The sequence below is a fragment of the Carcharodon carcharias genome, assembly GCF_017639515.1.
Source record: "Carcharodon carcharias isolate sCarCar2 chromosome 35 unlocalized genomic scaffold, sCarCar2.pri SUPER_35_unloc_1, whole genome shotgun sequence".
Lineage (NCBI taxonomy): Eukaryota > Metazoa > Chordata > Chondrichthyes > Lamniformes > Lamnidae > Carcharodon > Carcharodon carcharias.
In genome coordinates, this window is record NW_024470701.1 from 1144579 (window position 1) to 1288757 (window position 144179).

The following is a 144179-nucleotide window of genomic DNA, read 5'->3' on the forward strand; positions in this document are numbered from 1 at the left end:
TAGTTGATCTCTGACACAGCCCCAGTGTGGAATCTTACTCTAGTTGATCTCTGACACAGCCCCAGTGTGGTATCGATCTCTAGTTGATTTCTGAGAGCCCCAGTGTGAGTCCCTGTCTAGTTGTCTCTGACACCGCCCCAGTGTGGAATCGCTCTCTAGTTGATCTCAGACACAGCTCCATTGTGGAATATCTCTCTAGTAAATCTTTGACACAACCCATTGTGAGATCCCTCTCTAGTTGATCTCTGACACAGCCCCAGTTTGGAATCTCCCTCCATTTGATCTCTGATACCACCCCAGAGTGGAATCCCTCTCTAGTTGATATCTGACACAGCCCCAGTGAGGAATCTCTCTCCGTTTGATCTCTGACACACCCCAGTGTGAGATACCTCTCTAGTTGATCTCTGACACAGCCACAGTGTGGAATCTTTCTCTAGTTGATCTCTGACACAGCCCCAGTGTGGAATCACTCTCTCGTTGATTTCTGAGAGCCCCAGTGTGAGTCCCTGTCTAGATGATCTCTGACACACCCCCAGTGTGGAATCTCTCTCTGGTTGATCTCTGACAGCCCCAGTGTGAGATCTCGGTCTACTTGATCTCTGACAGCCCCTGTGTGGAATCTCTCCCTGGTTGATCGGACACAGCCCCCGTGTGGAATCTCTCACTAGTTGATCTGACACAGCCCCAGTTTAGAATCCCTCCCTAGTTGATATTTGACACAGCCCCAGTGGGGAATCTCTCTCTAGTTGATGTCTGACACAGCCCCAGTGTGGAATCTCTCTCCAGTTGATTTTTGACACAGTCTGAGTGTGGAATCTCTGTCTAGTTGATCTCTGACAAAGCCACAGTGTGGAATCTCTGTCTAGCTGATCTCTGATTCAGCCCCAGAGTGGAAACTCTCTCTAGTTGACCTCTGACACAGCCCCAGTTTGGAATCTCTCTCTAGTTGATCTCTGACATAGCCCCAGTGTGGAATGTCTCTCCACTTGATTTCTAACACAGCCCCAGTGTGGAATCACTCCCTAGGTGATCTGACACAGCCCCCGTGTGGAATCTCTCACTAGTTGATCTGACACAGCCCCGGTTTGGAATCCCTCCCTAGTTGATATTTGACACAGCCCCAGAGTGGAATCTCTCTCTCGTAGATCTCTGACACAGCCCCAGTGTGGAATCTCTCTCCTGTTGATCTCTGACACAGCCCCAGGTGGAATCTTTCTCTAGTTGATCTCTGACACAGCCCCAGTGTGGAATCGCTCTCTAGTTGATCTCTGTCACAGCCCCAGTGTTGAATCTCTCTCTTGTTGATCTCTGACACACCCCAGTGTGAGATCCCTTTCTAGTTGATCTCTGACACAGCCCCAGTGTGGAATATTTCTCCAGTTGATCTCTGACATAGCCCCAGTGTGGAATCGCTCTCTACTTGATTTCTGAGAGCCCCAGTGTGAGTCCCTGTCTAGTTGATCTCTGACACAGCCCCAGTGTGGAATATCTCTCTAGTTGCTCTCCGACACAACCCCATTGTGGAATCTCTCTCGTAAATCTCTGACACAGTCCCAGTGTGGAATCTCTCTCTAGTTGAACTCTGACACAGCCCCAGTGTGGAATCACTCCCTAGTTGAGCTGACAAAGCCCCCGTTTGGAATCTCTCTCTAGTTGATCTCTGACACAGCCCCAGTGTAAGTTTCCTGTCTAGTTGATCTCTGACAGCCCCAGTGTGGAATCTCTCCCTAGTTGATCCCTGACACAGTCCGAGTGTGGAATCTCTCTCTAGTTGATCTCTGACACAGCCCCAGTGTTGAATCTCTCTCTAGTTGATCTCTGACACAGCCCCAAAGTGAGATTCCTCTCTAGTTGATTTCTAACACAGCCCCAGTGTGGAATCTTTCACTAGTTGATCGCTGACACAGCCCCAGTGTTGAATCTCTCTCTCTAGTTGATCTCTGAAACAGCCTCAGTGTGAGATCCCTCTCTAGTTGATCACTGACACAGCCCCAGTGTGGAATCTTTCTCCAGTTGATCTCTGACACAGCCCCAGTGTGCAATCTCTCTCTAGTTGATTTCTGAGAGCCCCAGTGTGAGTCCCTGTCTAGTTGATCTCTGACACAGTCCCAGTTTGGAATCTCTCTCTAGTTGATCTCAGACACAGCCCCATTGTGGAATCTCTCTCTAGTAAATATCTCACACATTCCCAGTGTGGCATCTCGCTCTAGTTGATCTCTGACACAGCCCCAGTGTAGAATCACTCCCTAGTTAATCTGACACAGCCCCCGTGTGGAATCTCTCTCTAGTTGAACTGACACAGCCCCGGTTTGGAATCCCTCTCTAGTTGATATCTGACACAGCCCCAGTGTGGAATGTCTCTCTATTTGATCTCTGACACAGCCCCAGTGTGGAATCTCTCTCTAGTTGATCTCTGACACAGCCCCAGTGTGGAATCTTACTCTAGTTGATCTCTGACACAGCCCCAGTGTGGTATCGATCTCTAGTTGATTTCTGAGAGCCCCAGTGTGAGTCCCTGTCTAGTTGTCTCTGACACCGCCCCAGTGTGGAATCGCTCTCTAGTTGATCTCAGACACAGCTCCATTGTGGAATATCTCTCTAGTAAATCTTTGACACAACCCATTGTGAGATCCCTCTCTAGTTGATCTCTGACACAGCCCCAGTTTGGAATCTCCCTCCATTTGATCTCTGATACCACCCCAGAGTGGAATCCCTCTCTAGTTGATATCTGACACAGCCCCAGTGAGGAATCTCTCTCCGTTTGATCTCTGACACACCCCAGTGTGAGATACCTCTCTAGTTGATCTCTGACACAGCCACAGTGTGGAATCTTTCTCTAGTTGATCTCTGACACAGCCCCAGTGTGGAATCACTCTCTCGTTGATTTCTGAGAGCCCCAGTGTGAGTCCCTGTCTAGATGATCTCTGACACACCCCCAGTGTGGAATCTCTCTCTGGTTGATCTCTGACAGCCCCAGTGTGAGATCTCGGTCTACTTGATCTCTGACAGCCCCTGTGTGGAATCTCTCCCTGGTTGATCGGACACAGCCCCCGTGTGGAATCTCTCACTAGTTGATCTGACACAGCCCCAGTTTAGAATCCCTCCCTAGTTGATATTTGACACAGCCCCAGTGGGGAATCTCTCTCTAGTTGATGTCTGACACAGCCCCAGTGTGGAATCTCTCTCCAGTTGATTTTTGACACAGTCTGAGTGTGGAATCTCTGTCTAGTTGATCTCTGACAAAGCCACAGTGTGGAATCTCTGTCTAGCTGATCTCTGATTCAGCCCCAGAGTGGAAACTCTCTCTAGTTGACCTCTGACACAGCCCCAGTTTGGAATCTCTCTCTAGTTGATCTCTGACATAGCCCCAGTGTGGAATGTCTCTCCACTTGATTTCTAACACAGCCCCAGTGTGGAATCACTCCCTAGGTGATCTGACACAGCCCCCGTGTGGAATCTCTCACTAGTTGATCTGACACAGCCCCGGTTTGGAATCCCTCCCTAGTTGATATTTGACACAGCCCCAGAGTGGAATCTCTCTCTCGTAGATCTCTGACACAGCCCCAGTGTGGAATCTCTCTCCTGTTGATCTCTGACACAGCCCCAGGTGGAATCTTTCTCTAGTTGATCTCTGACACAGCCCCAGTGTGGAATCGCTCTCTAGTTGATCTCTGACATAGCCCCAGTGTGGAATGTCTCTCCACTTGATTTCTAACACAGCCCCAGTGTGGAATCACTCCCTAGTTGATCTGACACAGCCCCCGTGTGGAATCTCTCTCTAGTTGATCTGACACAGCCCCAGATGGGAATCCCTCTCTCCTTGATATTCAACACAGCCCCAGTGTGGAATCTCTCTCTAGTTGATCTCTAACACAGCCCCAGTGTGGAATCTCTATATAGTGGATCTCTGACACAGTCTGAGTGTGGAATCTCTCTCTAGTTGATCTATGACAAAGCCCCAGTCTGGAATCTCTCTCTTGTTGATCTCTGACACAGCCACAGTGTGGAATCTCTGTCTAGTTGATCCCTGACACAGCCCCAGAGTGGAAACTTTCTCTAGTTGACCTCAGACACAGCCCCAGTGTGGAATCTCTCTCTGTTGATCTCTGACATAGCTCCAGTGTGGAATCTCTCTCTAGTTGATCTCTGACACAGCCCCAGTTTGGAATCTATCTCTAATTGATCTCTGACAGCCCCAGTGTAAGATCCCTGCCTAGTTGATCTCTGACAGCCCCAGTGTGGAATCTCTCTCTAGTTGATCCCTGACACACTCCCAATGTGGAATCTCTCTCTTGTTGATCTCTGACAAAGCCCCAGTGTTGAATCTCTCTCTATTTGATCTCTGACACAGCCCCAGTGTGGAATCTCTCTCTAGTTGATGTCTGACACAGCCCCAGTGTGGAGACTCTCACTAGTTGATCTCTGACACAGTCTCAGTGTGGAATCTCTCACTAGTTTATATCTGACAAAGCCCCATTGTGGAATCTCTCTCTAGTTGATCTCTGACACAGCCACAGTGTGGAATCTCTGTCTAGTTGATCTCTGACACAGCCCCAGAGTGGAAACTCTCTCTAGTTGATCTCTGACAGCCCGAGTGTAAGATATCTGTCTAGTTGATCTCTGACAGCCCCAGTGTGGAATCTCTCTCTAGTTGATCCCTGACACACTCCAAGTGTGGAATCTCTCTCTTGTTGATCTCTGACACTGCCCCAGTGTTGAATCTCTCTCTAGTTGATCTCTAATGCAGCCCCAGAGTGAGACCCGTCTCTAGTTGATCTCTGACACAGCCCCAGTGTGGAATCATTCTCTAGTTCATCTCTGACACAGACCCAGTGTGGAATCGCTCTCTAGTTGATTTCTGACACAGCCCCAGTGTGGAATCGCTCTCTAGTTGATCTCTGACACAGCCCCAGTGCGGAATCTCTCTCTAGTTGATCCCTGACACACTCCCAGTGTGGAATCTCTCTCTTGTTGATCTCTGACACAGCCCCAGTGTTGAATCTCTCTCTAGTTTATCTCTGACGCAGCCCCAGTGTGAGACCAATCTCTAGTTGATCTCTGACACAGCCCCAGTGTGGAATCATTCTCTAGTTCATCTCTGACACAGACCCAGTGTGGAATCTCTCTCTAGTTGATTTCTGACACAGCCCCAGTGCAGGAATCTCTCTCTAGTTGAACTCTCACACAGCCCCAGTGTGGAATCTCTCTCTAGCTGATCTCTGACATAGCCCCAGTGTGGAATCTATCTCTAGTTGATCTCTGACAAAGCCCCAGTGTGGAATCTCTCTCTAGTTGATCTCTGACACAGCCCCAGTGTAAGATCCCTGTCTAGTTGATCTCTGACAGCCCCAGTGTGGAATCTCTCTCTAGTTGATCCCTGACACAGTCCCAGTGTGGAATATCTCTCTAGTTGATCTCTGTCACAGCCCCAGTGTTGAATCTCTCTCTAGTTGATCTCTGACACACCTCATTGTGAGATCCCTCTCTAGTTGATCTCTGACACAGCCCCAGTGTGGAATCTTACTCTAGTTGATCTCTGACACAGCCCCAGTGTGGAATCGCTCTCTAGTTGATTTCTGAGAGCCCCAGTGTGCGTCCCTGTCTAGTTGTCTCTGACACCGCCCCAGTGTGGAATCGCTCTCTAGTTGATCTCAGACACAGCCCCATTGTGGAATATCTCTCTAGTAAATCTTTGACACAACCCATTGTGAGATCCCTCTCTAGTTGATCTCTGACACAGCCCCAGTTTGGAATCTCCCTCCATTTGATCTCTGATACCACCCCAGAGTGGAATCCCTCTCTAGTTGATATCTGACACAGCCCCAGTGAGGAATCTCTCTCCGTTTGGTCTCTGACACGCCCCAGTGTGAGATACCTCTCTAGTTGATCTCTGACACAGCCACAGTGTGGAATCTTTCTCTAGTTGATCTCTGACAACCCCAGTGTGGAATCTCTCTCTAGTTGATCCCTGACACAACCCCAGTGCAGGAATCTCTCTCTAGTTGATTTCTGAGAGCCCCAGTGTGAGTCTCTGCCTAGTTGATCTCTGACAGCCCCAGTGTGGAATCTCTCTCTGGTTGATCGCTGACACACTCCCAGTGTGGAATCTCTCTCTTGTTGATCTCTGACAAAGCCCCAGTGTGGAATCTCTCTCTAGTTGATCTCTGACACAGCCCCAGTGTGAGATCCCTCTCTTGTTGATCTCTGACACAGTCTCAGTGTGGAATCTCTCTCTAGTTTATATCTGACAAAGCCCCATTGTGGAATCTCTCTCTAGTTAATCTCTGACACAGCCACAGTGTGGAATCTCTGTCTAGTTGATCTCTGACACAGCCCCAGAGTGGAAACTCTCTCTAGTTGATCTCTGACAGCCGCAGTGTAAGATATCTGTCTAGTTGATCTCTGACAGCCCCAGTGTGGAATCTCTCTCTAGTTGATCCCTGACACACTCCCAGTGTGGAATCTCTCTCTTGTTGATCTCTGACACAGCCCCAGTGTGGAATCTTTCTCTAGTTCATCTCTGACACAGACCCAGTGTGGAATCGCTCTCTAGTTGATTTCCGACACAGCCCCAGTGTGGAAACCCTCTCTAGTTGATCTCTGACACAGCCCCAGTGTGGAACCTCTCTCTAGTTGATCCCTGACACACTCACAGTGTGGAATCTCTCTCTTGTTGATCTCTGACACAGCCCCAGTGTTGAATCTCTCTCTAGTTGATCTCTGACGCAGCCCCCGTGTGAGACCAATCTCTAGTTGATCTCTGACACAGCCCCAATGTGGAATCTTTCTCTAGTTCATCTCTGACACAGACCCAGTGTGGAATCGCTCTCTAGTTGATTTCTGACACAGCCCCAGTGAGGAAACTCTCTCTAGTTGATGTCTGACACAGCCCCAGTGCAGGAATATCTCTCTAGTTGAACTCTCACACAGCCCCAGTGTGGAATCTCTCTCTAGCTGATCTCTGACATAGCCCCAGTGTGGAATCTATCTCTAGTTGATCTCTGACAAAGCCCCAGTGTGGAATCTCTGTCTAGTTGATCTCTGACACAGCCCCAGTGTAAGATCCCTGTCTAGTTGATCTCTGACAGCCCCAGTGTGGAATCTCTCTCTAGCTGATCCCTGACACAGTCCCAGTGTGGAATATCTCTCTAGTTGATCTCTGTCACAGCCCCAGTGTTGAATCTCTCTCTAGTTGATCTCTGACACACCCCATTGTGAGATCCCTCTCTAGTTGATCTCTGACACAGCCCCAGTGTGGTATCGATCTCTAGTTGATTTCTGAGAGCCCCAGTGTGAGTCCCTGTCTAGTTGTCTCTGACACCGCCCCAGTGTGGAATCGCTCTCTAGTTGATCTCAGACACAGCTCCATTGTGGAATATCTCTCTAGTAAATCTTTGACACAACCCATTGTGAGATCCCTCTCTAGTTGATCTCTGACACTGCCCCAGTTTGGAATCTCCCTCCATTTGATCTCTGATACCACCCCAGAGTGGAATCCCTCTCTAGTTGATATCTGACACAGCCCCAGTGAGGAATCTCTCTCCATTTGATCTCTGACATGCCCCAGTGTGAGATACCTCTCTAGTTGATCTCTGACACAGCCCCAGTGTGGAATCTTTCTCCAGTTGATCTCTGACACAGCCCCAGTGTGGAATCACTCTCTAGTTGATTTCTGAGAGCCCCAGTGTGAGTCCCTGTCTAGATGATCTCTGACACAGCCCCAGAGTGGAAACTCTCTCTAGTTGACCTCTGACACAGCCCCAGTGTGGAATCTCTCTCTGGTTGATCTCTGACAGCCCCAGTGTGAGATCTCGGTCTACTTGATCTCTGACAGCCCCTGTGTGGAATCTCTCCCTAGTTGATCTGACACAGCCCCCGTGTGGAATCTCTCACTAGTTGATCTGACACAGCTCCAGTTTAAAATCCCTCCCTAGTTGATACTTGACACAGCCCCAGTGTGGAATCTCTCTCTAGTTGATGTCTGACACAGCCCCAGTGTGGAATCTCTCTCCAGTTGATTTTTGACACAGTCTGAGTGTGGAATCTCTCTCTAGTTGATCTCTGACAAAGCCACAGTGTGGAATCTCTGTCCAGCTGATCTCTGATTCAGCCCCAGAGTGGAAACTCTCTCTAGTTGACCTCTGACACAGCCCCAGTTTGGAATCTCTCTCTAGTTGATCTCTGACATAGCCCCAGTGTGGAATGTCTCTCCACTTGATTTCTAACACAGCCCCAGTGTGGAAACACTCCCTAGGTGATCTGACACAGCCCCCGTGTGGAATCTCTCACTAGTTGATCTGACACAGCCCCGGTTTGGAATCCCTCCCTAGTTGATATTTGACACAGCCCCAGAGTGGAATCTCTCTCTCGTAGATCTCTGACACAGCCCCAGTGTGGAATCTCACTCTTGTTGATCTCTGACACAGCCCCAGGTGGAATCTTTCTCTAGTTGATCTCTGACACAGCCCCAGTGTGGAATCGCTCTCTAGTTGATCTCTGACATAGCCCCAGTGTGGAATGTCTCTCCACTTGATTTCTAACACAGCCCCAGTGTGGAATCACTCCCTAGTTGATCTGACACAGCCCCCGTGTGGAATCTCTCTCTAGTTGATCTCTAACACAGCTCCAGTGTGGAATCTCTATATAGTGGATCTCTGACACAGTCTGAGTGTGGAATCTCTCTCTAGTTGATCTCTGACACAGCCACAGTGTGGCATCTCTCTCTGTTGATCTCTGACATAGCTCCAGTGTGGAATTTCTCTCTAGTTGATCTCTGACACAGCCCCAGTTTGGAATCTATCTCTAATTGATCTCTGACAGCCCCAGTGTAAGATCCCTGCCTAGTTGATCTCTGACAGCCCCAGTGTGGAATCTCTCTCTAGTTGATCCCTGACACACTCCCAGTGTGGAATCTCTCTCTTGTTGATCTCTGACAAAGCCCCAGCGTTGAATCTCTCTCTAGTTGATCTCTGACACAGCCCCAGTGTGAGATCCCTCTCTAGTTGATCTCTGACACAGTCTCAGTGTGGAATCTCTCTCTAGTTTATATCTGACAAAGCCCCATTGTGGAATCTCTCTCTAGTTAATCTCTGACACAGCCACAGTGTGGAATCTCTGTCTAGTTGATCTCTGACACAGCCCCAGATTGGAAACTCTCTCTAGATGATCTCTGACAGCCGCAGTGTAAGATATCTGTCTAGTTGATCTCTGACAGCCCCAGTGTGGAATCTCTCTCTAGTTGATCCCTGACACACTCCCAGTGTGGAATCTCTCTCTTGTTGATCTCTGACACAGCCCCAGTGTGGAATCTTTCTCTAGTTCATCTCTGACACAGACCCAGTGTGGAATCGCTCTCTAGTTGATTTCCGACACAGCCCCAGTGTGGAAACCCTCTCTAGTTGATCTCTGACACAGCCCCAGTGTGGAATCTCTCTCTAGTTGATCCCTGACACACTCACAGTGTGGAATCTCTCTCTTGTTGATCTCTGACACAGCCCCAGTGTTGAATCTCTCTCTAGTTGATCTCTGACGCAGCCCCAGTGTGAGACCAATCTCTAGTTGATCTCTGACACAGCCCCAATGTGGAATCTTTCTCTAGTTCATCTCTGACACAGACCCAGTGTGGAATCGCTCTCTAGTTGATTTCTGACACAGCCCCAGTGTGGAAACTCTCTCTAGTTGATGTCTGACACAGCCCCAGTGCAGGAATATCTCTCTAGTTGAACTCTCACACAGCCCCAGTGTGGAATCTCTCTCTAGCTGATCTCTGACATAGCCCCAGTGTGGAATCTATCTCTAGTTGATCTCTGACAAAGCCCCAGTGTGGAATCTCTGTCTAGTTGATCTCTGACACAGCCCCAGTGTAAGATCCCTGTCTAGTTGATCTCTGACAGCCCCAGTGTGGAATCTCTCTCTAGCTGATCCCTGACACAGTCCCAGTGTGGAATATCTCTCTAGTTGATCTCTGTCACAGCCCCAGTGTTGAATCTCTCTCTAGTTGATCACTGACACACCCCATTGTGAGATCCCTCTCTAGTTGATCTCTGACACAGCCCCAGTGTGGTATCGATCTCTAGTTGATTTCTGAGAGCCCCAGTGTGAGTCCCTGTCTAGTTGTCTCTGACACCGCCCCAGTGTGGAATCGCTCTCTAGTTGATCTCAGACACAGCTCCATTGTGGAATATCTCTCTAGTAAATCTTTGACACAACCTATTGTGAGATCCCTCTCTAGTTGATCTCTGACACAGCCCCAGTTTGGAATCTCCCTCCATTTGATCTCTGATACCACCCCAGAGTGGAATCCCTCTCTAGTTGATATCTCACACAGCCCCAGTGAGGAATCTCTCTCCATTTGATCTCTGACACGCCCCAGTGTGAGATACCTCTCTAGTTGATCTCTGACACAGCCCCAGTGTGGAATCTTTCTCTAGTTGATCTCTGACACAGCCCCAGTGTGGAATCACTCTCTAGTTGATTTCTGAGAGCCCCAGTGTGAGTCCCTGTCTAGATGATCTCTGACACAGCCCCAGAGTGGAAACTCTCTCTAGTTGACCTCTGACACAGCCCCAGTGTGGAATCTCTCTCTGGTTGATCTCTGACAGCCCCAGTGTGAGATCTCAGTCTACTTGATCTCTGACAGCCCCTGTGTGGAATCTCTCCCTAGTTGATCTGACACAGCCCCCGTGTGGAATCTCTCACTAGTTGATCTGACACAGCTCCAGTTTAGAATCCCTCCCTAGTTGATACTTGACACAGCCCCAGTGTGGAATCTCTCTCTAGTTGATGTCTGACACAGCCCCAGTGTGGAATCTCTCTCCAGTTGATTTTTGACACAGTCTGAGTGTGGAATCTCTCTCTAGTTGATCTCTGACAAAGCCACAGTGTGGAATCTCTGTCTAGCTGATCTCTGATTCAGCCCCAGAGTGGAAACTCTCTCTAGTTGACCTCTGCCACAGCCCCAGTTTGGAATCTCTCTCTAGTTGATCTCTGACATAGCCCCAGTGTGGAATGTCTCTCCACGTGATTTCTAACACAGCCCCAGTGTGGAAACACTCCCTAGGTGATCTGACACAGCCCCCGTGTGGAATCTCTCACTAGTTGATCTGACACAGCCCCGGTTTGGAATCCCTCCCTAGTTGATATTTGACACAGCCCCAGAGTGGAATCTCTCTCTCGTAGATCTCTGACACAGCCCCAGTGTGGAATCTCTCTCTTGTTGATCTCTGACACAGCCCCAGGTGGAATCTTTCTCTAGTTGATCTCTGACACAGCCCCAGTGTGGAATCGCTCTCTAGTTGATCTCTGACATAGCCCCAGTGTGGAATGTCTCTCCACTTGATTTCTAACACAACCCCAGTGTGGAATCACTCCCTAGTTGATCTGACACAGCCCCCGTGTGGAAACTCTCTCTAGTTGATCTGACACAGCCCCAGATGGGAATCCCTCTCTCGTTGATATTCAACACAGCCCCAGTGTGGAATCTCTCTCTAGTTGATCTCTAACACAGCCCCAGTGTGGAATCTCTATATAGTGGACCTCTGACACAGTCTGAGTGTGGAATCTCTCTCTAGTTGACCTATGACAAAGCCCCAGTGTGGAATCTCTCTCTTGCTGATCTCTGACACAGCCACAGTGTGGAATCTCTGTCTAGATGATCCCTGACACAGCCCCAGAGTGGAAACTTTCTCTAGTTGACCTCTGACACAGCCCCAGTGTGGAATCTCTCTCTGTTGATCTCTGACATAGCTCCAGTGTGGAATCTCTCTCTAGTTGATCTCTGTCACAGCCCCAGTGTTGAATCTCTCTCTAGTTGATCTCTGACACACCCCATTGTGAGATCCCTCTCTAGTTGATCTCTGACACAGCCCCAGTGTGGTATCGATCTCTAGTTGATTTCTGAGAGCCCCAGTGTGAGTCCCTGTCTAGTTGTCTCTGACACCGCCCCAGTGTGGAATCGCTCTCTAGTTGATCTCAGACACAGCTCCATTGTGGAATATCTCTCTAGTAAATCTTTGACACAACCCATTGTGAGATCCCTCTCTAGTTGATCTCTGACACTGCCCCAGTTTGGAATCTCCCTCCATTTGATCTCTGATACCACCCCAGAGTGGAATCCCTCTCTAGTTGATATCTCACACAGCCCCAGTGAGGAATCTCTCTCCATTTGATCTCTGACACGCCCCAGTGTGAGATACCTCTCTAGTTGATCTCTGACACAGCCCCAGTGTGGAATCTTTCTCTAGTTGATCTCTGACACAGCCCCAGTGTGGAATCACTCTCTAGTTGATTTCTGAGAGCCCCAGTGTGAGTCCCTGTCTAGATGATCTCTGACACAGCCCCAGAGTGGAAACTCTCTCTAGTTGACCTCTGACACAGCCCCAGTGTGGAATCTCTCTCTGGTTGATCTCTGACAGCCCCAGTGTGAGATCTCGGTCTACTTGATCTCTGACAGCCCCTGTGTGGGATCTCTCCCTAGTTGATCTGACACAGCCCCAGTGTGGAATCTCTCACTAGTTGATCTGACACAGCTCCAGTTTAGAATCCCTCCCTAGTTGATATTTGACACAGCCCCAGTGTGGAATCTCTCTCTAGTTGATGTCTGACACAGCCCCAGTGTGGAATCTCTCTCCAGTTGATTTTTGACACAGTCTGAGTGTGGAATCTCTCTCTAGTTGATCTCTGAAAAAGCCACAGTGTGGAATCTCTGTCTAGCTGATCTCTGATTCAGCCCCAGAGTGGAAACTCTCTCTAGTTGACCTCTGACACAGCCCCAGTTTGGAATCTCTCTCTAGTTGATCTCTGACATAGCCCCAGTGTGGAATGTCTTTCCACTTGATTTCTAACACAGCCCCAGTGTGGAAACACTCCCTAGGTGATCTGACACAGCCCCCGTGTGGAATCTCTCACTAGTTGATCTGACACAGCCCCGGTTTGGAATCCCTCCCTAGTTGATATTTGACACAGCCCCAGAGTGGAATCTCTCTCTCGTAGATCTCTGACACAGCCCCAGTGTGGAATCTCTCTCTTGTTGATCTCTGACACAGCCCCAGGTGGAATCTTTCTCTAGTTGATCTCTGACACAGCCCCAGTGTGGAATCGCTCTCTAGTTGATCTCTGACATAGCCCCAGTGTGGAATCACTCCCTAGTTGATCTGACACAGCCCCCGTGTGGAATCTCTCTCTAGTTGATGTGACACAGCCCCAGATGGGAATCCCTCTCTCGTTGATATTCAACACAGCCCCAGTGTGGAATCTCTCTCTAGTTGATCTCTAACACAGCCCCAGTGTGGAATCTCTATATAGTGGATCTCTGACACAGTCTGAGTGTGGAATCTCTCTCTAGTTGACCTATGACAAAGCCCCAGTGTGGAATCTCTCTCTTGCTGATCTCTGACACAGCCACAGTGTGGAATCTCTGTCTAGTTGATCCCTGACACAGCCCCAGTGTGGAATCGCTCTCGAGAAGATTTCTGAGAGCCCCAGAGCGAGTCCCTGTCTAGTTGATCTCTGACACAGCCCCAGTGTGGAATCTCTCTCTAGTTGATCTCTGACAGCCCCAGTGCAGGAATCTCTCTCTAGTTGAACTCTGACACAGCCCCAGAGTGGAATCTCTCTCTAGTTGATCGCTGACATAGCCCCAGTGTGGAATCTATCTCTAGTTGAACTCTGACAAAGCCCCAGTGTGGAATCTCTCTCTAGTTGATCTCTGACACAGCCCCAGTGTGCAATGTCTCTCTAGTTGATCTCTGACACAGACCCAGTGTTGAATCTCTCTCTAGTTGATCTCTGACACAGCCCCAAAGTGAGATTCCTCTCTAGTTGATTTCTAACACAGCCCCAGTGTGGAATCTTTCACTAGTTGATCGCTGACACAGCCCCAGTGTTGAATCTCTGTCTCTAGTTGATCTCTGAAACAGCCTCAGTGTGAGATCCCTCTCTAGTTGATCACTGACACAGCCCCAGTGTGGAATCTTTCTCCAGTTGATCACTGACACAACCCCAGTGAGCAATCTCTCTCTAGTTGATTTCTGAGAGCCCCAGTGTGAGTCCCTGTCTAGTTGATCTCTGACACAGTCCCAGTTTGGAATCTCTCTCTAGTTGATCTCAGACACAGCCCCATTGTGGAATCTCTCTCTAGTAAATATCTCACACATTCCCAGTGTGTCATCTCGCTCTAGTTGATCTCTGACACAGCCCCAGTGTAGAATCACTCCCTAGTTAATCTGACACAGCCCCGTGTGGAATCTCTCTCTAGTTGATCTGACACAGCCCCGGTTTGGAATCCCTCTCTAGTTGATATCTGACACAACCCCAGTGTGGAATCTCTCTCTATTTGATCTCTGACACAGCCCCAGTGTGGAATCTCTCTCTAGTTCATGTCTGACACCGCCCCAGTGTGGAATCTCTCTCTAGTTGATCTCTGACACAGCCCCAGGGTGCAATCTCTCTCTAGTTGATCTCTGACACAGCCCCAGTGTGGAATCTCTATCCAGTGGATCTCTGACAAAGCCCCAGTGTGGATTCTCTCTCTAGTTGATCTCTGACACAGCCCCAGTGTGGAGTCTCTCTCTAGTTTATCTCTGACAAAGCCCCATTGTGGAATCTCTCTCTAGTTGATCTCTGACACAGCCACAGTGTGGAATCTCTGTCTAGTTGATCTCTGACACAGCCCCAGAGTGGAAACTCTCTATAGTTGATCTCTGACAGCCCCAGTGTAAGATCCCTGTCTAGTTGATCTCTGACACAGTCCCAGTGTGGAATCTCTCTCTTGTTGATCTCTGACACAGCCCCAGTGTAAGATCCCTGTCTAGTTGATCTCTGACAGCCCCAGTGTGGAATCTCTCTCTAGTTGATCCCTGACACAGTCCCAGTGTGGAATATCTCTCTAGTTGATCTCTGTCACAGCCCCAGTGTTGAATCTCTCTCTAGTTGATCTCTGACACAGCCCCAGTGCAGGAATCTCTCTCTAGTTGATTTCTGAGAGCCCCAGTGTGAGTCTCTGTCTAGTTGATCTCTGACACGGCCCCAGTTTGGAATCTCTCTCTGGTTGATCTCTGACAGCCCCAGTGTGAGATCTCGGTCTAGTTGATCTCTGACAGCCCCTGTGTGGAATCTCTCCCTAGTTGATCTGACACTGCCCCGATCTGGAATCCCTTTCTAGTTGATATCTGACACAGCCCCAGTGTGACATCCCTCTCTTGTTGATCTCTGACACAGCCCCAGTGTGGAATCTTTCTCTAGTTGATCTCTGACACAGCCCCAGTGCAGGAATCTCTCTCTAGTTGATTTCTGAGAGCCCCAGTGTGAGTCGCTGTCTAGTTGATCTCTGACACATTCCCAGTGTTGAATTTCTCTCTGGTTGATCTCTGACGGCCCCAGTATGAAATCCCTGTCTAGTTGATCTCTGACAGCCCCAGTCTGGAATCTCTCTCTAGTTGATCCCTCATACAGCCCCAGTGTTGAATCTCTCTCTCTAGATGATCTCTGACACAGCCCCAGTGTGAGATCCCTCACCCGTTGATCTCTGACACAGCCCCAGTGTGGAATCTTACTCTAGTTGATCTCTGACAAAGCCCCAGTGTGCAATCTCTCTCTAGTTGATTTCTGAGAGCCCCAGTGTGAGTCGCTGTCTAGTTGATCTCTGACACAGCCCCAGAGTGGAATCTTACTCTAGTTGATCTCTGACACAGCCCCATTGTGGAATCTCTCTCTAGTAAATCTCTGACACAGCCCCAGTGTGGAATCTCTCTCTAGTTGATCTCTGACACAGCCCCAGTGTGGAATCACTCCCTAGTTGATCTGACACAGCCCCCTTGTGGAATCGCTCTCTAGTTGCTCAGACACAGCCCCGGTTTGGAATCCTTCCCTAGTTGATATCTGCCACAGCCCCAGTGTGGAATCTCTCTCTAGTTGACTTCTGACACAGCCCCAGTGTGGAATCTCTTTCTAGTTGTTCCCTAACACAGCCCCAGTGTGGAATCTCCCTCCAGTTGATCTCTGACACAGCCCCGGTGTGGAATCTCTCTCTAGTTGATATCTGACACAGCCCCAGTGTGGAATCTCTCTCTAGTTGATCTCTGACACAGCCCCAGTGTGGAACCTCTCTCTAGTTGATGTCTGACGCAGCCCCAGTGTGGAATCTCTCTCTAGTTGATCTCTGACACAGCCCCAGTGTGGAATCACTCTCTAGTTGATTTCTGAGAGCCCCAGTGTGAGTCCCTGTCTAGATGATCTCTGACACAGCCCCAGAGTGGAAACTCTCTCTAGTTGACCTCTGACACAGCCCCAGTGTGGAATCTCTCTCTGGTTGATCTCTGACAGCCCCAGTGTGAGATCTCGGTCTACTTGATCTCTGACAGCCCCTGTGTGGAATCTCTCCCTAGTTGATCTGACACAGCCCCAGTGTGGAATCTCTCACTAGTTGATCTGACACAGCTCCAGTTTAGAATCCCTCCCTAGTTGATATTTGACACAGCCCCAGTGTGGAATCTCTCTCTAGTTGATGTCTGACACAGCCCCAGTGTGGAATCTCTCTCCAGTTGATTTTTGACACAGTCTGAGTTTGGAATCTCTCTCTAGTTGATCTCTGAAAAAGCCACAGTGTGGAATCTCTGTCTAGCTGATCTCTGATTCAGCCCCAGAGTGGAAACTCTCTCTAGTTGACCTCTGACACAGCCCCAGTTTGGAATCTCTCTCTAGTTGATCTCTGACATAGACCCAGTGTGGAATGTCTTTCCACTTGATTTCTAACACAGCCCCAGTGTGGAAACACTCCCTAGGTGATCTGACACAGCCCCCGTGTGGAATCTCTCACTAGTTGATCTGACACAGCCCCGGTTTGGAATCCCTCCCTAGTTGATATTTGACACAGCCCCAGAGTGGAATCTCTCTCTCGTAGATCTCTGACACAGCCCCAGTGTGGAATCTCTCTCTTGTTGATCTCTGACACAGCCCCATGTGGAATCTCTCTCTAGTTGATCTCTGACACAGCCCCAGTGTGGAATCGCTCTCTAGTTGATCTCTGACATAGCCCCAGTGTGGAATCACTCCCTAGTTGATCTGACACAGCCCCCGTGTGGAATCTCTCTCTAGTTGATGTGACACAGCCCCAGATGGGAATCCCTCTCTCGTTGATATTCAACACAGCCCCAGTGTGGAATCTCTCTCTAGTTGATCTCTAACACAGCCCCAGTGTGGAATCTCTATATAGTGGATCTCTGACACAGTCTGAGTGTGGAATCTCTCTCTAGTTGACCTATGACAAAGCCCCAGTGTGGAATCTCTCTCTTGCTGATCTCTGACACAGCCACAGTGTGGAATCTCTGTCTAGTTGATCCCTGACACAGCCCCAGTGTGGAATCGCTCTCGAGAAGATTTCTGAGAGCCCCAGAGCGAGTCCCTGTCTAGTTGATCTCTGACACAGCCCCAGTGTGGAATCTCTCTCTAGTTGATCTCTGACAGCCCCAGTGCAGGAATCTCTCTCTAGTTGAACTCTGACACAGCCCCAGAGTGGAATCTCTCTCTAGTTGATCGCTGACATAGCCCCAGTGTGGAATCTATCTCTAGTTGAACTCTGACAAAGCCCCAGTGTGGAATCTCTCTCTAGTTGATCTCTGACACAGCCCCAGTGTGCAATGTCTCTCTAGTTGATCTCTGACACAGACCCAGTGTTGAATCTCTCTCTAGTTGATCTCTGACACAGCCCCAAAGTGAGATTCCTCTCTAGTTGATTTCTAACACAGCCCCAGTGTGGAATCTTTCACTAGTTGATCGCTGACACAGCCCCAGTGTTGAATCTCTGTCTCTAGTTGATCTCTGAAACAGCCTCAGTGTGAGATCCCTCTCTAGTTGATCACTGACACAGCCCCAGTGTGGAATCTTTCTCCAGTTGATCACTGACACAGCCCCAGTGAGCAATCTCTCTCTAGTTGATTTCTGAGAGCCCCAGTGTGAGTCCCTGTCTAGTTGATCTCTGACACAGTCCCAGTTTGGAATCTCTCTCTAGTTGATCTCAGACACAGCCCCATTGTGGAATCTCTCTCTAGTAAATATCTCACACATTCCCAGTGTGTCATCTCGCTCTAGTTGATCTCTGACACAGCCCCAGTGTAGAATCACTCCCTAGTTAATCTGACACAGCCCCGTGTGGAATCTCTCTCTAGTTGATCTGACACAGCCCCGGTTTGGAATCCCTCTCTAGTTGATATCTGACACAACCCCAGTGTGGAATCTCTCTCTATTTGATCTCTGACACAGCCCCAGTGTGGAATCTCTCTCTAGTTCATGTCTGACACCGCCCCAGTGTGGAATCTCTCTCTAGTTGATCTCTGACACAGCCCCAGGGTGCAATCTCTCTCTAGTTGATCTCTGACACAGCCCCAGTGTGGAATCTCTATCCAGTGGATCTCTGACAAAGCCCCAGTGTGGATTCTCTCTCTAGTTGATCTCTGACACAGCCCCAGTGTGGAGTCTCTCTCTAGTTTATCTCTGACAAAGCCCCATTGTGGAATCTCTCTCTAGTTGATCTCTGACACAGCCACAGTGTGGAATCTCTGTCTAGTTGATCTCTGACACAGCCCCAGAGTGGAAACTCTCTATAGTTGATCTCTGACAGCCCCAGTGTAAGATCCCTGTCTAGTTGATCTCTGACACAGTCCCAGTGTGGAATCTCTCTCTTGTTGATCTCTGACACAGCCCCAGTGTAAGATCCCTGTCTAGTTGATCTCTGACAGCCCCAGTGTGGAATCTCTCTCTAGTTGATCCCTGACACAGTCCCAGTGTGGAATATCTCTCTAGTTGATCTCTGTCACAGCCCCAGTGTTGAATCTCTCTCTAGTTGATCTCTGACACAGCCCCAGTGCAGGAATCTCTCTCTAGTTGATTTCTGAGAGCCCCAGTGTGAGTCTCTGTCTAGTTGATCTCTGACACGGCCCCAGTTTGGAATCTCTCTCTGGTTGATCTCTGACAGCCCCAGTGTGAGATCTCGGTCTAGTTGATCTCTGACAGCCCCTGTGTGGAATCTCTCCCTAGTTGATCTGACACTGCCCCGATCTGGAATCCCTTTCTAGTTGATATCTGACACAGCCCCAGTGTGACATCCCTCTCTTGTTGATCTCTGACACAGCCCCAGTGTGGAATCTTTCTCTAGTTGATCTCTGACACAGCCCCAGTGCAGGAATCTCTCTCTAGTTGATTTCTGAGAGCCCCAGTGTGAGTCGCTGTCTAGTTGATCTCTGACACATTCCCAGTGTTGAATTTCTCTCTGGTTGATCTCTGACGGCCCCAGTATGAAATCCCTGTCTAGTTGATCTCTGACAGCCCCAGTCTGGAATCTCTCTCTAGTTGATCCCTCATACAGCCCCAGTGTTGAATCTCTCTCTCTAGATGATCTCTGACACAGCCCCAGTGTGAGATCCCTCACCCGTTGATCTCTGACACAGCCCCAGTGTGGAATCTTACTCTAGTTGATCTCTGACAAAGCCCCAGTGTGCAATCTCTCTCTAGTTGATTTCTGAGAGCCCCAGTGTGAGTCCCTGTCTAGTTGATCTCTGACACAGCCCCAGAGTGGAATCTTACTCTAGTTGATCTCTGACACAGCCCCATTGTGGAATCTCTCTCTAGTAAATCTCTGACACAGCCCCAGTGTGGAATCTCTCTCTAGTTGATCTCTGACACAGCCCCAGTGTGGAATCACTCCCTAGTTGATCTGACACAGCCCCCTTGTGGAATCGCTCTCTAGTTGCTCAGACACAGCCCCGGTTTGGAATCCTTCCCTAGTTGATATCTGCCACAGCCCCAGTGTGGAATCTCTCTCTAGTTGACTTCTGACACAGCCCCAGTGTGGAATCTCCCTCCAGTTGATCTCTGACACAGCCCCGGTGTGGAATCTCTCTCTAGTTGATATCTGACACAGCCCCAGTGTGGAATCTCTCTCTAGTTGATCTCTGACACAGCCCCAGTGTGGAACCTCTCTCTAGTTGATGTCTGACGCAGCCCCAGTGTGGAATCTCTCTCTAGTTGATCCCTGACACAGCCCCAGGGTGAGATCCCTCTCTCGTTGATCTCTGACACTGGCCCAGTGTGGAATCTCTCTCCAGTTTATCTCTGAGACGGCTTGACTGTTTAATCCCTATCTAGTTGATATCTGACACAGCCCCAGTATGAGATCCCTCTCTATTTGATCTCTAACACAGCCCCAGTGAGGAATCTCTCTCTAGTTGATCTCTGACACAGCTCCAGGGTTGAATCTCTCTCTAGTTGATCTCTGACACAGCCCCAGTGTGAGATCCCTCTCTAGCTGATCTCTGACCCAGCCCCAGTACGGAATCTCTCTCTAGTTGATCAATGACTCAGACCCAGTGTGAGATCCCTCTCTAGCTGATCTCTGACACAGCCCCAGTGTGGAATCTCTCTCTGGTTGATCAATGACACAGACCCAGTGTGCAATCTCTCCCTAGTTGATCTGACACTGCCCCAGTGTGGAATCTCTCTCTAGTTGATCTCTGACACAGCCACAGTGCGGAATCCCTCTCTAGTTGATCTCTGATACAGCCCCAGTGTGGAATCCCGCTCTTGTTGAACTCTGACACAGCCCCTGTGTGGTATCTCTCTCTAGTTGATCTCTGAAACAGCCCCAGTGTACAATCTCTCTCCAGTTGATCTCAGTCACAGCCGCAGTGTGGAATCTCTCTCTAGTTGATCTCTGACACAGCCCCAGTGTGGAATCCCCCTCTAGTTGATCTCTGACACAGCCTGTGTGGAGGCTCTGTCTAGTTGATGACTGACACAGCCCCAGTGTGGAATCTCTTTCTAGTTGATCCCTAACACAGCCCCAGTGTGGAACCTCTCTCCAGTTGATGTCTGACACAGCCCCAGTGTGGAATCTCTCTCTAGTTGATCCCTGACACAGCCCCAGGGTGAGATCCCTCTCTAGTTGATCTCTGACACTGTCCCAGTGTGGAATCTCTCTCCAGTTTATCTCTGACACGGCTTCACTGTTTAATCCCTATCTAGTTGATATCTGACACAGCCCCAGTATGAGATCCCTCTCTGTTTGATCTCTGACACAGCCCCATTGTGGAATCTCTCTCTAGTTGATCTCTGACACAGCCCCAGTGTTGAATCTCTCTCTAGTTGATCTCTGACACAGCCCCAGTGTGAGATCCCTCTCTAGCTGATCTCTGACACAGCCCCAGTGTGGAATCTCTCTCTGGTTGATCAATGACACAGACCTATTGTGGAATCTCTGTCTAGTTGATCTCTGACACAGCCCCAGTGTGGAATCTCTCTCTAGTTGATCAGTGACACAGACCTAGTGTGGAATCCCTCTCTAGTTGATCTCTGACACAGGCCCAGAGTGGAATCTCTCTCTAGTTGATCGCTGACATAGCCCCAGTGTGGAATCTATCTCTAGTTGATCTCTGACAAAGCCCCAGTGTGGAATCTCTCTCTAGTTGATCTCTGACACAGCCCCAGTGTGCAATGTCTCTCTAGTTGATCTCTAACACAGCCCCAGTGTGGAATCTCTATATAGTGCATCTCTGACACAGTCTGAGTGTGGAATCTCTCTCTAGTTGATCTATGACAAAGCCCCAGTGTGGAATCTCTCTCTTGTTGATTTCTGACACAGCCACAGTGTGGAATCTCTGTCTAGTTTATCCCTGACACAGCCCCAGAGTGGAAACTTTCTCTAGTTGACCTCTGACACAGCCCCAGTGTGGAATCTCTCTCTGTTGATCTCTGACATAGCTCCAGTGTGGAATCTCTCTCTAGTTGATCTCTGACACAGACCCAGTTTGGAATCTATCTCTAATTGATTTCTGACAGCCCCAGTGTAAGATCCGAGTCTAGTTGATCTCTGACAGCCCCAGTGTGGAATCGCTCTCTAGATGATCCCTGACACACTCCCAGTGTGGAATCTCTCTCTTGTTGATCTCTGACAAAGCCCCAGTGTTGAATCTCTCTCTAGTTGATCTCTGACTCAGCCCCAGTGTGAGATCCCTCTCTAGTTGATCTCTGACACAGCCCCAGTGTGGAATCTTTCTCCAGTTGATCTCTGACACAGCCCCAGTGTGGAATCGCTCTCTAGTTGATTTCTGAGAGCCCCAGTGCGAGTCCCTGTCTAGTTGATCTCTGACACAGCCCCAGTGTGGAATCTCTCTCTAGTTGATCTCTGACAGCCCCAGTGTGGAATATTTCTCTAGTTGATCTCTGACACAGACCCAGTGTGGAATCTCTCTCTAGTTGATCTCTGACAGCCCCAGTGTGGAATCTCTATCTAGTTGATCCCTGACACAGCCCCAGTGCAGGAATCTCTCTCTCTAGTTGAACTCTGACACAGCCCCAGAGTGGAATCTCTCTCTAGTTGATCGCTGATATAGCCCCAGTGTGGAATCTATCTCTAGTTGATCTCTGACAAAGCCCCAGTGTGGAATCTCTCTCTAGTTGATCTCTGACACAGCCCCAGTGTAAGATCCCTGTCTAGTTGATCCCTGACAGCCCCAGTGTGGAATCTCTCTCTAGTTGATCCCTGACACACTCCCAGTGTGGAATCTCTCTCTAGTTGATCTCTGTCACAGCCCCAGTGTTGAATCTCTCTCTTGTTGATCTCTGACACACCCCAGTGTGAGATCCCTTTCTAGTTGATCTCTGACACAGCCCCAGTGTGGAATATTTCTCCAGTTGATCTCTGACATAGCCCCAGTGTGGAATCGCTCTCTACTTGATTTCTGAGAGCCCCAGTGTGAGTCCCTTTCTAGTTGATCTCTGACACAGCCCCAGTGTGGAATCTCCCTCCAGTTGATCTCTGACACAGCCCCGGTGTGGAATCTCTCTCTAGTTGATATCTGACACAGCCCCAGTGTGGAATCTCTCTCTAGTTGATCTCTGACACAGCCCCAGTGTGGAACCTCTCTCTAGTTGATGTCTGACGCAGCCCCAGTGTGGAATCTCTCTCTAGTTGATCTCTGACACAGCCCCAGTGTGGAATCACTCTCTAGTTGATTTCTGAGATCCCCAGTGTGAGTCCCTGTCTAGATGATCTCTGACACAGCCCCAGAGTGGAAACTCTCTCTAGTTGACCTCTGACACAGCCCCAGTGTGGAATCTCTCTCTGGTTGATCTCTGACAGCCCCAGTGTGAGATCTCGGTCTACTTGATCTCTGACAGCCCCTGTGTGGAATCTCTCCCTAGTTGATCTGACACAGCCCCAGTGTGGAATCTCTCACTAGTTGATCTGACACAGCTCCAGTTTAGAATCCCTCCCTAGTTGATATTTGACACAGCCCCAGTGTGGAATCTCTCTCTAGTTGATGTCTGACACAGCCCCAGTGTGGAATCTCTCTCCAGTTGATTTTTGACACAGTCTGAGTGTGGAATCTCTCTCTAGTTGATCTCTGAAAAAGCCACAGTGTGGAATCTCTGTCTAGCTGATCTCTGATTCAGCCCCAGAGTGGAAACTCTCTCTAGTTGACCTCTGACACAGCCCCAGTTTGGAATCTCTCTCTAGTTGATCTCTGACATAGCCCCAGTGTGGAATGTCTTTCCACTTGATTTCTAACACAGCCCCAGTGTGGAAACACTCCCTAGGTGATCTGACACAGCCCCCGTGTGGAATCTCTCACTAGTTGATCTGACACAGCCCCGGTTTGGAATCCCTCCCTAGTTGATATTTGACACAGCCCCAGAGTGGAATCTCTCTCTCGTAGATCTCTGACACAGCCCCAGTGTGGAATCTCTCTCTTGTTGATCTCTGACACAGCCCCAGGTGGAATCTTTCTCTAGTTGATCTCTGACACAGCCCCAGTGTGGAATCGCTCTCTAGTTGATCTCTGACATAGCCCCAGTGTGGAATCACTCCCTAGTTGATCTGACACAGCCCCCGTGTGGAATCTCTCTCTAGTTGATGTGACACAGCCCCAGATGGGAATCCCTCTCTCGTTGATATTCAACACAGCCCCAGTGTGGAATCTCTCTCTAGTTGATCTCCAACACAGCCCCAGTGTGGAATCTCTATATAGTGGATCTCTGACACAGACTGAGTGTGGAATCTCTCTCTAGTTGACCTATGACAAAGCCCCAGTGTGGAATCTCTCTCTTGCTGATCTCTGACACAGCCACAGTGTGGAATCTCTGTCTAGTTGATCCCTGACACAGCCCCAGTGTGGAATCGCTCTCGAGAAGATTTCTGAGAGCCCCAGAGCGAGTCCCTGTCTAGTTGATCTCTGACACAGCCCCAGTGTGGAATCTCTCTCTAGTTGATCTCTGACAGCCCCAGTGCAGGAATCTCTCTCTAGTTGAACTCTGACACAGCCCCAGAGTGGAATCTCTCTCTAGTTGATCGCTGACATAGCCCCAGTGTGCAATGTCTCTCTAGTTGATCTCTGACACAGACCCAGTGTTGAATCTCTCTCTAGTTGATCTCTGACACAGCCCCAAAGTGAGATTCCTCTCTAGTTGATTTCTAGACACAGCCCCAGTGTGGAATCTCTCACTAGTTGATCTCTGACACAGGCCCAGTGTGGAATCTCTCTCTAGTTGATCTCTGACACAGCCCCAGTGTGGAATCTCTCTCTAGTTGATCTCTGACACAGCCCCAGTGTGGAATCTCTCTCTAGTTGATCTCTGACCCAGCCCAGTGTTTAAATCCATCTCTAGTTGATATCTGACACAGCCCCAGTGTGGAACCTCTCTAGTTGATCACTTGACACAGCCCAGTGTGGAATCCCTCTCTAGTTGATCTCTGACACAGCCCCAGTGTGGAATCTCTCTCTAGTTGATCTGACACAGCCCCAGTGTGGAATCTCTCTCTAGTTGATCTCTGACACAGCCCCAGTGTGGAATCACTCTCTAGTTGATCTCTGACACAGCCCCAGTGTGGAATCTCTCTCTAGTTGATCTGACACAGCCCCAGTGTGGAATCCCTCTCTAGTTGATCTCTGACACAGCCCCAGTGTGGAATCTCTCTCTAGTTGATCTCTGACATAGCCCCAGTGTGGAATCTCTCTCTAGTTCATGTCTGACACCGCCCCAGTGTTGAATCACTCTCTGGTTGATCTCTGACCCAGCCCCAGGGTGCAATCTCTCTCTAGTTGATCTCTGACACAGCCCCAGTGTGGAATCTCTATCCAGTGGATCTCTGACAAAGCCCCAGTGTGGATTCTCTCTCTAGTTGATCTCTGACACAGCGCCAGTGTGGAGTCTCTCTCTAGTTATCTCTGACACAGCCCCAGTGTGGAATCTCTCTCTAGTTGATCTCTGACACAGCCCCAGTGTGGAATCTCTCTCTAGTTGATCTCTGACACAGCCACAGTGTGGAATCTCTCTCTCGTTGATCTCTGACAGCCCCAGTGTGAGATCCCTGTCTAGTTGATCTCTGACCCAGCCACAGTGTGGAATCTCTCTCTCGTTGATCTCTGACAACCCCAGTGTGAGATCCCTGTCTAGTTGATCTCTGACAGCCCCAGTGTGGAATCTCTCTCTAGTTGATCCATGACACAGTCCCAGTGTGGAATCTCTCTCTAGTTGATCTATGACACAGTCCCAGTGTTGAATCTCTCTCTAGTTGATCTCTGACACAGCCCCAGTGCAGGAATCTCTCTCTAGTTGATTTCTGAGAGCCCCAGTGTGAGTCTCTGTCTAGTTGATCTCTGACACGGCCCCAGTTTGGAATCTCTCTCTGGTTGATCTCTGACAGCCCCAGTGTGAGATCTCGGTCTAGTTGATCTCTGACAGCCCCTGTGTGGAATCTCTCCCTAGTTGATCTGACACTGGCCCCGATCTGGATCCCTTTCTAGTTGATATCTGACACAGCCCCAGTGTGACATCCCTCTCTTGTTGATCTCTGACACAGACCCAGTGTGGAATCTTTCTCTAGTTGATCTCTGACACAGCCCCAGTGCAGGAATCTCTCTCTAGTTGATTTCTGAGAGCCCCAGTGTGAGTCGCTGTCTAGTTGATCTCTGACACATTCCCAGTGTTGAATTTCTCTCTAGATGATCCCTGACACACTCCCAGTGTGGAATCTCTCTCTGTTGATCTCTGACAAAGCCCCAGTGTTGAATCTCTCTCTAGTTGATCTCTGACTCAGCCCCAGTGTGAGATCCCTCTCTAGTTGATCTCTGACACAGCCCCAGTGTGGAATCTTTCTCCAGTTGATCTCTGACACAGCCCCAGTGTGGAATCGCTCTCTAGTTGATTTCTGAGAGCCCCAGTGCGAGTCCCTGTCTAGTTGATCTCTGACACAGCCCCAGTGTGGAATCTCTCTCTAGTTGATCTCTGACAGCCCCAGTGTGGAATATTTCTCTAGTTGATCTCTGACACAGACCCAGTGTGGAATCTCTCTCTAGTTGATCTCTGACAGCCCCAGTGTGGAATCTCTATCTAGTTGATCCCTGACACAGCCCCAGTGCAGGAATCTCTCTCTCTAGTTGAACTCTGACACAGCCCCAGAGTGGAATCTCTCTCTAGTTGATCGCTGATATAGCCCCAGTGTGGAATCTATCTCTAGTTGATCTCTGACAAAGCCCCAGTGTGGAATCTCTCTCTAGTTGATCTCTGACACAGCCCCAGTGTAAGATCCCTGTCTAGTTGATCCCTGACAGCCCCAGTGTGGAATCTCTCTCTAGTTGATCCCTGACACACTCCCAGTGTGGAATCTCTCTCTAGTTGATCTCTGTCACAGCCCCAGTGTTGAATCTCTCTCTTGTTGATCTCTGACACACCCCAGTGTGAGATCCCTTTCTAGTTGATCTCTGACACAGCCCCAGTGTGGAATATTTCTCCAGTTGATCTCTGACATAGCCCCAGTGTGGAATCGCTCTCTACTTGATTTCTGAGAGCCCCAGTGTGAGTCCCTTTCTAGTTGATCTCTGACACAGCCCCAGTGTGGAATCTCCCTCCAGTTGATCTCTGACACAGCCCCGGTGTGGAATCTCTCTCTAGTTGATATCTGACACAGCCCCAGTGTGGAATCTCTCTCTAGTTGATCTCTGACACAGCCCCAGTGTGGAACCTCTCTCTAGTTGATGTCTGACGCAGCCCCAGTGTGGAATCTCTCTCTAGTTGATCTCTGACACAGCCCCAGTGTGGAATCACTCTCTAGTTGATTTCTGAGATCCCCAGTGTGAGTCCCTGTCTAGATGATCTCTGACACAGCCCCAGAGTGGAAACTCTCTCTAGTTGACCTCTGACACAGCCCCAGTGTGGAATCTCTCTCTGGTTGATCTCTGACAGCCCCAGTGTGAGATCTCGGTCTACTTGATCTCTGACAGCCCCTGTGTGGAATCTCTCCCTAGTTGATCTGACACAGCCCCAGTGTGGAATCTCTCACTAGTTGATCTGACACAGCTCCAGTTTAGAATCCCTCCCTAGTTGATATTTGACACAGCCCCAGTGTGGAATCTCTCTCTAGTTGATGTCTGACACAGCCCCAGTGTGGAATCTCTCTCCAGTTGATTTTTGACACAGTCTGAGTGTGGAATCTCTCTCTAGTTGATCTCTGAAAAAGCCACAGTGTGGAATCTCTGTCTAGCTGATCTCTGATTCAGCCCCAGAGTGGAAACTCTCTCTAGTTGACCTCTGACACAGCCCCAGTTTGGAATCTCTCTCTAGTTGATCTCTGACATAGCCCCAGTGTGGAATGTCTTTCCACTTGATTTCTAACACAGCCCCAGTGTGGAAACACTCCCTAGGTGATCTGACACAGCCCCCGTGTGGAATCTCTCACTAGTTGATCTGACACAGCCCCGGTTTGGAATCCCTCCCTAGTTGATATTTGACACAGCCCCAGAGTGGAATCTCTCTCTCGTAGATCTCTGACACAGCCCCAGTGTGGAATCTCTCTCTTGTTGATCTCTGACACAGCCCCAGGTGGAATCTTTCTCTAGTTGATCTCTGACACAGCCCCAGTGTGGAATCGCTCTCTAGTTGATCTCTGACATAGCCCCAGTGTGGAATCACTCCCTAGTTGATCTGACACAGCCCCCGTGTGGAATCTCTCTCTAGTTGATGTGACACAGCCCCAGATGGGAATCCCTCTCTCGTTGATATTCAACACAGCCCCAGTGTGGAATCTCTCTCTAGTTGATCTCCAACACAGCCCCAGTGTGGAATCTCTATATAGTGGATCTCTGACACAGTCTGAGTGTGGAATCTCTCTCTAGTTGACCTATGACAAAGCCCCAGTGTGGAATCTCTCTCTTGCTGATCTCTGACACAGCCACAGTGTGGAATCTCTGTCTAGTTGATCCCTGACACAGCCCCAGTGTGGAATCGCTCTCGAGAAGATTTCTGAGAGCCCCAGAGCGAGTCCCTGTCTAGTTGATCTCTGACACAGCCCCAGTGTGGAATCTCTCTCTAGTTGATCTCTGACAGCCCCAGTGCAGGAATCTCTCTCTAGTTGAACTCTGACACAGCCCCAGAGTGGAATCTCTCTCTAGTTGATCGCTGACATAGCCCCAGTGTGGAATCTATCTCTAGTTGAACTCTGACAAAGCCCCAGTGTGGAATCTCTCTCTAGTTGATCTCTGACACAGCCCCAGTGTGCAATGTCTCTCTAGTTGATCTCTGACACAGACCCAGTGTTGAATCTCTCTCTAGTTGATCTCTGACACAGCCCCAAAGTGAGATTCCTCTCTAATTGATTTCTAACACAGCCCCAGTGTGGAATCTTTCACTAGTTGATCGCTGACACAGCCCCAGTGTTGAATCTCTGTCTCTAGTTGATCTCTGAAACAGCCTCAGTGTGAGATCCCTCTCTAGTTGATCACTGACACAGCCCCAGTGTGGAATCTTTCTCCAGTTGATCACTGACACAGCCCCAGTGAGCAATCTCTCTCTAGTTGATTTCTGAGAGCCCCAGTGTGAGTCCCTGTCTAGTTGATCTCTGACACAGTCCCAGTTTGGAATCTCTCTCTAGTTGATCTCAGACACAGCCCCATTGTGGAATCTCTCTCTAGTAAATATCTCACACATTCCCAGTGTGTCATCTCGCTCTAGTTGATCTCTGACACAGCCCCAGTGTAGAATCACTCCCTAGTTAATCTGACACAGCCCCGTGTGGAATCTCTCTCTAGTTGATCTGACACAGCCCCGGTTTGGAATCCCTCTCTAGTTGATATCTGACACAACCCCAGTGTGGAATCTCTCTCTATTTGATCTCTGACATAGCCCCAGTGTGGAATCTCTCTCTAGTTCATGTCTGACACCGCCCCAGTGTGGAATCTCTCTCTAGTTGATCTCTGACACAGCCCCAGGGTGCAATCTCTCTCTAGTTGATCTCTGACACAGCCCCAGTGTGGAATCTCTATCCAGTGGATCTCTGACAAAGCCCCAGTGTGGATTCTCTCTCTAGTTGATCTCTGACACAGCCCCAGTGTGGAGTCTCTCTCTAGTTTATCTCTGACAAAGCCCCATTGTGGAATCTCTCTCTAGTTGATCTCTGACACAGCCACAGTGTGGAATCTCTGTCTAGTTGATCTCTGACACAGCCCCAGAGTGGAAACTCTCTATAGTTGATCTCTGACAGCCCCAGTGTAAGATCCCTGTCTAGTTGATCTCTGACACAGTCCCAGTGTGGAATCTCTCTCTTGTTGATCTCTGACACAGCCCCAGTGTAAGATCCCTGTCTAGTTGATCTCTGACAGCCCCAGTGTGGAATCTCTCTCTAGTTGATCCCTGACACAGTCCCAGTGTGGAATATCTCTCTAGTTGATCTCTGTCACAGCCCCAGTGTTGAATCTCTCTCTAGTTGATCTCTGACACAGCCCCAGTGCAGGAATCTCTCTCTAGTTGATTTCTGAGAGCCCCAGTGTGAGTCTCTGTCTAGTTGATCTCTGACACGGCCCCAGTTTGGAATCTCTCTCTGGTTGATCTCTGACAGCCCCAGTGTGAGATCTCGGTCTAGTTGATCTCTGACAGCCCCTGTGTGGAATCTCTCCCTAGTTGATCTGACACTGCCCCGATCTGGAATCCCTTTCTAGTTGATATCTGACACAGCCCCAGTGTGACATCCCTCTCTTGTTGATCTCTGACACAGCCCCAGTGTGGAATCTTTCTCTAGTTGATCTCTGACACAGCCCCAGTGCAGGAATCTCTCTCTAGTTGATTTCTGAGAGCCCCAGTGTGAGTCGCTGTCTAGTTGATCTCTGACACATTCCCAGTGTTGAATTTCTCTCTGGTTGATCTCTGACGGCCCCAGTATGAAATCCCTGTCTAGTTGATCTCTGACAGCCCCAGTCTGGAATCTCTCTCTAGTTGATCCCTCATACAGCCCCAGTGTTGAATCTCTCTCTCTAGATGATCTCTGACACAGCCCCAGTGTGAGATCCCTCACCCGTTGATCTCTGACACAGCCCCAGTGTGGAATCTTACTCTAGTTGATCTCTGACAAAGCCCCAGTGTGCAATCTCTCTCTAGTTGATTTCTGAGAGCCCCAGTGTGAGTCCCTGTCTAGTTGATCTCTGACACAGCCCCAGAGTGGAATCTTACTCTAGTTGATCTCTGACACAGCCCCATTGTGGAATCTCTCTCTAGTAAATCTCTGACACAGCCCCAGTGTGGAATCTCTCTCTAGTTGATCTCTGACACAGCCCCAGTGTGGAATCACTCCCTAGTTGATCTGACACAGCCCCCTTGTGGAATCGCTCTCTAGTTGCTCAGACACAGCCCCGGTTTGGAATCCTTCCCTAGTTGATATCTGCCACAGCCCCAGTGTGGAATCTCTCTCTAGTTGACTTCTGACACAGCCCCAGTGTGGAATCTCTTTCTAGTTGATCCCTAACACAGCCCCAGTGTGGAATCTCCCTCCAGTTGATCTCTGACACAGCCCCGGTGTGGAATCTCTCTCTAGTTGATATCTGACACAGCCCCAGTGTGGAATCTCTCTCTAGTTGATCTCTGACACAGCCCCAGTGTGGAACCTCTCTCTAGTTGATGTCTGACGCAGCCCCAGTGTGGAATCTCTCTCTAGTTGATCTCTGACACAGCCCCAGTGTGGAATCACTCTCTAGTTGATTTCTGAGAGCCCCAGTGTGAGTCCCTGTCTAGATGATCTCTGACACAGCCCCAGAGTGGAAACTCTCTCTAGTTGACCTCTGACACAGCCCCAGTGTGGAATCTCTCTCTGGTTGATCTCTGACAGCCCCAGTGTGAGATCTCGGTCTACTTGATCTCTGACAGCCCCTGTGTGGAATCTCTCCCTAGTTGATCTGACACAGCCCCAGTGTGGAATCTCTCACTAGTTGATCTGACACAGCTCCAGTTTAGAATCCCTCCCTAGTTGATATTTGACACAGCCCCAGTGTGGAATCTCTCTCTAGTTGATCTCTGAAAAAGCCACAGTGTGGAATCTCTGTCTAGCTGATCTCTGATTCAGCCCCAGAGTGGAAACTCTCTCTAGTTGACCTCTGACACAGCCCCAGTTTGGAATCTCTCTCTAGTTGATCTCTGACATAGCCCCAGTGTGGAATGTCTTTCCACTTGATTTCTAACACAGCCCCAGTGTGGAAACACTCCCTAGGTGATCTGACACAGCCCCCGTGTGGAATCTCTCACTAGTTGATCTGACACAGCCCCGGTTTGGAATCCCTCCCTAGTTGATATTTGACACAGCCCCAGAGTGGAATCTCTCTCTCGTAGATCTCTGACACAGCCCCAGTGTGGAATCTCTCTCTTGTTGATCTCTGACACAGCCCCAGGTGGAATCTTTCTCTAGTTGATCTCTGACACAGCCCCAGTGTGGAATCGCTCTCTAGTTGATCTCTGACATAGCCCCAGTGTGGAATCACTCCCTAGTTGATCTGACACAGCCCCCGTGTGGAATCTCTCTCTAGTTGATGTGACACAGCCCCAGATGGGAATCCCTCTCTCGTTGATATTCAACACAGCCCCAGTGTGGAATCTCTCTCTAGTTGATCTCTAACACAGCCCCAGTGTGGAATCTCTATATAGTGGATCTCTGACACAGTCTGAGTGTGGAATCTCTCTCTAGTTGACCTATGACAAAGCCCCAGTGTGGAATCTCTCTCTTGCTGATCTCTGACACAGCCACAGTGTGGAATCTCTGTCTAGTTGATCCCTGACACAGCCCCAGTGTGGAATCGCTCTCGAGAAGATTTCTGAGAGCCCCAGAGCGAGTCCCTGTCTAGTTGATCTCTGACACAGCCCCAGTGTGGAATCTCTCTCTAGTTGATCTCTGACAGCCCCAGTGCAGGAATCTCTCTCTAGTTGAACTCTGACACAGCCCCAGAGTGGAATCTCTCTCTAGTTGATCGCTGACATAGCCCCAGTGTGGAATCTATCTCTAGTTGAACTCTGACAAAGCCCCAGTGTGGAATCTCTCTCTAGTTGATCTCTGACACAGCCCCAGTGTGCAATGTCTCTCTAGTTGATCTCTGACACAGACCCAGTGTTGAATCTCTCTCTAGTTGATCTCTGACACAGCCCCAAAGTGAGATTCCTCTCTAGTTGATTTCTAACACAGCCCCAGTGTGGAATCTTTCACTAGTTGATCGCTGACACAGCCCCAGTGTTGAATCTCTGTCTCTAGTTGATCTCTGAAACAGCCTCAGTGTGAGATCCCTCTCTAGTTGATCACTGACACAGCCCCAGTGTGGAATCTTTCTCCAGTTGATCACTGACACAGCCCCAGTGAGCAATCTCTCTCTAGTTGATTTCTGAGAGCCCCAGTGTGAGTCCCTGTCTAGTTGATCTCTGACACAGTCCCAGTTTGGAATCTCTCTCTAGTTGATCTCAGACACAGCCCCATTGTGGAATCTCTCTCTAGTAAATATCTCACACATTCCCAGTGTGTCATCTCGCTCTAGTTGATCTCTGACACAGCCCCAGTGTAGAATCACTCCCTAGTTAATCTGACACAGCCCCGTGTGGAATCTCTCTCTAGTTGATCTGACACAGCCCCGGTTTGGAATCCCTCTCTAGTTGATATCTGACACAACCCCAGTGTGGAATCTCTCTCTATTTGATCTCTGACACAGCCCCAGTGTGGAATCTCTCTCTAGTTCATGTCTGACACCGCCCCAGTGTGGAATCTCTCTCTAGTTGATCTCTGACACAGCCCCAGGGTGCAATCTCTCTCTAGTTGATCTCTGACACAGCCCCAGTGTGGAATCTCTATCCAGTGGATCTCTGACAAAGCCCCAGTGTGGATTCTCTCTCTAGTTGATCTCTGACACAGCCCCAGTGTGGAGTCTCTCTCTAGTTTATCTCTGACAAAGCCCCATTGTGGAATCTCTCTCTAGTTGATCTCTGACACAGCCACAGTGTGGAATCTCTGTCTAGTTGATCTCTGACACAGCCCCAGAGTGGAAACTCTCTATAGTTGATCTCTGACAGCCCCAGTGTAAGATCCCTGTCTAGTTGATCTCTGACACAGTCCCAGTGTGGAATCTCTCTCTTGTTGATCTCTGACACAGCCCCAGTGTAAGATCCCTGTCTAGTTGATCTCTGACAGCCCCAGTGTGGAATCTCTCTCTAGTTGATCCCTGACACAGTCCCAGTGTGGAATATCTCTCTAGTTGATCTCTGTCACAGCCCCAGTGTTGAATCTCTCTCTAGTTGATCTCTGACACAGCCACAGTGTGGAATCTCTGTCTAGTTGATCTCTGACACAGCCCCAGAGTGGAAACTCTCTATAGTTGATCTCTGACAGCCCCAGTGTAAGATCCCTGTCTAGTTGATCTCTGACACAGTCCCAGTGTGGAATCTCTCTCTTGTTGATCTCTGACACAGCCCCAGTGTAAGATCCCTGTCTAGTTGATCTCTGACAGCCCCAGTGTGGAATCTCTCTCTAGTTGATCCCTGACACAGTCCCAGTGTGGAATATCTCTCTAGTTGATCTCTGTCACAGCCCCAGTGTTGAATCTCTCTCTAGTTGATCTCTGACACAGCCCCAGTGCAGGAATCTCTCTCTAGTTGATTTCTGAGAGCCCCAGTGTGAGTCTCTGTCTAGTTGATCTCTGACACGGCCCCAGTTTGGAATCTCTCTCTGGTTGATCTCTGACAGCCCCAGTGTGAGATCTCGGTCTAGTTGATCTCTGACAGCCCCTGTGTGGAATCTCTCCCTAGTTGATCTGACACTGCCCCGATCTGGAATCCCTTTCTAGTTGATATCTGACACAGCCCCAGTGTGACATCCCTCTCTTGTTGATCTCTGACACAGCCCCAGTGTGGAATCTTTCTCTAGTTGATCTCTGACACAGCCCCAGTGCAGGAATCTCTCTCTAGTTGATTTCTGAGAGCCCCAGTGTGAGTCGCTGTCTAGTTGATCTCTGACACATTCCCAGTGTTGAATTTCTCTCTGGTTGATCTCTGACGGCCCCAGTATGAAATCCCTGTCTAGTTGATCTCTGACAGCCCCAGTCTGGAATCTCTCTCTAGTTGATCCCTCATACAGCCCCAGTGTTGAATCTCTCTCTCTAGATGATCTCTGACACAGCCCCAGTGTGAGATCCCTCACCCGTTGATCTCTGACACAGCCCCAGTGTGGAATCTTACTCTAGTTGATCTCTGACAAAGCCCCAGTGTGCAATCTCTCTCTAGTTGATTTCTGAGAGCCCCAGTGTGAGTCGCTGTCTAGTTGATCTCTGACACAGCCCCAGAGTGGAATCTTACTCTAGTTGATCTCTGACACAGCCCCATTGTGGAATCTCTCTCTAGTAAATCTCTGACACAGCCCCAGTGTGGAATCTCTCTCTAGTTGATCTCTGACACAGCCCCAGTGTGGAATCACTCCCTAGTTGATCTGACACAGCCCCCTTGTGGAATCGCTCTCTAGTTGCTCAGACACAGCCCCGGTTTGGAATCCTTCCCTAGTTGATATCTGCCACAGCCCCAGTGTGGAATCTCTCTCTAGTTGACTTCTGACACAGCCCCAGTGTGGAATCTCTTTCTAGTTGATCCCTAACACAGCCCCAGTGTGGAATCTCCCTCCAGTTGATCTCTGACACAGCCCCGGTGTGGAATCTCTCTCTAGTTGATATCTGACACAGCCCCGGTGTGGAATCTCTCTCTAGTTGATCTCTGACACAGCCCCAGTGTGGAACCTCTCTCTAGTTGATGTCTGACGCAGCCCCAGTGTGGAATCTCTCTCTAGTTGATCCCTGACACAGCCCCAGGGTGAGATCCCTCTCTCGTTGATCTCTGACACTGGCCCAGTGTGGAATCTCTCTCCAGTTTATCTCTGAGACGGCTTGACTGTTTAATCCCTATCTAGTTGATATCTGACACAGCCCCAGTATGAGATCCCTCTCTATTTGATCTCTAACACAGCCCCATTGAGGAATCTCTCTCTAGTTGATCTCTGACACAGCTCCAGGGTTGAATCTCTCTCTAGTTGATCTCTGACACAGCCCCAGTGTGAGATCCCTCTCTAGCTGATCTCTGACCCAGCCCCAGTACGGAATCTCTCTCTAGTTGATCAATGACTCAGACCCAGTGTGAGATCCCTCTCTAGCTGATCTCTGACACAGCCCCAGTGTGGAATCTCTCTCTGGTTGATCAATGACACAGACCCAGTGTGCAATCTCTCCCTAGTTGATCTGACACAGTCCCAGTGTGGAATCTCTCTCTAGTTGATCTCTGACACAGCCCGTTTTGAATCTCTCTCTAGTTGATCTCTGACACAGCCCCAGTGTGGAATCCCTCTCTTGTTGAACTCTGACACAGCCCCTGTGTGGAATCTCTCTCTAGTTGATCTCCGCAACAGCCACAGTGTGGAATCTCTCTCCAGTTGATCTCAGTCACAGCCGCAGTGTGGAATCTCTCTCTAGTTGATCTCTGACACAGCCCCAGTGTGGAATCCCCCTCTAGTTGATCTCTGACACAGCCTGTGTGGAGGCTCTGTCTAGTTGATGACTGACACAGCCCCAGTGTGGAATCTCTTTCTAGTTGATCCCTAACACAGCCCCAGTGTGGAACCTCTCTCCAGTTGATGTCTGACACAGCCCCAGTGTGGAATCTCTCTCTAGTTGATCCCTGACACAGCCCCAGGGTGAGATCCCTCTCTAGTTGATCTCTGACACTGTCCCAGTGTGGAATCTCTCTCCAGTTTATCTCTGACACGGCTTCACTGTTTAATCCCTATCTAGTTGATATCTGACACAGCCCCAGTATGAGATCCCTCTCTGTTTGATCTCTGACACAGCCCCATTGTGGAATCTCTCTCTAGTTGATCTCTGACACAGCCCCAGTGTTGAAACTCTCTCTAGTTGATCTCTGACACAGCCCCAGTGTGAGATCCCTCTCTAGCTGATCTCTGACACAGCCCCAGTGTGGAATCTCTCTCTGGTTGATCAATGACACAGACCTATTGTGGAATCTCTGTCTAGTTGATCTCTGACACAGCCCCAGTGTGGAATCTCTCTCTAGTTGATCAGTGACACAGACCTAGTGTGGAATCCCTCTCTAGTTGATCTCTGACACAGGCCCAGAGTGGAATCTCTCTCTAGTTGATCGCTGACATAGCCCCAGTGTGGAATCTATCTCTAGTTGATCTCTGACAAAGCCCCAGTGTGGAATCTCTCTCTAGTTGATCTCTGACACAGCCCCAGTGTGCAATGTCTCTCTAGTTGATCTCTAACACAGCCCCAGTGTGGAATCTCTATATAGTGCATCTCTGACACAGTCTGAGTGTGGAATCTCTCTCTAGTTGATCTATGACAAAGCCCCAGTGTGGAATCTCTCTCTTGTTGATTTCTGACACAGCCACAGTGTGGAATCTCTGTCTAGTTTATCCCTGACACAGCCCCAGAGTGGAAACTTTCTCTAGTTGACCTCTGACACAGCCCCAGTGTGGAATCTCTCTCTGTTGATCTCTGACATAGCTCCAGTGTGGAATCTCTCTCTAGTTGATCTCTGACACAGACCCAGTTTGGAATCTATCTCTAATTGATTTCTGACAGCCCCAGTGTAAGATCCGAGTCTAGTTGATCTCTGACAGCCCCAGTGTGGAATCGCTCTCTAGATGATCCCTGACACACTCCCAGTGTGGAATCTCTCTCTTGTTGATCTCTGACAAAGCCCCAGTGTTGAATCTCTCTCTAGTTGATCTCTGACTCAGCCCCAGTGTGAGATCCCTCTCTAGTTGATCTCTGACACAGCCCCAGTGTGGAATCTTTCTCCAGTTGATCTCTGACACAGCCCCAGTGTGGAATCGCTCTCTAGTTGATTTCTGAGAGCCCCAGTGCGAGTCCCTGTCTAGTTGATCTCTGACACAGCCCCAGTGTGGAATCTCTCTCTAGTTGATCTCTGACAGCCCCAGTGTGGAATATTTCTCTAGTTGATCTCTGACACAGACCCAGTGTGGAATCTCTCTCTAGTTGATCTCTGACAGCCCCAGTGTGGAATCTCTATCTAGTTGATCCCTGACACAGCCCCAGTGCAGGAATCTCTCTCTCTAGTTGAACTCTGACACAGCCCCAGAGTGGAATCTCTCTCTAGTTGATCGCTGATATAGCCCCAGTGTGGAATCTATCTCTAGTTGATCTCTGACAAAGCCCCAGTGTGGAATCTCTCTCTAGTTGATCTCTGACACAGCCCCAGTGTAAGATCCCTGTCTAGTTGATCCCTGACAGCCCCAGTGTGGAATCTCTCTCTAGTTGATCCCTGACACACTCCCAGTGTGGAATCTCTCTCTAGTTGATCTCTGTCACAGCCCCAGTGTTGAATCTCTCTCTTGTTGATCTCTGACACACCCCAGTGTGAGATCCCTTTCTAGTTGATCTCTGACACAGCCCCAGTGTGGAATATTTCTCCAGTTGATCTCTGACATAGCCCCAGTGTGGAATCGCTCTCTACTTGATTTCTGAGAGCCCCAGTGTGAGTCCCTTTCTAGTTGATCTCTGACACAGCCCCAGTGTGGAATCTCCCTCCAGTTGATCTCTGACACAGCCCCGGTGTGGAATCTCTCTCTAGTTGATATCTGACACAGCCCCAGTGTGGAATCTCTCTCTAGTTGATCTCTGACACAGCCCCAGTGTGGAACCTCTCTCTAGTTGATGTCTGACGCAGCCCCAGTGTGGAATCTCTCTCTAGTTGATCTCTGACACAGCCCCAGTGTGGAATCACTCTCTAGTTGATTTCTGAGATCCCCAGTGTGAGTCCCTGTCTAGATGATCTCTGACACAGCCCCAGAGTGGAAACTCTCTCTAGTTGACCTCTGACACAGCCCCAGTGTGGAATCTCTCTCTGGTTGATCTCTGACAGCCCCAGTGTGAGATCTCGGTCTACTTGATCTCTGACAGCCCCTGTGTGGAATCTCTCCCTAGTTGATCTGACACAGCCCCAGTGTGGAATCTCTCACTAGTTGATCTGACACAGCTCCAGTTTAGAATCCCTCCCTAGTTGATATTTGACACAGCCCCAGTGTGGAATCTCTCTCTAGTTGATGTCTGACACAGCCCCAGTGTGGAATCTCTCTCCAGTTGATTTTTGACACAGTCTGAGTGTGGAATCTCTCTCTAGTTGATCTCTGAAAAAGCCACAGTGTGGAATCTCTGTCTAGCTGATCTCTGATTCAGCCCCAGAGTGGAAACTCTCTCTAGTTGACCTCTGACACAGCCCCAGTTTGGAATCTCTCTCTAGTTGATCTCTGACATAGCCCCAGTGTGGAATGTCTTTCCACTTGATTTCTAACACAGCCCCAGTGTGGAAACACTCCCTAGGTGATCTGACACAGCCCCCGTGTGGAATCTCTCACTAGTTGATCTGACACAGCCCCGGTTTGGAATCCCTCCCTAGTTGATATTTGACACAGCCCCAGAGTGGAATCTCTCTCTCGTAGATCTCTGACACAGCCCCAGTGTGGAATCTCTCTCTTGTTGATCTCTGACACAGCCCCAGGTGGAATCTTTCTCTAGTTGATCTCTGACACAGCCCCAGTGTGGAATCGCTCTCTAGTTGATCTCTGACATAGCCCCAGTGTGGAATCACTCCCTAGTTGATCTGACACAGCCCCCGTGTGGAATCTCTCTCTAGTTGATGTGACACAGCCCCAGATGGGAATCCCTCTCTCGTTGATATTCAACACAGCCCCAGTGTGGAATCTCTCTCTAGTTGATCTATGACAAAGCCCCAGTGTGGAATCTCTCTCTTGTTGATTTCTGACACAGCCACAGTGTGGAATCTCTGTCTAGTTTATCCCTGACACAGCCCCAGAGTGGAAACTTTCTCTAGTTGACCTCTGACACAGCCCCAGTGTGGAATCTCTCTCTGTTGATCTCTGACATAGCTCCAGTGTGGAATCTCTCTCTAGTTGATCTCTGACACAGACCCAGTTGGGAATCTATCTCTAATTGATCTCTGACAGCCCCAGTGTAAGATCCGAGTCTAGTTGATCTCTGACAGCCCCAGTGTGGAATCGCTCTCTAGATGATCCCTGACACACTCCCAGTGTGGAATCTCTCTCTTGTTGATCTCTGACAAAGTCCCAGTGTTGAATCTCTCTCTAGTTGATCTCTGACTCAGCCCCAGTGTGAGATCCCTCTCTAGTTGATCTCTGACACAGCCCCAGTGTGGAATCTTTCTCCAGTTGATCTCTGACACAGCCCCAGTGTGGAATCGCTCTCTAGTTGATTTCTGAGAGCCCCAGTGCGAGTCCCTGTCTAGTTGATCTCTGACACAGCCCCAGTGTGGAATCTCTCTCTAGTTGATCTCTGACAGCCCCAGTGTGGAATATTTCTCTAGTTGATCTCTGACACAGACCCAGTGTGGAATCTCTCTCTAGTTGATCTCTGACAGCCCCAGTGTGGAATCTCTATCTAGTTGATCCCTGACACAGCCCCAGTGCAGGAATCTCTCTCTCTAGTTGAACTCTGACACAGCCCCAGAGTGGAATCTCTCTCTAGTTGATCGCTGATATAGCCCCAGTGTGGAATCTATCTCTAGTTGATCTCTGACAAAGCCCCAGTGTGGAATCTCTCTCTAGTTGATCTCTGACACAGCCCCAGTGTAAGATCCCTGTCTAGTTGATCCCTGACAGCCCCAGTGTGGAATCTCTCTCTAGTTGATCCCTGACACACTCCCAGTGTGGAATCTCTCTCTAGTTGATCTCTGTCACAGCCCCAGTGTTGAATCTCTCTCTTGTTGATCTCTGACACACCCCAGTGTGAGATCCCTTTCTAGTTGATCTCTGACACAGCCCCAGTGTGGAATATTTCTCCAGTTGATCTCTGACATAGCCCCAGTGTGGAATCGCTCTCTACTTGATTTCTGAGAGCCCCAGTGTGAGTCCCTTTCTAGTTGATCTCTGACACAGCCCCAGTGTGGAATATCTCTCTAGTTGCTCTCAGACACAACCCCATTGTGGAATCTCTCTCTAGTAAATCTCTGACACAGTCCCAGTGTGGAATCTCTCTCTAGTTGAACTCTGACACAGCCCCAGTGTGGAATCACTCCCTAGTTGAGCTGACAAAGCCCCCGTTTGGAATCTCTCTCTAGTTGATCTCTGACACAGCCCCAGTGTAAGTTTCCTGTCTAGTTGATCTCTGACAGCCCCAGTGTGGAATCTCTCTCTAGTTGATCCCTGACACAGTCCGAGTGTGGAATCTCTCTCTAGTTGATCTCTGACACAGCCCCAGTGTTGAATCTCTCTCTAGTTGATCTCTGACACAGCCCCAAAGTGAGATTCCTCTCTAGTTGATTTCTAACACAGCCCCAGTGTGGAATCTTTCACTAGTTGATCGCTGACACAGCCCCAGTGTTGAATCTCTGTCTCTAGTTGATCTCTGAAACAGCCTCAGTGTGAGATCCCTCTCTAGTTGTTCACTGACACAGCCCCAGTGTGGAATCTTTCTCCAGCTGATCACTGACACAGCCCCAGTGTGCAATCTCTCTCTAGTTGATTTCTGAGAGCCCCAGTGTGAGTCCCTGTCTAGTTGATCTCTGACACAGTCCCAGTGTGGAATCTCTCTCTAGTTGATCTCAGACACAGCCCCATTGTGGAATCTCTCTCTAGTAAATATCTCACACATTCCCAGTGTGGCATCTCGCTCTAGTTGATCTCTGACACAGCCCCAGTGTAGAATCACTCCCTAGTTAATCTGACACAGCCCCGTGTGGAATCTCTCTCTAGTTGATCTGACACAGCCCCGGTTTGGAATCCCTCTCTAGTTGATATCTGACACAGCCCCAGTGTGGAATCTCTCTCTATTTGATCTCTGACACAGCCCCAGTGTGGAATCTCTCTCTAGTTCATGTCTGACACCGCCCCAGTGTGGAATCTCTCTCTAGTTGATCTCTGACACAGCCCCAGTGTGCAATCTCTCTCTAGTTGATCTCTGACACAGCCCCAGTGTGGAATCTCTATCCAGTGGATCTCTGACACAGCCCCAGTGTGGATTCTCTCTCTAGTTGATCTCTGACACAGCCCCAGTGTGGAGTCTCTCTCTAGTTTATCTCTGACAAAGCCCCATTGTGGAATCTCTCTCTAGTTGATCTCTGACACAGCCACAGTGTGGAATCTCTGTCTAGTTGATCTCTGACACAGCCCCAGAGTGGAAACTCTCTATAGTTGATCTCTGACAGCCCCAGTGTAAGATCCCTGTCTAGTTGATCTCTGACACAGTCCCAGTGTGGAATCTCTCTCTATTTGATCTCTGTCACAGCCCCAGTGTTGAATCTCTCTCTAGTTGATCTCTGACACAGCCCCAGTGCAGGAATCTCTCTCTAGTTGATTTCTGAGAGCCCCAGTGTGAGTCTCTGTCTAGTTGATCTCTGACACGGCCCCAGTTTGGAATCTCTCTCTGGTTGATCTCTGACAGCCCCAGTGTGAGATCTCGGTCTAGTTGATCTCTGACAGCCCCTGTGTGGAATCTCTCCCTAGTTGATCTGACACTGCCCCGGTCTGGAATCCCTTTCTAGTTGATATCTGACACAGCCCCAGTGTGACATCCCTCTCTTGTTGATCTCTGACACAGCCCCAGTGTGGAATCTTTCTCTAGTTGATCTCTGACACAGCCCCAGTGCAGGAATCTCTCTCTAGTTGATTTCTGAGAGCCCCAGTGTGAGTCGCTGTCTAGTTGATCTCTGACACATTCCCAGTGTTGATTTTCTCTCTGGTTGATCTCTGACGGCCCCAGTATGAAATCCCTGTCTAGTTGATCTCTGACAGCCCCAGTCTGGAATCTCTCTCTAGTTGATCCCTCATACAGCCCCAGTGTTGAATCTCTCTCTCTAGATGATCTCTGACACAGCCCCAGTGTGAGATCCCTCACCCGTTGATCTCTGACACAGCCCCATTGTGGAATCTTACTCTAGTTGATCTCTGACAAAGCCCCAGTGTGCAATCTCTCTCTAGTTGATTTCTGAGAGCCCCAGTGTGAGTCCCTGTCTAGTTGATCTCTGACACAGCCCCAGAGTGGAATCTTACTCTAGTTGATCTCTGACACAGCCCCATTGTGGAATCTCTCTCTAGTAAATCTCTGACACAGCCCCAGTGTGGAATCTCTCTCTAGTTGATCTCTGACACAGCCCCAGTGTGGAATCACTCCCTAGTTGATCTGACACAGCCCCCTTGTGGAATCTCTCTCTAGTTGCTCAGACACAGCCCCGGTTTGGAATCCTTCCCTAGTTGATATCTGCCACAGCCCCAGTGTGGAATCTCTCTCTAGTTGATTTCTGACACAGCCCCAGTGTGGAATCTCTCTCTAGTTGATCCCTAACACAGCCCCAGTGTGGAATCTCCCTCCAGTTGATCTCTGACACAGCCCCGGTGTGGAATCTCTCTCTAGTTGATATCTGACACAGCCCCAGGGTGAGATCCCTCTCTCGTTGATCTCTGACACTGGCCCAGTGTGGAATCTCTCTCCAGTTTATCTCTGAGACGGCTTCACTGTTTAATCCCTATCTAGTTGATATCTGACACAGCCCCAGTATGAGATCCCTCTCTATTTGATCTCTAACACAGCCCCATTGAGGAATCTCTCTCTAGTTGATCTCTGACACAGCTCCAGGGTTGAATCTCTCTCTAGTTGATCTCTGACACAGCCCCAGTGTGAGATCCCTCTCTAGCTGATCTCTGACCCAGCCCCAGTACGGAATCTCTCTCTAGTTGATCAATGACTCAGACCCAGTGTGAGATCCCTCTCTAGCTGATCTCTGACACAGCCCCAGTGTGGAATCTCTCTCTGGTTGATCAATGACACAGACCCAGTGTGGAATCTCTCTCTAGTTGATCTGACACATCCCCAGTGTGCAATCTCTCCCTAGTTGATCTGACACAGTCCCAGTGTGGAATCTCTCTCTAGTTGATCTCTGAAACAGCCCCAATGTGGAATCTCTCTCTAGTTGATCTCTGACACAGCCCGTTTTGAATCTCTCTCTAGTTGATCTCTGACACAGCCCCAGTGTGGAATCCCTCTCTTGTTGAACTCTGACACAGCCCCTGTGTGGAATCTCTCTCTAGTTGATCTCCGCAACAGCCACAGTGTGGAATCTCTCTCTAGTTGATCTCAGTCACAGCCGCAGTGTGGAATCTCTCTCTAGTTGATCTCTGACACAGCCCCAGTGTGGAATCCCCCTCTAGTTGATCTCTGACACAGCCTGTGTGGAAGCTCTGTCTAGTTGATGACTGACACAGCCCCAGTGTGGAATCTCTTTCTAGTTGATCCCTAACACAGCCCCAGGGTGAGATCCCTCTCTAGTTGATCTCTGACACTGTCCCAGTGTGGAATCTCTCTCCAGTTTATCTCTGACACGGCTTCACTGTTTAATCCCTATCTAGTTGATATCTGACACTGCCCCAGTATGAGATCCCTCTCTGTTTGATCTCTGACACAGCCCCATTGTGGAATCTCTCTCTAGTTGATCTCTGACACAGCCCCAGTGTTGAATCTCTCTCTAGTTGATCTCTGACACAGCCCCAGTGTGAGATCCCTCTCTAGCTGATCTCTGACACAGCCCCAGTGTGGAATCTCTCTCTGGTTGATCAATGACACAGACCCAATGTGGAATCTCTGTCTAGTTGATCTCTGACACAGCCCCAGTGTGGAATCTCTCTCTAGTTGATCAGTGACACAGACCCAGTGTGGAATCCCTCTCTAGTTGATCTCTGACACCGTCCCAGTGTGGAATCTCTCTCTAGTTGATCTCTGACACAGCCCCAGTGTGGAATCTCTCTCTAGTTGATCTCTGACACAGCCCCAGTGTGAGATCCCTCTCTTGTTGATCTCTGACACAGCCCCAGTGTGGAATCTCTCTCTAGTTGATCTCTGACACTGTCCCAGTGTGGAATCTCTCTCTAGTTGATCTCTGACACAGCCCCAGTGTGGAATCTCTCTCTAGTTGATCTCTGACACAGCCCCAGTGTGGAATCTCTCTCTAGTTGATCAGTGACACAGACCCTGTATGGAATCTCTCTCTAGTTGATCTCTGACACTGTCCCAGTGTGGAATCTCTCTCCAGTTTTTCTCTGACACGGCTTCACTGTTTAATCCCTATCTAGTTGATATATGACCCCACCCCAGTATGAGATCCCTCTCTATTTGATCTCTGACACAGCCCCATTGTGGAATCTCTCTCTAGTTGATCTCTGACACAGCCCCAGTGTGAGATCCCTCTCTAGTTGATCTCTGACACAGCCCCAGTGTGGAATCTCTCTCTAGTTGATCTCTGACACTGTCCCAGTGTGGAATCTCTCTCTAGTTGATCTCTGACACAGCCCCAGTGTGGAATATCTCTCTAGTTGATCTCTGACACAGCCCCAGTGTGGAATCTCTCTCTAGTTGATCTCTGACACAGCCCCAGTGTGGAATCTCTCTCTAGTTGATCTTTGACACAGCCCCATTGTGGAATCTCTCTCTAGTTGATCTCTGACACAGCCCCAGTGTGGAATATCTCTCTAGTTGATCTGTGACACAGTCCCAGTATGGAATCTCTCTCTAGTTGATCTCTGACACAGCCCCAGTGTGGAATAAAAACAAAAAAACTGTGGATGCTGGAAATCCAAAACAAAAACAGAATTACCTGGAAAAACTCAGCAGGTCTGGCAGCATCGGCGGAGAAGAAGAGTTGACGTTTCGAGTCCTCATGACCCTTCGACAGAACTTGAGTTCGAGTCCAGGAAAGAGTTGAAATATAAGCTGGTTTAAGGTGTGTGTGTGGGGGGCAGAGAGACAGAGAGGTGGAGGGGGTTGGTGTGGTTGTAGGGACAAACAAGCAGTTATAGAAGCAGATCATCAAAAGATGTCAACGACAATAGTACAATAGAACACATAGGTGTTAAAGTTAAAGTTGGTGATATTATCTAAGCGAATGTGCTAATTAAGAATGGATGGTAGGGCACTCAAGGTATAGCTCTAGTGGGGTTTTTTTTTATAATGGAAATAGGTGGGAAAAGGAAAATCTTTATAATTTATTGGGAAAAAAAAAGGAAGGGGGAAACAGAAAGGGGGTGGGGATGGGGGAGGGAGCTCAGACCTAAAGTTGTTGAATTCAATATTCAGCCCGGAAGTCCAGTGTGGAATGCCTCTCTAATTGATTTCTGACAGTCCCAGTGTGGAATCTCTCTCTAGTTGATCTTGGTGAAAGTGTTGGATCTCCCGCACTTGCGCAGGCGCGGCCGCTACTCGACTGTTTATTTTTGAACATTCACGCGCTGCTCTGCCCTCCAACCGCGTCCGCGCATGCGCATCCGCACAGTAACCGTTCGCGCACGCGCTTTCCAGTCGAATTCAACCACAATGTTGACGAAGTCCCGCCCCATCAGCCGTTGCAGAAGCGCTGAGTCGCCGAACTGCCGCATCGAGCAACGCATGATTCCAACAGATATAAAAACAAAAAAACTGCGGATGCTGGAAATCCAAAACAAAAACAGAATTACCTGGAAAAACTCAGCAGGTCTGGCAGCATCGGCGGAGAAGAAAAGAGTTGACGTTTCGAGTCCTCATGACCCTTGATTCCGTTGGATCGGCCACCCCCGCATGCGCAATGTCTTCCTTCCAACACCCTCCTGCTCGGAAAAGCCATGCGCGAGCTCACCAGTGCGCTGTCTCCCTTCCCGCCCTTCCCCCTCATTCTTCTGCTGCTCTCTCCCTCCCCCACAGCCCCACAACGGTCCACAACCGTGCACCACAATCGCCTGTCCTATCGCCGCTCTCCCTTATCCACACGCCCAGCCTATCCTCTCCCGCGCATGCTCCAATCGTCCCTAACAAATGTGCGCTTCCTTCCACCTTCCCCACTGATTTTACGCACGTGCATCTTTCCCTTCCCCGATCTGCGCATGTGTTGCCATCTGCACACCTTTCCCTCCGAACGTCCGTCCCACGCATGCGGTCTCCTCTCTAGGCAAATTGGCCAGGTCTTCACAGCGTGGTGTTTATTCCAGGCTCTCAGTTAACACACTCACTGGGCTGTTCCATCCATCCTGAAAACATTTTGCCACCAGCTGTGCAAGGAAGACATGGGAGGCACCAGGTTGTTCATGGATTTGACCATTGTGGAAACATTATAGGAAACAGTTTATAGAGACACAGAGGCCCACTGGATCACGCTGAATGAGATCCTCTGGGTCACATAGTGTTATATCCACTTTCTCAGGCAGTGACAGATACATTGACCTGAACAAAGTGAGATCAATTGTCTCAAATAGCTTCAGGCCTAGCATTTCCAATAATGTCAGGTCCACTGGAACAAACAGTGTATTGTCCCCTGGTTCAAACAGTGTCACTTCCCCTGGAAAAGACAGTGTCAGATAATCTGGCTCAGGCAGAGTGATATCCACTGGTCCAGATCGTGCCAGGTGCACTGAATCAGACAGCGTCAGTTTCCACTTTTCAGACCCTGTCATATCAACTGGAACAGACAGTTTCAGACCTTCTCTTTCAGGCAGAATGAGGTCAGCAGCTCCAGATATTGACGTACCATTGAAACGGATACTGACAGATCTTCTGCATCAGGCAGTGTTATAAACTTTGATTCAGGCAGCGTCAGATGCAATGACTCTCGCTGAGTCAGATCCACTCGTACAGTCTGTGTCTGACCCTCTGTATCAGACAGTGTCCTGTATACTTGATTCGACAGCATTAGATCTTCTGGTCTAGAGGGAGTGAGATCCAGTGCTACTGTCAGCGTCAGGTGCTTTGGTTCAGACAGTATCAGATACCCTACAGCAGGAAGTGTCAGTTTACTTGTTCAGGGAATGTCAAATGCTCTGCTTACGACAGGGCCAGATCCTGTTTTTCTGTTAGTACCTGGTACACCAGTTCAGGTTCTGTCAGTCCCTCTGATTCAGACAGAGTGATATCCAGTATTGCAGGCAGTGCCTGGTTCTCACCTTCACCCAACACCTCATTCCCTGGTTTAGTGTAAAATCCACTTTATCAGGCATTATCAGATCGACTGGATCAGAAAATGTCATATCCAATGGCACCGACAGAGTGAGATCCGCTGTTACAGTCAGTTTCACGCTCTCCCATTCAGATAGATTTGGGATCCAACAATACAGACTGTGTCGGATGCTGTGGTTGATTCCAGATCTGCTAGATCAGACACTATCAGCTCCACTGGATCGGAGTGTAACATATCCCCTGGCCCATACAGGGTGAGTTCCAATGATACATACAGTGCCTGGAGCTCGGCATCAGTCAGTGTCTCATCCTCAGTTTCAGCCAGTGTCTGATCCTTTGGTTCAGCCAATTTTTCATCCCCAAATCAGTCTGGGAAGGGCGTGGAGCACCGGGATGGCGGGCAGTGGGGGTGGGTCACTGTTGGGAAGAGGGTCAGATATGTAGGCAAATCTCAGAGAAGTGCAAATATAATAGGGAAATAAAAGCAGGGGATTTCAACGTCCCCAATATTAACTGGGATAGCCTTAGTGTGGAATGCATAGTATGTTGGGGAAGTGGGCGGGGCGGTTCAGTGGGAGGGGACTGAATTCATACAGTGCATGCAGGAGAGCTTCTTTAAGCCTGCACGCATAGAGTCCCACAAGAGAGGGCGCGGGAATGGACCTAGCCTTAAGCAATGCAGCCTGTCAAATGGTAAAAGTGTGAATGGGGGAACATTTCGAGGATAGTGACCATAACTCTGTAAGATTGAAGGTGGCTATGGAAAAGGACAGGAATGGACAGGAAATAAAGGTGCTGAATTGTGAAAGGCAGATTTCAATATGATAAGACAGGATCTGTCCAAAGTGAATTAGGAGCATCATCTTGTTGAAAAGTCTACATCAGACCAGTGGCAGTCATTCAAAAAGGAATCAGTGAGAGTTCAGGGCCATCATGGTCCTGTAGAGGTGAAGGGTAGGACCAAGAAGCCCAGTGCACCCTGGATGTCGAGGGATATTGAGGATTGGATAAGCAAAATTATGAAGGCTTATGTCAGATACAGAGGTCTGAAAACAGTGGGAGCTCTAGAGGAATCTAGAAAGTGCAGGGGTTGCTTAAAATGTAATTAGGAGGGCCAAAAAGAGGCAACACATTGGAAAATCCCAAAGCATTTATAAATCCATTAAGGGCAAGAAGATAACCAGGCAAATAGCAGGGCCCATTAAAGACCAAAATGGCTATGTGTGTGTGGAGCTGGAGGACAGAAGTGATGCTTTGACTAATGATTTTTCACTTCTGTTCAGTGTGGAGAAGGACAATGTAGGTGTAGTGATTGGGGAGGGGAACTGTGATATATATGAACAAATTGGCTTTGCAATCGAAGAGGTGTTAATGATTTTAACGGGATTGAACATTGATCAAACCACAGGTCCAGATCATGTGTGTCCCAGGATGCGATGTCAGGCAAGGGAGGAGATTGCAGGGGCTCTGACACAAGTTTTAAAACCCCTTCTTTCCACAGGAGAGGTGCCAGAGAACTGGAGGGAAGGGAACATCCTAACATTTTTCAAGAAGTGTCGTAGGGACCGAGTCTTAGGGAATGAAGCCGGGCAAGTGGTAAAAGTGTCAGTGGGAGAGCAGTTCCAAAATAGTGATCATACCTCTGTAAGTTTTAAGGTAATTATGGGAAAGGACAAAGCTTGCCCGGAAATTAAGATCATGAATTGGAGAAGGCCGATTTCAAATTGATAAGACAGGATCTGGCCAAAGTGGATTCGGAGCAGCTACTCGTTGGAAAGTCTACATCAAACCAGTGGGAGGCATACAAAGAGGAAATAGTAAGATTTCAGGGCCAGCATATTCCCGTAGAGGTGAAGGGCAGGACCAATAAGGTCAGTGCACTCTGGATATCAAGGGATATAAGCAAAATAAAGAAAGCTCATGTCAGATACAGAGGGCTGAAAACAGTGGAAGCCCTAGAGTAGTGTAGAAAGTGTAGGGGGTACTTAAAAAGTAATTAGGAGGGCGAATAAGGGGCAAGATAAAGGAAAATCACAAGGCATCTTATAAATATATTAAGGGCAAGAGGATAACCAAGGAAAGAGTAGGGTTCATTATGGACCAAAGTGGTAATGTGTGCGTGGAAGTGAAGGACGTAAGTGATGTTTTGAATTATTAATTTTCACTTGTGTTCACAAAAGGGAGGTAGGTGTAGTGATCGGGGAGGGGGACTGTGATATACTTGAACAAATTGGCATTGGAAGCGAGGAGGTGTTAATGATTTTAGAGGGATTGAACATTGATAAACCCCCAGACCCGGATGAGGTATTTCCCAGGCTGCTCTGTGAGGTAAGGGAGGAGAATGGAAGGGCCCTGACACTAATTTTCAAAACCCTTTGTCCACAGGAGAGATGCCAACGGACTGGAGGACAGGGAATGTACAACATTATTCAAGAAGTGTTACAGTGATAAACCTGGTAATTACAGTCCAGTGAGTCTTACATCAGTGGTTGGGAAACTATTGACAAAAACAAGTCTGAGGGACAGGAATAACCTCCACTTGGAGAGGTAGGGGTTAATAGCAGATAGTCAGCATATCTAACACATTTGACTGAATTTTTCAAGGGACTGGCTGGTTGTGTAGATGAGGGGAGTGCTGTTGATGTAGTGAGCATGTACTTTAGTAAGGCTTTTGACATGGGATCCAGGTCAATAAGTTAAGTGCCCATGGGATCCAGGGCAATTTGGCACATTGGAGCCAAAATTTACTTCATGGCAGGAGACAGAGGGTGATGATCGAAGGTTGCTTTTGCAATTGGAAGCCTCTGTCCAATGGCATACCGCAGGGATTGGTGCTGGGAGTCCTGCTGTTTTTAGTGCACATTAATGATTTGGACGTGAATATAGAAGATATGATCAGTAGCTTCGCAGATTAGTGGTGACGTAATTAGTGAGGAGGAAAGCCTTAGAGTCCTGGACGATATAGGTGGGCTGGGAAGACGGGCAGAGTGCTGGTAAATGGAACTTAATCCAGAGAAATGTGAGCTGATGCATTTTGGGAGGCCAAACACGGCAAAGGAATACACAGTGAATAGTAGGACCCTCGGAAGAACAGGGGATCAGAGGGACCTTGGTGTAGATGTCCATTGATCCCTGAAGGCAGCAGCGGAGGAAGATAAGGTGGTTAGGAAAGCTTATGGGATATGTGTCTTTATTAGCCAAGGCATAGAATTTAGAATCGGGAAGAATATGTTGGAGATTTATGAAACGATATTTGGGTCACAGCTGGAGTACTTACAGCAGAGAATGCTGGGGTGGACCTGACAGAGGTTTGCAAAACTATGGGAGATGTAGACTGAGGAGGTGGGAAGAATCGTTTGCCCTGAGATGATGTGTCAATAACCAGGGGGCATAGATTTAAGGTAAGGCGATTTGAGGATTTTTTTTTACACCCAGAGGGGTTTGGAATCTGGAACACCCTGCCAGAAGTGGTGGTATAGGACAGAAACTGCACAAAGTTTGAGGAATATTTAGATGAGCACTTGAAATGTCATAGCAGACATGGCTATGTGCCCAGTGATGGAAAATGAGATTAGAGTAGATTGGTGCAGGTGGCCGGCAGAGATATGATGGGCTGAAGGGCCTGTTCCTGCACTGTACAAGTCCACAACTATGACTTCTTGACTCTATGGCACTTATTCAGCCATTATCTGATCCCCTGGCTCAGCGAGTGCCTGAACCCCTTGTTCAGCGAGTGACTGATCCCCTCGTTCAGCGAGTGACTGATTCCATGATTTCGCTGATGGCTGATCCCCTGATTCAATTATTGTCAAACCTCCTGATTCGGCCAAAGTCAGACCCTCTGGTAGAGACAGTGTCATATCCTCTGGTTCAGAAAGTGCCAGATCCCCTGGCTCTGCCAGTGTCTGATGTCCTGGTGTCAGATCCTCTGGCTCTCCCAAGCTCGGGTCCTCTGGTATTTACATAACCAGGAAATATATTTATTTACAGTGCACACAATAGTTATTTGCAGTAGAACAACCTGTTATATACACCAAGGCTCTATTTATACCTCATTTTGCAAGCAGAATGAATTGATTTAAAAAAGGAGGTACAGGAGGTTCGTATCCTGGGGATTTCGTGTTCATTCAGGGTCTGGACAGCAACAGTTGACTCTGCAATTATGCGAACAGTTTGCAGGCACATCGGGAGACTTGGAAACATTTGGACGTTCCAGGAGTAAGGTTGAAAATTCCACTGTGCGATCTCAGAGCTGCTGCTGCTCATTATTGAATAACTCGCCACCCGTTGCATAGGAAATCAATGTGTCCTGGCATCTAAACCTGACTGGAGTGATATGCAGACAGGACTAGAACACAAGTGTTATTATATCTGAGTTCGGATCATTCTCCAGTAGGAGAATCAATGTGTCTTTAATTCTCCAAGTCATTCTTTTCGCTGCCAGACATTTCCAGGGCTCTGTCACAACCACTCGGTAACAGGACAGAGGTTCAGCAAATCCCTCGATAAACGGTCACCACTGTGGTGATGAACCACAGCACTGAAACCAGCGGAGCTCTCAACAGTCCAGTAAAGAAGGAGACCATAGTAACTGCCTGATCGTCTTGAGCTCCAAGGATCTGAGAAACAAATTTGTGAAAATTTAGGAGCAGACTGTGGGCTGCATGTTCTGTCATTGCCCTGACCAGCAGAACAGATCAATTGGGGAATTAATAAATCCTCAATTTCTCTCCATTTTTTGAACCATATGTCTGTGTGTTTTGTTGCACAAAGTCTGCTAATGTTTATAAAGAGATCTGAAGTCCAAGTGACCTTGCAAAATTATGCAAAACGAGTTTTCTCGTTTTAAGACTTTTGCTGTGCAAAGTTCACTGAAATCACCCAAGACTAAACATTGATGAGCCGGCAACTAATACATTAAATTACAGGGAATATATCCCACTTTAACTTCATAACTAAAAAGAAAAACTCACTCTGAGATTCAACACCGGGGCTGTGTCAGAGATCAACTAGAGAGGGATTCCACACTGGGGCTGTGTCAGAGATCAACTAGAGAGAGATTCCACACTGGGACTGTGTCAGAGATCAACTAGAGAGGGATTCCACACTGGGACTGTGTCAGAGATCAACTAGAGAGGTATTCCACACTGGGGCTGTGTCAGAGATCAACTAGAGAGAGATTCCACACTGGGGCTGTGTCAGAGATCAACTAGAGAGGGATCTCACACAGGGTTGGTGTCAGAGATCAACTAGTGAGGGATTCCACACTGGGGCTGTGTCAGAGATCAACTAGTGAGGGATTCAACACTGGGACTGTCTCAGAGATCAACTAGAGAGAGATTCCACACTGGGGCTGTGTCAGAGATCAACTAGAGAGGGATTCCACACTGGGCCTGTGTCAGAGATCAACGAGAGAGATTCCACATTGGGGCTGTGTCAGAGATCAACTAGAGAGGGATCTCACACTGGGACTGTGTCAGAGATCAACTAGAGAGGGATCTCACACTGGGGCTGGGTCAGGGATCAACTAGAGAGGAATTTCACGTTCGGATTATGTGAGTGATCGACTAGAGAGGGATTCCACATTGGGATTGTGTGAGGGATCGACTAGAGAGATTCCACATTGGATTGTGTGAGGGATCGACTAGAGAGGGATTCCACACTGGGGCTGTGTCAGAGATCAACTAGAGAGAGATTCCACACTGGGACTGTGTCAGAGATCAACTAGAGAGGGATTCCACACTGGGACTGTGTCAGAGATCAACTAGTGAGGGATTCAACACTGGGACTGTCTCAGAGATCAACTAGAGAGAGATTCCACATTGGGGCTGTGTCAGAGATCAACTAGAGATGGATCTCACACTGGGCCTGTGTCAGAGATCAACTAGAGAGGGATCTCACACTGGGGTTGGGTCAGGGATCAACTGGAGAGGAATTTCACGTTCGGATTATGTGAGTGATCGACTAGAGAGGGATTCCACACTGGGATTGTGTGAGGGATCGACTAGAGAGATTACACATTGGGATTGTGTGAGGGATCGACTAGAGAGAGATTCTACATTGGGATTATGTGAGGGATCGACTAGAGAGAGATATTCCACATTGGGGCTGTGTCAGAGATCAACTAGAGAGGGATCTCACACTGGGACTGTGTCAGAGATCAGCTAGAGAGGGATCTCACACTGGGGCTGGGTCAGGGATCAACCAGAGAGGAATTTCATGTTTGGATTATGTGAGTGATCGACTAGAGAGGGATTCCACATTGGGATTGTGTGAGGGATCGACTAGAGAGATTCCACATTGGATTGTGTGAGGGATCGACTAGAGAGGGATTCCACACTGGGGCTGTGTCAGAGATCAACTAGAGAGAGATTCCACACTGGGACTGTGTCAGAGATCAACTAGAGAGGGATTCCACACTGGGACTGTGTCAGAGATCAACTAGTGAGGGATTCAACACTGGGACTGTCTCAGAGATCAACTAGAGAGAGATTCCACATTGGGGCTGTGTCAGAGATCAACTAGAGAGGGATCTCACACTGGGCCTGTGTCAGAGATCAACTAGAGAGGGATCTCACACTGGGGCTGGGTCAGGGATCAACTAGAGAGGAATTTCACGTTCGGATTATGTGAGTGATCGACTAGAGAGGGATTCCACATTGGGATTGTGTGAGGGATCGACTAGAGAGATTCCACATTGGGATTGTGTGAGGGATCGACTAGAGAGAGATTCTACATTGGGATGATGTGAGGGATCGACTAGAGAGAGATTCCACATTGGGATTGTGTGAGGGATCGACTAGAGAGGGATTCCACATTGGGATTGCGTGAGGGATCAACTAGAGAGAGATTCCACATTTGGGATTGTGTGAGGGATCGACTAGAGAGGGATTCCACATTGGGATTGTGTCAGGGATCAACTAGTGGGGATTCCACAATGAGATTGTATGAGGGATCAACTAGAGAGAGATCTCACTGGGATTGTGTGAGGGAACAACTAGAGAGATTCCACATCGGGACTGTGTGAGGGATCGACTAGAGAGGGATTCCACATTGGGGTTGTGTGAGGGATCGACTAGAGAGGGGTTCCACATTGGATTATGTGAGGGATCGAATAGAGAGGGATTCCACACTGGGGCTGTGTCAGAGATCAACTAGAGAGAGATTCCACACTGGGGCTGTGTCAGAGATCAACTAGAGAGGGATCTCACACTGGGCCTGTGTCAGAGATCAACTAGTGAGGGATTCCACACTGGGGCTGTGTCAGAGATCAACTAGTGAGGGATCTCACACTGGGACTGTGTCAGAGATCAACTAGAGAGGGATCTCACACCGGGGCTGGGTCAGGATTCAACCAGAGAGGAATTTCACACTGTGATTGTGTGAGGGATCTACTAGAGAGGGATTCCACATTGGGATTATGTGAGTGATCGACTAGAGAGGGATTCCACATTGCGATTGTGAGGGATCGACTAGAGAGAGATTCCACATTGGGGTTGTGTCAGAGATCAAATAGAGAGGAATTTCACACTGTGATTGTGTGAGGGATCTACTAGAGAGGGATTCCACATTGGGATTATGTGAGTGATCGACTAGAGAGGGATTCCACATTGCGATTGTGAGGGATCGACTAGAGAGAGATTCCACATTGGGGTTGTGTCAGAGATCAAATAGAGAGGGATTTCACACTGGGATTGTGTGAGGGATCGACTAGAGAGAGATTCCACATTGGGATTGTGTGAGGGATCGACTAGAGAGAGATTCCACATTGGGATTGTGTGAGGGATCGACTAGAGCGAGATTCCACATTGGGATTGTGTGAGGGATCAACTAGAGAGAGATTCCACATTGGGATTGTGTGCGGGATCGACTAGAGAGAGATTCCACATTGGGATTGTGTGAGGGGTCAACTAGAGAGGGATTCCACATTGGGATTGTGTGAGGGATCGACTAGAGAGGGATTCCACATTGGGATTGTGTGAGGGATCGACTAGAGAGGGATTCCACATTGGGATTGTGTGAGGGATCGACTAGAGAGGGATTCCACATTAGGATTGTGTGAGGGATCGACTAGAGAGGGATTCCACATTGGGATTGTGTGAGGGATCGACTAGAGAGGGATTCCACATTGGGATTGTGTGAGGGATTGACTAGAGGGGAATTCCACATTGGGATTGTGTGAGGGATCGACTAGAGAGAGATTCCACAGGTAAAGAGGGAGAGAGAGACAAAACAAAGCGAGTGCGCTAGAGGGGGAGAAAGAAAGAGGGAGGGAGACATTGAGAGAGAAATAGAAATAGAGATAAATATATAGCTAGATGGACACATAGACTGATAGATATATAGATAGACAGACAGACAGACATACCTGCAGTAAAGCAGATAGAGGGAGAGGGTCGGTGAAGGAAAGCAAGAGGCGGAGAGAAACACAGAGATACTCACACAGATTGAAAGAGAGAGAAATGTGAGTGAGTGATATAGACCCTCAGACACACACACATACAGACAAAAGAGAGTGAAAGAAATGGAGGGATAGAGAGAAAGGAAATTTTGAAGTGTGAGAGGCAGAGGACAGAAAAGGAGAAGCACGTACACACAGACACGTGGTCACAGACACAAAAGGAGAGAGAGAACTGAAAGAGAGAGGGCGATCAAAATAGATTTGCTGGGAGAGAGAGAGGATGAGGCAGAGAGAGACAGAGGCGGGCAGAGAGAATGAGAGATTGAAAGAGGGAGAAGAAGGGATGCAGAGTGCATGACATAGGGCAAGAGCGAAAGTGAAAGAGAGAGAGAGATGACAAAGTTTGGCCAGTTGTTTAAGTGAGGTTGAGTGTCTAGGTCTACAGTAACAAATAGATGGGATGGTCAAATGAGCAGATAAGTGGCAGATGGAATTTAACCCTGAAAAGTATGAGGTGATATGCTTTGGAAGGAGTAATTTGACAAGGAAGCATTTGACAATGAACAGCATGACACAAGGAATTTCTGAGGAACAAAGGGACCTTGGCATGTATGTCCATTGATATCTGAAGGTGGAGGAGCATGTTAGTGGGGTGGTGAAAAAGGCATATGGGACACTTGCCTTTATCAATCGAGCTGTAGATCACAAAAGTAGGGAGGTCATCTTTGAGTTGCATAGAACCTTGGTGAGGCCAAGCTGGAGTAATGTGCTACTGTATGCACTTCTGGTTGCAACATTATAGGAAGGATGTGATTGCACTGGAGGAGGTGCAGAGGGAATTCACGAGGATATTGCCTGGGATGAAACATTTAAGTTATAAAGAGAGGTTGGATGCACTTGGGTTTTCATTGGAACAGAAAAGACTGAGGGGGCACCTGATCGACGTGTACCCGATTATGAGGGGCATGGACAGGGTGGATAGGGAGCAGCTGTTATCCTTAGTTGAAGGATCAATCACAAGTGGGCATAGGTTCAAGATGAGGGGCAAAAGATTTAGAGGGGATGTGAGGAAAAACGTTTTTCCCAGAGGGTTGTGAAGGTCTGGAATGCACTGCCTGGGAGGGTGGTGGAGGTGGGTTGTCTCACATCCTTTAAAAAGTACATGGATGAACACTCGGCACGTCATAACATTCAACGCTATGGGCCAAGTGTTGGTAAATGGGAGTAGGTAGGTAGTTCACGTGTTTCTCACGTTTCGGTGCAGACTCAATGGGCCGAAGGGCCTCTTCTGCACAGTGATTCTGTGATTCTGAGAGAGTTAGTGAGAGAGAGAGATAACAGAAAGAGAGGGGGAAGCGGACTGAAAGAGGGTGACAGAGGGAGGAGGAGAGATTGAGAGTTGGAGACAAAGCAACACAGGTCGAGAAATGTAGAGAGAGAGAGCGAGAGGGAGAGAGGCATAGAAAGAGACCGAGTTAGGCACACATTGTGAGAGAGAGGCTGAGGGAGAATGAGACAGAGACAACGTGAGGGATAGACAGAGAGAGAGAGATTTGGAGAGAGAGAGATCGAGAGAAAGTGAAAGAGAGAAAGAAAGGGAAGGGGAGAGCAAGAGGCAAATAGACAGGCAGAGGAGAGGCAGAGATAGACACTGAAATAGTGAAATGAAATTTTAGCAAGCGAGAAAGAGAAAGAAAGCGAGATTGGAAGAGGGAAAGCGAACAGAGAGACAAAGAAAGATTGAGAAGGAGGGCGTGAGACTGAAGCAGAGAGAGAGAGAGAGATAGATGCACAGAAGGGAGATAGAAAGAAAGAGAGGGAGGGAGCGACATAGAGAGAATAAAGAGGAAGAGTAAGAGACAGCGAGAGCCATAGAGCGAGAGGGAAAGTCTGGGAGATAGAGACAGGGTGAGATAGGCACAGAGAGTGTGAGAGAGAGAAATTGGGAGACGCAGACAGACAAACAGAGTGTGCGAGAGGGGAGAGAGACAGTGGCAGATAGAGAGAGGGAGAGAGTGAGAGAGGGAGAAAGCAGCGAAACATGAAGACAACAATAGATAGATAAATGGATAGATTGGATGACAGGTAGGCAGGCAGGAAGGCAGATGGACATGCAAAAAGACAGGTGGGCAAATACACAAATAGACAGAGAGATAGGTAGATAAACAGATAGATAGGTAGATAGATAGATAGTTAGATTGACAGGTAGATATACATAGATAGATAGACAGACTGAATGTCACTTTGAGGGAATTGAACTGAGGAGAGCAAGAGGGGCAGAAAGACAAACAGAGGTACACACAGAGTTTGAAAGAGACTGAGAAATGTGAGAGAGAGAGAGGGAGGTGCAATGACACACGCACATACACATGAATACTCAGTGTGTGTGTGTGTGTGTGTGTGTGTAAGAGAGAGAGAAATGGAGAGAATGAGACAAATGGAATCTTAGGTTGTGAGAGGCAGAGGAATCAGAGAGAGAGAAACATGTACACACACACGGAGACACCCACACAGAAAGAGAGAGGTCTAAGAGAGATAAGGCGATCCAAGGGGAGAAAAATATAGAGTTGCTGGGACAGAAGAAGAGGGTGAGGCAGGTAGGGAGGAAGACAGAGTGAATGAGAGATTAAAAGATGGAGAAATAGAGAAGCAGAGTGTGTGACATGGAGCAAGAGAGTTTGAGAGAGAGATTGAGAGAGAATGATAGAGATAGTAGAGAAAAAGAATAGAGAGAGATGCATAAATGCATTGAGTTGAGGGGACAGAGGGATGTGGAGGGAGTGAGATTTTGAGACACAGCGAGAGGGATTGAGAGAGGGGAGAGAGACAGAAAAGCGTTGAAAAAGAGGTGCAGTGAAAAGAGCGAGAGAGGCATAGAGAGAGACAGGGTTAGACACAAAGTGTGAGAGCGAGACAGAGAAAGAGAGAGACAGAGAGAGAAAAAGACAGAATGTGAAATAGACTGATAGAAGGGGAGAGAAGAGAGAGAGATAGGAGAGAAAGAGCCAAAGGTAAGTTTCGGGCGTGAGGGACAGAGAAACACACACATACGCACACATAGACATTGACACGGAAAGAGAGAGGGCTGAGAGAGACAGGGCGGTCGAAAGGATACAGTTGATGGGAGAGAAAGAGAGGGTGAGGCAGAGTGAGTGAGCGAGAGGGAGAGAGGCAGATAAATTAAGAGAGTAAGAGGAGGAGAGAGACAGAATGTGTTACATAGGGTGGAAGGGAAAGAAAAAGGGAGGGAGTCATAGGGAGAAGGAAAGAGGGAGGGTTAGATAAATAGCTGGAGAGACACAAAGAGACAGAGATAGACATTGCAAAAGAGAGAAGGGGAGAGAAAAGACATAGATGCAAAGAGAGAGACAGAGTGAGACACGGTGTGAGAGAGAGAGGGAGAGAGAGTAAAAGAGAGAGAGAAAGTGACAGAAAATAAGAAAGGGAAAGAGAGAGGAATAGACAAGCAGAGGCAACAAAGAGGCAGAGAGAGGGAGACAGGCAATGAAACAGACAAATGAAAGTTTAGCAAGCGAGGAAGAGAGAGAAGGCGAAAGTGAAAGGGGGAAAGAGAACAGAGAGACAAAGAGAGAGTGACTGAGAAGGAGGGCGAGAGTGTGAGGCAGAGGAAGAGACAGGGATTAACAGGCAGAGGGAGAGATAGAGAGAAAGAGAGGGTTAGAGAGACAGAGGAAAGAGGAGGAGAAAGAGACAGCGAGAAGGGCAGTGTGAGAGATGGAGACACAGCAAGAGAGGTACAGACAGAGACAGAATCAGTAAAACATAGAAAGTTACTGAGAGAGGTGGAGAGAGATAGAGTGACAGAGACAGAGAGAGAGAGGGAAGGAAAGAGAGAAACAAAAATTCAGAGAGAGATAGAGAAATAGATAGATATATATAGATGGATAGATAGATAGCTAGACAGACAGAGAGACAGTGAGGGGGAGGGAAACAAAAGGATAGAGAGACAGAGAGAGCAAGAGAGTGTGTGGGACAGAAAGAGAGAGTGGGGAAGTGAGAGGGAAGAAAAAGAGACAAGATGAGCGAGAGCCAGAGAGAGAGAAAGAGAGAGGAAAAACGAGGTAATGAGAGGGACAGTGAGCGTAAAAAACAGAGAGAGGGACAAAGAGTTCAAGAGCGACAGAGGAGGAAAGGGAGAGACACAGCAAAAGGGAGGGAGTGAGATGTGCACGGAGAAAAAGAGAGACAGGTAGCGGGGGAGAGAGTGAGAGACAGATTAATAGTGAGATAGATTCGCATTTGATTGTGGTGCAGAATCAGTTTTTGAGGGATTTTGAATATTTCCAGGTATTTTATTAGTTGAATTTAGTAATAATTTGTCACCCTTAACCCACTCAAATCACACAATTGAATGTCCACATTTAAAGAAGACAGTTACACCACAGGGTGTAATAGAACAGCGTGGAGAGAGGCAGTCTAACATATGGAATTTAATCAATATATGTTTACAGTAAAGTGACCGATATCACTGAAACAATAGGAGATTAATTTTGTAAGTAAAGTCCAGCCCTTGGATCCTGGGAGCTCCATTTAAAAATAAACATTTTGTATCACTAAACTCAAAGTCATTATCTGTTTGTTCACATATTTTAAAAAAACAATTTGAACAATGTTGCAATTTCAACGTCCCTGAGGTGATCCCACAGGGTATAAATTAAAGGCTTTGGGAATGTATCACCTCAGCGTTTAAGGCAGAGATTACCAGCAGCACAAAGGGGCACATCACTTCCCACTGAAACGATGGAACCAATTAATGTGGCTGAGAAAATATTCTACACAATCCTTGCTGTTATAGGTGTTCCTGGTGAGTGACCATAACTACTGAAGTTGTGTAAATCTGTATGTGAGTGGCTCTCTCATTTTAAACTGTGACTGAAAATATTACATGCTGACCTGGTGCTCACTGTCATAGACACACTGAATCAGCGATATAATTTGCTGAATTAAAATGTCTTGAATGTCTCTGCGGCTTTATTCAATTTTGTCAAATGAAAACAAACCTTTGATTGTAACTTGCAGGCTCTCTGATGAATTATGTCTAGTATTCAGTGAAAAATTGTGTAATGTTAAAGTCGACCTGAGTGAAGGCAAAATCTCTGAAGGAATGTTTAGTGGGAGTCAGAGGAAAATCACCCTGAGTTTGGTCATTAATCAGAGTGGAATACCTGACCCCACTCACCACTCTTTCACTGACTGTGCCTGTTCGTGTCAAATTGTCCTAAGTGTGTGTTAGTAACCAGATTGGAAAATTTGACTCCAGTGACGATATGTTTCTGGGTCCAGAATCAGAGTGGAATACCTGGCTGCAGTCACCAATCTTTCACTGCCTTTATCTGTTAGTGTCAAATTTTCCTAAGTGTGGGTTAGTAACCACAGTGCAATACCTGACTACAGTCACCAATCTTTCAATTACTGTATCTGAAAGTGTCAAATTTTCCTAAGTGTGGGTCAGTAACCAAAGTGGAATACCTGGCCCTATTGTTTATGTATTACTGGGTCTATCTGTCAGTGTAGAATTGTACTGAGTGTGGGTCATTAATCAGATTGGAATACCTGGCCCCAGTCACAACTCTTTCACTGACTGTACCTGTTAGTGTCAAATTGCTCTAATTGTTGGTTAGTAACCAGAGTGGAGTACCTGACTCCAGTGACCCTATATTTCTGGGCCTTTTTGTTGGTGTGAAATTGTACTAAGTGTGGGTCAGTGACCAGTGTGGTATACCTGTCCCCAGTAAGCGTGTATTACTGGCTTTATCTGTCAGTGTAGAATTGTACTGAATGTGTGTAATTAATCAGAGTGGAATACCTGTCCCCAGTAAACATGTATTACTGGCGTTATCTGTCAGTGTAGAATTGTACTGAGTGTGTTTAATTAATCAGAGTGGAATACCTGTCTCCAGTCACCACTCTTTCACTCACTGAATCTGTTAGTGTCAAATTGTACTGAGTGTGGGTCAGTAACCAGAGTGGAATAAATGACCCCAAACAACATTGATTTATGGTTATATCTGGCAGTGCAGAATTGCATTGAGTGTAGGTCCCCTCTCATTCTATTAAACTCCAATGTGTACAGGCCCAATCTAATCAATCTCCCCACGTGTAAAAAGTCCCTCCACATCCGGCACCAGTCTTTAACCTTCTGTGGGCTGCCTCCACTTCCAGCATATCTTTCCTCAAATAACGGGACCAAAATTGTTGACATTATTCTAAGTGAGTGCCTTGTATACTTCTAGCATGACTTCCCCATTTTTATAATCCATTCCCTTTGAAATTAAAGTCAACAATTTATTTCCCTTCCTTGTCAACTGCTGAAATTAACATTTTCATATTCATGTGCGCGGGCTCCCAAATCCCTCTCTGCTGCAGCTTTCTGCAGTCTTTCTCCATTTAAGTAATATTGAGCTCCTCTATTCTTCCTGCCAACGTGCATAGACCCACAGTTTCCGATAATATATGCCATCTGCCAAGTTTTGCCAACTCACTTAACATTTCTATATGCCCCTGTAGGCCCTTTGAGTCTTCCTCACCACTTGCCTTCACACCAATTTGTGTGATAACTGGAAATTTGGCGATAGTACATTCACTTCCATCATATAAACCATTAATATATATTGTAAGTAACTGTGGTCCCAGCACTGATCCCTGTGGCGCTCCACGACTTACAGTTTACTATTCTGAAAATGTCCCCCCTATCTCACCTCTCTGTCTTCTATTAGTTAGCAAATCCTCTATCCAAGCTAGTGTACTACCCCCAAAACAATGAGCTCTTATCTTATTAAGCAGCCGTGTGTCTGGTACCTTATTGAATGCCTTTTTGGAAACACCAGAATATTGCATATCCTGTTTCCCCTTTATCCATTCTGCTTTTTACTTCCTCAAATAATTCTAAATAAATTTGTCAGGCACGGTTTCCCCATCATCAAGCCATGCTAACTCTGCTTGATTATATTGTATATTTTAAATGCTCTGCTATCACGTTATTTGTAATAGACACTAACGTTTTCCCAATAATGCATGTTAATCTATTTGGCCTGTAGTTACCTGAGCCTTTTCTCTCCCTCCCTTTTTGAATAAGGTTGTTACTTTGGCAGATTTCCAATCTTCTGAGTCTTTTCCACAATCAAACGATTCTTGGAAGGTTACTGTCAGTGAATCCATTATTTGTGCAGATACTTCCTTTAATATCCTAGGATGCAACCCAACAGGGATTTATCAGCTTTTAGCTCCATTAGTTTCTTGATCACTTTTTCTCTAGTGATGGTTATTTCTTCATTCCCTTCCCCCATTTTCCCCCTGATTATTTCGTATTTTTGGAATGCGATTAGTGTCGTCTACCATGAAGACCGATGCAAAGCATTAATTCAACTCCTCTGCCATTTCCTGGTTCCCCATTCTCATTTTCACAGACTTATTCTCTAAGAGGCATTAATTCACTTAAGCCTCTCTCTTCATTATTTTGTATAATTAAAGCAGCTGCTACGTAACGTTTTTATAAGACCTGCTACTTATCTCTCTATGTATCGTTTGACAACAGGAAGCGTTTTGATGTTGGTTGAAGATATTTGGTAGTGAGTGTATGACGTTAAATGTCTGGATTTAGCTCCATTTTCTATTGAGCTGCTCCAACAGAAACAGATGTCAACCCGTTCCTGATATTTTAGCAATTCGGCTTCGGTCTTACTGTGTTCCAATGTTCTTTTTGATTGTTTTATAAAGCCAGAAGAGATCGGAGCATATGGAGGTCATTACGCCCATGGAGTCATGTTTATTTTCCCAATCTTTAATGCATTTTTGTTTACCTTTTCTTGGTTTAAAAAAAATCATAATTCTGGCTTGCGACTAACCTTTGCCACAATGTATGTATTTCTTTTTTCAGCTTGATTCTATCCTCAACTTCTTGGGTAAACTATGGTTGATTATGTTCATTCTACAATCCTAACTCCTCACAGGGATATATCGCTGATATGAGTCATGAACTATTTTCTTAAACGTCTGCCATTGTTCATCAACCGTCTTTTCTGTTGAACTCCTTTCCCAGTCTACTCCAGCCAACTCTGCCCTCATTCCTTTGTACTTATCTGTTTGTAAGTTTAGCACAGTTGTTTCGGACCCATTTTCACTCTCAAACTGAATGCTAAATTATACCATATTATGGTCATTTTTTTCCCAAGGGACCTTTTACACTGAGATGATTTATTAACCTGCCTAATTACACATTAACAGATCCAAAGTAGACTGATCCCTGATTAGATCCACAGCAAATTGTTCTAGGAAACTCTCCCGGATACAGTCTATGATTTCCTGATTGTGGCTACATCTGCCAATGTGATTTTCCCAAATGACATGGAGATTCAATTCACCCATGATTAATGTACTGCCATTTTTTCATGTCATAACTATTTCCTGACTTATTCTCTTTCCTATGGGATAGCTACTGTTAGGCGTCCTGTAGACTACTCCCACCACTGTCTTCACCACTTGTTATTTCTTACCTCTACCCATGTGAATTCTACATCTGCAGATCCAAAATAATCTCTTGCTATCCAACGTATTTGATCTCGTTGAAAAAAGCTATCCCACCACCATTTTCATCCTGCCTCTCCTGTCGAAAATCACGTGCCCCTGAATAATTAGTTATCAGCTTTGATCTCTTTGTAACCACGTCTCTGTAATGGCTATAAGATCATTCCCATTAACCTCTATTTTTGCCTTTAATTTATTTGTTTGGTTCTGAATACTGCCAGCAATTAAGTAATGAGGCATCAATTTTGACTTGTTTACCATTTCCCCATTTGACTCAATTTGCTGTTGTGTTTTTTATGTTTCTACACTCTGTCCCTTTCTGTCATATTCTGGATATCATTAACTAAATAGCTGCCCTGCAAAATTCCCACATCATTTTGCTTCTTAAACCTACATATCCCCTATCCAGAAATCCCGCCCACCTATTTATCTTAAAACACTCTCTAGAGCCCTAGTTACTCAGTTCACCACGACGTTGGAATCTGTATCTTTAAAGTGAAGCCCTTACCAGTGGAATAGCTCCCTCCTATCCCAGCACTGGTGCCGGTGCCCCTTGAACTGAAACCCATTGTTCCTACACCAAACTTTGAGCACATATTTAAATCCCTGACTTTATTTATCCTATGGCAGTTTGCCCGTTGTTCAGGTAGTAATCCCCAAATTTTTATCTCAGAGGTTTTGCTTTTTAATTTAGCTCCTAACTGTTCGAATTCTTTCAGCAGAATTTCATTTCTAGGTCTGTCAATGTCGCTGGCATCAACGTGGATGGTGACAAGTTGATTTATTCCCTCCACTCCAAGTTCCTCTCCAGCCCTGTGGAGATGTCCTGGCACCGGGCAGGAAAGAGAGCCTTCGGAACTCATGCAATGAACAATACCCTTCGCCAATTATACTGTCCCCTATCACTACCGAATTTCCTAATTCCACCCCCAGCTTGAATGGCTGCCTGTACCACGGTGCCGTGGTCAGTTTGCTCATCCTCCCTGCAATCCCCGCTCTCGACCACACATCTTCCAAGAACCTAGCCACTGTTGAACAGTTGCAGGGGCCGAGGCCCCTCGAATGCGACCCCCTTGGTCCCCAGACCTACATCACCTGCAGTCAGACCCTCCTGTCCCTGATCCCAGACCAAATGTGAATTTCCTGATCTGAGGGGTGTGACCACCTCCTGGAGCAAAGTGTCCAGGTAACTTTCCCCTCCCTGATGTGGCGCAATGTCTGCAGCTTGGACACCAGCTCCTTAATTCGGATCCGAATGTTCTCGAGCTGCAAACTCTTGCTACTGATGTGCTCGCTCTGGATCACCTTGGTGTCCAACAGGCCAACATGCTGCTGCAGCTACACATAAGCTGTCCTGCCATCGCTAATGTATCTTAATTCATTGATTAGCCAATTATATTAGCATCCCTGCTCTTTACACTTGAATAATCTCCCCCTAAAAGCACTTGATTGTTATTATTATTTTGCACAACAGTACCGAATTTATACTTAAGAAGTTTTTTTCAGAGGAAAAATACCCTACAGACCTCAAAACAAACTAAAGACTTCACTTTTACTTTAATGACTACACATACTCACCAATTAGCTGTTCTTGCGCTCTTTTCCCTCTCTACTCTTTCAAGGTCTATCACCTCTCTCCAGACTCTGTAATGATCTCATTTTAATGGGTGATACAAAAGTAGGTGGAAAGGCAAGTGGTGATGATGACACAAAGTTTCCACAGAGGGGTAGAGATAGGTTAAGTGAGTGGGCAAGCACTTGGCAGCTGGAATATAACGTGGGAAAATGTGAAGTTATGCACTGTGGCACGAAGAATATAGGAGCTGAATATTATTTAAATGGGGAAAGACTGCAGGAAGCTGCAGCACAGAGGGATTTGGAAGTCCGCCTGCATGAGTCCCCCCCACAAAAACAAACATATAATTTCAGCAGGTAATAGGGAAGGCGACAGGATTGTTGGCATTTATTCAAAGGGAATGGAGGAAAACATTGGGTGGTCTTGCTAATACTCTGTACAGCATAAGTTGGGCCATGCCTAGAATACTGTAAACAGTTTTGGCCCCTTATCTAAGGAAGTATATACTGACATTAGAGGCAGCCCAGAGAAATATCATGAGATTGAGCTCAGGTATGGAGGGATTTTCTTCAGTGGAGAGGTTGAGTAGATTAGACCTGTACTCACTGGAGTCTGGAAGAATGAGATGCAGCTTTATTGAAACAAATAAGATTCTCGGGGAGCTTGGCAGGGTAGATGCTGCTAAGTTGATTCCCCTTGCGGAGGGTCGGGGACCAGAGGGCATAATCTCAGAGTTAGGGGTCGCCCATTTAACACAGAGAGCAGGAGGAATTTCTTCGCTCAGATCGTAGTGAATCTGTGGATTATTTACTGCTGATGGCATTGAAGGCTGGGTCTTTCATTATATTCAAGGCTGAGATAAGCAGATTTTTAATTAAAAAGGTAACAAAAGTTTCTGCAAAATGAAAGGAAAGTGGAGTTGAAGATTATCACGTTAGCAATTACTTCATTAAATGTTCAACAGATTCGTTGTCTGAATAGCCTACTTCAGCTAATAGGTTTAATGATCTCTTGGTTTCATGCTCTCTCCTCTCCCCCTGCTGAGTAATGCTCTGTGGCCACTCTCTCTGTTTACTCCAATGGTCGTTCACTCAATTCGCACTGTCTCACTGTTAATGTTCCTTCTATCTCACTGTTAATGGCACCGCTGTTTCTCGCACTCTCCCACTCTCAATGCCTGCTCTGTTCCTCTCTCACTCATAGAGTCAGAGGTTCGCAGAGTATCCGAGTTATACAGCATAGAATCAGGCCCTTTGGCCCATCATGACCGTGCCAGGCGTCAAATACCCATCTATTCTAATCCCATTTACCAGCTCTTGGCCCCTAACCCCCGATGCCGTTTCAAGCGCTCATCTAAATACTTCTTAAATGTTGTGAGGATTCCTGCCTCTACAACCCCCTCAGGCAGTGTGCTACAGATTCCAACATCATTCTGGGTGATTTCCCCCTCGCCCCTCAAATCCTGCTTACAGCCTCGCTGCTTCTCTCGCAGCTTCTCTCACACTCTCTCGCTCCTAATGACTCCGCTTCTCCTCTCACACTCTCTCACTGTTACTGGCCCTGCTTCTCCTCTCTCACTCTCTCACTGCTAATGGCCCCGCTTCTCCTCTCCCACTCTCTCACTGCTAATGGCCCCGTTGCTCCTCTCTCACTCTCTCACTGCTAATGGCCCCGCTTCTCCTCTCTCACTGTCCTCCAGTGCACTGGCACCCCTCGAATGGCCAGATCATTTGAAAATAAGCGTCAGAACCATTGAACCCTCCTCCCTTACCTCATATTACAGCCTGGGATACATCTCATCTGGGCCTGTGGATTTATCCACTTTGAAGCCAAAACCACTAATACCTCCATCCTTTCAATGCTAATGTGTTCAAGTATATCACAGTCCCCCTCCCTGATTTCAACACCTACATCGTCCTTCTCCACATTCATCACAGATGAAAAGTAAGCGTTTATAACCTCACCTATGTCCTTCGGTTACAGCACAATCTGCCACTTTGTTCCCTGATGGGTCCTACTCTTTCCCTGGTTATCCTCATGCCCTGAATATATTTATAAAATGCCTTGGGTTTTCCTTTATCTTTCCCGCCAGTGTTTGGTAATGTCTCCTGTTTGCTCTCCTAACTACTTGTTAACTACCACACGCACTTTTTATGCTTCTCCAGGGCTTCAGCGCTGTTTTAACCCCTCTGTATCTACCATCAGTCACTTTTCTTTTTCCTTATCCAATCCTCTATATCCCTTGACAACCAGTATCCCCTGGAATTGTTTGTCCTACCCCTCACCTCTACGGGAACATGTTGGCCCTGAACTCTCACTATTTCCTTTCTGAATGACTCCCGCAGGCCTGTTGGAGACTTTCCTACAATTATCTTCTCTATCCTCATATTCCTATACTCACTTTCACGTGACAAGGGGGCCATCCAGAGGTTGCAATCTTTGAGGTCCTGCTTTTTAATCTGCTGCCTAGTTCCCTAAATTCATTTTGCAGGACCTCATCCCTCTTTCTACCTAAGTCGTTAGTACCAATGTGAACCACGACCTCTGAGTTTTCCCTCCCTCTTCAGAGTGCCCTGCAACTGTTCTGTGACATCCTTGACCCTGGTACAAGGGAGGTAACACACCATCCTGGAGTCACATCTACGGCTGCAGAAGCTCCTGTCTGCACCCCTCACTATTTACTTTCCTACCACTATTGCTCTTGCACTCTTACCCCTCCTCACTTCTGCAGCTGAGACACCCACAGGGCCTGGAATTTGACACTGGTTGCACTCTCCAGAGGAACATTCACCCTTACCCTTTTGAACACAGAAAAACAGGGTTTCCTCATTACCTGCCTGGTGCTTTCCTCATTACATACCTGTGGGGCTTTCCTCATTACATACCTGTGGGGCTTTCCTCATTACATACCTGTGGGGCTTTCCTCATTACATACCTGTGGGGCTTTCCTCATTACATGCCTGCCTCCCTTCTTCTGAATGGTGGTCACCCATTCCCGCACTTCCTCAAGCTGCTGAGTGACCACATCCAAAAATGTTTTATCCACGTAACTCTCAGTCTCGCGGATGCACCGCTGTGTCTCCAGCTGACGCTAACGCTCTGAAACCCATTGCTCAAACTGTTTCCCTAAACTTAAGCCAAGTAAAAAAACGATTTAGATTTTTTTCTGGCAAAATAAAGTCAAATGTGGTAACTGTTACCTACTGTAATGTAGTTTCAAAATGGAGAGAAATGAAAGCACCTTCTCGCTAACTACACACCAGCTCTCTCTCTTGTACTGACATCACTCCTTTCGAATTCCAGCACCGCCCAGTGCCTGTGTGAGAACAGGCTCCCTGACAGGTAAACTCTGCATCGCTCTCTATACAGCCGCTCTGCTCCCTCACAGGTAAACTCCGCTACACACTTTATACAGCCGCTCCGCTCCCTCACAGGTAAACTATATGCACCTGCTCCACTCTTGTTCTTTATACTGCTGCTCCACTCCTTCATAGGTAAACTCCTGCTCTTTAAACACCCGCTCACGTCTGGCTCTTTTTTGTTGTTTCGACTTTATTGTTTGTTTAATTTCCCCCTATCCTTAAATTACTAAATTTAATAATAATCAACAAGTGATTGTAACTCAGCTGCTAATTTCAATCTAAAAACAAAGCTAAAAGCTGAAATACTCACCAGCCAGTCGCCTGCCTGTCCTCCTGTGACCAAACTCTGTTTTGGTGCGGAAATCCTGTCCTCCCTGTGAGGGACAGACATGGAGAATGTTGAATAAATAATTTCCAGGCACTTCTCCCCTCTCTCTGACAGTTAATTTACTGGGAATTGTGATCCTGTCCCGGGGAAAGTGCGGCCTCTCCACCTGCACCACTCGCTACCTGGTGGCCATGGCAATGGCGGATCTACTGGTCATTATCACAAACATCTTACTGAACAAGATCAATTATTATTATTTCCCACTGAGTTTCCTGTACCTCACTCCTGTGTGTCGTGTTCGCGGTGTCCTGAAGGTTGCAGCCATGGACTGTTCTGTCTGGTTCACCGTCACTTTCTCCTTTGATCGATTTGTGGCCATTCGTTGCCAGAAGCTGAAAACAAAATATTGCACCAGGAAAACTGCGGCTGTGGTTCTAGCGACAACCGGTATCCTGCTCAGTTTAAAAAACATCCCCCAATACTTTACACTGGTACCTGGACAGATAATCGACAATGTACCGTGGGGCTGTTTGACAAAGCCAAGCATTTTTACTGATCCCAGATGGGTTGGATGTTTCTGGTTTCAAACTGTTTTAACCCCATTGCTCCCATTCGGTTTAATTCTGCTGATCAACGCTCTGACAGTCAGACACATTTTAGTGACCAGTCGAGTCCGGAAGGGACTGAGGGCTCAGAGTAAGGGAGAGAATCGCAGTGACCCAGAGATGGAGAGCAGGAGGAAGTCTATGATTTTACTCTTCACCATATCCGGCACATTCATCCTCCTGTGGTCGGTGTATGTTATAAAATTCTTCTATTTGGATGTGAGAGGGTTAGTTTACCTCACCTATCCTGAATATATCTTACAACAAGTCGGATTGATGCTGCTGAATTTAAGTTGTTGCACAAACACATTTATTTACGCTGTGACTCAGTCCCGGTTCCGGGAGCAGATGAAGAAAACAGTGAAATATCTGGTTACATCAATTATTCAATTAATGAAGAAAAAAAACTGACTGTCAGACGCCTCAGCCAATCAGAGTGTTCCGGCCGCTGACGGACAGGTGCTTCCGCCAATGAGGAAGCTCCGCATGATGACTGACAGTCACCTCACCCAATCAGGGATCGCCACCGCTAACTTACAGCTGCTTGTGCCAATCAGGGCAATCAGCCTCATAATTGAAAGGCGCGGCAGCCAATGGAGCAGCATCAGATGTTCATCCATTGCCACCTCAGCCATTCAGGGAGAACCGCTTGCTGAATGACAGCTACCTGAGCCAGTCAAGGTGACCTACTGGCTGACTGACAGTCACTTCATCCAATCAGGGAGCTGCAGCCTTTTTGCCAAGAGTCACGTAGGCCAGTCAGGGTATTCTTCCTGTGTTAAAAATAAAAACAAAAAACTGCGGATGCTGGAAATCCAAAACAAGAACAGAATTACCTGGAAAAACTCAGCAGGTCTGGCAGCATCGGTGGAGAAGAAAAGAGTTGACGTTTCAAGTCCTCGTGACCCTCCAACAGAACTTCAACAGTTCTGTTGAAGAGTCATGAGGACTCGAAACATCAACTCTTTTCTTCTCCGCCGATGCTGCCAGACCTGCTGAGTTTTTCCAGGTAATTCTGTTTTTGTTTTATTCTTCCTGTGTGCCTACATTCAACTCAACCAATCAGGGAGCAGCAACTGCTGACTGATAGACAGTTCAGCCAAACAGTTCATTCCAACAGCTGACTGGCATCTGCTTCATCCAATCACAAACCAGTGACTCACAGATAGTTCAGCCAATCAGCGACCTTCACTATTGACCACAGACCATCAGGGAGCTGAACACCATCACTGACAGCCGCATTAGCCAATCAGTAAGCTCCAACCGCTGCCGTCAGCACTTCAATTAATCAGACACCACAAACCAATTCCCACCATCTAGCGCGGAGTTTCTTCAATCAGAGCGTTCAATAATTGACTGATAGCTCCTCAAACAAATGGAGTATCCCGAAGGTATGAGGGACACCAGCCCTGCCCGATTGGAACGTTTCAGCATGAGAGTGACGGCTCTAATATCCAATCGGAGAGATGCAACAGCCCTGGAATTTCCTGGAGTAATGAAAATCCCGCATCAAAATCCGACCAATAGCCGAGTGCCTAGCTCAGCTCAGCAAAACCTATCCCTGCCCACTTTGCGATTGACAGCAGTGTAAACCAATGACTGAGCTTCTTGCAGATCTTTGGCCAATTGAAATTTGGCCCAATTGCTTCGATTCAAAAAAGGTCACCAACAACCCACCGTCATGACGTCATTACGCTCGATCCTGGCTGGAGGTTGGTCAATGATCCTTAAAGCGGGGCGGCCCTGGGAATTACGGCAGTGCAACTATATTTCACTGATTCTAATTAAAGCAGGAACCGAAAGGCAGAAATTCAGAGATTGAAATAGGAGGGACACAGGGAAAAGGAAGGATCAAGTTAAATAACAGAATCACAGAACTGTTACCAAGTTGAAGGCGGCCATTTGGCCCATCGTGTCTGCACCGACTCTCTCAATGAGCAACTCACCAAGTTCTATTCTCCAGCCTTCACCCCATAACCTGCACTTTCTTCATTTTCAGATAACAGTCTAATTCCCGAATGAATGCTTCATTTCAACCTGCCTCCCCCAGCTCTCAGTCACTGTTTTACAGATTCAAACAACTCGCTGTGTGAATACATAATATTTAATGTTATTACTGTTTATTTTCCTGATGACCTTAATACTGAGCTTCCTCACCCTGAGTGCTTTCACGAAAATGAACCGTTTCCCCTTGTTTAATAAGGATCACTCATGATTCTAAATAGCCATATCAAATCTCCTCTCAGCCTTCTCTTCTTCAAGGAAAACAATCCCAACTTAGATTGGTTGTCATAGGTGTCAACAGCAGAGAGAAAGGTCCTTTTCAGCTCATCGAATCTGCGCCGGACAGACAAGTACTTAATTATTCTAAACACACCTTCCAGCACCAGGCCCATAGCCTTGTATGCCTTGGCATCGCAAGTGCACATCCAAACCTATCTTAAATGTTATGAGGATTTCTGATTCAACCACCCTTTCAGGCAGTGAGTTCCAGATGCCCAACCCATTCTGGGTGAAAAAATTCTTCCTCACATCCCCACTAAACCTCCTGCGCCTTACCTTAAATCTATGCCCACTGGTTATGGATCCCTCCACCAAGGGGATGAGCTCCTTCCTGTCTACCCCATCTATGCACCTCATAATTCTATACACTCAATCATGTCCCCCTTCAATCTGCTCTCCTCCAAAGAAACAAAACCCAGTCTATATAATCTCGCTTCACAACTAAAGCTAAAAACTAAAACTAAGGCAAAATCCTGGTAAATCTCCTCTGCACTCTCTCTACTGGAATGACATCCTTCCCATAATGCAGATTCCAGAACTGCACGCAATACTCTAGCTGTGGTCTAACCAGCATTTTATATAGAACAAACATAAACTCCCTGCTCTTATACTCTATGCCTCGTCTAATATTGGCAAGTATCCCATATGTCTTCATAACCAGCTTGTATACATGTTCCACTACCTTAAGGGACCTGAGGATATGCACACCCAGGTCCCTCTGATCCTCGGCACTTCCCAGGTACAATTCATCGTGTACTCCCGTGCCTTGCTTGTTCTGCCCAAGTGAATCACCTCACACTTATCTGGATTAAGTTCCATTTGCCAATGATCAGCCCATCTGACCAGTGCGTCTATATCCTCCTTTAATCTGGGGCTATCCTAGGCACTATTTACCACCCCAACAATATTTGTGTCATTTGCGAACTTAATGATCAACCATCCTACATTCAATTCTAAATCGTTTATATATACCACAAACAGCAAGGGACCCAACACCAATCCCTGTAACTTCTCCAAGCTCAAACCTGGAAACATTCTCATGAAGCTTATCTGTCCTTTATACAGTAACTTCACATTCCTTGCCCAGAGCTCGATGTAATATGTCAACTAGAGTCCAAACTAGTGATTTATACAAGTTGAACTAACTTCCTTGCACTTATACTCTATTTTACGATAAATACAGCCTTGCTTTAGTTACTGATTTCTCAAAATATACTGCCACCTTCAATGGCTTGTCCCCCTGCTCATACCCCCTTCAGAGATGTATCCTCCATTTTGTGCTGTCTCTCCTCATGTTCTCGCTACTAACATGAATCATTTCGCATCTATTTGTATTGAACTTCATCTACCACCTGCCTACCCATTCCACTAACTTGTCCGTGCCCTTTTGAAATGCTATTCTATGCTCCCCACAGTTCAGAAATCTTCTGATTTAGTTGCTTATCAGCTGAAATACCAATATACCTTTCTTTTCTCCCCATGTAATGTTTTCAAGACCAATACAACAATTAGCTTTACTTTACATCCTTAATATTAGTTATCATGACCAATTGAAGATTTACACTAAATTTACCCGTCTGTGTCTTGGCTATCAAGTTAATTTTTCCAAGTCAGATCGAACATTATACCCTGTGGATCAGTTATTATGCCCAATAAAAGAAACACGTACAATTGTATTCCTCTGCATAGGGTCTGAAGCTCAACTTAACAACCAAATGTCAATTTATGCTAGAGTGTATAATTGATCTTAATTATTTAGCATCTATGTGTTTTTTTGTGTGTGTGTGTGTGTGTGTGTGTGTTTGTGCACCCGCGGTCACAATAAATCCCAGCCGAGGGAGATTGCTGAAGGCCAGGTTGTGTGTGCGTGTGTGTATCTGAGTGTGTGAGTAAATACGTCTATTTATGTTTATGTCTATCTGTGTGTGCGAATTTGTGTGACAATTTGTATGTGTGTATGTGTGTGTGTTTGTGCACATATCTGTGGCTGTGTGTGTCTGTGTCTGTCTGAGTGCCTGTCCGTCTATGTGCACGTGCATGCGTACATGTGCTTGGGTGCATAATTGAGTATATGTCCGTCTGTGTGTGTGACTATCTGCATGTATGATTTTTGTGTGCATGTGTGTAGGTGTTTGTGTATGTTTGTGCGTGCCTATCGGAGTGCCGCATCTATTTGTCTATCTGTCCGCTTGTACGTTTGTGTCTCTTTATATATGCGTGCATGTGTGAGAGAGAGAGTGTATATCTCTCTGTCGATCTGTGTGTGTGTGTGCGTGTACGCAGTGTGTTTCTGTGCCATGTGAACATGACAGCATCCTACAGTGGGAGAGCGCTGAAGGTGAGTCTCTTTTGTGTAGGTGCCTGTGTCTGTCAGCCTGTTCGTCTTCCTGTGTGTGTGTGGGAGAGTGAAAGAGTGGGATTGAGAGAGAGAGGGAGAGAGAGAGAGAGATTGTTGTTCCAGGATACACGATATTTTTTATTTAGGAAATACCTTGTTAATGTTCTGCCAACAATCTGATCTCTGTGTAAAAAAAATTACAATGCAGTGCTTGTTATGAAATGAGAATTATAAGCCTGACCAGTTTGAAAGTGTGTTTAAAATTATCAGAGTAAGGCATGCTGCATCAAAAGAGATTGAACGTTAATATACTATGATTCCAAAAGGAACAGTCATGTACAAAAACCAAAAAAAAAGCTGGAAAAACTCAACAGCTCTGACAGAATGTTTGGAGAGAAAGACTGAGTTAAAGTTTTGAGTCCGTATGACTCTTCTTCAGAGGTCCCAAGAGTAGTCATGCGGAGTTGATACACTAATATTGTCTTTCTCTCCACCGATGCTATCAAACCTGCTGAGTTTCCAACATATTTTTTTTGCTTCAGATTTTCAGCATCTGCATTATTTTGCCATTATGGAAGAGTCATGTACTGCACCTTAACATGTTTGATGAATAAAGTATATCATTTTTTGGAAAACTAAAGTTTAATAAAGTTTCCATTCTCCTTTCTCCATTTTATCACAGACATTCATTGTGTCCATTTCCTCCCGTCTTCGGCCTGTCTTAAACCTCTTAACTGCCTAACGTTTTTCAGCTCTGAAATAAGCTCAATGACATGAAATATAAAGTCAGTAAGTTTTAAATAGAAATACAAGGAAATAGCCAAATCTTCAGTAGTCAAAGACGTGTCTTATGAATGTCAGTTACAGGACTGGATTAAGACATTCTGAGACGCGGAGGTATGTCAAGCTTAAAACGGCCCATTCCATAAAAGGTTTCCGTTCTAATGCTCACAGAAAGTGGACTGCAAATTTTATCTTGGCAAATTTGCAACAGTAAAGACACAAATATCACATTACTTTGGAACTAAAATACATCTTATAAAATAACTATTTGCATTAGATAATTTCAAATTAAAATATGTTCACGATTTGTTAATTGGTAAAAATAAAAACTTTTGACGACAGAAACAGAAAAGCTGTTAGACCAATCAGCAGCTTATTAAGAGGAAGCAGTAATACAAACTGCAGCAAATCTGTTTGCACATCATATGATTCAAAAACATTGAAACGTTTTCTTTCGTGATGTTTGGAAAACAAAATCACCGATGATGTCCTCAAATAATAAGCTACCAAATGTATCACTTTGGATGTACATAATGCTGAGGGCAGATCACTATCCTTGCAGCAAACTTTATTCAAATTCATGGAACTCAGTCCTGCAGAACTGAGCCGAATTTCTCAAGTAAATGTCTGTAAACGTGTGTCGTTCTTACTAAGATACATTCCGTTTAAAGTTTGTAAACACTTCAAATTCTTGGAATTCAAAACTTACATATCTAAAAATGTAGATATTGATCTTGTGCAAAAGAGAGAAGGAATCCGTGTGCAACTCGACCAGAGGCACAACTGATGCTGCCGTGCAGCTGGGACCAGCAGGCTGCTGGGTTTATACACGTAGTTTGCAAGTTAAACATTCAACATGGGACAGATTTAAGCTACAGGAAATAATTATATGGACAGCAGCAAGGGGATCTGAATGGAATCCTTCATTTTGTATGAATTTAATATTTATCACTGGGGTTTTATGGCATTTTTTAAATTAATCATTGTTACACCCGCACAAATACATGAACTCATGCTGACTAGTAACTTTGTAACGAAATAGAAAAGAAGTATTTCGCATATTAGAATGAAAAGTCCATATTTGTAGTGTAACGTGCCAGTTTCAACCGATTCTGTCCAATTACCGCCTTCCCAGCCACCGACCGCCCGCCCCACATGCTTGAAAGCGTGAAATCGTGCCGGCCCGGAACATGCACGGACCAACTTTTCAGGACTAAACAGGATGGAGACCCGGAAGAGCTCATGGACATTGGGAACAATTGAAAACTTTAGGCATGGTGGTTTCCTGAGCACCATATGCTGCCGATTATATCAGCCATCAATCCAATGGACCCTCCAGCACTTGTCTCCCCAGCAGCAGTCACATCACTCGGGTGGTCTCTCCAGCAGTAGTTACATCGCTCGGTTGTTTTCTCCAGCAGTAGCTACATAACTCGGGTGTTCTCTCCAGCAGTAGTTACATAGCTCAGGTGTTCTCTCCAGCAGTAGTTAAATCGCTCGGATGAACTCTCCAGCAGCAGTCATATCACTGAGGTGAACTCTCCAGCGACATACAGCTGAAGTAGACCCGGAGTATGTCGTTTGGCTAAAGCAAAGCTTTGCAACCGGGGCGTGTGTGAAGGGCAAACGACAAGAATCCAGAGAAGGCTTCTCACGCGAGGCTCACAAGCACTCAGGCAAAGGCTGATTCATCCCTGTGTGCACAAGCTTCTGGGTGGCATAGACCCAGCCTGGGCTGTCCCCTTGAATATAGGGAGTGTGCCCATGAACAAAAAATAGGAAAAGGAATGAGAACACTCAAGCCCGGCATGGAAAATCCCGGCTTCTCTCTCAAACCCACACACACACAAATACATAAACACATACTCACTCAATTACACACACAAACACACACACAGGCCCATATACAAACACGCACACAATAACATGCAGCCATAGATGTTCATTCGATCTCACACTATTAAATTGTCAAACACAATTTCTCAATCATATCCACTATCTCGCCTGCACTCAGTCACAGTATCATACACTCATACACTGACCCTCACACACATCCACTCACAGACACATTTTCACTCACGCACTCAAATCCCAAGCTCACTCAATCTGACACTGTGAAAATGTCCCGCATTCTCTCTCTCACAGAAACATACACACCCACGCACACAAACACACACACTCACACACACACTATCATAGACTGACGTACACTCACCTTTTCCCCACAATCACACTCACACACAGATTCTCTCTCACATATTTTCACGAAACCTCATGCTCACACAATCCCACAGTCCACATCTCTCTCTCCCTATCTCACACACACACAACATGCACACACTCACACAGGCAGATGCTCACAGACATTCTGTATTTCACATTTTTTCTCTCACACAGACATTCACTCACTCCCTCACACACATTCACAGAAGCACTCACACATTAATCTCAAGCACACACTCACTTCGTCAGACAAACACACTCCCAGAATCAAATACTCATTCACTATCACACTGTCACAATGCCTCACATTCTCTTTCACCCTCAAACACACTTTCACTCACACAGACTCAGACTCACATGCACGCAGACACACAACAACATGCACACACACACAGATTCTGCCACGCAGTCACAATATCATACACTCAATGTCTCACACACATTGACACTCTCACTCTCTATCTCTCACAAGCAGGCACACACACAGATTCACATACTTACTCACAAACACTCGCAAAAACCTATCAGCTCTCACACTTGTACGCACTCACAAATCACACTCACTCACTAACTCTTGCAGGGAAGCATTCATGTGGATCAACAGGCAATAGCAAACACACATTCAGAAACACTCTCCCTCTCTAATACTCTCACTCACACGCACATTCACACATTCTCTCAAGCAATCTAAATGTCTCACACCCTGCTGTCCCACCATACACAGGCACGCATTCGCACAATCAGGCACTCTTTCACACAATTACAAAGTCACTTTCGTAATCTCAAAATGACACACTCTTAGGCACACACTATTAACGCACACATAAACACATACTTCCTGAATCACAAATACACAAAGTCATAGTCATACTGACTCACAAGCTCTCCCATGCACACTCACCGTCACTAACACACACACACTCACAGGCTCTCAGAAACAAAGTAATATATTCACACCGCACTATCACACACACAAAGATACACACTTGCTCAATATTACCCTGTGTTTGTCTATGTGTGTGTGTGTGTGTTTTATGTGGATGTGTTTTTTGTTTGTGTTTGTGTTTTATGCACGTTAATATCCCGAGCTTCTAGGAGTGAGTCTGTTTTTGTGCTTGTTTGTGTGCAAGGGTTTTCAGGTAGAAAATCAACCCGATGATTTTATTGTCTGCCAGCCAGACTCCAATGCCCGAATGGCCTCCTCACTGTCCCAATGACTTAACTCATTACTCACCTTAAGGATTTCTATTTATCCTAATTGATGAAAGTGGAATGGCGGGCGCTATTCCCACAATCCGCCACGGCTGGGAAAGCCCTCAATCACTCTGGGAGAGTGAACCGACTGCACATGCGCAACAATATTGCCTGTTGAACAGGAAGCTGATTCTCATTTTTCATTTAATTATTATCACTATTATTATTATTAAATACCACCTCGACGGGTCAGAATTCCAGTTCCTTCTCCATTCTGAAGCGTCGATTCTTTCTTTTTCTTTGTCGATTTAAAATAAATGCCGGGAATAATACACTGAAGCCAGGAGGCCATTTCTACCGAACTGTGGCTGGGATTCGACAAAGAGCAGCGGTTCGAAACAGCCGGTAGGCAAGAGTTAAAAACAAAAAAACTGCGGATGCTGGAAATCCAAAACAAAAACAGAATTACCTGGAAAAACTCAGCAGGTCTGGCAGCATCGGCGGAGAAGAAAAGAGTTGACGTTTCGAGTCCTCATGACCCTTCGACAGAACGGAGTTAACACTGGGAGGACCATAAAGACACAGGAGGGCCAGGCGAAGTTTAGAGCGGCACGTGGCGGTTAGGAGGTGAAATGATACCAAGCGCAGTCTCCCTCTTCCCAAAGCCCAGTTCAGTTGGCAGAGGCAGAAGGAAGTGTCTTCAAATATGAACTTCAGCTTCTAAACTCAACAACAAAAAGAACGATTCACGCTGCACAACAGATTTACTCTCAATTCCCTGCACTATATCCGCCCTTATCACATCAACTGTGGTGTGAGATAGTTAAAGTCGTTACCTGTTGAAAGATTTCAGATATCAAAAGTGATTAATGGCTTCAGAAATAGGAGCAGGAGGGCCCTTGAGACAACTCCGCCATTTAATAAGGTCATCGCTGATCAGATTGTGCCCTTATCTACAAACCTTTGCTCCATTTCCATATCCATCCTCCCACTGCCCTCCTTTCCCTTGTCAATAAAAGCTCTGCCGAGCTGGGGAAGGGAATTAAGGAATCAGGGAAACAAGGAATTCCTCATCAGCTCCGTCTTAAATGCCTGACTCATATTCTTAAATTGTGCCACTAGTTCTGATTCCGGCACAAAGGGAAACATCCTCTCAGCAGACACCCTTTCAAAGCCTCTCGGAAATATACCTGTTCCAAGGCAACCCTGAACTCCAATATGCATCGGTTCAAAGGGCTGAAAATTTGTTCATGAGACAACTTCAACACTGGAATCAGCATCTCTGAACTGCCTGCAGTGCAAGCATTACCCTCGTTATGTCAGGAGACCAAAGTGAGTAAAGGAGATCAGAAGAGAATGGATTCAGCGATGAGGGACCTCCGTTAAGTGAATGGATTGGAGGAGCTGGTGTTGTTCTTGGAGAAGAGAAGCTTGCGAGACCAGATAGATGTGACCTGAATCATGATTGATCGAGACAGAGTAGATAGTTATTCTTCACGTTGGCAGAAGGGATGAAAATCAGATGGCATTGAGTTAATTTGTTTGCCAAAGAAGCAAAGATGACATTGGGAAAACCCCTTTAACACCTTGAGGAGTTGGGGTCTCCAATGTTCTGTCTGAGAAAGAGGTGGTGCAAAGTTTAATCATGGGTTCTGAGAGGAAATGGGAGGGGAAGCTGAAGGGAAAATATTTGCTGGGTTTCAGGGAAAGGGTGGACAAGTGGCAGTAGTGAGATTGCTCCTGCAGCTTACTTTCACATCCAGTGCCGAATGCCTTCCTTCTGTATTGAAACCGTTCTATGATTCACACATAGAGCTGGGTATCAGTTATGCTGACTGCTCCGTTGCATCCCCTGTTTAAATCTGATTTCTGCTCCAATACATCAGTGCTCACTTTAAGGGCAAATGATTGATGATGGAATTTGAACCGCCCAAAGGGTGTGTTGAATGATCTCAGGAGTGACGATTTCTCATCAAAGCTTCACGTTCTAGTTGCCATATCTGGTATCAAGCTGCTGAAAGATTTGGCACCTGCCAGTTCTGGCATGGTCCCTTGCACTGTTTGAATAACATAGTCAGTGCTCTTTATTGTTTGAATTAGGTCTTTGGGATTCAGCCAAATACTTACTCTCCCATTTGCCTTCTCTCTCACGGCATTTCAATTTACCAATCTCTAGGCTCGGTGACATGGGTAATTATTTTCTTCTCTCTATCTCTTGGAGCTCACTTTCAAGCTTCCTTTCAGCTCTTTGGTAAGTTACATGGGGTATGAAACAGTGATATTCTTTGCATCAATCATCATGTGATACTCAAAATATTCAATGCATTCACATATATTATCTAAACACTTTGGGTCCAATTGGACCAGATCTTTCTTTCATCTGCTTGGAGGACGCTTTGGCAATGAATGTATTATTTTCTATCCTCAGTGACGCCTCATTCATTTCTTGATTTGGTGCGATCGGATACAGCTTTTCACAACTGCTCAACCCTCGGATAGCAGGTCCATCTGTTTCAGTGGCATATGAAATTCAATTACCGTCACTTCCTTTTAGTCCCTTTTACTTTGCTCATCCCCAACTATGAAATATCAGTTCCACCTTAGACCGTCAAAGTAAGTTTCCTGACTTTCATTGCATCTTTCTTCAGTGAACCATTCCCTTTCAAAATTTCAGCAAATATTTCCTGGTTTTAGCCTGAATGTTTTAACATTTCTTTGTGCTCCTGCATTAAGCTTTGGATTAATGTTTGTGAGAGTAATTCCCATCTCATCCAGGTCTGAGTAGTTGTGTAAATTACTTCTGTCCAGGAAAAGTCACGTCTATAAATGTCATTCAGTTGTCTAGTTCCGATCTCGTAAGTATCCTCAACCTCATCACTATTTCCTAGGGAATGGAGTTTTGATTTCTTCTCTTCCACATTCGCCCTGTTCCTCTGCCTCTGATAATTTGTTGACCGTGTTCTTTCTTTGCCCCCATGCATCTGTTCCCAGTGATTGTGTTGTCCACAAGCTCAGCCTCCAAGTGTCTGTGGGCTCTGTTTGCCACCAGTTTCTGCAGGCCGGTACTACTGTGGGTCAACATTGTATCCCCGCACTGTCAGTCATGATCAAGACGACATTGGTCATTTGCATTAGGAGACATGGAAGGTTATGGAAAACAATAAAATCCATCCACACTTCCCTGACGGTTTATAGCGTGGCAAAGCTGGTGCTTAATGAAGAGGATACAGGTAGAAATCTGGTCCAATATGACAACAATGAAAAAGCCTCAATTGCCGAGGTGGCTCAGCATGTAGCCTTTGAGTTTGGGAGGATGGAAGTTCCTGCCAATCAGGTGCAGGAAACATGTTATTGTAACTGGATCTGAAGTTGGAGTTGGAGAGAAGATGAAAAAAAAGCTCCAGGGAGACAGATTGTGGGAGTGGAGCCGAGTGAGATGGTCACGGTTCCATTGACAAGTTAAACAGGTCATTGTGTCTTTTCAAGTGGTGGGTTGTGGTCCTGTGGGATGGTGAATCCTTCGGATATACAAGTCATAAAATAATAGAGGCCTTAAGAACAGAAACAATTCCTTTGGAACATCAAGTCTGCACCGGTCAAACAAGTAGCTGGTAATTCTAATCCCCTTTTCCAGCACTAGGCACATAGCCTTTTATGCCAGGGCATCACAAGTGCACATCCAAACACTTCATAGATATTAAGAGGGCTTCTGCCTCTACAACCCTTTCAGGCACTGAATTCCAGATTCCCACCACCCTCTGGGTAAAAAGAAATTCTTCCTCACATCTCCTATAAACCTCCTGCCCCTTACGTTATATCTATGCTCGCTGGTAATTGATCCCTCCACCAAATGGAAAAGTCCTAACCTGTCTATCCATCTATGCTCCTCCAAATTCTATACACATCATTCATGCCCCCCGCCCCCTCCCATCAATTGCCTCTGCTGCAGGGAAATTAACCTTAGTCTATCCAATCTCTCTTCATAACTAAAACTCTTTGTCACAGGCACACCCTGTGAAATCTCCTCTGCACTCTCTCCAGTACAACCACATCCTCCCTACAATGCAAATTCCAAACCTGCATGGAATACTCAAGCTGTGTCCTAATCAGTGTTTTATACAGTTCCAGCATCACCTCCCTGCTCTTATATTCTATTCCTTGGCTAATAAATGCAAAAATCCCATATGCCCCCTTAACCAACGTATCTACCTGCCCCGCTAACTTAAGGGACGGGTGCACATGCACACCAAGCTCCCTCTGATCCTCGGTTCACTCCAGGGTCCTTGCATTCATCATGCATTCCCGTGCATTGTTTGACCTGATCAAGTGCATCACCTTATACTTATCCAGATTAAATTCCATATGCCACTGATCAGCCCATATGACCAGCCCGTCTATATCCTCTTGTAATCTAAGACTGTCCACCTCACTATTTACCAACCCACCAATTTTCATGTCATCTGCAAGCGGCCAGCTGGACGGGCTCAATAGTTTCTCAAAGACTTTGTGACACGGGAGACACGATGGAAATCTCTCCAAAGGTCTGGGTGCTCCCCGATTCGAGAATGAATCTACAGTGAGTTTGAAACAATTCCAGGCGAGGCCTCCTCCATGCTCCACAACAACAAACCAGGGAAATGATTCTTGTTATCGTGTCCATGGACAGTCTATACATGGCCCAGCCAGAACTGGACACTTTTTTGCGCCTTGTTGTAGAATTCAGCAAGATCTGCAACAGTGCAGGGTTACTCTAGCGACAGGCATTGCAGGAGATGTTGCATAGCTTGTGGCTCAGTTCCACATTCACAAGTTGTCGGGCTGGTTGTATGTCCCCATTTGCTTAGTGACACCTTTGAAAGACCTACACCAGCCCTAAGTCTGTTCAGGCACTTCCAGGTTGCCCAGTTGCAATTAGCTCCTGGGGGAGGGCTTTCATCCGGTAGAATTTCCATCGCTGGGTTTTGTCCGAGACTGGCGAGCTGGTCTTTCCACAAGGCAATGTGGGCTTCAGATGGGGTTGATTGTAATGGAACAACATAGTTCAGGAAGCTCTTCTGTGACTTTAGGCAGCTGGGTGTAGGTGTATGATCATGTAGAGGGTGCCTCTCATCTGATGTTTGACGGAGTGGCTCTTTCTTGCTCGCTACCGTTCATCTTATATCAGGGGGAGCAATACCCGCCAGGATATACAGGCTGTTGGTGTTTGTTGGTTTTAAACAACCTGTGATAACTCTGCAGCTTGCATTCAGAACCGCATCCATCTTCTTAGCTTGAGTAGATCTTTCCCATGCAGGGCAGGCATATTCGGCAGTGGAATAGCAAAGAGCAAATGCACTGGTTCGCAATGTTTTCCAGCTTACTCCCCATTTTGTGTTATTGAGATTATTCATGATGGTGTTTCGTGCGCTCACTTTTGCCTTTGTCTTTTCAATGTGGTTCTTGAAGGTGAGGCATCTGTCAAGTGTGACTCCTAAGTAGATAGGGTGCTCACAATGTGTCAGTGTTGCTCCACACCAGGTTACTTTAATCTGGGGTTTGGCTTCACGGTTTCTGAGGTGGAATGCACAAACTTGTGTCTTTGATGGGTTTGTGCGAAGGTGGTTTTCTTCATAGTACGATCTTAGTCCCTCCAAGGCCTCAGAAAGTGTTTTCTCCTAGGTGTTAAAATCAGTGCCTTTGGCAGTTGCACATTAGTCATCAGCAGATATAAAACAGCGTGTGACACCGTCTATAGGTTGGTCATTCATGTAGATGTTGTACAGCAGCGGTGCAAGCACACTTCCCTGAGGAAGACCATTCTTCTGAATACGCCACCTGCTGCGCTACCCACCTAGTTCAACATAGGACCGGCGATTCTGAAGCATGCTTTCTAACAGCTCTGTTAAGTTAATATCTTTTGTCATCTCTAGGAACTTGCAGAGGAGACGTCTATGAATCACTGTATCGGATGCTGCTGACAGGTCTACAAAAACAACACAAGTTACCATCCCTTACTCAAAACCATCTTCGATATGTTGTGTGAGGTTCAGTAGTTGGCTTGTTGTTGATTTGCCGGGGCAGAAACCTGCTTGCTCTGGAATGATCTTCTCATCTACAGCTGGTGCCATCCTGTTGAGTATCAGGCATTCAAATAGCTTATTGGTGTGGCAAAGCAGTGAAATTGGCAGAAAACTCTTAGGATCTGAGGGATCTTTTCTGGGCCTTCTGTCAAATATTAGGTAACATGTGTGTTGCCAGGCAGTGGTTGAACAATTGTAGGAGCCATTTCTTTGCTTGCTGTCCAAAATGCTTTCTCTGCTCCGTTGCTATGTGGTCAAGACCAGGGAAATGAAGGAAGAGTATACACTACAAAAACAGAATTACCTGGAAAAACTCAGCAGGTCTGGCAGCATCGGCGGAGAAGAAAAGAGTTGACGTTTCGAGTCCTCATGACCCTTCGACAGAACTTGAGTTCGAGTCCAGGAAAGAGCTGAAATATAAGCTGGTTTAAGGTGTGTGTGTGGGGGGCGGAGAGATAGAGAGACAGAGAGGTGGAGGGGGGGTGTGTGGTTGTAGGGACAAACAAGCAGTGATAGAAGCAGATCATCAAAAGATGTCAACGACAATAGTACAATAGAACACATAGGTGTTAAAGTTAAAGTTGGTGATATTATCTAAACGAATGTGCTAATTAAGAATGGATGGTAGGGCACTCAAGGTATAGCTCTAGTGGGTTTTTTTTTATAATGGAAATAGGTGGGAAAAGGAAAATCTTTATAATTTATTGGAAAAAAAAGGAAGGGGGAAACAGAAAGGGGGTGGGGATGGGGGAGGGAGCTCACGACCTAAAGTTGTTGAATTCAATATTCAGTCCGGAAGGCTGTAAAGTCCCTAGTCGGAAGATGAGGTGTTGTTCCTCCAGTTTGCGTTGGGCTTCACTGGAACAATGCAGCAAGCCAAGGACAGACATGTGGGCAAGAGAGCAGGGTGGAGTGTTAAAATGGCAAGCGACAGGGAGGTTTGGGTCATTCTTGCGGACAGACCGCAGGTGTTCTGCAAAGCGGTCGCCCAGTTTACGTTTGGTCTCTCCAAACCACAGAGTATACACTGGTCACTGGCACCGAGACATTTACAGAAAACAGTAAATTCCCAACTGAAAATGGTAGCGGGGACACTTACGCCCCTTCCGCACCACATGCTGCCCCACCCTCACACTGCCACCCCCCCAACAGACATTGCTCGGTTACAGCGAGAGGGAAACTCATCAGCACTGCTTTAGTTGTCTTAGATGAACGGGAACCCGTTGGCAGCCACTGCCCCATTGTCCCACCATAGATAGGATTTTAACAGATTCCATTCACCGACCACATGCTAATAGGCAAGCTGCATTCCAAGTGGACTCGGGATCTTTTCAATGTCTCAGTTAGAGACTGAGATGTGCCCAACAATCGGGGCACCTCCTGGTGCTGGAGTGAAGGAACACAGAAATGCCACCCCAGATTGTGTGTGACACATTGAAAGGGGTGAGGCCGATTGCTTTGTGCTAATGGGATGGAGGCTGCAGTCAAGCTGAGAGCAGTTAAAGACAGGCATCAAAATTCAGATGCTTTGGAGGAAGAACGTCCTCCGATAGATGACTGGGACTTGCCGTGGAGACTCGTGACATCTCCACCTCTGGAGAAGTGGGCTGGTGTGAGGTAGAGCAGCTTTATGAGGTGGGCCAGACTGATCTACAGCAAGATGGTTTCTCAAGCACTGGTGGGGTAGGGGGTTGTGGAATCTCCTGTGGGAGGTCTGCATGTGTCTGACACATCGTGACATTCCCATATCAGGTAGAGGAGACGACACCATGTGACGGTGTTAGTGAGTTAATGCTTCCTGCGGGTGTGGTCTTGTCCATTCCACCGACTGAAATGCAAACAACAAAGCAGTAACCTTCAGAACCAGGTCTCAGACATACTTGGTACACTGAGGGTTCAGTTGGAGTCTGTTCCTTTCCAGGGTATGAAATACTGAGTTCTCCATGGTGTGACGATTTTGACCTCAGACACCACAGCTGCAGTTGTGTCTTGTTCCTTTCCCCATCCATTCAGACAATTTCATCAGGCACGTATGACAATCAGTGGGAAAGGGGCAGAGACTGTGCAGTCAGTGCTTTTAAGCAGCTGTTTGGAAAATCCATGAGAAATATTATCCCTGGCAATGAGCTGCATGAGGTTCTCATTCAACACGAATTGACAGGATCATTCAACGCATTCATCCCCCTAATATTCATCACACGACTTGTTTATTTAAGTAACTTTCTTAATCGCTCTCTGTTTAATGATTTTGCTGCTTATACTGAATCACAGAAATGGAGTTTGAAACTCTTTCATGTGGGGCTTCAAGTGAGAACTTCAAAAAAACCGTGATACTGCTGTTGAATCAGCCAACTGTCATGACTCGTGGATGTTATAAGTTAGTTATGATCTAAGGTTTTTCTTCCAATTAAAAGCTAGAAAATAATGTCCTGGAATGGAGGATGGCGTGAAGTTGAATTGAACTCTTCCAGGAGACAGGGCATTGTGATCTGGTTGACATGGATATCTGGGGCCGTGGTTCGATCCTATTGTAAGTCAGTGGTGAGCTTTAACACCTTGACACAAAGGAAGAAGTAACATGTGCTTTGATGAGTACAGACTTCAAAATCTCAGAATCAGTCAGACCGGAAGTGTCAGGGGAAAGAAGACCCACAGCAGGTGCTGCTATGACCATGCAGAAGAAAAGGACTGTTTTTCAGATAATGACCAAGCAGATAGCTTAGAACCAAGGACTGGTAAGAGTTAAAGATGGTGGAACCAGCAGAGGGAATCTTCAATGGGAATTTCAGTCGATTATGTTCAAAGGCTTGAATGGTAAAGACTTTGTTTCACCTCGGTGAAGAAGGGAAAAGGGTTCCTGTTAGAGCCGGAATGCGCCAGACATTAAGGTTAGGGCTACATGACTACAGGTAGTGTCTATAATGTATAAACTCAGAGTGAGTTTTTCTTTTTAGATATGAAGTTAAAGCAGGATATATTCACTGTAATTTAATGTATTAGTTGGCTGCTCATCAATGTTTACTCTTGATTGATTTCAGTGAACTTTGCACAGCAAAAGTCTTAAAACGAGAAAGCTCGTTTTGTATAATTTTGCAAGGTCACTTCGATTTCAGATCTCTTTATAAACGTTAGCAGACTTTGTGCAATAATACACACAGACATATGGTTCAACAAATGGAGAGAAATTGAGGATTTATTAATTCCCCAATTGATCTGTTCTGCTGGTCAGGGCAATGACAGAACATGCAGCCCACAGTCTGCTGCGAAATTTTCACAAAGTTGTTTCTCAGATCCTTACAGCTCAAGACGATCAGGCAGTTACTATGGTCTCCTTCTTTACTGGACTGTTGAGAGCTCCGCTGGATTCAGTGCAGCAGTTCATCACCACAGTGGTGACCGTTTATTGAGGGATTTGCTGAATGCCTGTCCTGTTACCGAGTGGTTGTGACAGAGCCCTGGAAATGTCTGGCAGCGAAAAGAATGCCTTGGAGAATGAAAGACACATTGAATGTCCTACTGGAGAATGATCAGGACTCAGATATAATAACACTTGTGTTATTGTCTTGCCTGCATATCACACCAGTCAGGTTTAGATTCCCGGACACGGATGGCGAGTTATTCAATAATGAGCAGCAGCAGCTCTGAGTTAACGCAGCGGAATTTTCAACCTTACTCCTGAAATGTCCAAAATGTTTCCAAGTTCCCGATGTGCCTGCAAACTGTCCGCATAATTGCAGAGTCAACTGCTGCTGTCCAGACCCTGAATGAACACGAAATCCCCAGGATACAAACCTCCTGCACCTCCTCCTTATTTCTAACTCAATTCATTCTTCTCCCAAAATGAGGTATAAATAAAGCCTTGGTGTATATAACAGGTTGTTCTACTGCAAATCACTATTGTGTGCACTGTAAATAAATATATTTCCTGGTTATGTCAATACTGGAAGACCAGAGACTGGGAGAGCCAGAGGATCTGACACATGCAGAACCAGGGAATCAGACACTGGCATAGCCAGGGGATCTGGCACTTTCTGAACCAGAGGATATGACACAGTCTCTACCAGAGGGTCTGACATTGGCTGAAACAGGAGGTTTGACAATAATTGAATCAACGGATCAGCCATCAGCGAAATCATGGAATCAGTGACTCACTGAACCAGGGGATCAGTCACTAGCTGAACCAGGGGTTCAGGCACTCGCTGAGCCAGGGGATCTGATAGTTGCTGAATAAGTGCCATAGGGTCATAAAGTCCAAGTTGTGGACTTGTACAGTGCAGGAACAGGCCCTTCAGCCCATCGTGTCTCTGCACCAATCTACTCTAATCGCATTTTCCATCACTGGGCACATAGCCATGTCTGCTATGACATTTCAGGTGCTCATCTAAATATTCCTCAAACGTTGTGAAGATTCTGTCCTCTACCACCACCTCTGGCAGGGTGTTCCAGATTCCAAACCCCTCTGGGTGTAAAAAAAAATCCTCAAATCGCCTTACCTTAAATCTATGCCCCCTGGTTATTGACACATCATCTCAGGGCAAGCAATTCTTCCCACCTCCACAATCTAGTTCTCTCATAGTTTTGCCTACCTCTGTCAGGACCCCACCCAGCATTCTCTGCTGTAAGGAAAACAGCCCTAGCCTATCCAGCCTCTCTTCATAGCTGAAATTCTCAGCCCAGGTAACATCCTGCTGTATCTCCTCTGCATTCTCGCCAGTGCAATCACATTCTTCCAAAAGTTTGGCGACCAAAACTGCATACAGCACTCCAGCTGTGACCCAAATATCTTCCTGATTCTAAATTCTATGCCTTGGCTAATAAAGGCACGTATCCCATAAGCCATTCCTAACCATCTTATCTTCCTCCGCTGCTGCCTTCAGGGATCAATGGACATGTACACCAAGGTCCCTCTGATCCCCTGCTCATCCAATGCTCCTACTATTCACTGTGTATTCTTTTGCCTTGTTTGGCCTCCCAAAATGCATCAGCTTACATTTCTCAGGATTAAGTTCCATTTACCACCGCTCTGCCCGTCTTACCAGCCCATCTTTATCGTCCAGGACTCTAAGGCTTTCCTCCTCACTAATTATGTCACCAGCAATCTGCAAAGCATTATACACTTTTCACGTCCAAATCATTAATGTACACTAAAAAACAGCAGGGCTCCCAGCACAGATCCCTGCGATATGCCACTGGACAGAGGCTTCTATTTGCTAAAGCACCCTTTGACCATCACCCTCTGCCATTGCCACAAAGTAAATTTTGGCTTCAATTTGCCAAATAGCCCTGGATCCCATGGGCACTTAACTTATTGACCTGGATCCCATGGGCACTTAACTTGTTGACCTGGATCCCATGGGCACTTAACTTGTTGACCTGGATCCCAAAGGCACTTAACTTATAGACCTGGATCCCATGTGGGACCTTGTCCAAAGCCTTACTGAAGTACATGTTCACTACACCAACAGCACTACCCTCATCTACACAACCAACCAGCCCCTCGAAAAATTCAGTCAAATGTGTTAGATATGACCTCCCTCTGAGAAAGCCATGCTGACTTTCTCTGATTAACTCCTACCTCTCCAAGTGGAGATTATTCCTGTCCCTCAGACTTGTTTTTGCCAATAGTTTCCCTACCACTGATGGAAGACTCACTGGACTGTTATTACCAGGTTTATCACTGCAACACTTCTTGAATAATGTTATTACATTCCCAGTCCTCCAGTCCGCTGGCACCTCTCCTGTGGCCAAAGGGTTTTGAAAATTAGTGTCAGGGCCCCTGCAATCTCCTCCCTTGCCTCACAGAGCAGCCTGGGATACACCTCATCTGGGCCTGGGGGTTTATCAATGTTCAATTCCGCTAAAATCATTAACACCTCCACACTTCCAATGCCAGTTTGTTCAGGTAGATCACAGTCCCCCTCCCCGATCACTACACCTACGTCCAACCCTTCCCTTTTGTGAACACAAGTGAAAATTAATAATTCAAAACATGACTTACGTCCTTCACCTCCAAGCACACATTGCCACTTTGGTCCATAATGCACCCTACTCTTTCCCTGGTTATCCTCTTGCCCTTAATATATTTATAAGATGCCTTGTGATTTCCTTTATCTTGCTCCTTATTCGCCCTCCAAATTACTTTTTTTCAGTACCCCCTACACTTTCTATAGTACTCTAGGTCTTCCACTGTTTTCAGCCCTCTGAATCTGACATGAGCTTTCTTTATTTTGCTTATATCCCTTGACATCCAGAGTGCACTGACCTTGTTGGTCCTGCCCTTCACCTCTACGGGAATATGTTGGCCCTGAAATCTTACTACTTCCTCTTTGTATGCCTCCCACTGGTTTGATGTAGACTTTCCAACAAGTAGCTGCTCCGAATAAACTTTAGCCAGATCCTGTCTTGGCAACTTGAAATCGGCCATCTCCAATTCATGACCTTTATTTCTGGTCTATCTTTGTGCTTTCCCATAAGTACCTTAAACCTTACAGAGTTATGGTCACTATTTTGGAGCTGCTCCCCCATTGACGCTTTTACCACTTGCCCGGCTTCATTCCCTAAGATCCAGTACCGCCCCCTCTCTTGTCGGAATTTGTGCGTGCAGGCTCCAAAAAGCTCTTCTGCATGCACTTTAAGATTTCCGTCACCGTCCACCACCCCACCCGCCCCAACCCGCTCACTGTAAGCATTCCACACCAGCACTATCCCCATTAATATTGGGGAAGTTACATCTAATATTCTCTGAGATTTGACTACGTATCTGACCCTCTTCCCAAAAACTACCCCCCCCCAGCACCCAACATACCCCCTTACCCACCCAACACTCTTTTGAGGATGAGGCATTCGCTCAGACAAAGGATCAGATACTGGCTGAACATGAGAATGAGGCACTGACTGAATCAGAGCACAAGGCACTGTTTGCACCATTGGATCGCACCCTGTCAGGATCAGCGAATATGATACTCTCCGATCCAGAGGATCTGACTTAAACCAGAGCATCTGACACAGTCTGCACCTTTGGATCCCATTCTGTCTGAATCAGAGCGCCTGGCACTGACTGTAGTAGTGGATATCACTCTGTCTGGGCAATAAGATCTGACATTTTCTGACATTTCTGATCCAGTGGATCTGATAGTGCCTGATACAGTGGATCTGACATTGAAGCAGAGGATGAGGCACTGGGTGAAACAGAACACGAGACACTGTCTGTAACATTGAATCTCACTCTGTCCGATCCAGATTACCTGACACTATCTGAACTGGAAAACCTGACACTAACTGAAAAAGAGGATCTGGCCCTGTCGTAACCAGAGCATCTGACATTCTCTGAACCTGAGAAAATGACACTGCCTGCTGTAGGGTATCTGACACTGTCTGAACCAAAGCATCTGACCCTGCCTGTAGCATTGCCTGAACCAAATGTTCTAACACAGCCTGATCCAGGAGATCTATTACTAATCGTTTCAATGGTTTGGGACTATCTGGAGCAGCGAACACACTCTGTGTGAACCAGAGGATCTGACACTGCCTGAACCAAAGGTTCTAACACAGCCTGATACAGGTGATCTATCGCTAATCGTTTCAATGGTTTGGGACTATCTGGAGCAGCGACCACACTTTGTGTGAACCAGAAGGTCTGAAACTGTCTGCTCCAGTTGACATGACACAGCCTGAACCATGAAATCCGACACTGTCCGATCTATTGGACCTGGCACGATCTGGATCACTGGGTATCACTCTGTCTGAGCCAGATGATCTGACACTGTCTGTTCCAGAGGATTTTACACTATCAGAAATGTTATGGCTGATGCAGTTGGACCCAATGGATCTCACTCGGTCTGCCTCAATGGATGACATTTCCTGAAACAGTGAATCTGGCTCGATGTGATTCAATGGATCTCATTCTGTCTGATCCGGTGGATCTGTGACTCTATAAACTGTTTAATATATTTTCCATAATGGTTGAATCTATGGACAACCTGGAGCCTCCCACGACACCCTTGCACGGGAAAGCGTGTTCGGGATGCCGGAAACAGTCCAGTGAGTGAGTGAATTGAGAGCCCGGATTAAACTTCATGCTGGGAATACCTGAGGACTCTTAAACAAAAAAATAAAATTACTTGGAAAAACTCAGCAGGTCTGACAGCATCTGCAGAGATGAACACAGTTAATGGTTCAAGTCTGTATGACTCTTCAACAGAACTAAGGAAAAAGAGAAAGGAGGTGAAATAGAAGCTGGTTTAAGGGGGGTGGGACAAGTAGAGCTGGATAGAGGGCCAGTGATAGGTGGCGATTGCCAAAAGATGTCACAGACAAAAGGACAAAGAGGTGTTGACGGTTGTGATATTATGTAAGAAATGTGCTAATGGTGACATTAAGGGTAGAAAGCAGGACGAGCAAGGTACAGATAACCCTAGTGGGGGTGGGGTGGGGGGAATGGGATCAAAATAGGCTAAAAGGTAGAGATAAAACAATGGATGGGAATTTAAAAACAATGGAAAAAGGTGGGAAAAGAAAAATCCATATAAATTATTGGGAAAAAGGGGGGATCGGAAAGGGGGTGGGGATGGAGGAGAGAGTTCATGATGTAAAGTTGTTGTTTTTCTATTTTTCCTTAGTTCTGTTGAAGAGTCATGCGGACTTGAAGCGTTAACTGTGTTCCTCTCCGCAGATGCTGTCAGCCCTGCTGAGTTTTTCCAGGTTTCTTGATTTTTGTTTTGAATTTCCAGCATCCGCAATTTTTTCCTTTCACCTTAGGACTCTTGTTCGAGTAGAGAACGCATGCGCGGACAGAGGATTGTGGATAAAGAGTTTGCGAATGGCAACGCATGCGCAGGTCAGGGAAGGAATGTTGGACGCGTACGCAAAACCGTTGGGGAAGGCGGAACGCGGCTCTCATTTATGGAGGGGACGAGGGCGCTTGGCGCATGCGCAAATGAGGAAGGGCAGCGCACGTGGTGAGGGGAGGGCAGCGCGAAGAACAGGCGATTGCTTTGCACGGCGGGCGACCGTCGTTGGGCTGTTGGGGAGGGGAGGAGGAGCGGAATAATGAGCGTGAAGGGCGGGATTGGAGACAGCGCACCGGTGATCTCGCGGAAGCCCTTTTCGTGCCGGAGGGTGTTGGAAGGAAGACAATGCGCATGTGCGGTGGTTGAGGAGGCGGGACTGTCAACATCGTGGAGGAATGTGGACGGACTGCGCGTGCGTGACCGGATGCGGTTGGCGGGAAAAGCAGCCGCGAGATTGTCGATTCAAAAATAAACGGTCGGGCGCCTGCGCAAGAGCAGGAGATCCAACCCTTCCACAGAGATCAACTAGAGAGAGATTCCACACTGGGGCTGTGTCAGAGATCAACTAGAGAGGGATTCCACACTGGGGCTGTGTCAGAGATCAACTAGAGAGAGATTCCACACTGGGGCTGTGTCAGGGATCAACTAGAGAGAGATTCCACACTGGGGCTGTGTCAGAGATCAACTAGAGAGAAATTCCACACTGGGACTGTGTCAGGGATCAACTAGAGAGAGATTCCACACTGGGGCTGTGTCAGAGATCAACTAGAGAGAAATTCCACACTGGGGCTGTGTCAGAGATCAACTAGAGAGGGATTCCACACTGGGGCTGTGTCAGGGATCAACTGGAGAGAGATTCCACACGGGCTGTGTCAGAGATCAACTAGAGAGAGATTCCACACTGGGGCTGTGTCAGGGATCAACTAGAGAGAGATTCCACACTGGGGCTGTGTCAGAGATCAACTAGAGAGAGATTCCACACTGGGGCTGAGTCAGAGATCAACTAGAGAGAGATTCCACACTGGGCTGAGTCAGAGATCAACTAGAGAGAGATTCCACACTGGGGCTGTGTCAGAGATCAACTAGAGAGAGATTCCACACTGGGGCTGTGTCAGAGATCAACTAGAGAGAGATTCCACACTGGGGCTGTGTCAGAGATCAACTAGAGAGGAATTCCACACTGGGGCTGTGTCAGAGATCAACTAGAGAGAGATTCCACACTGGGGCTGTGTCAGGGATCAACTAGAGAGAGATTCCCCCGTGGGCTGTGTCAGAGATCAACTAGAGAGATTCCACACTGGGGCTGTGTCAGAGATCAACTAGAGAGAGATTCCACACTGGGGCTGTGTCAGAGATCAACTAGAGAGAGATTCCACACTGGGGCTGTGTCAGAGATCAACTAGAGAGAGATTCCACACTGGGACTGTGTCAGAGATCAACTAGAGAGAGATTCCACACTGGGGCTGTGTCAGAGATCAACTAGAGAGAGATTCCACACTGGGGCTGTGTCAGAGATCAACTAGAGAGGGATTCCACACTGGGACTGTGTCAGAGATCAGTTAGTGAGGGATTCTACACTGGGAATGTCTCTTATCAACTCGTTAGTGAACCCACATTGTGGAGAGCCAGAGATCAACTAGGGCGGTGCCCCAGGTTAGGAGGTTTCATAGGTCAACTACAGAGTGGTCTTGCACCAGGGAGTGTCTGTGATCAACTGGAGAGTGATCCCACACTGTGCAGTCTCCGAGATCAACCAGGAAGTGTTCCCAAACTGGGGAGTGTCTGACATCAACTGGAGAACGATCCCACACGGTGGGGGTGTTATCAGAGATCACCGAGAGAGGGATGCCATACTAGCGGGTACCTGAAATCAAGTAGAGAGGGATCCCTTATTGGGGATGCTTCTGATCAACGAGAGTGTGAACCCACATTGTGGGGAGTCAGAGATCAACTAGTACGGGGCCCCAGATTGGGAGATGTCAGGGATCAACTAGAGAGGGGTCTTGCATTGGGGAGTTTCTCTGATATGCTGGAGAGGGATCCCACACTGGGGAGTCTCTGAGGTCAACTGGAGAGTGATCCAGTACGGGGGATGTATCAGAGATGAACTGGAGAGGGATGAAACATGAGGGGGTGTCTGAATTCAATTAGAGGGGGATCCCTCGCTGGGGGAATGTGAATGGAGTGTGGCAAAGCGAAGGCACGGTACTTGTGTATCGGAGAGATCATTAATGATGCCACTGATCTATTTCAGAGAATTTCACAGGATTGGCAGCCCAGATACAGACCTGTCGGCACCTCTGCTCCATACTGGTGATCCTTCCCACACCAGCCTTCTCCCACCCACTACTTCATCCCCCCCATCCCCGTATCCTTCTATTCCTTTCTGCCTGATGCGTTTACCAGCTCCGCCACCCCACACCCCCTATATGTTCATCGTCACCATTCACCTCCTCCAATCCCTTTGGGAGCTAGTTCCACATTCCCACTGCTTTCTGTGTGAAGAATTTCCTCCTCAAACACCTGACTGGATTAAAGGCTTAGATTTAGCTTGTCTCCAAAGCCATTTTTTGCAACCCGGTTGCACTGCAGCCCTACGTTACCACAGTGATTACTCATTAAGAAGGAATCCATTGGTTTTCCTTTGGGGACATTCTGAAATGGTGTAAGTCGCTGAAAAAATGCAAAACTTTATTTATATTTTTCCATTTGCAGAATCCTGCACTTTGATCCCTGGCTCTTCACTCAAGACTCGAAGTTGGGGAAATGTGATTTGTGCTGATGTCACACTGTCCAGCGCGAAGCCATTGTGACATAGTCCCATGTTGTCAAGGCACCCACCATGAGTGTCAACACCAACCTGCATTGCCCGCTTCCATAGTTACACCCGTTCACTGAATGTTTACCGTTGTATCGATGTTCTACCTGCCAACTGTCTACAGGGGCAGCAGCTACTGCGGGTGAGTATTGCATTTTCCCCATCCCCACTGCCCCCCACACCACCGACCCCACAACCACTGTCATCAAGCGTTATGTCAAGATGGATTATCTTTTTGTTTTTGAGGACATGGGTTGTTTTTGGGCAAATAAATTCCGTCCCTGTTTCACCATCGGTCAATGAGCTGGAAATGCCGGTGGTCAATGAAAACGGAGCCAGGGGGAAGTCTGGCCTAACGCGACACCGAGGTGAGTAACTCAGCTTCCACGGCACCTGAGGAGGCAGCACCAGAGATCGGGAAGTTGGAAGTTCCCGCCCAGCAGGTGGAAGTCACAGTCATGTTAACACGATCTGACGCTGAGGAGAAGAGAACTTCCCAGGCGCTCCATCGAGCCCAAATGAGCAAGGGAGCCATGTTAACTGCACAACGAATCGGATCATGATGACTTTTGAAAAGATGGACTACGACCTAGTGGGCTGGATTGGAAATACCAACCTTCTGCTAGATGGTCTCACAGGTACCTCATAGTCTCTGTGACCCAGGGGATGAGGCAGGTATGTGCCCAACGATCTTGGCACCTCCTCCCACGGAGATTGAAGGTACACAGGAGCTCTGATCGCTGATTCAGTGGCGTCTGCTAACTCACACGAGGCTGGTGGCCCACTCGCTGCTAGGGGTGTTGCATGCAAGCAAACTGTAAGTGTCTCCTGCAGGGGTTTAGATAGGGCTGCTTTTGACCAAGGCCACCCTACAACCGATGATTTGGTGAACGATCCCCTCCCCCTCCAAGTCCCCAGCACTTGTGGAAGTCTCTTCCCCTGGTCAGTGAGGCAGGACGCAGCAAAAGGCCAGGACACAACACGACAAGGTGGCTTTACAACCACTAGGGAGACTGCAGGCATGAGCCCTTCTGACAGCATTAATGGTCTACCAAGTAGGGAAACTAATCTGGATGACAATCCCAGCGAGTTTGGAGCATCAGATGAGGGCTTCTCCATTTCCACCCAATAGTAGTGCAGCTAAAATGGAGGAAGAGGACAGACTGGTCATACACAGAGACATTCACGACAGACAGTGAGTTCCCTGTTGGAACGTGTGTGGGAAAAATTTCCTTGCTGGAAAAGGGACAGGTGAGCTGCAGAAGGTGGACATTGAACACCGCACGGGCACAGTCAGAAAGAATCTCAGGAACAGAGCCTTGGCGCTGTGCCTTTGCAAGATGGGGTGTGAGTACCCATGAGCAAGAATTCCTGCCGAAACGGGACAATTTCAAAACAATTCCGTTTACCAACTGCACTCCTGGGGATGGATGCCCGATTAGCTCATCAGCCAGAAGGTGGAGCAGAGAACAGAAAAGTTCCCCCGGTCACGTTGAGCTTCTATGAGCGCTCTGCCGTGCAGTTTAAAACCGGGAGACTGGGAACTTGGTCATCCTATGCAGACGGCTGGGGATAGAGCCACAGGAACAATCGAACCAGTGACATGGAACCCAGACCTGTGCTCAGTATTCCGAGTGTGATGCAGAAAGTGGAATTTTGCACAATACTCCGGTGAGGTCTAACTCAGGTTCTATATAAGTTCCAGACACCTATCCTACTTTTCAATTGTACTTTTCTCATTATTAATCCCAAAGCTTTGTTTGTGATTATTGTAGCTTTGCTGACCTGTGTTGCCACTGTTAATGTGTTGGGGATCTGTAACCCGAGATTCCTTTACTCTATGGCCAGTTACGAGTCTTATTTGTGAAGGAGTTGGTGGCGCCTTTCAGTTGCAATCCTCTATCCATATCCACATTGAACTTCAGTTGTCAATTGCATGCACATTCTGCAAGTTTGTTCATGCTGTCATGTATTTTGTGGCAGTCTTCCTGGATATTCAAAATGAGGTAGGAAACACAAAGATTGATGGGTGAGCCCAGAAAAGGACAACTAGAATTTCAACTGGCTAGACTTAGGGATGATGTTTCCACTTGTGTAGTGGGGGGAGGGGGATTGCAGAGGTAAAGAGACCAGAACATTAGGAGGCCATCAATATAACATGCTCACTATTAAGTCCAATTGGGGTATTCAGGGGAAGCTTCTTTACTCAGAGAGCGGTGATAATGTGGAACTCACTCCCATGGGCTGAGCTGAATCGTGTGGATGCATTTAAGGGAGGAGTGGGTGAATCTGGACAAACACATGAGGGAGAAATGAATAGAAGGATATGAGGATGTGGAGAGATGAAGTGGGGGTGGGTGGAGATTAGTGTGGGGCAGGGATACAGGCAAGGAGTAGGGGGTGGGCGCTGAATAGCCAGATCTAGTGCAGTGAATCATCTGTAGTCCTTTGAAACAGAGCAATTGGTGCATTTGGTTCTACGACACTGTCTGGTAGGTGCATTTAGTGGAAATCTTGGGCTTGTTGAGAGGTGAAATTTTGTATCTTATCTTTATGAAAAGAGCTCAGTGGGGATTAGTGTCATGTCGGAAATGTGTTGCCACAAAATAATGGTGGGCAAAGCAGCGCCTACAAGTCCCTTCTGTGTCTCAATGAAGAAACAGTCCTCAGTCATATGATGGGCTTCATCAAGCAAACATTGACCAAACCAGAATTGTGTTGCTGAGCTCACACCAACCGCCAACAACGGGCTCCCATCTTCCTTACAAGCATACCGCCAGTAAGGTACTTTTTTGATGTGTGGTCAAGACGGTGGCCAGTTTTTGCAGAACAAGGTCCCAGAGACAGCACAGGTTCACATATAGGGCATGGTGCATGTGGGGTCTGCCTGATGGGATGTGATGGGTATAGGAATGTCACTGATGGGATGTGATGGCTGTAGGAACGTCACTGATGGGATGTGATGGGTATAGGAATGTCACTGATGGGATGTGATGGGTGCATCTGTGACACTGATGGGGATGTGATGTATGTAGGAATGTTACTGATGGGATGTGATGGGTGTAGGAATGTTACTGAGGGGATGTGATGGGTGTAGGAGTGTCACTGATCAGATGTGATGGGTGTAGGAATGTCACTGATGGGGTGTATTGGGTGTACGAGTGTCACTGATGGAATGTGTTGGGTGTGGGAGTGTCACTGATGGGATATGATGGGTGTAGTGATGTCACTGAAATGATGTGATGCATGTGGGATTGTTACTGTTGGGATGTGATGAGTGTAGGAATGTCACTGATGGCATGAGATTTGTGTATTAATGTCACTGAGAGAATGTGACGGGTGTGGCAGTGTCTCTGATGGGATCTGATAGGTGCAGGAGTATCACTATTGGAAAGTGATGGTTGTCGGAGTGTCACTGAGGGAATGTGATGGGTGTAGGAGTGTCACTGATGAGATGTGATTGGATTAGGAGTGTCACTCATGGGATGTGATGGGTGTAAGGAGTGTCACTGATGTGATGGGTGTTGCAGCATCAAATACGTGATGGGTGTAGCCGTGTTCCTGAAGGAATATGATGAGTGTAGTAATGTCACTGATGGGATGTGATGGGGGTTGTGATGTCACTGAAAGGATGTGACTAATGTGAGAGTGCTACAGATGGGATGTGATGAGTGTAGGAATGTCACTGAAGGGATGTGATGGGTGTAGTCATGTCACTGAGAGAATGTGAAGGGTGTGGGAGTGTCACTGATGGAATGTGATGGGTGTAGGAGTGTCACTAAGGGGAAGTGATGGGTGTAGCATTGTCACTAAGGGGAAGTGATGGGTGTCGGAGTGTCACTGATGGGATGTGATGGGTGTAGGAGTGTCATTGCTTGGATGTGATGGGTGTAGGAATGTCATTGCTTGGATGTGATGGGTGTAGGAGTGTCACTGATGGAATGTGATGGGTGTAGGAATGTCACTGAGGGGATGTAAATGGTATAGGAGTGTTACTGATGGGATGTGATGGGTGTAGGAGTGTCCCAGATGGGATGTGAATGGTGTAGGAGTGTCACTGATGGGATGTGATGGGTGTAGGAATGTCCCAGATGGGATGTGAATGGTGTAGGAGTGTCACTGATGGGTTGTGATGGGTGTAGGAGTGTCACTGACTGGATGTGATGGGTGTAGGAGTGTCACTGATGGGATGTGATGGGTGTAGGAGTGTCACTGATTGGATGTGATGGGTGTAGAAATGTCACTGATGGGATGTGATGTGTGTAGGAGTTTCACTGATGGGATGTGATGGGTGTAGGAGTGTCACTGATGGGATGTGATGGTTTTACAGCAAGTGATTAGGAGCACATGTCATGTCAGCGTTTACTGCAAGGACAATGCAATTTAAGAGCTGGGATAATTTGATAAAATTGTACATGGAGTTGGTGAGACCACATCTGGAACACTGTGAACAGTTTTGTTCTCCTTATTTGGAAAGGGTCTTATTGCATTAGCAGCAGTTCAGTGAAGTGCTCTGAAGTGACTGATTGCTGGGACGACAAGTTACTTTATAAGGTAAGGTTGGACAGGTTGGGCCTGTATCCATTGGAGTTTAGAAGAATTAGAGGTGAACTTATTGAAAAATTGAAGATTTAGAGAGTTTTCACAGAGTGATTGTTGAGAGGATGTTTCCCCTTGTGGGAGAGAATAGACTTAGGGCACACAGTTAATAAATCAGGGATCTCAATTTAAGGCGGAGTTGAGGAGATTTGTTTTTTCTTTCAGAGGGCGGTTAGTCCGTGGAATTCTCTTCTGTAGCGAGTGGTGGAGTCTGGCTCATTGAATATGTTTATGTTAGAGGTTGATTGACTCTTAATTTACAAGGGAGTCAAAGGGTGTCGGAGGGAGTCGTAGAGTTGTGCCACAATCCGATACTGTTGAATGACAGGAGCAGGCAGGAAGGACATACTCCTGCCCCTAATTCCTATTTCCGTATGTGTTGCGTTATCATTGATTATAACTCTTATAACTCTTGTTGCTTGTATTCAACAGTGACAGATTGCTGCATTTTTTGCCCCTCATTCGCTTAGCAGCCAATAAGAGTCGAGCTGACGATGGGGATTATCGCCAGTGACAAATAGAAAGCTGTGCTGTAAGAGTGGGCGTGGCCAAGGGTGCCTGTAACACTTGAGGAGTGAGGGTGACGATTTCTCCACACGCAACAGGAGCAGTTCAGCAAGATAGTGGGTGTCCACTCTTTGGGCGGGCCAGCTCGGTCTTGTGTGCCTGTGTGACTCTCCAATCCCTGCGGGGTTCCAGCCAGCACGCCTGTTTGCAGTACCAGTTGCTGGCAATGTGCTTGTGCCTCATCATCTGTTCCTTCCCTCCTTCAGTGCCACATGCCTCACAGCCCAGGAGAGTCCGAAAGAGATTGGGTGGGATGGAACGAGGAGAAAGGGCAGCTGGTGCCACTGAAGTCATAAATGTGAGAGGGCATGGAAGGAGTGAATATAAAAAGTGTCACATTTTTGGTGTACAGACGCATGCGGTAATGTTACTGCAAAGTCATCCAGTGCGCTGAACGGATGATGTACACAAAGAGAAACAGAAGGAGGCCATCCTGCCTGTCTTGTCCATGCTGGATTTCTTCAAGAACAACTCAGCTAGCCCCACTCTCCCTGCCCATTCCCTTTAGCTCTGCCACTTGCTTCTCTTCAGGTAATAATCCAATTCCCTCTTTAAAGCCTGGGCCCATCCTACCTCCACCACACAGTCAGGCAGCTCGGTCCAGATCCTAACCACTCGCTGCATGAGAAAGCTTCTCCTCATCTCCATTGCTTCTTTTGCCAATCGCCTTAAATCTGTATCCCTCTGGTTCTCAATCCTTCTGCCAATGGGAAAAGCTTTTCCCAACTTACCCTGTCCAGACCCCTCATGATTTTGAACACCTCGATCAAATCCCCTCTCAGCCTTCTCTTCTCGAAGAAGACCAATCTCAATTTCTCCAAAATAGCGACATAAATGATGCTCCTCATTCCTGGAACCATTCTCATGACTCTTTTCTGATATTTCTCTCTCTCCAACCTTCACATCCTTCCGAAAGTGTAGTAGACAGAATTGAACACAGCTTCCCCCACTATCACCATCCCAGGGGTTACAATTGACTAGAAACTGAACTGCATTAGCCATATAAATACTGTGACTACAAGAGCAGGTCAGAGGCTGGGAATTCTGCAGAGAGTAACCCACTTCTTGGCCCCACAAAGTCTAAACAGCATCTACAAGGCACAAGTCAGGAGTGTGATGGAATACTTTCCAGTTGCCTGGATGAATGCAGCTCCAACATCAAGAAGCTTGACACCATGGGGGACAAAGCAGCCTGATTGATTTGCACGCCATCCACAAACATTCACTCCATCCACCAGCGATGCAGTGTGGCAGCAGTGCGTACCGTCTAGAAGATGCACTGCAGCAACTCACCAAGCCTTCTTCGACAGCACTGCCCAAACCTGTGACCTCTACCACATAGAAGGACAAGGGAAGCAGACACAGGGGAACACCACCACTTGGAAGGTCCTCTCCAAACCACACACGATCCTGACTTGGAAATATATCGGCCGTGCCTTCACTTTCAATGGGTCAAAATCCTGGAACTCCCACCCTATCAGCACTATGGGTGCACCTAAACCTCATGGTCTGCAGCGGTTCATGAAGACAGCACACCACCACCTTTACAAGAGACACTTAGGGATGGGCAACAATTGCTGGCCTTGCAAGCGACGCCAACATCCCATGAATGATTTAAATAAGGAACTGAATGATGAGGGAAACGGGGCAAAAGCGGCTTGGGGCATCGAATGATGAGGTATTGGAAGGAGTGAAGATGGAGTGTGATTCTGAATGATGAGGAGGAATGTGGAAGGTCATGGGGCCAGGAATAGCTAAGGACACCAATAATGTTTCTCGGAAAGCATTGGAGGCTGTATCAATGAATATATTCAAGATGGATTCTTGATGGAGAAGGCAATCAAGGGTTGTGGGGATTGGCGAACAGGAAGGTGGTGTTGAAGCCACAGTCAGATCAGCCGTGATCTTATTGATTGGAGAATCAGACTCGAAGGGCCGAATGGCCTGCTCCTGCTCCTAAGCCTTCTATTCCTATAAGTAAGTATTGAGGCAAAGAGTGAGAGAGATGTAGATCCATGATGTAAAGAGTACAGGGAGCGTGAGGCTGTGAATGATGAAGGGGACAGGGCAACAAAGGAGTTAGCCGGGCATAGGGTGATGGAGATTAGCACAGAGTAAGTTGCGTGCGGGTAACTGCGACTAAGGATGAAAGTGGATTCTGGTACAGGCAGGTCAAGGAGGCAGTGTACAGTGAGTGGGGGTCTGGAAGGGCAGAGCAAGGGATGGAGTGTGACAGGTCATTTAAATGGGTGGTGGGTACAGACTGTACATTGAGCGGCATGGAGGGAGTGGACAGGTAGTAAGTGGCCATCTGTGTAACATCTGCCTTCCACCCTCCCACTGAGCTGATAAATCACTGCCCACAATGACCCATGCAAATAATCAAATGTTCTCTCCACTGCAGAGTGAGTGTCTTTCGTTCTACATTGGCCAGGCCGGTGTGCAGATCGGCAACGCTTGCTGGGAGCTGTACTGCCTGGAGCACCGGATCAAAACAGAAGGGACAATGCGCAGTCACAGGAGCACCAGAGGAGGCGAGGACTCCTTCAACACCTTCTTCAGTGTGACGGGGGCGGGTAAACACGTTCTCCGAGCCGGGTTTATCGATTTGGAGCCCACTGTGAATGGTAAGATTGCTCATGGATTTAGCTTAACTCATGGTCTTTACAACACATGGAGGAAGAAAGGACTGCGGTTTCTGGAGGAGCTTTCACAATGTCCCATATTGTTTTATAGGCAATGATGTACATTGGAAGTATAGTCCATGCTTTAATGTAGGAAAAATATCTGATATATAAAATGATATGGTTTATAAAATAATATTATGTAAAAAATAACGTGAGGAAAGATAAAATCTTTGTTTAAGAGCAGGTATCAATCCATTAGAAGCAATTCAGGGAATGTTCACTCGAGTGATACCAGGGAAGTGGGGGGGTGCTGTAATCTTTTGAGGGAATGTTGGCGATGCTGGGCCTGTATCCATTGGAGTTTAGAAGAATGAGAGGTGATCTTATTGAAACATTTAAGATCCGGAGGGGATTTGACAGGATAGATGCCGCGAGGATGTGTTCCCCTGTGGTGGGGGGAGATTAGAAGTAGGGGACACAGTTTAAAAAATAAGACACCTGCTATTTCGGACAGAAATTAGGACAATTTTATTCTCTCAGTGGGTTGTCAGTTTTTGGAACTCTCTTCCGTGGACAGCGGTGGAGGCAGCATCATTGAGTATTTTTAAAGCAGAGATGGATATCTTCTTGACAAAGGGAGGCAAAGGTCATCAGGGTAGCTGTGAATGTAGATTTGAGGTTAGGGTCTGATTAGCCATCAGCATCTTATTGAACGGCGGAGCAGGCTCGAAGAGCTGAACAGTCCACTCCTGTTCCTAATTCATGCGTTTGTATGTAGGTGGAACCCCTTTCTAAAAGCACTGTGCGTGTGCTGGACTATAGCATTGAAGAAGGCAGCCCACCACCATCTTCTCAAGCAGAAATTAGGGATGGGCAATAAAGGTTTGGTTTCCCAATGACAATCTCATCCCATGAAGAAATAAAAACAAATAGTTGTTTGTTAGCACAGAACTTGAGTCTTGCTGAAAAAAGTGATAGGCTTTTCATCTTGCACTCATCAGGACAGATTCAGAAGAATACCAATTGTAAAGGGAACGACAATGTATACTTCATGGAGAAGAGAGTGCTGATTAGTTAGCACGTGGATTCTGATTGGTGGGGATGTTGTCATGGAGAATGCAACAGGGAACAGTTAACTGCCAAGCATTTGTTCAAATTCTAACCAGGCAGTTTGACTCTTAATTGGTCAAGGCATTGCCATGGAAAATGAACCAGGGAATGACCGTCCCCCAAGTTCTTATTTAGTTGAAAAAGTCACAGTGCATAGACATGATTCTTCTATAATTAAATAAAGGCAAAATACTGCGTATGCTGGAAAACTGCAGCGAAAACAAAAAAATGCTGGAAACACTCAGCAGGTCTGTCAGCATTTGTGGGGAGAAAGGCAGAGCTAACGTTTTGAGTCCGAATGGCTCTGAAGAAGAGTCAGGTGAACTCAAAGCATTAACTCTGTCTTTCTCTTCACAGTTGCTGTCAGACATGCTTCTTCTGTCTGTTGTCCAACATTAGTTTTGATTCCACGATAGGACAACACTTGCTAAACAGCCCTGATTGTGCTCAGAATTACACTGAAAACCAAATGAAGGTTATCAGCCAGGTTCGCAGTGCAGCTCACTTTCACATACTTGACGCCCCCCTCACTCACACACAGGGCCCTTTCCTGTGCTGACAGAAACGCAGTGGGGAGCGTCCCTGCCTCTGAGCCAGAAGCTCTAGGTTCAAGTAACACTTGAGGACTTGATGGTCATGGGAGGTGGGCTCATGCTCCAATGGCAGGCAGTAAGAGCGGGAGAGAGTCCCAGTCAGCCGCCTTCATAAGGCAATGGCAAACCTCTCCAGTATCTTGCCAAGCAGAACCATTGGCCAATCCAATGGAACATAGGGAACAGGAGTAGGCCATTCTGCCCTTGAACCTGCTCCGTCATTCAATGAGAATATATCTGATCTTCTACCAAAGCACCATTTTCCCGCACTATCCCCATATCCCTTGGTATCTTTAATATCAAAACAACTGTCAATCTCTGTCGTGAACACACTCAATAAATGAACCTCCACAGACCTTAGGAGTGGAGAATTCCAAAGACTCATTACCCTCTGAACAAAGAAATTCCCCCTCATCTCAGGGCTAAATGGACTACCTCTTATTCGGAGAAAGTGTCCTTTGATTCTACCCCGCCCGTCGTCCCCGTACCCAGGGCAAACATCTTTCTGCATCTGGCCGATTGACCCCTGGGAGAATTTTGCACACTTCATGAAGTCACATCACATTATTTGAAACTCTAAAGAATCCAGGCCCAGTCTCCTCACTCTCTCCTCATCAGACAATCTTGTCATAGAAACTAGGAGAACGCGTAGGATTAGGCATTTCGGGCCTGCTCCTCTATTCATTATGGTCATGGCTGATTATCCAACTAAAGAGCCTGCTCCCACTTTCTCCACATGCCCTTTGATCCCTTTCGCCCCAAGAGCTACATGTAACTCCTTCTTGAATGCATACAATGTTTTAGTCGCAACTACTCTCTGTGGTAACGAATTCCACAGGCTCAGCACTCTCTGGGTGAAGAAATGTCTCCTCATCTCAGTCCTAAATGGTCTACCCCATATCCTCAGAATGTGACCTGTGGTTTTGGACTACCCCACCATCGGGAACACCCTTCCTGCATCAACCCTGTCTAGTACTGTTAGAATTTTACATGTTTCTATGAGTTTCCCCCCCACCCGCCCCCCGCGTTCTTCTGAGCTCCAGCGAATATAATCCTAATCGACTCAATGTCTCCTCATTTGTCAGTCCCGGCAACCCAGGAATCAGTCAGGTAAACCTTCGCAGCACTCCCTCTACAGCAAGTACATACTTCTTCAGATAAGGAGACCAAACCTGCACACAATACTCCTGGTGTGGTCTCACCAAGGGCCTGTACATTTGCAAGAAGTCATTCCTGTCCGGTACTCGAATCCTCTGGCTATGAAGGCCATTACACCATTTGCCTTCTTTACCGCATGCTGCACCTGGTTCACAGCGTCTGGTTTACAAGGACACACATGTATCGTTGCACATTACCCTCTCTCAATTTATTGCCATTCAGATAATAATCTACCTTCCTGTTTTTTCTACCAAAATTGATAACCTAACATTTTTCCACTTTATACTGCACCTGCCATGCATTTGCCCACTCACTCTACTTGTCCAAATGACACCGAAGCATCTCTGCATCTTCCTCACAACTCACCCTCCCAAGCAGCTTTGTGTCATCTGCAAATTTGGAGATATTACATTTAATTCCCTCATATTAATCACTAATATGTAGTGTGAATAACTGAGGTCCCAGCACCGATCACTGCAGTACCCCACTAGGCACTGCCTGCCATTTGGAAAAAAACCCGTTTATTCCTCTTCTTTGTTTCCTGTCTGAAAACCAGTTTTCTATGCATCTCAATACACTAACCCCATTCTCATGCGCTTTAATTTTACGTGCCAATCTCTTATATGGTACTTTGTTGGAAGCCTTCTGAAAGCCCAAATAAACCGCATCCACTGGCTACCCCTCATTAACTCTATTCGTTACATCCTCGAAAAATTCCAGTCGATTTGCCAAGCATGATTTCCCTTTCTTAAATCCATGCTGACTCTGTCCAATTCTGCCACTGTTTTCCACGTGCTCAGCTATTACATTTTTATAATGGACTCTAGAATTTTCCCCACTTCTGACGTCAGGCTGACTGGTCTATAATTTCCTTTTTACTCTCTGCCTCCCTTTTTAAATACTGGGGTTACATTAGCTACCCTCCAATCTGTAGCAACTGTTTCAGAGTCCATCGACTCTCGGAAGATGACGACCAATGCATCCACTATTTCAAGGGCCTCTTCCTTAAGTAATCTGGGATGTAGATCATGAGGCCCCGGGGATTCATTGGCATTCAATCCCATCAATTTCCCCAACACCATTTCCCTACTATACTGATTTCTTTCAGTTCCTCCCTCTCACTAAACCCTGTGTTCCACAACATTTCTGAATGTTATTAGCGTCCTCTTTTGTGAAGACAGAACCAAATTATATAGTTGGTCAGCCATTTCTTTGTTCCCCATTATAAATTGCCCTCTTTATGACTGCAAGGGACTGACATTTGTCTTCACCAATCTTTTTCTCTTCACATACCTGTAGAAAATTTTACAGTCAGTTTTTTTATGTTCCCTGCAAGCTTACTCTTGTAATCTGTCTCCCCTTCTTTATCAATCCCTTGTTCCTCCTTTGCTGAATTCTAAACAAATCCCAATCCTTCGGCCTGTTGTTTTTCCGGCCAATTTTTATGCCTCTTCATTGCATCTAATACTATCTCTAATTTCCCTTCTAAGCTATGGTTTGGCCAATTTTCCTGTTTTACATTTGTGCCTGACAGAATAAACAATTGTTGCAGTTCACCCATGCGCTCTTTGAATGTTTGTCATTGCCTATCCACCGTCATCCCTTGAAGAAACGTTTCCCAATCCATCATAGCCAACTCGTGCCTCATACAATCCTATTTTCCTTTATTAAGATTCAGGACAAAAGTCTCAGAATCAACTATGTCACTCTCCATCTTGATGAAGAATTCTATAACATTATGGTCGCTCAACCCCAAGGGGCCTCGCACATCTGGATTGCCAATTGTTACTTTCTCATTACACAATACCCAGTCGAGGTTGGCCTGTTCTCTCGCTGGTTCCTCAATGAATTGGGTCAGGAAAACATTCCGTATACAATCCAGGAATTCCTCCTCTACGGTATTGTTACTCATTTGTTTTGCACAATCTAATTGCATATTAAAGTCATCCATAATTACAGATGTTCCTTATTTACATGCCTCTCTAATTTCCTGTTTAATGCCATTCTCAACATCATCACTGCAGTTTTGGTGTCTACATCCAACAGAGGGCGCTGGTGAGAAGTGACTGAAGCATTCTGGGAGAAGTCATCGCAACCATCACGACTCAGGAGGGAATCGAGGAGGACCCATTGTCAAAGAACGAAGCAGCCCCAAACATTACATTACTGTAGTGTTTCCATCCCTCCCTCCTCCTCCAACCTAGAACAAAAGAGAGAGAGGAAGAGGCAGTGCCTTCAGGAGTGCACCAGACCTGCGAGGGACACTCTTCTGAAAGTGGATTTTAAAGAAAAAGCAGCTGATTGGTGAGTAAATCCTGGGAGCAAACTGCTGCTGGTGACCTCCAGGCCGGTCATTCTGGGCTGTGACTTCAACTGCATTATCGATGCGGCTGGACGATCCGGCAGGGCCGAAAGCAGATTGGACGCTACGTCCAGATCCCTGATAGAAACAGTAAAGGATGCCAAGCTGCACGACGTCTTCAGCAACCCTGCAGACGGAGCGCAGCGTAGATACACCTGGTCATGGCCTGATGGGTCCGTCCGTTCCAGGATAGATTTCCTGTTTGTGTCCCGTGCATTCGCAGTCAGATCCACCGCCGTCAAGCCGGTATTTTTCTCTGACCACTGCCTCCTACTGGCTGACTGCCACTTAGAGAAGGACCAGAGGGTGGGAAGGGGGGCATGGAAGCTAAATGGATCAGCCCGGACCTGCTAGAAGTGTACGAGAGTATGCTCCTGGCCGGCAGTATGTCAGAATCCATGAGGAAAGGCATTATCACCCTCATCGACAAGCACAAGGGGGAAAGGGAGGAAATTAGAAATTGGCGACCCATTTCACTGTTGAATGTGGACTATAAGATTCTGTCCAAGGTCATCGCCAATCAGGTCAAATCCGCTCTGGAATTGGTAATCCACCCTGACCAGACCTGCACTGTGCCGGGCAGGAAGATCTCTGACAGCCTCACGCTGATCAGGGATATGATTGCCTATGTACAGGACAGGGGTGTGGATACCTGCCTCATCAGCCTGGATCAGGAGAAGGCCTTTGACAGAATATCGCACACCTACATGGTGGATGTGCTCTCCAAAATGGGGTTTGGGGAGGGAATTCGCAATTGGATCCAACTGCTCTACACTAACATCAGTAGCGCAGTCTCAATCAATGGGTGGGAATCAGATAGCTTTCCGATTAAATCTGGAGTCAGGCAGGGCTGCCCTCTCTCGCCTGTCCTGTTTGTGTGCTCCATAGAACCCTTTGCTGAGTCCATCAGGAAGGATCCGGGCATAAGAGGAGTGATGATCCCAGGCAGTAGAGGCACTCAGATCAAAGCCTCCCTGTACATGGACGACGTCGCCGTCTTCTGCTCAGATCCGCTGTCGGTGCGCGGACTAATCCACATCTGCGACCAGTTCGAACTGGCCTCGGGAGCCAAGGTAAATCATGGGAAGTGTGAGGCCATGTTCTTTGGGAACTGGGCTGATCGATCCTTTGTCCCCCTCACTGTCAGGGCTGACGGCCTGAACGTGCTGGGGATATGGTTAGGAGCGATCAGGACACGCGTTAGAAACTGGAAGGAGCGAGTGTCTATGGTGAAAAGGAAACTGGGCATGTGGGAGCGACGCTCCCTCTCCATTGCGGTTAAGAACCTGGTCATCAGGTGTGAGGCACTCTCGTTGTTGCTGTACCTGGCACAGGTCTGGCCCATTCCACACTCCTGTGTGGTGACGATCACCCGAGCCATCTTCCGCTTTATCTGGAGGTCGAAAATGGATCGTGTCTGCAGGGACACGATGTACAAGTCTCTAGATAAAGGGGGAACAAAACGTGCCCAACATCGCCTCATACTGATGGCCACCTTTGTGTGTGGCTGCATCAAGTGGTGCATAGATCCTCAGTATGCAAACACCAAGTGTCACTACGTGCTGAGGTGCTACCTGTCCCCAGTGTTGCGAAGGATGGGTCTGGCCACGCTGCCGCGGAACGCTCCAAGTAGTTGGACCGTGCCATACCACCTGTCCCTCGTGGGAAAATTTATGCAGAGAAACACCTTTGACCACAAGTCCATCAGGCAGTGGTTGGCACGTAACGTCTTAAAGGCCCTGAGGGAAAAGGAGAGGGTGGATCCTGTGGGATGGTTCCCTGAGCAGACTGACAAAGTCATTTGGCAGAATGCCTCATCGCCAGAACTTTCCAACAAGCACCAAGATGTAGCTTGGCCAGTGGTGAGAAAGGCCCTCCCTGTCAGATCCTTCCTACACGCCAGGAGTCTCACCCCCTCTGCACGTTGCCCTCAAGGTGGCTGTGGTGGGGAAGAGACTGTTGTTCACCTCCTTGTAGATTGTGCCTTTGCAAAGAAGGTCTGGAGAGAGATGCAGTGGTTTCTGTCGAGGTTCGTCCCGAGCAGTTCTGTGACACAGGACTCTGTGCTCTACGGGCTGTTCCCAGGGACACACACCGAGACAAACATCAACTGCAGCTGCAGCTCGGTGAAAGACGCTCTTTGGTCTGCCCGAAACTTGTTGGTCTTCCAGTGCAAAGAGTTGTCCCCGACCGAGTGTTGCAGACTGGCACATTCCAAGGTCCAGGACTACGTGCTGAGGGACACAGTTAAGCTTGGGGCAGCCGCTGCAAAGGCCCAATGGGGAAGGGTCGCTGCCTAAGACCTTTCTGCCACAGTGCACCGAGGGGCTGGGAACTGTTGAGAGCCCCTCAGGCTGTACAGCTTAAAATGAATGTCAGCCAATGATTGTAATATTCATTGTTTGTACTGATACACCTTGTGATTCATGTTGTAAAAGTTGAACCTGATTGTATTTTTGTAATGGTGATTTTGAAATGGTTCGAAATGTTTTTGAAGATTTATGAATAAAGTATATTTTTGCAAAAAAAAAAGGAAAAAGAGGTGTTGACAGTGTTGATCTTAACTATAGAATGTGCTAATGGTGACATTAAGTGTAGAAAGCAGGACGAGCAAGTGACAGGTAACCCTAGTGGGGGTGGAGCAGGTGAAAGGGATTGAAATGGGCAAAAATGTGGAGATAAAACAGTGAATGGAAATACATTTAAGAATAATAGAAATAGGTGGGAAACAAAAACTATGTATAAAAATTATATATATAATTAAATATATATCTATACATTATTCAAAAAAGGGGGATAGGAAAGGGTCTGGGTATGCTGGAGGGAGTTCATGATCTGAAGTTGTTGAACTCAATGTTAAGTCCGAAAGGCTGCAAAGTGCCTTATCGGAAGATGGGGTGATGTTCCTCCAGTTTGCGTTGAGCTTCACTGGAACATTGCAGCAGGCCCAGGACGGACATATGGGCATGAGTGCAGGGTGGAGTGTTGAAATTGCAAGCGACAGGGAGGTCTGGGTTATGATTCCGGATAGACCCGAAGGTGTTCCGCAAAGCGGTCACCCAGTCTGCATTTGGTCTCCCCAATGTAGAGGAGACCACATTGGGAGCAGCGAATGCAATAGACTGAATTGAGGGAAGTGCAAGTGAAGCGCTACTTCATTTGAAAGGATTGTTTGAGCCCTTGGGCGGAGAGGAGGGGGGAAGTAAAGGGGCAGGTGTTGCACCTTCTTCGTGTGCATGGGAAGGTGCCATGAAAGGGGTTTGAGGTGCAGTAGGTGATGGAGGAGTGGAACAGGGTGTCCCGGAGACAACGTTCTCTATGGAATTCTGACAGAGTTGGTGAAGGGAAGATGTATTTGATGGTAGCATCATGCTGGATTTGGCAGAAATGGTGGAGGATGATCTTTTGAATGCTCAGGCTTGTGGGGTGATTAGTGTGGACAAGGGGAACCCTATCATAGTTCTGGGAGGGAAAGGGAGGCGTGAGGGTGGATGTGCGGGAGATGAGCCAAACAATTTTGAGGGCCCTGTCATCCAACGGAGGTGGAAAACCTCAATTAAGGAGGAAGGGAGAAATGTCTGAGGAACTGTTTTGACAATTGTCATATTCGGAACAGATGCGACAAACGCAAAGGAAGTGAGAAAATGGGATGGAGTCCTTACCGGGTGCATGCTGTGTTGTGCTGTAGTCGAGGTAGGTGTGGTAGTCGGTAAGCTTGTGATAAATATTGGTGGAGAGTCGAACAACAGAAATTGAGAGAGAGGTCAAGGAAGGTGAGGAAAGTGCCAGTGATGGACCATGTGAAAATGATGGAGTGGAAATTGGAAGCAAAATTAATATTTTTTTCGAGGTCCAGACGAGAGCATGGAGTGGCACCGAAGCAGTCATTGACGTACCGGAGAAAAAGATGTGGGAGGGGTTCTGATTAGGACTGGAACAAGGAATGTTTGACACACCCCATAAAGAGACTGGCATAACTGGGGCCCACGCTGCTACCCATGGTTACACCTTTTATTTGAAGGAAGTGAGACGAGTTGAAGGGGAAATTGTTCAGTGAGAGAACAAGTTTAGCCAGACAGAGGAGAGTGGTCGTGGATGGGGATTGTTCGGGCCTTTGTTGAGGAAGAAGTGGAGAGACCTCAGACTATCCCAGTGGGGAATTAATTTGTAGAGGGATTGGACGCCCTTGGTGAAGAGGAGGCGTTTGGGGCAGGGATCTGGAAAATGTTGATATTATGTAGGGCGTCAGAGGAGTTGGGGATGTAGGTGGAAAGAGACTGGACAAGGGGAGAGAGAATGGAGTCAAGATAGCAAGATATTAGTTCCGTAGGACAGGAACAGGCTGACGCGATCGGTCTGCCGGGACAGTGTGACTGTTGATTTTGGGTATCAGGTATAAGCGGGTCATCCGAGGTTTGGATATCATGAGGTTGGAAGCTGTAGAGGGAAGATCTCCAGAGGGGATAAGGCCAGTGACAGTCCGGGAAACAATGGCTAGATGTTGAGTGGTGGGTTCATGGTCCAGGGGGAGGTAGGAGGAATAGCCTGTGAGTTGACATTCTGCCGCTGCGACGTAGAGGTCAGTGCGCCAGACCACCCTTGTCAGCAAGTATAATGACAAAGTCGGGGTTGGACCTGAGAGGATGGAATGCAGCAAGTTCAGAAAGACACTTTGACAACAACAAGATGTCTGTCGACACAATGGAAGGACATCCTGACTCGCCAATTTGACTGTCGTCAATATGATGTATCACAATCCCTGATTTGTGAAGCGACTGTCAATCAGCCAGCAGGTCACCTTGAATGGTTCAGGTGGCTGTCAGTCAGCGAGCGGAGTTTCCTTAATGGCTGAGGCGCCTGTGGGTGAAAACCTAAAGCTGCCCCATTGTCTGCCACGTCTGTCAGTTGTGGAGCTGTTTCCCTGGTTGGCACACGCAGCTGTCCATCAGAAGGCGGAGCTTTTTGATTGGCTGAGGCGTCAGGCGGTCAGTTGTGTTTCTTTATGAATTGAATAACTGATGTAACCGGATATTTCACCGCATTCTTGATTTGCTCTCTGAACTTGGACTGAGTCACCCCATAAATTAATGTGTTTGTGCAGCAACTTAAACTACGCAGCATCAATTCGACTTGTTGTAAGACATATTCAGAATAGGTGAGGTAAGCTGCTTCTCTCAGATCATTATAAAGGAATTTTACAACATACACTGACCACAGGATTATGAAGGTGCCAGATTTGTGAAGAGTAAAATCATAGACTTCCTCCTGCTCTCCATCTCTGGGTCACTGCGATTCTCTCCCTTACTCTGAGCCCTCAGTCCCTTCCGGACTTGACTGGTCACTAAAAAGTGTCTGACTGTCAGAGCGTTGATCAGCAGAATTAAACTGAATGGGAGCAATAAGTTTAAAAGCTTCTCAAACCAGGAATATCCAACCCATCCGGGATCAGTAAAATAGCTTAGCTTTGTCTGACAGCCCAGTGGTACATTGTCCATTGTCTTTCCAGGTTCCAGTGTAAAGTACCAGGGGATGTTTTTTAAAAAGAGCAGGATGCCGGTTGTCACTAGAACCACAGTCGCAGTTTTCCTGATGCAATATTTTGTTCTCAAATTCTGGCAACGAATGGCCACAAACCAATCAAAGGAGAAAGTGACGGTGAACCAGACAGAACAGTCCACGGCTGCAGCCAGCAGGGCAGCGCAAACACTACACACAGGAGTGAAGTCCAGTAAAGTCACTGGGAAATAAAAATAATTGACCTGGGTCAGTATGGGGTCAGTGATAATGACCAATAGATCCGCTGTTGCCATGGCCACCAGGTAACGAGTGGTGCAAGTGGAGAGGCCACACTTTCCCCGGCACAGGATCACAATCCCCAGTAAATTAACTGTCAGAGAGAGAAGGGAGAAGAGAATGGAATTTAATGACGATACATTCTCCATGTCAGACACAGACAGTAAGGATAGGAATTTAGGACCACAAAAGGACCTGAGGAGAATTGAGGCAGGGATGTGGTAGAGAATAAATTTGCAGGCTGGGACACAGCAAATGTAAGTGCAACATTTAAGAATGGAGGGATAGATAAAATAAAAACTACAGACCAGTTAGTTTGACGTCAGTGGTAGGAAAATGTTAATGTTAATATTTTTCGTAATCCTGGAAGTGCCTGATTTAATCTGTTTTGGAGGATTGATTCTGACCGGTATCAAAGTGTCCTCGCTAACTGAGTGTCAATGGGAACTAGGGGTATTAATCCCAGCTGTTTGGTGTCAAGCTGATCACAAAGGAAGATGGTTGAGGCTGTTGGAGGTCAGTCAAGGCAGCTCCAGGACATCACTGCAGGTTTTCCTCAGTGTAATGTCCTCGACCCAACCATCCTCAACTGCTTCATCAATGACATTCTTTCCTCCATAAATCCTGAAGTGGGAATGTTCACTGACGATTGAAAAATATCCAGCACTATTCGCGACTCTCCAGATACTGAAACAGTCCATGCCCAAATTCAGATAGCCCTGGACAATATCCAGACTTGGGCTGACACAGTGGAAAGCAACCTGCTCACCATGAAGAGTTTTAATGACCATTTCCATCAAGAGGCTATCTAACCATCATCCCTTGACATTCAATGGCATTACAATCTCTGAAAGCTCCACTATCGAAACCCTGAGGGTTACTGTTGACCAGAAAGTGCAATGGACTAGCCGAATAAACACTGTAACTACAAGTGCAGGTGATAGGAAAGGAATCCTGTGATTAGAAACTCACCTCCTAACTCCCTGAACACTGTCCACCATCTGCAAGGCACAATTTAGGAGTGAGATGAAATGCTCCCCATTTGCTTGGCTGAGTGCACCTCCCACAACACTTAATAAGTTTGGCCATGTACAGGTCAAAGCAGCCGGCTTGTTTGGCAGCCCATCCACACACATTCACTCCCTTCAACATTGATGCTGAGTATCAGCAGTGTGCACCATCTACAAGATGCACTACAGAACTTCACCAAGGTTCCTTCGGCAGCAACGTCCCAACTAGCGGCTGCTACCATCGAGAAGGACCAGAGCAGCAGATAGATGGGAATACCAACACCTGGAAGTTCCCCTCCAAATCACATTTTCCTCACTTGAAATGTATCGCCGTTCCTTCACTGGCAGTTGCTCAAAACTCTGGAAGCTTCTCCCGAACAGCAATGCGAGTGTGCCAGCGCCACATGGGCTGCAGCCGTTCAAGGATGCAGCTCACTATCACCATCTCAAGGGCAATTAGGGCTGGGCAATAAATTCTGACCGAGCAAGCAAAGGCCATGCCCCCTAAAGGGAAAAAAATGATCCCAGGAAACGAGCCTCTCCAGCACTGAGCGCGCACTAAGTAATGCTCAGGATAAGACTCAGGATCAGACTCAGAATCACACCCTTTCCCGGTCTGGAAAGTCTCCTGCACAAGCTCTTTTCTGTAATAGTTCCCCTCCAGGTTGGCAACTTTAGCAGTGCACCACCCAAGAATATTTCTGCTCCAGATTTGGTCCCTCAGCATCTAATGCTCTTCTAAGAAGCCATTCATCTCCATGTCTGTTCCTCCGCAGATCACATTCTTCCCAGGGATAGTGCATCTTCAGGATCAGGCTCTCCCCAGGTCACAATCAATCCAGGAATAAACCTTGATCTGGTTTGGACCCTTCCCAAGTCACATTCATTCCAGGAGTAGACCCTGTTCTGAGATCGGATGCTCCCCAGTTTACAATCTTCTTAGGAATATACACTAAGCATGATTGGACATTCCTCAGGGCACACACTTCCCAAGATTGGAAATGCTCTAAACGCCAGACAGCAAATTCTTCCCAGGAGCTTACGCTATCCGGCCTCACATTTACCACGACACACTTTTCCCCAGAATAGAATCTCTCTCCAGGATTGCTCACTCATTATGAAACAATCTTCCCAGGAATGGACCTTCTTTACTTTTGGACGCAATCTGAGGCACACACTTTACCAGGAATATACCCTCTCCAGGTTCAGACCATGCACACAACACAGTCTTCCCAGGAATAGACCCTCTCCTCATTTGGGAAATGCCCATAGCACAAGCTTCCCAGGTGTAAACCCTCTCCAGGTTCAGGGCCTCACCAGAGCACATTCTTTGCAGTAATAGACCGTATGCACACTCGGACATTGTACAGTGCACACTTTTAGCACGTAATGGACCTCTCCAGTTTTTGGCCTTCCCCAGGTCACATTCAATCCAGGAATAGACGATCTTCTTGTTCGATAGCTTCCCAGAACCGGCACTGCTAAGGAATATCAATTTCCAAAATCTCCTGGTCACACTCTTTTTAGTAAAATTCCTCCTCCAGGTTCAGACCCTCCACAGGGAACACTCTTACCAGGGATAAACCCTCTCCAGTTTCAGGGTCTCCTCAGGGAAAACTCTTCACAGGAGCACAAAATCCCAAAATACAGAACACACCACCTCGCACCCCCCCACCCCCGCAACCTCGCACCCCCACCCACCACCCACATCACTCTTTTCCCTGGATGTGAACTTCTACAGATTCAGATCCTTCCCAAGTTACAGACATCCCAGGGTTTGAGCCGTCCTGGTTCAAATATTCCTCAGAACAATCCATTCTCAGGAACGGCCCCTCTCCTGGTTCAGACACCCCCCAGGGCACACACTTCTCAGGAATGCTCCCACTCCAGGTTCCCAACCTCCATTGGGCACTCTGTACCCAGAAATACAAACTGCCCAGTTTCAGAACTTTCAAGTGCATTTTGTGTTTCCCAGGACTCTGCAGCATTGGAAGGTCCCCTATCTCACACGACCCATGAGAAGAGCCTGCCCATGTGCAGGCCTTCACTAGGGGAGAGGCATGTGGGGAAACAAACCAGCGAAGATTTGAAATCCCCATTGCACACTTCACAGGAATGCTGACCAAATGGCCTACTCCTGCTCCTATGTTCCCATATTCCAAGGAAGAGATCCTGTCCAGATCTGGACACTCCCCAGAGCATACAATTCCCAGTAATAGTTGCTCTCCAGATTCGGACTCTCCCCAGCTCACATTCCATAAAGGAATAGGCACTCCCGTGTTAGGACCACGTCACTCACTTCCATTACTCTCACAGTTAAAAACGCTTCCGGTCACCCCAATTCCAGGAATAGATCCCAAGGTTTTGAAACGCTCAAGAAGACACTCTTGTCAGGAAAATAAAACCCTTGGCCAAGTTGAGCTCTTCTCCAGGGCATACTGTTTCCTGCATCGACCCACAGCAACTTCAAGATCTCTCCATCTCAACATTTCTCCAGGAATAAACCCTATCCATTGTCGGACACTCTCCAGGGTAGACCAATAGGGAGAGAGCATTTGAGAGCGGAGAGAGAGAGAGGCCACAGAGCGTTAATGAGCGTAGAGAGAGAGAGAAGGGAGCGTATAAGACCAAAATGCCATGTGGCCGATGAACATAAGTAGGCCATTAGGCCCATCGAGTGTGTTCCATCACTCCAAGAAATCATGTTTGAACTGATAACCCTCAGCTCCACTTTCCTTCCTTTTGCCATAAACCTTGATTGCCTTGCTCATTAAAAATCTGTCTATCTCATCCTTGAATATCTTTAACAACGCAGCTTTTAAAGGCCTCAGCATTAAGTAATCCACAGATTAACTACCATCTGAGAGAAAAAAACATCCCCCTGACCCCTGCCTTAAATAGGCGAACCCTAATTCTTAGATTATGCCCTCTTGCCCTAGACTCCACAACAAGTGGAGACAACCTTTCAGCATCTACCCTGTCAAGCACCATAAGAATGTTTTGCATTTCAATATGGTCGCCTCTCATTCCTCTAAACTCCAATGACCAAAGGGTCAACCTGCCCAACTTCTTCACATAAGAAAATCCCTCCATTCCCAGGATCAATCTAGTTAACTTTCTCTGTACTGCCTCTAAATTCAGTATATTTTCCTTGTTTAAGGGGACCAAAACAGTTGAGAGTAATTTAGGTGTGGTATCACTAATGCCTTGTATAGTTGTAGCAAGACTTCCCAATTTTTATACCACATTCCCTATGAAATAATCGCCAACATTCCAGTTGCCTTCCCCAACACCTGCTGAAAATGTATTTTCTTTTTGATGATTTGTGCCCGAGGACTCCCAAATCCCTCTGTGCTGCAGCTTTCTATAGTCTGTCTCCATTTAAATATTATTCAGCTCTTCTGTTCTTCATACCAATAAGCGCATAACCTCACATTTTCCCACGTTATTATCCTCCTGTCAAGTTTTTACCCACTCACTCTATATCTCCCTGTAGGCTCTTTAAATGATCCTCACTACTTGCCCTCCAAAATATTTTTGGGGCATCCATTAAAGATAGACCAATAAGGAGTGCGGGGATAGAGGTGATGGGTCTTTAAAGAGCATGGGAGGGAAAAAAGTGCAGAGTACAGCTGATTGGTGGGTATCTGTAGTCTTTAAAGTGAAGGTAAGGCGTTTAGTTTGTGCTTAGGTCTGTTGTCTATCCTTATCGCTTTAAAGAAATGGCTTCTGAAGTATAAGATCGATACTAGTTTTTTTTAAAATACAATAAAGCATAAAGAGCGGGGGATTCTTCAAGTGCGAAGAACAGGGATAGTGGATTAATTAATTAACTAATTAATTAATTACAACAGCGATGGCATGACGACTGATGTGTTGCTGATAGAGCATGTGGGTGTTGCTGGTCACTAAAGTGATACAGGACGATCACATTTGTAGTAAATGTTTGCAGTCAGAGGAACTTTGGATCCAAGTTAAGGAGTTGATGTCCAAGCTTCAGGAGTTGCGCCAAATCAAGGAGGGGAAAGTTACCTGGACAGTTTGCTTCAAGAGGTGTTCTCACCCCACAGATTATGTCATTCAAATTTGGTCTGTGATCAGGGACAGGAGGGTGTAACTGCAGGGGAAGTAGGTATGATGACCCAGGGGGTTGCGTTAGAGGAGCCTCAGCCCCTGTAACTACCCAACAGTTGCTAGGTTCTGGCAAGCTGTGTGGACAAGGGCGGGTCTGCAGAAAGGATGAGCGAACTGACCACGGAACTGTGTTACAGGGAGGCATTCACTTTGGGATGTTAGGGGGCAGTATATTTGGGAGGATAGATACTGTTCTCTGCAGCTCTGAGTGCAACTCCCGAAGGCTGTGTTGCCTGCCCCGTGCCAGGGTTATGGAAACCTCCTCAGGGCTGGAGAGGAATTTGAAGTGGAGGGGAGAAATCTAGTTTTATTCACAACGTTGCCGCCAACGATGCTGAAAGGAGCATAAAGGAGATTCTGCTGAAAGAATTCGAAGAGTTAGGAGCTAAAGTAAAATCCATAACCTTAGAGTTATGCATTTTACTTTAGCTCCTAACTCTTCGAATTAAGGTAATAATCTTGGGATTACTAACTGAGCCATGGGCAAACTGGCATTGGATAAAGTCAAGGAGTTAAATGCTTAGCTCAAAGTTTGTTGTGGGAAGAATGGGTTTCAGTTCCAGGGGCACTGGCACCTGCACTGGTGTAGAAGGGATCTGTTCTGCTGGGGCGGGCTTCACTTGTACTGTGCAGGGACAGGTGTCCTGCCGAATTAAATAACGAGGGATCAAAAGACCGTTTGTAAACTTAATTGCAGTTGGGGAAGCTGGAGAGCGGAAAAGTAGACTTACAAAGGAAAATAATATGACAGCATTGCAGGTCAGCTTTTTAGGTATCGATGCCATGAATATGACAGGAAGGACAGAGTGTTCAAACATTAAATAAGAAAACCAGCAGAGAATATCGTAAAAGGGACAAAATGGTTAAAAGTCAAAATTGATGCCTCTTTAATTAAATGCTCATAGTATTCAGTAAATAAAATTAATTAATTAACAGCAAAATATCGGTTAATGGGTGTTATCATATTGACATTAGGGAGACGTGATCATGAGGCGTCCAAATCTGGGACAAAAACATTCAGGGCAATGTGATTTTCGAAAGTACAGGCAGGAAGAAAAGGATGTTGGGGTAGCTTTGTTAATACGAGATGGAACAAGTACGGTAGCAATAAATGATTTTGCATTGGAGGATGTAAAATCCACATGGGTAGAGTTAAGAAATAAGGTGGAATGAGACACTGTTGGGAGACGTCTATAGGTTGCCTAACAGTAGCTATACTGTGGGGCAGAGAATATATCAGGTGATAAGGTGGGCATGTAAAAAAGACACTACCTTAATCATGGGTTAGCTTAATTTTCATGTGTTTTGGGAAAATGAAATTGGCAGAGGTAACCACGAGCAAGGGAATCGTCCAATTTATTTGGGACAGTTTCCTGGAACAATTTGCTGTCCATCCAACAATGGAGCAGGCAACTTTGGATCTGTTTCTGTGCAATGAGTCATGTTTAGTAAATTATCTCAGCGTAAAAGATCCCCCTCGGAAGCAGGGAACAGAAAGTGGTAGAATTTAGCGTTCAAATTGAGAGTGAAGATTGGTCCGACACAACTGTGCTAAACTTACAAAAAGGTAATTACAAAGAATGAGGGCAGAGTTGGCTGGAGTGGACTGGGAAAGGAGTTTAGCAGAAAAGATGCTTGATGAACAATAGCAGACGTTTAAGTAAATAATTCATGGCTCTCAACAAAAATCTATTCCTGTGAGTAAGAAGGGTCCTTGGAAGGAGATCCACCAGACATGGTTAACCAAGGAATTTAAGGATGGAAACAAATTGAAAGAAAACAAAATGAACAATGTGACAAAGATTAGTTATAAACCTTAGCATTCAGAAGTATTTAGAAACCAATAAAATACGACCAAAAATATAATAAAGTGGGTGCAAAAAAATGTTGAGGGTGAACGAGCAAGTATTATAAAAGCGGAAAGCAGTATATATTTTTAAATATAAAAAGAAAAGAGAGGCAGAAGTGATTCTTGACCCCTTAGAGAATGAGGGCCTGGAAATAATAATGGGGAGCCAGGAAAAGCAGAGGAGTTGAATAAATATTTTCTATCAGTCTTCATGGTAGAATACACTCGTAACATGCCGAAAAATAGTAAATAATCAGGGGGAACATGGGGGGAGGAAATGAAACAATAACTATCAATAGAGAAAAAAGTATGAGTGAAACTACTGGAGCTGAAACCGATAAGTCCAGTGAACCTGAGTGTTTGCATTCTAGGATATTAACAGGAGTAGCTACACAGTAGTAGATGGACTGCTGGTAATCTTCCAAGAATCTTTAGATTCGGGAAACTCCCAGAAGATTGGCAATTTATTAAAGTAATGCCCTCATTCAAACAGGAAGGAAACAAAAGACAGGTAACCATAGGCCAGTAAGCTTAACATCCATCATTGGGAAAATGTTAGAGTCTATGATAAAGGATTTCATAGATTCTTAGAGGTCTGAAGCACAGGAAAAGGCCCTTCAGCCTATTGAGTCTGCGCCGGTCAAACACTTAACTATTCTAATCCAATTTTCCAACACCAGACCCATAGCCTTGTATGAAATGGCATCACAAGTGCACATTCAAATTCTTGTTAAGTACTATGAGGGCTTCTGCATATACCACGCTTTCAGGCAGTGAGACCAGAATCCGGCTACCATCTGGGTGAAAAGATTCTTCCTCACATACACCCGCTAAATCTCCTGCCCTTTATGCTAAATCTATGCCCCCTGGTTGTTGATCCCTCCATCAAGGTGAAAAGTTCGTTCCTGTCAAACCTGTCTATGCCCCTCATAATTGTATGCAGTTCAATAATATCACTCCCACCACCCCCCACCCCCCACCCCACCCCCTCCCCACCCCCTTCAATCTCCTCTGCTCCAGGGGGAAAAACAGTCTGTTCAATCTCTCCTCAAAACTAAAACTTTCCATCCTAGGCAACATTCTGGTCATTCTCCTCTGCACACGCCCTGGTGCAATGACATCCTTCCTTTATTGCGGATTCCAGAACTGCCTCCAATACACCAGCTGTGGCCTAAACAGTGTTTTATGCACTTCCAGGATAACCTCCCAGCTCTTATATTATATGCCTCATCTAATAAAGGCAATTATCCCATATGCCTTCTTAACCACCTCATCTACTTTCCTGCGACATTAAGGGACCAGTGGAAATGGAGACCAAGGTTAGTCTGATTCTCAGCACTTCCCATGGCCCTTCCATTCATCAAATATTCCAGTGTCTTGCTTGTCCAGCCCAAATGCATCACCTCACACTTATCTGGATTAAATTCCATTTGTCAATGATCAGCCCGTTTGACCAGCCTGCCTATATCCTCCTGTCACCAAAGGCTACCCTCCTCATTGTTTATCACCCCACCAATTTTCGTGTGATCAGCAAACTTCCTCATCAACCCTCCAACATTCAAGTCTAAATAGTTTACATAAGCAGCTTGGACCGAGCCCTTTGGAACCCCACTGTACACAGGCATTCAGTCAGATACACACCTCGACCATCACCCTCTGCTTCCTGCCACTCAGCCAATTCTAGATCCAGTTTTCCAATTTGCCTTGGATTCTATGGTATAGTTATCTTTCTCCCATGAGGGAACTAATCCAATGCCCTGCTGAAGTCCAAGTAGACTACGTCAAATACACACCTCTACACAACTGCTTACCACTGCGAAATAATCAATCAAGTTGTTCAGACATGCCCTCCCCTTAGCAAAACCATGCTGACTGCTGTTGATTAATCCATGCCTCTCAAAGTGTAGATTAATTCAGTTCCTCAGAATGGCTTCCAAAATTTCCCCAGCACTGAGGTTCGACTGACAGACTTGTAGCTCCCTTGTTGGCCCCTCCCTCCCTTCTTGATTAAGAAATGATGTAATAGCAGATCAATTAAACTGCACATTAAAATCAAGAAGATTCAGTATGGCTTCTTAAAGGGGAAATCATGCCTGACATCTATTATCATTATTTGAGGAGGTAACAAGTAGAATGAATAATGGGGAACCAGTAGGGGTAATAATATTGGATTCCCAAAAAGGCATACAATAATGTATCACACACATAAGATAAGAGCCCATTGTATTGCGGGTATTATGTTAGCATGGATAGGGGTTGGCTAACTAAAAGAAGACAGGGAGCTTGGATAGTGAGTCTGAGGCGGTGGTGGGGAGCGGGGTTGTTGGTGGCCCGCATTTTCATCATGGTCACCTGTAACTATTGGAGCGCCACATGGCTCAATGCTGGGGTCACAAAGTTTTACTCTTTATATTCATGACTTAGGTGAGGGAAGTGAATGTACTATCCCAAGGTTACAGATGACACAAAAATATGTGAAAAGGCAGGTGGTGAGGATGACACAAAGAATCTACGTGGGAATATAGAAACGTTAAGTGACTAGGCAAAAACTTGGCAGATGCATATAATGTGTGAAATTGTGAGTTTATGCACTTTGTCACGAAGATCAGAGGAGGTGAGTATTATTTAAATGGAGAAAGCCTGCAGAAAGCTGCAGCACAGAGGGATTTGGCAGTCCACCCACATGAATACAAAAATGCTAATGCACAAGGTCAGCAGGTAATAGGTGAGGTGAATGAAATGTCCTTTATTTCAAAAAGAATGTTGTATAAATTTGTGACATGATGCTAAAATGATAAAAGGCACGAGCTAATCCTCACATAGAATACTGTGAACAATTTTGTCCCCCTTATTTAAGGAAAGATATACTAGCAGTGAAAGCAGTCCAGAGAAGGTTCACTAGGTTAATCCCAGGTATGGAGCGATTTCTTCTGTGGAGAGGTTGAGTACATTGGGTCTGCACTCATTGGGGTTTAGAAGAATGAGAAGCCACATTCTTGAAACATATGTGAATCTTAGGGGCTTGACAGGCTGGATGCTAACAGCTTGTTTCCGTTGTGGTAGAGTCTTGGAAAGGAGGGCATAATCTCAGGGTCAGGGCTCACCAATTTAATCAGGAGACGAGGAGGAATATCTTCTCTCAGAGCACAGTGAATCTATGGGACTATTTCCCGCAGAGGGCTGTAGGGACTGAGTCATTAATTACATTCCAGGCTGAGTTAGACAGATTTTAAAAGAGTAAGGGAATCAAGGGTTTTGGGGAAAAGGCCGAAATGTGGAGTGGAGGATTATGAGATCAGCCGCGACATCATTGAATGCCATAGCAGACTCGATGGGCGGAATGACAAGCTTATGCTCCAATGTCTTATAGCTTTATATTTAAAAAAAATCAGAAAGAGGATTGGAACACTGTCAGAGTGCTGCTGGATCGCTTAAATGTCAGGAACTGGTTGACACCTATTTCTGTTGGAGCAGTCCAATACAAAATGGAGCAATATCCAGACATTTAACTTCAGACACTCATCACAATGTATACTCAACCAACAGCAAAACGCTTCCTGTAGGTAATCTATTCACATGGCAAAACACATTGATAGCTCCATGGAATGAAGAGATCACTCATCAATAATAATAAAAAAACGTTATTTCCTAATACAAACAATTTATTTCTTTCCGGTTACTGACCCACACTTGGTACAATTCTACACTGACACATAGACGCAATATCACTTGGATCAGGTATTACACTCTGGTACTGACCTAGATTTAACGCAATTCTAGACTGACAGATATACCCAGTACAAAATGGTGACTGGGGTTAGCAATTCCACTCTGCTTACTGACCGACACTTAGTACAAATTGACATGAACAGATACTGTCAGTAAAACATGTCGTGACTGGGGCCAGGCACCCCACTCTGATCAGTGACCCACACTCAGTACAAGTCTAAACTGGCAAATAGATCCAGAAATATATGGTCACTGGATTCAGATATCCCACTCTGGTTAGGGACCCACAATCAGTGTGATTTTTCTTTCACTGTCACTGAACATTACTTCAGAGATTCTGCCCTCACTGAGGTCTAATTTAACATACACGAGATTCCGTCAAATGCTAGGACTTAATATATAAAAGAGCCTGTGAGTTATAAACAAAGGTTTATTTTCATTTGACAAAAGGAAATAGAGTCGCAGAGATATTTCAAGAAGTTATAATTCAGCAAATTATATTGCTGATTCAGTGTCAATAACAGTGAGCTGCAGATCAGCATGTAATATTTTCAGTCACAATTTAAAATGAGAGCAGCTCACACACAGATTTACACAACTTCTATGGTTATAGTCACTTACCAGGGACACCAATAACAGCAAGGACTGTGAAGAATATTTTCTCAGCCAGTTCAATTGAAAGAAGCATTTTCAGTTTGAAGTAATGCGCCCTTTTGTGCTGCTGGCAATCCCTCTGTCTTAAACGCTGAGGTGTTACATTCCCAAAGACTTTAATTTATACCCTGTTGGGTCACCTCAGGGATGTTGAAATTGCAACATTGTTCAAATTATTATTTTTAAATATATGAACTAACAGATTATGTCAATGAGCTCAGTGAAAATGTGTTTATTTTTAGATTCAGCTTCCACGTTCCAAAGACAGGCCTATGCTGATCACATTAATAAATGAATAAAAACAGCAGCTTCATTCACCTGGATAACATGCTGTCCACTCAAACACCATCAGTACCATCTCTAGATCTCAGATTGCTTCAGGAAAAGCTGTCATTTGACTGTTACCATTCAGACATTAAATTCCAGACGTTAGAGTGTGTCTCCCCACGCTGTTCTATTGTAAACTGGGATGTAGCTGCCCTCTTTAACTGTGGACATTTAGTTATGCGATTAACGTAGGTCAGGGGTGACAATTTATTGCAAAATTCAATAAATAAAGTTTCAAGAGGTGTTTAAACTCCCACAAAAATTGATTCCACACCTCAATCAAATGCGACTCTCTCACAATCTTTCTCTCCTTCTCTCTGTTTCTGTCTCTCTGTGTTTCACTCTCCGGCTCTCCCTCTCTGTCATTCTATTTCTCTCGCTCTATCCCTTTGTGTGAGTCTCTGTCTCTCTGTGTCTCTTTCTCCTCTGCTCATACTATCACTTCCCCACTCTGTCTTTCTGTGCCATTCTCTCTGTCTTTATGCCGCTTTTCCCCTCTCTCACTCTCTCTGTCTCTTTCCTTCTCTCTCTGTCTCTCTCCATCTCACCCCTTCCTTATCACTCAGTCTCACTCTCTGTCTGTTTCTCTTCCTGTCTCTTCATCTCTATCACAGAACCACAGGGCAGAATAGACCCTGCACGGACATGTGAGGAACACCTGACCTAACTATCTAATCTCATTTACCAGCACTTGGCCCATAGCCTTGAATGTTATAACGCGCCAAGTGCTCATCCTGGTACATTTTAAAGGATGTGAGGCAACCCGCCTCCACCACCCTCCCAGGCAGCGCATTCCAGACCATCACCACTCTCTGGGTAAAAAAGCTTTTCGTCACATTCCCCCTAAAACTCATACCCCTCACCTTGAACTTATGCTCCCTTGTGACAGACCCTTCAGCTAAGGGTAACAGCTGCTCCCTATCCACCACGTCCATGCCCCTCATAATCTTGTAAACCTCGATCAGGTCACCCCTCAGTCTTCTCTGCTCCAAAGAACCCAAGTCTATCCAACCTCTCTTCATAACTTAAATGTTTCATCCCAGGCAACATCCTGGTGAATCTCCTCTGCACCCCCTCCAGTGCAATCATATCCTTCATATAATGTGGCGACCAGAATGTCTCATAATCTCTCTGTGTGTGTGGGTATGTGTGCCTGCCTGTGTGTCTCGATCTCTCTCACTGCATCGCTGTCTCTTTCAATCTGCGTGTGTATATCTGTCTGTCTCTCCACCTCTCTCGCTCATCTTCTCAGTCCCTCTCCCTCTATCTATCTGCCTGTTTGTCTGTTTGTTTGACTTTCTATCTACCTATATGTCTGTCTATCTATCTATAAATCTATCTATATATGTCTTTTTGTCTCTGTCTCTCTGTGTCTCTCTCTCTCTGTTAGCTGTTTTCTCTCTCCGTGTCTCTCCTCTCTCATGCATAGTCTGTTTGTCTGGCTTTCTCTCTTTCTCTTCCTCTATCTCTCTGTGCCTCTCTCGCCTTGTCTGCATCTCTCACTCATTCCTTCTCGTTCAATATCTCACTGTCCCTTTCTCTTCCTTTTTACCCCATCTGTTGTATCTCCCTGTCTCTATCTCCCCTTCTGAGTATCAAACTCGCTCCCACGCTCTCTCTCCACCTTACCCTTGCACTCTACTTCTGAGCCTCCCTCTCTAAATTTATCTCTCTCTTCCATCTCACTCTTTCATCTTGCTATCTCTCTCCCTTTCTCACTTTTCAACCATCCCTTTATTTATTTCATGGTCTATCTCTCTCTCTGCCACTTCCGCTCTGTCCCTGCCTGTCTGTTTATCTCTCTCTCTCTTCTCTTTCCCTTCCTTTCTCTCTCTCCCTCTCGTTCCTCTCACTCTGACTCATTCATTTTCTCTCTCTCCCTTCTCTCTCTCCTTCCCCCCCCCCCACCACTGCCCCCCCCACCCTCTCTCTCTCTCTCTTACTCTGTCTCTCAGCCCCTTTCTCTCTTTATTTTTCTCTCTCTATCTGTATCTCCAATTTTCACTCCCTCTATTGGCTGAATCCCCCCAGATTTGTGCTAAGTGCAGCAGTGTGTGGGAAAGGAAAGGTTTTAACCCCTACCACAGTGGGGGCTTTTCATGCTATCTGGTCACTTCCTGCCTGATTAATTACACAGCCACAGGAAACACGCTGTCTGGCTTGCTGGCAGCCTCTGAATTGCCCGCCATGCTGTTAACAAACTGTTTCCTCACTCTGGGCGCCATATACAAAGCGGAACTGCGCACACTGTTGTCAATTCTTGCAGCCCTGGACTGCACCAGTGAAGACCTGGCCCTGAACGCCAAGAATAGTTCATCAAGCCGTTATTGGAATACATTTAGTGATGCCCTCCACCCCCGCCCTGGCCAAAAGAGTTGCAGCCGACTCACCACACCGGTTTGGGAGGTGGTGACAGTGGTGCTCAGGGCCCAGGCTCCACAGCATCGATTGGCCACCCAGTGACTGAAGGAGGACAAGTGATCTCATGCCTGCCGCTAGGTTAAGGCAGCCATCTTATCACTTTCACCTTCCAGACTCACACGGCCATCACACATTCACTGTCATTCAGGGGATATCACCACTCACACTCTGGCAGACACCCTCTCATCTCCATCTGGCCTGAATTGCTCTGGAGATTGCCTCCTCATCCACGGCTATTTTGAGAGCACTTGCACAGACGTACATGTGGCTCCCGTCCTGACCTCGCCCTGCAGCCTCTTCCCTTCCCTGAGGCCGCTTCCCCCTCTTCCCCAAGCAAGCCCTAGCCCTGCAGCCACTGAAAAGATGGCCCAGCTTTAAGCTGGTTTGGTAGTTAGAGACCAGCCTGTGAGCTCCCCTGAAAGTGATGTGCTGCTGCCTGAGAAGCCTGGCGCTGAGACAGCCAGTGCTGCCTGAAACTAGGTGGGCAAACACATTTCCAAGTTACGAGTGAAGTGCAGATCACCAGGTGCGTGTCACTTATGTACGGAAATGAAACACGTCAGTGAGATTCCCCGGTTCTTCCAGCGATTGGGGATGATTCTGGCCAGCAGGGCTTATAATGATATGCAGAGGTCTTAACACGATTTTCCCGAGGTCCAGCATTGACAGGCACAGCAGATTATTGAAGACTGAGTTCACAGGGGCGTGAAAATAATTTTTGACTTCCTGCTGTATTGTCCACTCACACCTACCTACAAGGAAAATTCCGCCCTTTGACTCTTTGTCTACCTCTCTCTCTGCTCTATCTCTATGTCTGTCCCTATCTCTAATGTGAAACTTGCTCCATCTCTCTCTCTCACTCCCTCTGCCTCTTTCTGTCTCCCTGCCTTTCTCTCACTCCGTGTGTGTGTGTGTGTGTGTGTGTGTTTTGAGTTTGTGTGTGTGGGTGTATGTCCCTCTCTTTTTCTCTCTCTCTCTCGCTTTCTTTCCCCTGCTCAGTGCCTTTCTCAACCTCTTGCTGCCTTTCTCTCTTTCTCTCTCTCCCATTCCTCTTGTGCCCTCTTACACTTTGCCTCTTTGTTCTCACTCTCCCACTCTGTCTCTTCCTTTCCCTCTCCTTCTATTTCTCACTCACTCTCTTTAACTCCGCCTGTCTGTCTCTTCCCCTCTCTGTCTTTGGTCTCTCTCTCTCTCTCCCATTCTCTCCCTCTAGCTTTCTCCATATCTCTGTCTATCTCTTTCTCTGCTTCTCACTCTGTCTCTCCAACTCTCTCTCTCATTCTCTCTCTGTCTTTGTCTATCTCCCCCCTTTCTTTCCTCTCTTCTTTTCTCCATTCCTTCTCATTCTGTCTCCCTCTGTTTATGTCTCTGTCTCTCTCTCTCTATCTCTCCTTGATTCCCTCTTTCTCCATTTATTTAGCTGCTTCGCCCCCGATGTCTCTCGCTCTCTCTGCCCCATTTTCTGTCTCTTACCTCTTTCTCTCTCCATCTGTCTCTGTGTATTTATTTTTCACTGCTGACAAACATGATGTTACCATCATGTAACACGGTGGTAGCCCATTGGAAACAGCCAACTGAAGGGGAATCATGTTGATCATTAGTTTATTTCCCTTCACGCCCAAAACCCCACTCAAACTGGAAATATGGCAGTAATTGAGAGATTCTGGAAACAATAAGTGACTCAATTCCCCCAGTGACAGCCACTCCACCCGCTGCAAATATCAATTAAAACAAGAAATGCCAGGAAAATCTCAACAATTCACTTCTTTGCATCATTTAATGAATTCAAGAATTGTAATGAAGGGATATTTCAGCACACGAGCTCTGAAGAAGAGTCGTACTGACTTGCCACTTACCTGCTGAATACTGAAGCCTAGCTATAACAAAGATATGGATGAGGGCTCCAGGAGTGGATGAGCTGGGGTAAGGGTGAAGCAGGATGATGTTATGAAAGGGGAAGTAGGCGGCATTAATGATGGAGTGAATATGTGCTACCAGGGTGAGCAGCCTGCTTCAGCCTGAGAAAGTTAAAGGGAGAGGCATGGAGATGGCAGGTGGGGAACAGGGTTTGGGACGGGGACTGAAAACAAAATTGAAGTCTTCCCATATATTTAGTTTGAATGATGGATGTTTGAGATACTCCATGTTGAGCTAATGGACATGGAGATAGATCGCAAGATAAATATACAGTGAATGTTTTTGGACAGTGCAAGAACAGAGAGACCTGCGTTATTTGTGAACAAAACTCTGAAGTTGACAGGACAGGTTAAAGCTGTCAGTAAAGTATGTGGAATCCTGGGCTTCATAAATAGAGACACAGAGAACAATGTACAGGAAGATATGGCGAAGCTGCATCAAGTTCTGGTTTCATCCTAAATGGCGTTATGTTTGCAAGACCGGTTTCCATACTTGAGGAAGGAAGTGAAAATTTGAACGGGTACATAAGAGATTTCTTAGAATTGTCCCTAGGGAACCGGATCTTGCAGTGACGTGGATAGGTAAGTTAGACAAAGGAGAGCCAATGGATGTTATCTACTTGGACTTCAAGAAGGCCTTTGACAAGGTGCCGCACAAGAGGCTGCTCAGTAAGATAAGAGCCCATGGTACTAGCAAGAGGCAAGGTACTACCATGGATAGACGATTGGCTGCTTGGCAGGAGGCAGAGAGTGGGGATAAGGGGGTCCTTCTCAGGATGGTGGCCGATGACTAGTCGAGTTCCGCAGGGGTCATTGTTGGGACCACAACTTTTCACTTTATACATTAATGAACTAGATGAAGGAACTGAGGGCATTCTGGCTAAGTTTGCAGATGATACAATGATAGTGGAGGGACAGGTAGTACTGAGGAGGCGGGGAGGCTGCAGAAGGATTTGGACAGGTTGAGAATGGTCAATGAAGTGGCAGATGGAATACAACGTGGGCAAGTATGAGGTTATGCACTTTGGTAGGAAGAATAGAGGCATATTCTAAATGCAGAGAGAATTCAGAAATCTGTAGTGCAAAGGGACTTGGGAGTCCTAGTCCAGGATTCTCTTAATCAGGATCAACCCATGCAGGTTGAGTCGGTAGTTAGGGAGGCAAATGCAATGTTGGCATTTATTTCGAGAGGACTAGAATATAAAAGCATGGATGTGCTGCTGAGGCTTTATAAGGCTCTGGTCAGACCACATTTCGAATATTGAGAGCAATTCTGGGCCCTGTATCTCAGGAAGGATGTTCTGGCCCTGGAGACGGTCCAGAGGAGGTTCACGAGAATGATCCCAGGAATGAAAGGCTTAACATATGAGGAACATTTGAGGACTCTGGGTCTATACTCGATGGTGTTTGGAAGGATGAGGGGGGATCTGATTGAAACTTACAGAATACTGAAAGGCCTGGATAGAGAGATATATATGGAATTCATTGCCACAGAAGGCTGTGGAGGCCAGGTCATTGAGTGTATTTAAGACCGAGATAGATAGGTTCTTGATTGGTAAGAGGATGAAAGTTTACAGGGAGAAGGCGGGAGAATGGGGAGGCCAGGTCATTGAGTGTATTTAAGACCGAGATAGATAGGCTCTTGATTGGTAAGGGGATGAAAGGTTACGTGGAGAAGGTGGGAGAATGGGGTTGAGAAACTTATCAGCCATGATTGAATGGCGGAGAAGAGTGGATGTGCCGAATGGCCTAATTTCTGCTCCTATGTCTTATGGTCTTATGGCATTATGATATTCTTCCACGGAGTGTTTCTGAACCTGAAGGTGGGTCTGTTCCCAGGCAGGGCTGTTGACCCTCAAGCCGCCTGATCCTGATGTTGGGCCGGGGTGACTGAGCCTGAGGGGTCCGATTCTGAGCGGTTGTAATCACGGAAAGCTTTAATTTTAAATTGTTGACTGGATATTGTCTTCGCTGGCAAGGTTAGCATTTATTGCCCACCATTAATTTCAGCTTGAGAATGTGGTTGGAGCTGCCTGCTTGAACCGCTGAATTCCACGTGGTTTAGGAACACCCACAGTCTTGTTGGGAAGTGGGTTGCATGATTTTGACCCAATGACAATGAAGGGAAGGCTGACACATTTCCACCTCAAATGTTGCGTGGCTTGGATGGGAAATTCCAGCTGGTGGAGCTTCCATGTCTCTGCTGCCCTTGTGCATATAAATCTCTGCGGCCTTGGGTTTTGAAAGATTCTGCCTAAGGAGGCTTCGTGAGTTTCTGCAGTGCATCTTGTAGCTGGCACACTCTCTCATTGCAGTTCGTCAGTGGTAAGGGAGTGAATGTTTGTGGAAGTGGTGCCAATCAAGCGGGCTGCTTTGTCTATGTGATGTCCATCTTCTTGGGTGTTGTTGGAGCTGCACTCGTCCAGGAAAACGGGGAATATTCCATCACACTCCTGACTTGCGCCTTGTGATGTGGGGAACATCCAAATCTGGAGGGCTCTATTTCTGGGATGCCTGGGACCTGGGAAGCGGCTGTAACTGTAGCAGCTCTTATCCTTGGAAGACATGATTTGGGGATAGTCTGAAAAAGATGATTGTCTATTTGGGAAACTAGTGTGACATGGGGAGTGTTTTTGGAGAGGGTCTGTTCATATAAATGGTGTTAAATAGGGAGTGTCTGAATTTGGAGAAGGTCTATTCATGTGAAGAATTAGACATGGGGCATGGAGGAGCCTGAATTTGGAGAGGGTGTACTCCGGCGATCAGTGTTCCCTAAGGAGGCTCAGAAGCTGGAGAGGGTTCATTCCAGGCAGGAGCATTCCCTGTGGATTGTCCAAATCCGGACAGGAGACTTTTGGAAGCGAGTGAGCTTCTGTTTCTCAGAAGTGTTCCTTGGAGAGCGGCCAATCTTGAAGGTGTTCTATTCCCAGGGTGAATGTAAGCGGAGCATTGTCCGAAACTGGACAGGGAATTTACCTTGGGAAAAGTTTGCAATGGGGAAAGTCTGAATCTGGAGGCTGTCCATTACTGGCAAGGATGTGAACTCGGCTGGTTCTGAATGAGGACAGGGTATACAATGTGGAATTTTTTTCTGTGGGCATGGTCCCAAACTGAAGGAGGTCTATTCCTGGGAGGAGTATGCTGCTTGCCTGTTCTAAACCTGGACAGCGTCTATTCCTGGGATGAATAAGCTGCGGGCATAGTCCGAATCTGGAGAGGGCCTGTTCCTGGGATAAGTGAGATGTGGGGATGGTCCAGACTTGCAGGGCATCTATTCCTGGCAAGAGAGTGCTGCAGGGGTGGCCCGGACCTGGAGAGGGTCTACTCCTGCAAAAGTGTACATCTTGGATTGGGTCCCAAAGTGGAGAAGTTCCATTCCTGGGAAGCGAATTTCATAGGGATTGAACAAACCTGGAGTGAGAGTCTCTTAGGGGGAAAAGTGTCTCCTGGAATATGCGAACCTGGAGAGTTTATACTCCAGGGAAGAGTTTGCTATGTAGCAGTTGGGGTGCTTCCATTCTTGGGCCTTTTTTTGCCCTGAGGAGTGGCCAACATTTTGAGGGTCTGTTCCTAAGAAGAGTGTGACCTGGGAAGCAGCTGATCCAGAACGTTACCTATTCCTGCAATGCGTGTGAACTTGGAATCACCTGATCCTGAAGAGGGCCTATTTCTGGGAAGTATGTGAACTTCGGAGGGGCCAATTCTGGATGGGAATATTCCTGAGGAGGCTGTGTTGATAATTTTCAAAACCTGGTGGAGAACTATTAGAGGGAAGAGTTTGCTCGAGAAACTGTTCAAAATGGGAGAGTGCTTGCTCCTGGGAAGAAAGTGATTTGAGGAGCATCCAGTAAGGTAGAGGCTCGACTCCTGAGAATTGTTTTATTCTTTAAGTGTTGTGGCCTTCACTTGCTAGGACAGCATTAACTGCTCAGCCCTAGTTGTCCTTGAGAAGGTGTTAGTGAGCTGCCTTCTTGAGCGGCCAGAGTCCATGCTGTGTAAGTACACTCAATGGATTTAGGAAGGCAGTTCCAGAACATTGGCCCAGCGCCAGTGAAGTAATGGCCGATACATTTCAGGTCAGGAAGATGAGTGAATTGGAGGGAAACTTCCATGTGGTGACATTGCCATCTACTTGCTGCCCTTTTCCTTCTAGAAGGTTGCGGTCGCTTGCTTGGAAGATGTTGTTTGAGGAGCCTTGGTCAGTTGCTGCAGTGCATCTTTTAGATGGTCTGCACTGCTGCTACTGTACATCGGTGATGAACGAAGGGAATCTTTACCGATGGGATGCCAAACAAGCAGGCTGCTTTGCCCTGGGCTGTGTAAAGTATATTCAGTGTTGTGGGAGCTAAAATCGTCCGGGCAAGTGGGGAGAATGCCATCACACTCCTGACTTGTGATTTGTAGATGGTGGAGAAATTTTCGGGAGGAAGGAGGTGAGTTACTGATCGCAGGATTCCTAGCCTTTGACCTGCACTTGTAGCCACAGTATTTATATGGCTAAACCAGTTCAGCTTCTGGGCAATGGTTGATAGCCGGTTTTTGTCGATAGTACTGCCATTGAACGACAAGGGGCGATGGCTAGATTCTCTCTTGGTGAAAATGCTTATTAAAGCACTTGTGAGGTGCACATTGTTACTCACCACTTGTCAGCCCAGGTCTGCACATTGCCCAGGACTTGCTGCATTTGGTCACGGGCTGCTTCTGTATCTGAAGTTTCGAAAATGCTGCTGAACATTGTGCTCTCCTCAGTGAACATCTCCACTTCCGTCCTTCTGTTGGACGGAAGCTCCTCGATGAAACAGATAACGATGGTTGGCCGAGGGCACAATCCTGAGGCTCCCCTTCAGAAAGGCCCAGGAGCCGAGATGACTGACCCCGAACTGCCACAAACATATTTCTTTGTGCTAGGTATGAATCCAACCAGAGGGGAGTTTTCCCCCTGATTCCCATTGACACCCGTTTAGCGAAGGCACTTTGATGCCGGCCTGAATTAACTCTGTAAACCGGATTAAATCAGCAACTTCCAGTATGATTCATATATTTAAATGACCATTTTCCTGCCTCTGACGTCAACTTAATTGGTTTGTATTTCTCACTTTCATATTGCTCCCTTCTTAAATGTAGCGGTTACAATTGCTGCATTCCAGTCTACAATTTTAATTTCTAACACCACCGCCCCCGTCCTCCATCTCTCCTCGCACCCTTTATTGGCCCTGAAACCCTGTGCTTGCTGCCTGGATCAGGCACGGAAAAGGTCAAAACATTAATATCCAGGATCTTCTCCTCTCTCTCTCTGGCAGTTAATTTACTGGGGATTGTGATCCTGTGCCGTGGAAAGTGCGGACTCTCTACCTGCACCACTCGCTACATGGTGGCCATGGCGACGGCGGATCTCCTGGTCATTATCGCAGACCCCATACTGAACCAAATCAACAGTTATTATTTCCCAGTGACTTTCCTGGACATCACCCATGTGTGTCGTATTCGCGCTGTCCTGCTGCTTGCAGCCATGGACTGTTCCGTCTGGTTCACTGTCAATTTCTCCTTTGACCGATTTGTGGCCATTAGTTGCCAGAAGCTGAAAAGAGAATATTGCACCGGGAAAACAGCGGCTGTGGTTCTAGCGACAACCGGTATCCTGCTCTGTTTAAAGAACGTCCCCTGGTACTTTTCATTTGAAGCTGCAGAGATAATCGACAATATTCCGCGTTTCTGTCAGACAAAGCCAAGCTATTATACTGCTCCCGGATGGGTTGGATTTTCCTGGTTTGAGAAAGTTTTAACCCCATTGCTCCCATTCGGTTTAATTCTGCTGATCAACGCTCTGACTGTCAGACACATTTTAGTGACCAGTCGAGTCCGGAAGGGACTGAGGGCTCAGAGTAAGGGAGAGAATCGCAGTGACCCAGAGATGGAGAGCAGGAGGAAGTCTATGATTTTACTCTTCACCATATCCGGCATCTTCATACTCCTGTGGTCCGTGTTTGTTATAAAATTCTTCTATATTGATGTGAGAGGATTACTTTACCTCAACGTTTCTGAATATATATTACAAGAGCTCGGATTTATGCTGCGGAGTTTAAGTTGCTGCACAAATACATTTATTTATGGGGTCACTCAGGCCAAGTTCAGAGAGCAGATCAAGAATGTGGTAATATACCCGGTTACATTAATTATTCAATTAATGAAGAAAATGACTGACAGCTGCCCCAGCCAATCACATATCTCCTCCCACTGGCGGACAGCTGCGTAAGCCAAAAAGGGAGCTCCGCATGATGACTGACACCAGCCTAAGCCAATCCGAGAGATCCACCCCTTACTGACAGCTGGCTTTACCAAACAGCGGATCAGCCGCATGACTGACACACACGTCAGCCAATGCGGCAGCTTCAGCGTTTCACCCACAGCAGCCTCAGACATTCATAGAGCGCCGCTCGTTGACTGACTGCTGCCACAGCCAATCAAAGTGTCCTTTCAGCTGACTGACAGTGGCTTCATCCAATCAAGAAGCTGCAGTCTTGTGCACACTGTTACATTGGGCACTCAGGATGTTCTTCTTCTGTCCCAACAGCCGCCGCATTAAATAAAAGATAATCAACTGTTGAGTGTTCGGCCTTTAATTTCCTAACAAAAACAGAATTACCTGGAAAAATTCAGCAGGTCTGGCAGCATCGGCGGAGAAGAAAAGAGTTGACGTTTCTCGTCCTCATGACCCTTCGACAGAACTAGCTAATTAGACCCAGCTAATTCCCACCCTCTAGCCCAGAGTGCCATCCAATCATAGCGTTCAATCTTTGACTGACAGTTCTTACAGCACAAGGAGGTTCCCAAATCATGACGGGATCTGCCGTGTCGGATTGGAGTGTTTCAGTTTCAGACTGACAGCTATAATATCAAATCGGAGAGATGCGACTGCGATCGAATTTAGTTGAACAGCAAAAATGACACTTTAAAATCCGACCAAAAGCCGTGCGTATTGCTCAGCTCCGCCCAGCCTCTCGCTGTTCCCTTTGTGATTGACAGCAGCATAAGCCAATCAGTGAGTTTCTTGCATATAATTCACCAAGCGAAATTATGCCGCTTTGTTCGATTTCCACAGTGTCACCACCTTCCCAGAGACATAACGTCATCACGCTCGAACTGGCGAGAGGGCGGGCAATGATCCTCAAAGCGGTGCCGCACTGATAATTACGGCAGTGCAACTAGATTCCATTGATTGGAAATAAAGCGGGATCCAAACGGCAGAAATTTAGAGAATGAAATAGAAGGGACACAGGGAAGGTGAAGGAGGAAATTAAATGACAGAATCACAGCATTCTTACAAAGGAGAAGAAGGACGATTGGCCCATCATGTCTGCACGGACTCTCTGAATGAACAACACACCGATTTCTATTCTGCAGCCTTCTGTCCATAACTCCGTCCATTCTTCATTTTCAGATAACAGCCGAATACCGGAATGAATGTTTCAATCCATCCTGCCTCCAACACACTCTCAGTCCGTTCATTTCGGACCATATAAAATCGCTGCCTGATGAAAAATGATTGAATTATATCATAATTGCTTTTCTCCCTGACTGTTCTAAATTGAGCCCCCTGACTTTCAACGCTTTCACGAAAATGAACAATTGCTCCATATCGAATCTAGATCACTGATGACCTTAAATACCTCTATCAAATCTCCTCTCAGCTTTCTCTTCGAAAGGAAAACAATCCTAACTTCTCTATACTCTCCTCAAAACTGAAGTTTCCTAATCCCTGGGACATTCTCGTGAATCTTATCTATATTACATACAGACACTTCGCATTCCTGGCGAAAGCACAGCGTCCAGCACTCGGCGTACTATTTCCATTGGGGGCCGAACTTGTGATTTATACAAGTTCAACGAAACCTCATTGCTCTTGCACTCTATTTTCACAATAAATATAGCCTCTGATGATGTATGCTCTATTTACTGATTTCTTAATATGTCCTTCCAGCTTCAATGACTTGCCCCTCTGCTCTTGCCCCCTTCAGAGATGTATCGTTTATTTTATGCTGTCTCTACTAATGTTCTTGCTGTCAAAATGAATCATTTCACATCCCTCAGTATTGAAATTCTTCTGTCACCTGCCTACACATTCCACCAACTTCTCAATGCCCTTTTTGAAATACTATTCCTATCCTCCTTACAGTTCATTTTTCTGCTGATTTAGTTGCTTAACATGACCGATATTACCTTTATGTATCTCCCTATGTAATGTTTCAAGCACACTACAACAATTAACTTCGACTTTATCCTGCGTATTAGTTATCATGTCCAATGCACGATTCAAAGTAAATTCACCTCTCTGTGTGCTGGCTCTCAAGTTAACGTTTACAATCAAGATCGAACGTTACATTAAAATGGCCAATGAAGTTGTTACAGCAGCATTATTTATATAATTGCGGAGGGTAACTTTAAACAACTGCCATATCCTATAATTGTATGAGTTATGTTTGAAATGCGGCTCTAAATTCAGGAATCAGACCACCAGTTCTCGACGTTTACACCTGAAAGCTGCTAAGTTATACCAAGCACAACTAATTACATGTAAATAAAAGCAAAAAAAAAAAACTGCGGATGCTGGAAATCCAAAAGAAAAATAAAAATACCTGAAAAAACTCAGCAGATCTGACAGCATCTGCAGAGAGGAACAAAGTTAACATTTCGATTCCATATGACCCTTCAACAGAACTAAGCAAAAATAGAAAGAGGTGAAATATAAGCTGGTTTAAGCGGGGGAGAGACCAGTAGAGCTGGGTAGAGAGCCAGTGTTAGGTAGAATAAGCCAAAATATGTCATAGACAAAAGGACAAAGAGCTGTTGAAGGTGGTGGTATTATCAAAGGAATGTGCTAATAGGTGATATTAAGGGTAGAAAGCAGGACGAGCAAGTTACAGGTAGCCCTAGTGGGGGTGGGGTGGAGTTAAGGGATCCAAATAGGCTCAAAGGTAGAGATAAAACAATGGATGCAAATACATTTAAAAATAATGGAAATAGGTGGGAACATAAAAATCTATATAAATTATTGGTAAAAATGGGGATAGGAAAGGGTTGGGGATGGAGGAGAGAGTTAATGATCTAAAATTGTTGAACTCAATGTTCAGTTCAGAAAGCTGTAAAGTGCCTACTCAGAAGATGAGGTGCTATTCCTCTAATTTGCGTTGAGTTTAACTGGAACATTGCAGCAAGCCAAGGACGGACATGTGGGCATGAGAGCAGGGTGGAGTGTTAAAATGGCAAGCGACAGGGAGGTCTGGGTCACGCTTGTGGACAGAGTGAAGGTGTTCTGCAAAGTGGTCACCCAGTCTGCGTTTGGTCTCTCCAGTGTACAGGAAACCACATTGCGAGCTGCAAAAGCAGTAGACTAATTTGAGGGAAGTACAAGTGAAATGCTGCTTCACTAGAAAGGAATATTTGGACCCTTGGACGGTGAGGAGAGGGGAAGTAAAGGGGCAGGTGTTGCACATTCTGCGGTTGCATGTGAAGGTGCCAAGGGAGAAGGTTGAGGTGTATGGGGTGATGGAAGAGTGGGCCACAGTGTCATGGAGGGAATGATCCCTGCAGAATGCCACTGGGGGGTGAAGGGAAGGTGTGCTTGGTGGTGGCATCATGCTGGAGTTGGCGGAAATGGCAGAGGATGATCCTTTGAATGTGGAGGCTGGTGGGGTGATAAGTGAGGGCAAGGGGGACCCTATTATGGTTCTGGGAGTGAGTGAAGGTATGAGGGTGGATGTGCAGGAGATGGAATGGACACGATTGAGGACCCTGTCGACCACTGTGGCTGGAAAACCTCAGTTAAGGAAGAAGGAAGACATATCAGAGGAACTGTTTTTGAAAATGGCATCATCAGAACAGATGCAACGGAGGCAAAGGAACTGAGAGAATGGGATAGAGTCCTTACAGGAAGTGGGGGTGTGGGGAGCTGTAGTCGAGGTAACTGTGGGAGTTGGTAGGCTTGTAATGAATATTTGTGGACAGTCTATCACCTGAAATTGAGACAGAGAGGTCAAGGAAGTGTCAGAGATGGACTAATTATAAGTGATGGAGGGATAGAAATTGGAAGCAAAATTATTAATTTTTTTCAGGTTTTGATGAGAGCATGAATCAGCACAGAAGCAATCATCGATGTAGCAGAGAAACTGTTGTGGGAGGGGGCCAGAGTAGGACTGGAACAAGGAATGTCTCCGGTTCTGTAGCTAGTCAGCCACACTGTGCCCTTTCTATTCTTCCCATACAGCAGGGGAAAATGGAGAGCTCAAAAGTGTTAATAAATGTACAGGCATCTTCTGAGTGATTTAGCCTAGAAGCACAAAATGAGCAGGGATAAATTATGAAAGGAACCTGCCGAGGATTGATGAAGACCAACAGCTCCGAGCCCACAGAAATCAATTCTGAGCAGTTGACTCAGTACCATAAAGAGACAGGCATAACTGGGGCCCATGTGGGTACCCATAGCTACACCTTTTATTTGGAGGAAGTGAGAGGGGTGTAAGGATAAATTGTTCAAGGAGAGAACAAGTTCAGCCGGACGGAGACAGTAGTTGTGGAAAGAGATTGTTTAGCCTCTGTTGGAAGTAGATGCAGAGAGCCCTCAGACCATCCCGGTGAAGGATGGAGGTGTAGAGGGATTGGACATCCATGTTGGAGTGGAGTTGGTTGGGGCCAGGGAACTGGAAATTGATGATATGATGTAGGGTTTCAGAGGAATCAGGGATGCAGGTGGCAAAGGACTGGACAAGGGAGAGAGAATGGAGTGAAGATAGCAAGAAATGAGTTCCGTGGGGCAGGAACAGGCTGACACAATTGGTCTGCCAGGACAGCCCTGTTTGTGGATTTTGGGTAGGGGGTAGAAGTGGGCCATCTGATGTTGGAAGGCTATGACTTTGGAAGCTGCGAAGGAAGATCTCCCCAGAGTAGATGACGTCAGTAACAGTCCTGGAAACAACGGCTTGATGCTCAGTGGTGGGGTCATGGTCCAGGGGGACATAGGAGGAAGTGTCTGCGTGTTGACGCTCAGACTCTGCGAGGTAGAGGTCAATGCACCAGACAACAACAGCACCACCCTTGTCAGCAGGTTTGAAGACAATGCCAGGCTTGGACCTGAGGTAACAGAGCGCAGTACAGAATGAGGCGATGCAAGATAGTGTTGGCAAATGATTTTGGTGCATAACAACACGGGACTAGTTAGCAGTAACTTCAGAACGGGCAGGGTGACCTCAACAGGATCCGCAACAAATTCCTGCTCAGGGCCACATCACTAAATTATGCCTTTCGTGATAAAAGCAGCTGGGTGGTTGGTTAACCAGGGCCTTGCAGATTTTAAGGAGCAACTGGTACTGAGTCAACTGCTTGGAATTGATTTCTGTGGGCTTAGAGCTGTTGGTCTTCATCAATCCTCGGCAGGTTCCTTTCATAATTTATCCCTGCTCAGTTTGTGCTTCTAGGCTAAATCATTCAGAAGATGCCTGTACATTTATTAACAAATTTGAGCTCTCCATTTTCCCCTGCTGTATGGGAAGAATAGAAAGGGCACAATGTGGCTGACTAGCTACAGAACCGGAGACAATCACACCTATTATAATTCTAGCACCTAATATTAGAATCTCAGTGACCCAATGGTCACGTCTGCTGTTCTTTCACTTTCGTAACCCCTCCCTGATATTATCCACTTGCCCACAGCTTTATAATACTCAGTCTGGTAATCCTCAAGATGCAGATTCTGCAGCAAAGCTTTTTTGAGATGACTGCATAGAGCTGTCCTGTCTGCAGATTGTAAACCGTTTCCTCTACTTCTGGGTTGACAGGTCTCCTAGACTTGTCCCCGCTACATTCCATTGAAAGGAGTCTGAAAAAATAAAGCTCCTCAGGAAGCTGTAAAAAAAGACATATGTCAGCTTCAGTTAAGTGTGGGATTAGATGGGACAAGATGCTGACAGGCAATTCATTGCTCACATGGGAAGAGGAGTCTGCAGCAGCTCTGTTGCTTCAGTCTCGATAATTTGGTGCATGCGCTCTATTAGCTTCCCCTTCTGATGCAATTCACATGTAAAGTCCAATTACCACGTTACTCTTGCCATGAGTTACACACTTTATTCGGCTCAGTATCAGAGTCAATTGCTGGGATCATTTTTTTATGCGCTGTCCAAGTTGATCATTTACATGTGGCGGAATGTGGTACTTTACTGGGGATAAAACAAGGGCTGGTGGGACAATGAACGTCAGTTATCCAAAGCAGAGGACGAAGCTGCCTTTAACATTGTCCTTCCGAAAGTAAAATTCATACTTATGAAAATAAACAATATTGTATCATTCCAAAATGAATTGATTTTTGGAACCTATATTATTTCTCTTAGTATATTCCGTATTTGTATGATGCTACAACACTTACTACTGAATTATAACCTGTGTATCATGCACACAGTATACCATTCCGACACACATGAGGCACTGTCAAAAAATATACGCAATGCAATCTCCAGAACGTGTGCATAAGTGATTTATTTTGGGCACTAGCAACAGCAGCATAACATGGTGGCAGCAGGTGCTGCAGATAGAACTCAAACGGTGGGAAAGATACAAATGCTGAACCATAATTTGAAAATTACTCTGAATTGACGCCCAGAACAACTGTGATTTGTTAAAAATTATAGCCACCCCTGCAGCAATTAATGGACAATTCCAAATGATGATCAGTTGGGAGGCC